At 36.5% G+C, this 144,179-nt stretch overlaps 7 protein-coding genes across 9 annotated transcripts in view; 4 read left to right on the top strand and 3 right to left on the bottom strand.

Annotated features, from left to right (window-relative positions):
- The window catches only part of gabrb4 (gamma-aminobutyric acid type A receptor subunit beta4), a 57,657-nt gene extending 13,805 nt beyond the window's left edge, over positions 1–43,852 (top strand). Inside the window, exons 3-10 of the mRNA XM_087806657.1 lie at positions 18,563–18,630; positions 22,236–22,456; positions 34,377–34,459; positions 38,833–38,970; positions 39,952–40,104; positions 41,456–41,712; positions 42,209–42,298; positions 43,146–43,852. Of these exons, the coding sequence (XP_087662783.1) occupies positions 18,563–18,630; positions 22,236–22,456; positions 34,377–34,459; positions 38,833–38,970; positions 39,952–40,104; positions 41,456–41,712; positions 42,209–42,298; positions 43,146–43,499 (1,364 nt within the window). The 3' untranslated portion in view covers positions 43,500–43,852. The remainder of the gene's footprint in view (positions 1–18,562; positions 18,631–22,235; positions 22,457–34,376; positions 34,460–38,832; positions 38,971–39,951; positions 40,105–41,455; positions 41,713–42,208; positions 42,299–43,145) is intronic.
- A 20,008-nt stretch (positions 43,853–63,860) lies between these two features.
- Positions 63,861–70,816, bottom strand: tmlhe (trimethyllysine hydroxylase, epsilon). Its single transcript, XM_087807119.1, has 7 exons — positions 70,592–70,816; positions 70,321–70,497; positions 68,956–69,235; positions 67,596–67,715; positions 67,285–67,521; positions 64,300–64,438; positions 63,861–64,225 (listed from the first exon to the last, which is right to left on the bottom strand). Exons 1-7 carry the CDS (start codon positions 70,719–70,721, stop codon positions 64,094–64,096), a joined length of 1,215 nt encoding a protein of 404 aa, XP_087663245.1. The 5' UTR covers positions 70,722–70,816; the 3' UTR covers positions 63,861–64,093.
- Positions 70,817–73,516: 2,700 nt separating this feature from the next.
- On the top strand, positions 73,517–85,058 carry mpp1 (MAGUK p55 scaffold protein 1). Its single transcript, XM_087806660.1, has 12 exons — positions 73,517–73,821; positions 77,613–77,741; positions 77,816–77,894; positions 79,289–79,374; positions 79,457–79,525; positions 81,297–81,493; positions 81,559–81,662; positions 81,739–81,819; positions 82,296–82,376; positions 83,059–83,261; positions 84,272–84,346; positions 84,426–85,058. The coding sequence occupies exons 1-12, from the start codon at positions 73,699–73,701 to the stop codon at positions 84,600–84,602; spliced, it is 1,404 nt and encodes a 467-aa protein (XP_087662786.1). The 5' UTR covers positions 73,517–73,698; the 3' UTR covers positions 84,603–85,058.
- A 3,343-nt stretch (positions 85,059–88,401) lies between these two features.
- Positions 88,402–95,879, top strand: LOC148066075 (vesicle-associated membrane protein 2-like). The gene is made up of 5 exons (XM_087807491.1): positions 88,402–88,684; positions 91,372–91,468; positions 91,656–91,814; positions 92,286–92,337; positions 92,424–95,879. Coding segments are annotated over exons 1-5 (327 nt in total). The 5' UTR covers positions 88,402–88,682; the 3' UTR covers positions 92,441–95,879.
- A 5,453-nt stretch (positions 95,880–101,332) lies between these two features.
- Positions 101,333–112,897, top strand: pcolcea (procollagen C-endopeptidase enhancer a). 2 transcript variants are annotated; one of them, XM_087807789.1, is made up of 9 exons: positions 101,333–101,439; positions 103,472–103,580; positions 103,647–103,905; positions 105,626–105,750; positions 105,821–105,957; positions 107,358–107,668; positions 108,490–108,567; positions 108,641–108,811; positions 112,626–112,897. In XM_087807789.1, the coding sequence occupies exons 1-9, from the start codon at positions 101,360–101,362 to the stop codon at positions 112,754–112,756; spliced, it is 1,401 nt and encodes a 466-aa protein (XP_087663915.1). In that variant the 5' UTR covers positions 101,333–101,359; the 3' UTR covers positions 112,757–112,897. The 2 variants fall into 2 exon arrangements, with proteins under 2 accessions (XP_087663915.1, XP_087663914.1); XM_087807788.1 differs by having other exon boundaries at positions 105,620–105,750.
- Positions 112,898–115,120: 2,223 nt separating this feature from the next.
- Positions 115,121–120,702, bottom strand: tmem88a (transmembrane protein 88 a). 2 transcript variants are annotated; one of them, XM_087807193.1, is made up of 3 exons: positions 120,366–120,702; positions 118,463–118,774; positions 115,121–115,532 (listed from the first exon to the last, which is right to left on the bottom strand). In XM_087807193.1, exons 1-3 carry the CDS (start codon positions 120,369–120,371, stop codon positions 115,245–115,247), a joined length of 606 nt encoding a protein of 201 aa, XP_087663319.1. In that variant the 5' UTR covers positions 120,372–120,702; the 3' UTR covers positions 115,121–115,244. The 2 variants fall into 2 exon arrangements, with proteins under 2 accessions (XP_087663319.1, XP_087663320.1); XM_087807194.1 differs by having other exon boundaries at positions 120,396–120,702.
- A 1,522-nt stretch (positions 120,703–122,224) lies between these two features.
- LOC148066072 (uncharacterized) lies at positions 122,225–143,906 on the bottom strand. Its single transcript, XM_087807107.1, has 22 exons — positions 143,805–143,906; positions 141,809–141,927; positions 140,005–140,043; positions 139,288–139,414; positions 137,999–138,055; positions 137,704–137,923; positions 137,383–137,628; positions 136,523–136,660; positions 136,187–136,462; positions 132,790–134,942; positions 132,593–132,719; positions 132,342–132,447; positions 131,102–131,307; positions 130,882–131,045; positions 129,873–129,941; positions 129,656–129,804; positions 129,460–129,574; positions 127,564–127,751; positions 127,357–127,498; positions 127,158–127,284; positions 126,929–127,099; positions 122,225–125,215 (listed from the first exon to the last, which is right to left on the bottom strand). The coding sequence occupies exons 4-22, from the start codon at positions 139,407–139,409 to the stop codon at positions 125,192–125,194; spliced, it is 4,800 nt and encodes a 1,599-aa protein (XP_087663233.1). The 5' UTR covers positions 139,410–139,414; positions 140,005–140,043; positions 141,809–141,927; positions 143,805–143,906; the 3' UTR covers positions 122,225–125,191.
- Between the last annotated feature and the right edge of the window lie 273 nt (positions 143,907–144,179).

The raw sequence follows: 144,179 nt of genomic DNA, 5'->3' as shown, positions 1-144,179 counted from the left end.
GTTTAGTGATCTGTAGGTGGCGCCATCAGTTTAAAAATGATGTGATATTTCATTAGAAAAGTTGTTCAAACAAAGGAAAATAGTGCAGAGACCGCCATTTAGTGGGCTTTGAAAATAATGACACTGATTCATGAAGCTTCATCACACCACCACTACGTTTCATAAAGGATCCACCAGTGGTGACTGGCCCATAGAGGGCGCCACCCTCCGAACGATTTGGCTTTGTTTTCTAATGGAAATTATTATTTATTAGCTTGAAAATATTAAGTGAGGATTTTTGTATGTTTGTAAGAGCCTTCAAACTGATGAAACTATATCTGTGTTGATATACGTTCGTATTATAATCTCGGTTTGGGGCGTCATTCGTCATATACAGGGGGCGCTTTTCGAGGAGCCCATCAGTGACGTCGCGTTTTCAACCTCCACGCCGCAAAAGTAACAGAGAACCATGGTCTCTGACCATGGTTTCTGGGGCGTTGGAAAAAAGCGACCTAATTGTTGCAACGCCAAATGTTCACAACGTGTCAGTAGCCAGGTTAGCTCAGTTGGTCGCAAGTGCTATTTTTGAACTTCCATGACATCGGTTTTCGCTGGTTCGATTCCTGATTTGAAGGTTTTTTAAATTGTCGGTATGTCTGTTTGTGACATAGGGACATAGGACAGATCGTTTTACTTTAGTTAGTTACTTAGTTAGTTAGTCATTAGCTTTTTTTATACATATAATTAATGTTGTCTAAGTTTATACTATTTTTGACTAATTCTTTCAATGGTATAGGCGGGAAATGTACTGGAAAAGAAACATTTTCAAAAGCCGCCAATAGATCCATCCAATGTGTTGAAAACTTTTGGACCTATTTTACCTACAGAGAGATAAACAAGGTTTGCTTTCGTTAACAGCATTTTGTCTTGAAGGAAAAGCAAATAAAAAAAAAACATTTGATGTTCATGTAGAAGCCATTAAAAAAAAAACAGCAGCTCTATAAAACTTTCCGAACGACACTTTTAGCAATAGCGGGGAGCGATCTCTCGGTTGGTGCGCGACCACATGTCAAGTCGCGGGGCTGCTTTGCATGCCGGCTGAGAGCGCCGGGGCCGTCGTAATTCAGTCTCAAAGTAGTGCCAATTCAGCACGAAACAGCAGTGTGTTGTCAGAGCCCCAGGATGGATGTCGGGCCATGTACAAGTGATATCTATCCTGATGAAGAGAGAATGGCCTGTGATTTATTACAGAGAAACACAAGGAAAAAAAAAGAAAAAAAATGCTTGAGTTGGGCACTTTTCCCTTTTCCCCATCTCTTAGATGTTCTATTTGAATTAAATGAGGTGTGTATGTAGGGAGGCGGCGGGGGCAAGGGTGCTGAGAGATAGCGGGAGGGAGAATACTTTATCTTTCCACCATTCATAGTGTTGTTTTCAGCAACTTTAAAATGAAGAGAGAAAATGCTGATAGAATGGCACCGGAATGCATCACAGTTGACTGCGAAATATATATATATATATAAAAAAAAGACCTGGGTCAGATGTTGGTGAAGCATCCTGCAAACCTGGCTTTTTTTTTTTTTACTCTGACCATCTCACTCTCCTTGTAAAGTCTCCTGTGAGTCACATTTTTGAACCTGCGGTGATTGATGGGAGTTGCACCCGTGACAGGGCCAGGATTGGTCGGCCAAGGGCAGGAAGGATTCAAGCAAGAAAAGAAAGACCAGACCGACGACCTAAACACTTAAAATCTTGCCTCATTACTGAAGGACGATGTGTTTTTTTTTACCGCTGCTGAAAATGATACAACCATCAGTTTAAAAACAGATCCTTTTCCAGTTTTAGAAGAATCAGTTTTTTTTTGTTTCATTCTCACGCTTTCTTCATTTCCTTTCTGATGTCTTGCTTTTGAGCGTCTTCGTGAGCAACCTCTGTCACTGTTCCGGTTCTATATTGGGATCTAACGGGAAGAGATTCGTGACTTACTGTTGTTGGAACGTCAGTATAACTTCAAACCTAATTTAAGTCCATATGTCAGTTAAAAATGTAAATAAGAAAAACTTGGACAAATGGGTGAAAATTGGGACAAAAAGACTGAACTAGAAATGATAACATTAGTTGAATTAAAGGCGAGAGAAACCAGGAGAAAGGGACAAAATACAAATAAAGGGATTGGGATGAGATATGCTAAAGGGAAAATGGTGACATTAAATTGTAACAAATTCCAAGTGGACGAAACGTTGATCTGGCAATTTTGGTGTGTTTTGTTTGACATTTACAGAAGTCAAAAAGATTTTGCTGACAATCTAAAAGCCAGAACTAGACCTTCAAAATAAAACTTGGGTCCATGAACCAGAACCAAACCAGTCATATACTCTTTTGACATTACAAGATTTAAACGTCATAATGTTAAAATATTAAAGTTTTTCAACATTGTGAGATTAAAACAGAATCACATTACGAGATTAAAATTTCATGACATTATGAGATTAAGAGGTCATAATATTATGAGATTAAAACAGCATCACAGTACGAGATTACAATTTCATGAAATAATGAGATTAAAATTTCATGACATTATGAGATTAAGAGGTCATAATATTATGATATTAAAACAGCATCACATTACGAGATTAACATTTCATGAAATAATGAGATTAAAATTTCATGACAATACGAGATTAAATCTTTATAACATAATGAGATGAAAACTTAATAATGTTATGAGATTAAAACATCATTAAATTATGAGATTAAAATGAGACTACATTACAAGATAAAAACTTCATAACATTAGGAAATTTAAATGTTACTACATTACGAGATAAGAACACCATAAAATTACAAGATGAAAACTTCATAGCATTATGAGATTTAACTGTCATAACAATACAAGATTAAAATGTCGTAACATTACGAGATTCAAACTTCATAACATTACGAGAGAACATAATGAGATTCAAACTTCATAACATTACGAGAGAACATAATGAGATTAAAACTTCATAACATTACGAGAGAACATAATGAGATTACAACTTCATCACATTATCAGAATATACATTAACATTACATTAAGAGATTAAAATGTGACTAAATTAAGAGATTAAAACGTCATGACATTAAGATATCAAAACACTATAACATTACGAGATTAAAACGTAAAAACATTAACAATTTAAATTGTCATAACATTATGATAATCACATGTAATAACATGACCAAAATATGCACTGACAAGTTAGTTTTGATCCATAGTTCTTTGTTAAGTATTCAATATTTGGTCTGAGGATGAGTCGTCCCTGATAGTAATCTAGAATGCTGGCGAGGGATAATACAAGTCAGCTGTAGGCAGTACACATAAAAACCTCTTTTATTTCTCAAAATGGACCTTTGTTTAAACGCTTATGAAAGTTCTGAATCGCGTCTTGGCGGCACCGGCGTATGCTGTCCTTCCTGCTACACATTATACGGCAGACTAGTCTATTTATAACCCCGACCATCTACTTAAATACCTTCATTTACAAATTGGAAAGTGCTCATTTAGTTCAATATGTCTGCCTGAAAGTGTTCATTAAATGCAAATGAACCCATTTGCAAACCTCATTTTTTTGAAGTCGCATGAATGCTGTTGAAATGTAGATGAACCCTGATGGACACGCCAGTATTTTCAGGGCACATTTGACTCATATTTGGATCATAAAAACTCTGACAAAGCTGCCGTTCTTCCCTGTCAATCTTTCCTTTTTCAATGCCCCTCTCTTGTATGTGATGACTTTGTTTCATGATTTAATGTTCGGGTTGAGATGCAAGCTGTGCAAAAATAATTTTAGTCTTTTTGTCTCACTTGCACAAGGTGACTTTTGTCGTCCTCCGTGTTTGCCATCATCATTTTATTTGTAGAAGGCTCCAGATGGCAGGACGGGGAGTGAAGTAGATCTAAACCTGCTAATGAATCGAATGTGCATTCTACACACACAGCTAGAAAGTACTTTTATTTTTCTAATTTGCTTCTGTTAAAGATTTTGCCTTTAAGTTTTTAAAGGCGCACAACATAAAAGGAGTTCCATCATAGCAAGAGTCAACTTTTTTATATACATGTATTTATAGTTTTTTTGCAGTTACTACTACAAAAATTCAGAAATTACACTCATATTCAAATATCGTCTTCTCTCTATTCTAATATTTTACCCGTTTCAAAGCGACATTTCGTTGCCAGTTTTTAACTGTTGTGTTTTTCTGTGCGATAACAAAAAAAAAAGAATTTTCAAAATTTCGATTTTCTTCAAAGTTTTTAATTGTTTTGTATGACTAGCTTAGCTTGAAAATGATCGTAAGATCTTTAAAATTATTTTTTTTAAATATTTCAAACATGAAGAAAACGTGTATTTCATAGTTTTTTTGTTAGAAAAAACATCTGTCAGAGACTTTGGATGCAAATACAATTTAGTTTACAATTCTCCGTTACTACCTTTAAAAAGTGGGCCACTGCAAAAACCTGTATAACAAACATTTACAGGCTAAGATTGAAAAAAAAAAGATTTTCATTTGACAAAAAAATACTGCAACAAGAAGTTAATTGGTTGGTTAATTCCAAGACTCAAATCCACAAGTGTAAAAACATTTTTATAAATATATTAATCATTTCCAACTTACCTTATTTCCTATATATTTTTCTTAGAAGAATCCAATCAGATTTAATTGAAAATTCAAATAATGTTGGACAAAATTGGCGAACTGAAGCATTTTCCTTATAAAAAATTTAAATAAAATTCAATAAAAAAATTTAAATATATTAAAAAGAAGCCATAAGATCTAAAGTCTCTGATACAAACATATCAAAGGTCAAGTCATTGCCCACATTTTCTTTGTTGTAATGTACTCTTAATTATATCCTATTTGAAAACTAATCAGCGTTGACAAAAATAGCTGCCGCCCAAACCACATGATCAGCGTGGGAGAGATCGGCCAGAAACGCACACATTAATAAGGAAGAAAATGATGTTTGGTATTCTCCCGAGACGTTTTAGCCGTGATCGTTGAGGTGGATCCTCACATAATTACCGCAGATTAATGTCATCATGAGGACTGCCTGGGCAGGATGTAACCCCTTACACCGGGAGGAGGATTTACTGTACATGTCAAGATCTAAAACATTGCTTTAGGTGAAATAGACAAAGTCAGCTGTCTTTGCGGGAATAATAGCTTCATCTCCTTCTGCCTTGTTCGTATATCGGAAATAATGCCATTGATTAAAGATGCCAATGTGCGACTTGCTGAATAAATTAGGGCGAGTAAATAAATTATAGGCTGCACCACAAAGGACAATAAATGAATTATACCCTTCTTTAGCCAATAAGTTTTTCTAATGGCTTCAGGATAAATTCTACAATGTCCCCAGCTAACTGTAAAGTGCACCGACTCCTTTATTTAATACAATCACGTTTATTTAGGGGATTTTAATTGAAATATTTTTGCTCCATCATGTTATCATTGTATTGTTTCAACACACTAATGCATCATGTTGTGAAGTGTGAGGTTTCTATCAAGTAAACAATTTATCTTTAATTTACAGGCTAAATCTCGTAAATGTATTTACGATAGAAAAGCTGATTCAGGTGCAGTTACTAAAATAATAATGGTTTGACTCATTTTTTTTTACTTACAATGCAACACTACTATACTGCATATCAGTGTATTATAATTATCTATCTCTTGGAATACAAAATACACAATTAATATCCTTAATATCAATCCTTATAGTTAAAGAAAAATCAATTTTAATTTAAATTATTATTACTTTTGTTGAGTCATCTCAGCAGAGTGATTAGAGGGGGAGATTTAAATGGTCTCTAAAAAGATAGATGTTTCTCCACAGCAGCAGGAGTCTGGTTCTGCTTGAGGTTTTTGAATTATAAAAGGAAGTTTTTCCTCGCCACTGTCACGCTAGTCTAACCTAAACTGGCTACGGTTCATTGCTTTTTCTTTTTTTAAGACATGTTTTTTTTATTATTTAAATAATTATACACTTTGATATATGTGTTTTAAAATGTTTAAATACCTTACAGATATTTTTTTTAATAATAATGTACATTAGAAATAATATAAATTATAATTACAATATATTTAATAATAAGAAAAATATATTTAATAAAAAGTTGATAATTTCACATCCCCCAAAAAATTCCACGACCAAACCGGAGTTATAAAATGAATGTCCACTAAATTAGATCCGACTCTATAATTCACCATTCATCGGATGATGGATGAGTCGGTGCATTGTGGGTAATATGTGCCGTGTTTCATAATTCACCGACACGATCTGTGTATGTAAGTATGCAGCATTGTTCTCGCTATGAAGCTTTCTAACGCCGAATACGAGTTGGTTTCATACATCAGTTCCAACGTATGTGACAGTATAGGTTGATAAGATGAGGCCACCTTTACTTATTCTCCGTCTCCGTGACTTCCTTGTGATGAACTGCCGCTGCTCTCCTGCTTCAACACATTTCTTTCTCCTTCATTTTTTTTCCTTTTGTTCCTGCAAAATATGCATTTTTTTTTTCTTCTGTAATATTACCATGATGCTTTTCTATAGACTGAAGAAAGGAGGCTGCGGTTTACTTTTTAAGCAGCTCACGTCCCAAAACAAGAGAAAAGAAGTTTAATATATAAATATATGAATGCCTAATTTAACATACCAGGGATGTTTTAGTCTCAGATTTGAGTTTTTATCAGATGAACTGAAGCACAGTTTGTCCTGAAGGCAACAATAATGGCGCAGACAACAATGTTATTAGAGTAATGCCGAATGCATTAGAGCAAATATCGTTATATTCTCAGATTTACATCTCTACAATATTTATACCTAATCATATACTTAAAAATACAGTTTTATTTACTCTACTCGTCTCCATTTTAAGACCTCTTCTGATCAACATGCCTTTGATTTGTGGGTTTTTGTCACAGTTGTGTAACAGCCAATCGGTCTGAAGTTCAACTCCGACAGTCTGTTCATGTGTCGTGGTTCTTTCCTCCAGCTGCTACAGTTTTCTTCCACACTTACCAACATGATGGTGAATCCAACTGGAAACTCTAGATTCCAGGGCAGCTGTAGGTGTGAAAGTATGTGTCAGTCTACATGAGTGTTTGCCTGCTGATTGTCCAGCGACCTGTCTTGGCGTCTAAAGCACGTGTGATTGCTTTTGTTGCTTGGAAAAGGGTGATAGAATTTTTTGCGTGGGCGAGTAAACAGGGGGGGTTGGGAGGGGGTTTGACTGTACACATCGCGGGAGTCAACGTGTTGGAGGTGTGGATGTAGACTTGTAGTCATGACCAGGAAACCAAAAACCGAGAGTATCTTAGTAGACACAGACTTCCAGATTTAGATCGAGTGTGATCTTTGCATCAAGATGTTTTGGTCTAGTTCAGTTTACCTCGACAGAATGCCGTTCCAGTTTGCTTGAACTAGTTTTAGTTGTTTTTTTGTGAGGGCGAGTAAATCTTGGTTGTAGGTCATTAATAAATTTCACAAAAAAAGAGATGGAGGTGGAATCACTCAAGATGCCTACATGTTGATTTTTAGTCAAGACAAAAAAAAAATCCGCTACCAAGACCGAGAGTATCAAGACTAAGATTTTTACCAATCGAGACTAAACCCAGACCAAGACGGACAGAGTCAAGAGCAAGAATTTTCCTGATCAAGACAAAGACGAAGACAGAGTCAAGACCAATACTTTAACTGATCGAGACCAATACTGAGACCAAGATGGAGATTGTCAAGACCAAGAATTTTCCTAATCAAGACTTAGACCGAGACCAAGTTGAAGATAGTCCAGACCAAGACTTTTCCTGATTAAGAGCGAGACAGAAAGTGAAAAAAAACAAGACTACTGATCGAGACCAAGACAGCCAGAGTCACGACCAAGATTGAATAGGTTAAGACCAAAACTCTCCAGATCAAGAGAAAAAAATACCACGCACTACTGTTTTTTTTAAAGCCTGCTTTGGTTTAGTTTAGGCTTTGTGTCAAGCTTTCATCATTATTTTATGTCGAATGCATCGTCTTTTCAATCCATTCCAGTTTTAGTCGACAAGAACTCGTACGTCTAAAACTGCTGGTTTTTGGTCTCGTTCTCATCAAATGAATTTTTGTCTCTTTTTGGTCGCAAACCAACATCAGTAAACAACAACTTCTATTTCAGACTGAACAATACTGAAGAATCACTTGTCAGACATGAGTTGAGAAAATTTGTTGTTGACTATTTTTTCCAGTTGATTATGTCGTGACATGTCTATAAATATTTAAAAACTAGTACTGTTGATAATTAATCAATTATATTCACTGAATGTTTATTATTTTCTTACATGAAATTCATTTGACCCACGCTATTGAACGCACCACAATCAATGCGGTACGTTTATTTGGAACAAAATATTAGATATATTAAATAATATCTCTAATGCGTCGTTAATATTTGGTAAACCGCACTAGTTTCTTACACACAATAACCACATTCGATACGGGGCAACACGGTTTGAACCTCAGACTAAGAAATACAACACAACGCACTGATAACACGAATCCAACACGGGTTTACATGTCAGATAAAAGCACAAAAGGACTCGAAAACCTCGTCTCTGTTTCCTTGATCAGTGCGTGTTCACCATTTCCTACTGCGTCTTGTGCCCCGACTGTTGGGGTTGTAATTGTGTGTTTGAAAGGGGGGAAAAAAAAGGGCTTCACAGGCGCAACCATTGAAAACAAAAGCAAACATAGACTCAGCTGAATAAATCATCGTGCTTCTCTTGCACACTGTTGGGGAAATGCTGCTCAGTTGCTATGGAACCCTCTGTTGCTAGGCGATGGGTTGATTATCAGACTTTTTTTCATTTTTTTTTTTTTCATACGGTGTATATGTATTCTTGCACAAATTGAATAGAACCTGTTGAGCGGCATGACAACCCGTTTTTAATAAATCCATCTTGTTTCGGGGGATTATTAATTTGCCATCGGAACACGCTTGTGTGTATCAGGATGGTAAAGCTGCACACGTCGACACCATTTTTTCTTTTTTTTTTTTTTTGTGAGTCTCCTGCTTCCTGAGGGAGACTCTTTAATCAGATTTCATGAGGCTCGGATGATCCATGAGGTGAAATTGGATGCTTTTAACTTCCCCTTTCCAGGATTCACATATTCCAGATATCGAATTAATAGTCGACGTGCTTTCGTCACCGAGAGGTCAGATGTGTAGGTGCTGGTTTTTTATGCAATTTTTGTCGCAACGTCTAAGATTATTTGAGCAGTAAAAATAGGCCGGACACGCTCACAAACACACAGTACAGACTGACTTCTAAATAGATTTATCTGCTAGATACTTTCCGGTGAAATCAAAAATCAAAGCGCAACATTTTTAACCTCCATCTTGATGATTCAAACGACTAATGAAACAAAAGTGACGACCAGCAGGATATTTATTACTTTGACAACAACTCGGTTCTGTTAGTCGTTTCCCAACTCCACGGGAGCTTCTGTCTGATCCTGGTCCATATCCCTGGCAGACAAACTGGATTTCAGATGAAACCCCGAAATGATTCAAACGGCAGATTTCTCTCATTCCGTGAGGCGAGAATAAAGAAAAGTGAACAAATACGATGTGTTTATTACTTTGCCCGTGAGTGAAACCTCCTCTTGATGAAGGGATTGAAAATTAAGCCTAGACTCTATATTAAATATTTTATTTTTATAATGTAATTTGAAGCAGAATGACAAACACATATTCCTCAAAAGGTGTTTCTGACTATTTTAAGTAATTATACAGTACGACAATTATTGTATTTTCAGTAACTCTTTAGATTTGGTCCATTTCTTTTGGCAATTTTTCTCCAAAAAATGTTTAATTTAATTGTATTGATCCATTTATAACATTTGTAAGTTATATTTCACATCCACGAGGTAATGACATCATGCTATGAATTGATGACATTCAGTTCCTCCTGATTTTATTTTATATTTTTTAATTTACAAGTTGTATTTACCAACTTCCGGATCAACAAAAAATGCAAAAAATATGGGGGAAAAAATCTTTTTTCCGAAATGTTTTTATTGAAAAAAGTATATTCAAACCCTTTAAAACTTCTGGTTTTCGTATCTTTTTTAAAATAATTATACAGAAAAAACGACATTACAACATAAATGACACATACAGACGGAATAAACTTGATTATAAACAAAAAATGAAACAATATTAATAATAAACCTGCACTACTCAGTCACCACAAGATGCACAAGAATGTATTATTAGTGATTATTTATAGTAAGTAAGTAAGTCATTTGTATTTATTTGCACTTGATGGATCTACTGACTCCTTCAAGAAACATCTTAAGACATTTTTATTTTTGCAGGCTTTTCCTTGATTTTATGGAACTCCTGTGTTGTTCTCAGTATTATCTTGACCGTTAAAGTATATATTTTATTATTATTTTATGAGTATTGTAATTTTGTATTTGTATTTGTTTATTTTGGGTCCCGCTTTATATTGTCTTCTTCCTCTTTTCCTCTGACAATTATTTTCAAGTATTTTCCTCTAAATAAGTGCGTAAATATCTTTAATATAAGAGTTTTTGTCATGAACTGACTTTGACCACAACCCAGTACATTCACTCTTTTATCCTTGAGGCGAGACACACGACCGGCGGCACAGAAGGTACAAAAGGTCAGGGAGACGCCTTCAGACATGAGAGTAATGTCGCTTTTCTTTTTCCAAGGAAACAAAAGACAACTCCCAGAAAAAGTGTCATGTCAATGTGTAATAAGGACGAAATCTGTTCAGGTGAAGCAACCGATGCTAATGCTACTGTTAGCATGGTTGGCATTACATTTAGATTTAATTTATGATAGTATTATTGATGCCTGAACTCATATTTAGACTCAAAGAAAATTAAATGGCATCTAACATCTATTTTCTTGATTTTTTTGTACATTTTGGTGCCAAATCCACAACTAGCCCGTCAAAACGATCTCATCTATATTACATTTGCTAGTTTGTGACAAAGACTCATTATCTTAAGGTGTTTTTGTTGGTGGTGCTCTCGCAATAAATGTTGATGTTCTCTGGTTTATTAATATCCGACTGCGCAGCTTTTTTTATCTGTGAAACTGGAAGAAAAAAAAAAGCTTTTAATCTGCAGGTGGTCTGATCTTCAAGAGTGTCGTGTGTGGTTTTTTAGGGTCCACGATTTTGAGGTCTTTTAAACCTCCGGGGCGAGATGGAATCTCTTGAAAAAAAAAAAGAAATCGAGAGATTTGCCAGAGCAACGGGCGAGATCCTGATTGCAAAGATGATTCTTTAATTCTGTAGATGTTGCATTAGATAAAAATCTTTTTTAGGTTTAGAAAAAATAACCTTTTCTGGCTTTTTAAGAAAATATTGTGAGGTTTAAACCCTGAATCACATACTTGTTGAAAATGAGGTAATATCCTAAATAACCACAATTAAATCCAACTTTAGAGTTCTCCAATAAAAGCCGATTTTTCATTTTTATTGACAATCTGCTTCATCCTTTCACCTTCAGCTGCGACTTCCTCTCCTTTTTTTTTAACTGCATCTTGCAATTTCTCTTCCATTTTCCTCTTAATGATCAATAAGCCAGTGGCCAGAAAAGACAACCACCCTCTTCTTTACGCTGCCAACAACCTTGTTGACGGTTTCCAAAAAAAAAAAAGTAGATAAAAAGCCAAGTTTCGCAGATGTAGCGAATGAATGTGCTTCAGATGACTTTATAATGTCGCTCGCTGTGTTCATTTTCTCGATGTGATTTAATAATAATCACCGCTGTTGCCATAGTGATAGCCAGAGAATGAATTACCGTGATATTCTCTCCCAGAGGTTCAGATACTGTAGAAAGCTTTTCTCTTTCTGAAGGCTGTCGGAATGTTATAATGGTCCCAGAGAAAGTGACTGAATTGTCGTTTATCGTGTGATTAATTATGAGCGTTTATTACCACATCTTTACACGACAACATAAACTAAAGAAATGTCTTCATAGCAGACGCTTGGAATCTTCAGAATTTCTCTACTGTTTTTTCCCCCCCATTATGATTAGTTCCACAAACAAGGTTAGATTCTCCATTCGTTGAGAAGCAATAACTGTGATTCTTTCTAATTTAATTAAACAGAAATGTCCCCAAAAAAAAGTTCATTAAAGCGTCTGGAAAAAGAAAGAAAAAGCCTCTCACAGCAAAAATAATTTGGCAGGTGGTGAAGGGAAACTAATGAAGGATCTGAAGGTTATTTCTCGAGTCTCGTTTTTCCTCGTGACCCGAGAGCCACACATCCAGCCGGCAGTTATATTTCGAGAAGAGCGCCAGGTGACAAATCGAGCGTCTCTGTTTAGAGGGAGGAGGGTCAAAATATGAGAGAGGGACGAGGGGACGAGAAAAAAAATGAGATTTCGTCCGATTTGTCCGATCTCTAAAGGGTTAGTCGCCGTAAAAGCAAGTCTTACTTTTCCTTTGAAGAAGAAGAGTTAGATGAGGTCAAAGAGGGAAACACAGCTCGAGGCTATGTTCTCGTTCAAATAAATGAATTGTTCGAGCTACTTTCTGTCCCAAATTTTTGAAATTACATTTTTATTTTTAAATTTTACCTGAAGCCAAACCCCGCTTTCTTTCTTTCTAGTCATCGATAGTTTAATAAAGCTTCACGAAACAGTGTCCTTACTTTCAAAGCGCTCTAGAGGGCAGTCTCTCCTCTACGATTCAACCACTTATTCTATTGAAATTTCACATAGATCTTCTTTATTAGTTATTAATTCCGTATTCTTGATTATTTATTTCATTTTGTTGATTATTTATTTTTATTTATTACTTATTTTTAATGTCCTTTCATTGTCTACTTCATGTTTTGTATCGTGGGTCTGAGAGGACTACAATTTCATCGATGCTGTATGTCTTGATACATGTATATTTGACAAATAAAATAACTTGAACCAGAGGCGCCACCTACAGAGCCCCAAAAAATATGACACTGCTTCATGAAGCTTCATCGCTATCGCTAAATAAAATGATCTCTCACTTTCTTTCAAACACTAAAGACTAGATATAAACATTCCGATGTCATTTGTTTTGGAAGGTCAAGATTGAAGTTTGAAGATATTTGTGACGACAGTATGTGGTCGATCAGCGACTGGAGAGAGCAAAGTTGTCGTCCGTGGCTTCAGAGGCTCCTTTTTACTAAGTAATAAATTGACTTTTTTTTAAATTATTTAGACATAGGTATGTGAAATCAATCTGTTTTTTAATTGTATTCATTTTGCAAACCCAGTAAACCATAGTTATACACCACAGGAGTCAAGTAATACTCAAACACCTTCACCAAGGACAATTTAAAGCTATTGATGAACCTGTAAACTGTGGGAGGAAACAAACGTGTCGTCAAGAACACATTAAAAACAAATAAAGTTTGAAAGTCAATCATTGGCTGCTAACCCCGACTCAACGATTAAAAAAAAAAAAATGAAGAGTTGTTTCTTATTTCTATGGAGGGCGATAAGAAGTAGCAAACAACTGCTCATCATATGACTTACTAGGAAACCGTAGAAAGCCTTAAAAACACTGATTTCATCTAAACAATGTCTAATAGCATTTATTGTTTGGTTTCAAATGCAGTAAGTCCCTCATCATGACGATGTTTTGAACTTATTACTTTATAAAGTCCCCCCCCCCGTCTGAAATCTCAGCGAACGAGAGGTTACGAGAGCGGAGTTCATTATGACGTAAAAATGGCTTCACTCCTTCTCCAGCCAGCTGTAATCACGCCCTGCTTTGTTTATACAATGAGTCCCGTGGAGACCGAGACTTCCAGGATTGATGACGCGCGGCAACAAACCTTGATAATGACCAATCACAGCGAAATGGGCGTGGTTGGGGTTAACAAGATTTAATCTAAAGAAAAGTGTCTTAAGTGGGCGTGGCTTAAGCACATTTTTTAATGTAAATATTTAAATGAAAAGAGAGTTTTTTACAAACACCCACATACTGATGATACAATAGAGTCCAATATCTATTTAAGACACACTTAAGTCAACACATTAGTTCCCCTTTAAGTGGTTATTGTCAAAATAAAAACTGTCAAACTGTCAAACTAACAGCTCTTAATATAAACTATGATGAGCTATTTTCTCCTATATTTGTTCAAACTAATGTACCTTTGGTTTTTACCAAACAATCGAAATCAACAAGAAGTTATAAATAGTCCTGTTTCTAATGTTGGTCCAGATAAAACCTCGTAAAAATGAATTGTACTCTTTAGAAAAAATGCAAAACATTTCCTCCAAACTCATTTTGTTTTCTACAGGATCTGCTGTCAGCAGCAATTAAGCGTCAAATAATGAATAATATTATTCATTATCCAGCTGAATGTACGCTGACACATTCTAGAGTCGGCTGTCAGTGATGAAGTAAGCAAGAGTGCGACGCTAGCAGATATATTTTTAGGTAAATCGCTTTCATGAAACAATTTGGACAGATTAGGGTCACGTACGCGCCGGTTCTGACTTTGTCAAAGACTTCCCGGGCCTCGACTCTGTAACCTTAACTTTTTGATGACGGTTACTTTTGATGCTATTTTTATTTCTGTATTTTAAAAAAAAAAAAGTTAAATTAAAGAGGACGCGTGCGCTAGAGGATACGTGGTCAGCCTTGTTCGGGGTTGAGACGTTTTCGCCCTTGAATGTCCTGGTCGTTTGTGTCCATGTTTATTTTTATTTTCTTTATTCAATTAAGAGACTACTTATGCTTATATCAAAGCTTTACTTTACTTATACATGTTTCTTGCCTGTTTTGTCTTGGAGAGCATTTTAGGATTAGTGGGTTTCTTGTGACTAACGGACAAAAAAATAACAACTTGTTTTTGTCAATAGCTGTCAAGAACTATCATGAACTGTTATTGACAAGTATATAACTATAGAAAACTATGAAAAGTATTAGCGAAATATTAGCTTTTAAATTAAACTAAAAGAGATATTTTTCTTTTTATTGTTATATTAATTTAAAATAAAAGTACTTTAAGTTGTACCAGTCAATTCAATCGGAAGAAATGAAAGAAAACAACAAATTCCCATCAGTTTTTTCATGATTCTATGTGTTCAAATCTGTTCAAAGGCACTTTTATCTCCATATATAATATCCAAAAAACTAAATTTCTTGACTCCATGTTTACCCTGACGTTACTAAACTATGTACACAAATGATTGTTCGCACGAGTCCTGGTTAAAGGTTCTTTCTCTTTGTTCCACGGCCACCGTGAATGGATTATCCTTGTAAACCTTAACTTGCGTGAATACTGAAGTGGTGGCTAAGTGTTTACAGTACAAGCGAGGGGTGGGTGTTCGTGGCGGGTTACATGTCTCATCACGTCCTGTAATCATGTAAACGAGGCTGAGTTTGATCCTCCTGTTCCCTGACATGAATTGGTTAAATCTGAATTAGAATGGACGAGAGCCTCTCCTTTTGTGTTTGTTTCGCGAAGCTGCTCAGTATATTGTTTTTATTTCAAGGCGACTTTAACTTGTTTCGGTATTTCTATTATTTTTGAAACTAACAAAGAGATTTATAACTTTAACTCTTTTTAACAAGATTTTTTTGTGATTCAAATAGCTTCAAATATATTTTTTTCACACAATTTTCAAGGCATAATATTGAGAAAAAATGTATTTTATTCAAAGTGAAACAATTTGCAGAATGTAAAACAAAAACTAATAAATCAAAGTTGGATCAAAAGTCACTCCAAAAGAAAAAATAAAAGTGGTCATAGCAGGGGTCTTGGTCTTACCGGGGACTTATCTGGGTCTTGGTCTTTCTGGGGTTTTACCGGGGTCTTACCAAGTTCTTACCAGGTGTTGGTCTTACCGGGGTCTTGGTCATACCAGGGTTTTTCCGGGGTCAGGTCGGGGTCTTGCTCTTACTGGGGTCTTACCAGGGTCTTGGTCTTACCTGGGTTTTGGTCTTGCTGGGGTCTTACCGGGGTCTTTCCAGGGTCTTGGTCTTACTGGGGTCTTACCGGGGTCTTGGTCTTACCGGGGACTTATCTGGGTCTTGGTCTTTCTGGGGTCTTACCAAGTTCTTACCAGGTGTTGGTTTTACCGGGGTCTTGGTCATACCAGGGTTTTTCCGGGGTCAGATCGGGGTCTTGCTCTTACTGGGGTCTTACCAGGGTCTTGGTCTTACCTGGGTCTTGGTCTTACTGGGGTCTTACTGGGGTCTTACTGGTGTCTTTCCAGGATCTTGGTCTTACTGGGGTCTTACCAGGGTCTTGGTCTTACCTGGGTCTTGGTCTTGCTGGGGTCTTACCGGGGTCTTTCCAGGGTCTTGGTCATACTGGGGTCTTACCGGGGTCTTGGTCTTACCGGGGACTTATCTGGGTCTTGGTCTTTCTGGGGTTTTACCGGGGTCTTACCAAGTTCTTACCAGGTGTTGGTCTTACCGGGGTCTTGGTCTTATCGGGGACTTATCTGGGTCTTTCTGGGGTTTTACCAGGGTCTTACCAAGTTCTTACCAGGTGTTGGTCTTACCGGGGTCTTGGTCATACCAGGGTTTTTCCGGGGTCAGATCGGGGTCTTGCTCTTACTGGGGTCTTACCAGGGTCTTGGTCTTACCTGGGTCTTGGTCTTGCTGGGGTCTTACTGGGGTCTTTCCAGGGTCTTGGTCTTACTGGGGTCTTACCGGGGTCTTGGTCTTACCGGGGACTTATCTGGGTCTTGGTCTTTCTGGGGTTTTACCGGGGTCTTACCAAGTTCTTACCAGGTGTTGGTCTTACCGGGATCTTGGTCTTATCGGGGACTTATCTGGGTCTTTCTGGGGTTTTACCGGGGTCTTACCAAGTTCTTACCAGGTGTTGGTCTTACCGGGGTCTTGGTCATACCAGGGTTTTTCAGGGGTCAGATCAGGGTCTTGCTCTTACTGGGGTCTTACCAGGTTCTTGGTCTTACCTGGGTCTTGGTCTTACTGGGGTCTTACTGGGGTCTTACTGGGGTCTTTCCAGGATATTGGTCTTACTGGGGTCTTACCAGGGTCTTGGTCTTACCTGGGTCTTGGTCTTGCTGGGGTCTTACCAGGGTCTTTCCAGGGTCTTGGTCTTACTGGGGTCTTACCTGGGTCTTGGTCTTAACGGGGACTTATCTGGGTCTTGGTCTTTCTGGGGTTTTACCGGGGTCTTACCAAGTTCTTACCAGGTGTTAGTCTTACCGGGGTCTTGGTCTTACCGGGGACTTATCTGGGTCTTTCTGGGGTTTTACCGGGGTCTTACCAAGTTCTTACCAGGTGTTGGTCTTACCGGGGTCTTGGTCATACCAGGGTTTTTCCGGGGTCAGATCGGGGTCTTGCTCTTACTGGGGTCTTACCAGGTTCTTGGTCTTACCTGGGTCTTGGTCTTACTGGGGTCTTTCCAGGATCTTGGTCTTACTGGGGTCTTACCAGGGTCTTGGTCTTACCTGGGCCTTGGTCTTGCTGGGGTCTTACCAGGGTCTTTCCAGGGTCTTGGATTTACTGGGGTCTTACCAGGGTCTTGGTCTTAACGGGGACTTATCTGGGTCTTGGTCTTTCTGGGGTTTTACCAGGGTCTTACCAAGTTCTAGCCAGGTGTTGGTCTTACCGGGGTCTTGGTCTTACGGGTGACTTATCTGGGTCTTGGTCTTTCTGGGGTTTTACCGGGGTCTTACCAAGTTCTTACCAGGTGTTGGTCTTTCCGGGGTCCTGTTCTAACTGGAGTCTTACCGGGGTCTTGGTCTTACAAGGGTCTTACCAGGGTCTTGGTCTTACCTTGGTCTTGGACTTACTGGGGTCTCATCGGGGTCTTACTGGGGTCTTTCCAGGGTCTTGGTCTTTCCGGGGTCTTGGTCTTACTGGAGTCTTATTGGGGTCTTGGTCTTTTGGGGTCTGATAGTGATGGGCTGAAATACCTCCCAGCCTGTTGTTCATTGTCAACAAAATGTTCAGTAACAATATCTTTGAAGGTCGTTCATAATGCATGAAAAAAACACATTTATGAGACGTTAAAAGTCTTAATTGATTATGTTATGACAGTTCATCATCATGTATGTCAACTTATCAAAAGGTTTATTAGTATTTTAACTGGTGGACGTGAAGACCTTTAAGAAAAGCAGGGGAAATGTCCAGTAATTTCATCGTAGTTACAAATACAAGCTTTATCTTTAGTTAAATTCCTTGATGGCCACGATAAAATACTTCATAGAAAGTTTATTAATTTACCTTATAATTGAACAGTCTTAACATCTTATATAAGGCCATATAAATGCATTGAAGTGTCTTCAGAATGTATTAAATTTAAGAACTTCACTGAATGTTCCTCTGGTGGCCCCTGGCCAATTGAGTTTGAGACCCTTGCTCGGGTGGAAAACTGCTTCAGGACATTCTCAGAGTTTCATTGAATAGATTATATATTTAGCTACGTATAATACTTTACCACGGTGGATTTGGTTTTGGTACAACAGCGGAAGGCATTTAACATTTTTCCTATTTATAAATAACTAACATGAATGTTTTTTTCTCCTGTTCCCCTCTAGGGCCTCCCGTCATTGTGGGAATGAGCATCAACATCGCAAGCATCGACTCCATCTCAGAAGTAAACATGGTAAGAGAATCTTTCTTTTAATCATCTGAGTCAGGGAATTGATACGTAGAATGTATTGAAAGAACTGTAGTGGGTTCACATTAAAATGCATTTATTCCTAAACCTGGCACAAGCATTTTATATATGGGTCTTTAAGTACATTTTATAACATAAATATATTTAAAAAAACAACACTATTCAAGTATTTTAAATCGGCAGGGTAAGCCAGACACCCTTTTACAAAAACTGACTTGTCTACACATTAAAAATTAAATGTGATTCTGTGTTTTTCGGAGACAGCGCGGATTATTTTCAGTGCTCGACATGTGCTTGCAGAAATTCTCGGTATTCTGAAATTGCTGGTGTCAGTGATGGCGTCATTCTGTCTCTTAGCAATCATTTTTTTTTTTTTATTCAGCATGACAACGTCACCCAGCTCGCCACTTTTCCCACCATCGTGCAGCGTTTTACCGGCATCTGAATTCTTTTTTATTTTTTTTAAAAAGTATCTCTGACAACATCATCGTATACACACACTTGAGTTCCAAATCCTTCTTTCAATAAGAGACCCTTCAAATAATGACGTTACTGAGACTTTAATCAAATCCTCACTTTGTTGTGGAACAAAATGTTCCTTCTTTTGAGTGAGTTCCGGAGTGCTAATGCTAACCGTTCTCTCCTTGAAGTCAGGGCCATTAATTATACGTCGAGCATATTTTTTCAAGTATACTTGAAAAAAAAGGATCAAATCACATTCATGAAATCTATCATATTATTCGATTAAATTGAGTAAAAGAAAAACCATGATGTAGGCAGTAATGAACCGCTTCTTTCTTGCCACCGTTGAAGTAGATTTTAACCACCGCTGTCTTCAAAACCTCCACCAGTGGCAGTCTTGGCGAGGCTACCGTGGATCAATTGAAATGAGAATTTGATTAACAGAGACGTAACTCCACCATCCAGAGCAGGCAGTGTAACTTTCGAAAAGTTTGGTCGCAGCAATAATCCAAACACAAAATCAAACTGAAAATGAATGTTTAAAATTCAGAAGAATTGCTTTCCAGGCAACAAGTTCCGTTTAAAAGAACATAAACTTGCCAGTGTGGGGTTTTTTCAAGGTTCAGAAAATGGGAATCAGGGAAATATGCGAATAAGAAAATGTCAAGCTAACGTAGGTGCGGAAGTTGGAAATTCTACCTATACATGTTTTTTGTTTATGTAGATGTTACAGCATCTGACTACTTTTTTTATTCCACTGGACTAATACTGTTTTCTCAAAAACTAATTTTGTATTCTGAAGGTAAAAATCATTTGTCAAAGAAAATCAACATGTAATAGATGAATTAGCAATTGAATTTGATTGATTTTAGCTTTCCATACATGTTTAAAAGAAGCTAATTAAAAAATATATATTAACTTACCACTGTGGGTTATTTTCGGTTTCCAAAAAGTGGAAGTTGGAAGTGCTACAAATAAATGTTTGGCTTGTGGTTAATATGGAAGTTGAAGTAAATGTTTCCACCATCAGTTTATTCAGTTATCTTATGATATGAACACTTTTTGTATTCCGCTGTATTCTGAGGAAAAATCATTGCCCAAAAAGTTATCACATTAAATTTTTAAATATAATTAATTTTAATGTATTTATTTATTGCACCTTGTAATCATTCAGCGAAAATGATTTAAATCATCTAAAGAAAGCCGTTGTTTTCGGTGTAACAACAACATTGCTGGCCAACATATACAAATTTTCACAATCAAAACATCCAAGCCAAGACTAAAGACATTGAGATGGACATAGAAAATGAGGCGGAATAGTTGTAAGCTCTGGCGCTGACGCCGCTGTTTGGACCTGAGGGACTCTGTGGCGTAACGTGTTCACTGGAGTGTTCCTGAAGTTAGACGCAGAAGTACAAGTACAGCTGTATTTGTTGGTTTGCTGTTACAAACGCTGAGCTGGTTGGATTTCTTTTTTTGGTGGGGGACTGTCTATTAAAGCCAAACAATTTCAACATCTGCTGCATTAAAAAAAAAGCGCTGTAGCACTTTTATTGCTGCTGTGGCTCGATCACAGTTGCTGGCTCTTATTTGCCCTTTATCAAAGTGCGTAGTGAGGAAGTACTGCACAGATAGTACACAGTTGTTTAGTTTTATATATATTTTCCACGTAACTTTGAAGGAGCCTTTTTTTCTAACTAAATTAACTTTTATTAAATTTGTTCTCTTTTTACATACCATTCTGGTTTTTGTTTTAACATTATTGGAATCTACCAAATCACATCAAAGGCACTAAAGAAGTATTCCCTCTCTAGACCACCTTTTAAGACCTCAGTGTGTTGCTTTTAGGAGGTTTCAAAGTACAGACCAACCTTCTTGTTTTACCTTAAAGAACTAAACTGACCTGAACCACCGGATCGCTTCAAAAGACTTGCTTAAAACTATTCTTGCTGATGCGGCAGATCTTTTTTTCTTCTGGTATTTTCCTGCATTTTGCACCAAATTGCCTCTGGCAAAATATCACACCCTCTTGTACGTCTGCCAGAGAAGTCAGGGATAAAATTAAACTCATTCATTCAAGTAAAACCGACTTTGACTAGATCTGAGTCCACAAGTGTGAGAACCCCTTAGATTATGCCAGTATTTTTTGCCACTTGATGTTGAGAGTATTTTCATTAAATATGCGCAATGAAAGAGGATACGTTTGTCTTCATACCATTTGTCAATGGAAGTTGTCAACATTTGGTACTACATGTAGTCCATTCTGTGTCTCTTGTGCACTTAAAAGACACTGTATCATTAATCACCAATCCCTAACATATACCTTATAGCGGTACGAAATATTTTCCAGAACCAGTTCGTGAGATATTTGTTACTACTTTGCACAGAAAGTTAAAAAAAAAAAGTTTTTTTTAGATTTAGAAAATTTTCTCTGAAAAAACATTATCGTGTGAATATTCAATAACGATAGTGAGTAAAATCAAAAACTCTATTAACAAAACTTCTGTTTAAGAGTATAAATAATGCTTAAACACAAACATGTTCACACATTGGATCTTTACATTGAAGTCTTTAAAAGCTAGGAGACACATAGATACAGAACACCATCATCGGCATACAATCAAATATACATGGATGCAAATAAAAAAACATATTGTTTTAACCATTCTACATTATGCAAGATGTATTTTAATGCACTTAATTGTCGTTATTTTGCAGGTCACTATTGTATTTTAACTTTTTTCCGTATATAAAATCCTAAAATTTAACTGGTCTACTTTCCAAAAAAGGTAGGTGTACCCTAACTTATAGGACGTCTGATTTTCATATTGACTTTTGATTCTTTGACCCCTGATTTATATCAATTTCAAGCTAATAAAATGATAGTTTTCTGTATTGTTGACATCCATAATCCCTGTCCTTTATCTTAACTTAAACAATACCATATGTAGAGGTCACGATATCCTCATGAACATAAATCTACTTTTTAGCCAACTATTTGGCAGGCCACATAAAACGACTTGGCCCTGGGTCCATGAGTCTTGTAACAATTTTTTTCGTCTAGTTCTAATGTATTACTCTCAGGACTGACTCTTAATCATGTCACTTTTTTTTTTAATCTATCCTAGGACTACACCATCACAATGTATTTCCAGCAAAGTTGGCGAGATAAGCGTTTGGCCTATGGTGAGCTGAACCTCAACCTGACCCTGGACAACCGCGTCGCCGACCAGCTCTGGCTCCCAGACACCTACTTCCTTAACGACAAGAAGTCCTTTCTTCACGGCGTGACAGTGAAAAACCGCATGATCCGCCTTCACCCTGACGGAACCGTACTCTACGGACTGAGGTAAGGTTTTCTAGCAGATATACTGTAATAAATGTGCTCATTAGCTTTTCATGAAACAGTCTCATAAAACAAAACCATAAACAACAGACACATTAATCTGTTTATTTAAAAAATGCTTTGGTTGAAAAAAGATCTGTGATGAGTTCAGCAAATGCAAGGATATTTTCAACGCACCTATTTTTAGGAAAGACTTATTTATAAAGTAAATAATCTACAGATGGTGACAAACAACATTTGGAATAAAGGTATAACTCGTTTTTTTTTAAAGATAAAGGCAGTGACCCAGAAAAAGAACTATAAAAAGGGTAAAAATACATGACACCAAAATGTCCCAGATCAATGTGACAAACTCGACAACTCAGTCAACAGTAAATGGGCACGGAGGGACCCGAGTCAGTCCATAGGGAGCCGTGAGAAGTATGAAAATGTCCCGAGGTTCGTTCAAACTCCAAGTGATGTGCTGCTTTTCTTAACCTCACTCGTTAAAATAGTTTTTTTTTTATTTGGGCTACAAAACACACTTTCTTGTTTCCTGCAGTGACAAGGTTCAGATCTTAGTAGTGACAAAATGAATTACTTATGCAGGGATCAGTATTCGGTCTTTAAGTTTCAGACGAGGATGACGGCAAAAAGTTATTCTCGCATCACAAGTATTCACAATAGAGAAAATGCAAATCGACGGCTGTTGAAGATCAAACCGCTCAGTCGCGAAAGATTGTTTTCGACTTGCTTTGACACATGGGTGTGGTTCTCTTCGGTCAGAACTTGGAATTATTTCTTTCTTTTAAAAGCACGGATCAGTACGCCATGGCTACGTAAAAACATGTTCTCACTTCCTGGGATCGCTCTTGTAAGACACCGACTTAAGCTTGTAAACCATGTGACTAAATAATTCACGTGGATGGAATGAGAGTCTGTCTGTATGGCCCGGGACAGTGACTGGATCCAGGACGAGACCGGTCTCTGAACCATTGACCGGGATCTGCGTTCGAAGCCTAATGAACCCACAGACATAAATAAATGAAAATCGACATCAGCGGCTAATGAGGCAACAACTTCCTGGTGAAGACAAGTCGCTTTTTTTTCCCCTCGACTGTCAAACTTAAGTTAAAATAACATTTATTTTCTTCACTAAATCATTACATGTTGCAAAATGAGCACATGCAATTATTGTTAAATATAAATGTACCCAGTTAAACCTTTCAAACAGTAACACAACTAGCTTGAAACAGCTAACAGAGGCGAATGGCAATGAGGTATATATTGAACTCAATGATTATCTGTTTTTAAGTAATATATATTTAACTTTTTGAGTGAAAGGTAACATTTTTGTTACACAAAAGGAGGTTGCCTGCATATAGCCTAAAAAGTGGAGAGCCAAGAAAAAAAAGGAAATTAAAATAAAAATATACATCAATTACAGAAACACTTTTTAACATGTAATGTTAAACGACAGTCCCAGTCTGTGTGTACTACATGACTTTAACTTTATTGGGTGGTCAGCAGATCAACGTATTGCTTATGATTTAAAAAAAAGTCTAGTCAGTACATTCTCAATCAGCAGATAGTACACAATAGAAATTGGAATTGCTAAATTGTGCACTTCTTAGCAAGAGGGCAAAGAAAAACACCCTACGAAATGGTCTAGAACAGGGTTCACCAGGAAATGCCCATTGCCTGTTCAAACATATATTATCTTAGTCTAGTGTTTTCTTTGTTGTTGCCCCATTGGTTGGTATTGACGTATCAAAAAATGTGATCAGTGTATTAGAGAATGTAGTTTATCATCCTTAAAAAAAAAATATTAAGTTGTTTCTGAAGTGTGTACCAAACTGATAGTAGACTGAAGGGTCACACGTTTCCCTTGGATTGGCTCTCAGAAGGTCTAGAAGGCTTTTTCTCAAGTTGTCCCTATCTAGTGCTGTTGGAAGTGCCTAAAAATGTGGCTGGATCCCTAAACTTGAATCAGGTTGTAAAGGGCTTGTATCTTATTGTTGGCCGTTAGCCATACCATTTCGGTCCGGGCACTTCCTACGTGATGATATCACATACCTCAAATGCAAACATCTTTTAAAAAGCTTTTTTTATAAGTGGACGAAACTTTAACTAAGCTATTAAATGACACTTTATACCAACATATTAAATGTTTACATTAGCAAAAAGACCCAACGGAATGTGTCGGGGCTAAAAGCGACGACGATGCTGACTGGCTGAACCGTGTCCCATTCCACATTTTAAACTTACGAGCAATCAATACATTTTAACAGTTTTTGATTTACAATAAGAACATATATTTATTTGGTAATGACTGTTCGTCATTTGAGTGTTTATATTGTATTGTAAGGTTAAAATCGTGTTAATTTAGTCAAACACGGTTCAGCAAATCATCGTCATCAACACATTCCACTGAGGTGAAAGTCAAGGTGCAAAAATGTTTGATTTCTGATCAATCATAAACAAAGTTTCTTAAAAGACGTTTGAGGTGTGTGACATCATCACGTAGGAAATGCTTGGACCGAAATGACAGGGTGGACCAAAATGGTACTTTACAATTCTGCCATCTTGTAAATAGTATATTTAAGCAGTCTGTAGTTTCCGCCCTCTTTGTACTTCACACAAAATCAACTGTTTTACTATTTTCCCACAAGCTGTGATGTTTCACACATGGACGACGCTAATAACAGCTTCATCTGAAGGCCAGCTGGCCTTCAAGCAGGACGGACACACCACACTTTCATCAGAGCTTCCACTGGCTGTGCCTTGTATGAAAATGAGATACTCTCACAAAGGTCTTGGCCATTAGACTTATTTCCCCTAACATCTCATCGACAAACATACTGCCAAGGGCTTTTCTGTCACCGTCACCTTCTGCCGCCATGATAAACAGCAGATGGCTCGGAGACCTTGGATCTGCCCCGCAGACCATTCTCTCCGCAGTTCACAATAATTAGAGGCAACTCACAAATCCACATGCAATAGTCATTTCTGGGTATCGGCAACGTTGTTATTCATTTTGAATCCGTGGTTTAAATCTTCATGCGGTGCCCTACGGTTGTTCGTGCAGGACTAAAGCTCCACCTATAGCCGAATGGATTCAGTGAAATTGAACATGCAGCTTCTTTTAGTTTGTTGTCGAGTGCATTTTTCCTATATGGTACGCCGGCTTCTCTGGAGTGCAGCAGAATACAAACTGTGGACAATCACATTACACACACTAGTGCACCTTCACCTATTCACACTCCGGGATTTGTGCTGAAACCGATGTTTGTCTCTTTTTATACTTTTACTGTGTTGTGACTTCTTGCAGCCGACTGCGATTTTTTGTTCCAAGAAGTGCAGTTGTGTTTTGCTGATGACTGCGAATGCTTCCTTGAAGTTGAACTCCTGTTCAGTGGCTCAACAAATTACAGTTGTTACGACGCTGCTGTTACAAGTCATGATGGCGGACGTTTCGAGCCACAAATGCATGTACGAGCATTGACCACTCTTTACTTTTACGCCTCGTAATGACTGATTTTTTTTTAACTTGATGGTCACAAGTATATCGTTTTTGTTTGATTGTCGCATTGATTCCTTAAATGCCATGTTAGTAGACTTTGGCACTTGACCAGTAGAATCACGGCTCAAACTGTCTTTTAAGGTTTGTAATAAAGGAAAGAATAGCTGAGTTCCAATTTAGGAATGAGCCAAGAAAACGAGCCAGTCTCTTAAAGGAACATTTCCGTGGCTTTTCTCAAGTATATCTATCTAGCCAACACAAATGGTAGAAGAAAAAGATAAACTGTTATTGCCAAGGGTGTTATTGCCAATGTGACATAGTTTTGTGAAACCTTATCCGCCCATTTCTAGTTGTGAGAAAGAAAGTAGCCCCAACAGAAAGCACCATTAGCAATAAACATTTATCAGATGCTGAAGCCACCTACCCCTACTCAAGCCTTTCCCGGGTCACCGTGCTTCTCACCCTATCTCTAAGATCGCCTGTACCTGAAATCCTGTTCCTCCGGTTACTAACTACCGTTCGCGACCATAGGTGAGAGTGGAGCCATAGATCAACGGGTATACTGATATCTTTGCCTTTGTCTTAGCGGTCTTTTAACAACTGATAGGGACAGCATCCACATAACTGCTTGCCCAGCCCCAATCGACCTCCAAGATACTCGTCCCCCTTGAGGCAGGATCCCTTACCTTAAGAAGTCCATCTACCTACCTTACCCTTAGCTTAAAAAGTCCACCTACACCAGGAACTCATCCCTTCACTTAAGAAGTCGACATATCTACCTTACTCTTACCTTAAGAAGTCCACCTACCTACCTTACTCTTACCTGAAGTAGTCCACCTACCTACCATACCTTAAGAAGTCCACCTACCTACCATACCTTAAGAAGTCCACCTTCCTACCTTACCCTTACCTTAAGAAGTCCACCTATCTACCCTACTTTAAGAAGTCCACCTACCTACCTTACCCTTACCTTAAGTAGTCCACCTACCTACCATACCTTAAGAAGTCCACCTACCTACCTTACCCTTACCTAAAGAAGTCCACCTATCTACCCTACTTTAAGAAGTCCACCTACCTACCTTACCCTTACCTGAAGTAGTCCACCTACCTACCATACCTTAAGAAGTCCACCTACCAACCTTACCCTTACCTTAAGAAGTCCACCTATCTATTTCCGACTGAGAACCTTGGACTTGGTCGTGGACCACTGAAGGTCATGGTCTGTCGAAGCAAACCAGGACCATGTCTTGCAAAAGCAATAACCAAAACCCCAAGATACTCGTCCCCCTTAATGCATGATCTTATCCCTTACCTTAAGAAGTCTATATACCTACCTTACCTTAAGAAGTCCACTTACCCCAGGATCTCATCCCTCACCTTAAGATGTCCACCTACCCTTACCCTAAGTCTAATGTCCCAATCCTAAGACCACCAAATCGGAAAAACTGAACTCCCTGGCAGCACCTAGAAATTCTGTCCATAGAATTATACATTTTAATTTTAAAAAAAGTTTTGTGAAGAGCACCCTTGCAAGTGTAAACCTACTCTTGGCCCGATCTTTAGATGTATATTGGGGTTCGCGTAGTTATGTCTTTGATGGCTTTGACGATACTCTGACCATGTTTTCGTCGTGATCATCTACAAACACGACTCCTGCCTTACAGAACTGGCTGTCGTGGTGGACGACAGTCTGGAGAATGAAAACAGTTCGCCTCCCAACAAACACCCTCGACAAACGTGTTGCATGAGTTGAGTCAATCTTACACCAGATGGTATTGTCTCACTCGCCTTCACTGTTGAGTTGTCGCTTGTGTTCACTCAAGCATGGTGTCGCATTTTAATTGCAAAATGATTCTCTTTAGTAAGCAAGTTATCACACAGTAGAGGATGTGGCAGCAGACTGTGTAGGTGTCAGAAATATTGCTCACATATTCAACTGAAGCCTCCGTGTCTGGAGTGCTGAGACTGTGAGATCCACCTCCACATTTTCTAGCAACATATTTTTGCACTCTCATAGTAGAAATAAAATAGAAGGACTAGCCTCTCTGTCTGCCCTTTAGTTTGACCTCTTAAAAGGATTTAGTAATAATTTCTGGCCGTTTCTGATGCAACCGACCAGACGGAGAAAGACAAATATTATATATTCTAACAGCTTGGATAGTATTTTTCGGCCGCTGTTTAAGTGAAACCCTGCTGACCATCTATGTTGAAGTTCCTGACCAACATCTTGTCCCTGAAATACACTGTTAGATGTCCCAACCTGTTTTCTCAATGAAGACTCTCCTTCTTATGAATTGACTTTTTCTGTCCTCAAAGTGATGGACTGATGAAGCTTCATGAAGCAGTGTCATGTTGTGTAGAGGTCAGTAGGTGGCCCCATCATTTTAAAGATAATGTGACGTTTCATTAGGACTGTTGTTCGAAACAAAGGAAAAATAGTGCAGACACCGCCATCTAGTGGGCTCTGAAAATAATGACACTGCTTCACGAAACTTCATCAGACCATCAAGACCACCTTGAAAAGTAAATATCTTGGTCGCATTTACCAGCAGATTTCCTACAATAGACACCCAGGTTTTATTTTTTAACGTTTAATTAGATTTTAATCTCTTTAAGTATCGTAGTCAGGATTAATTGATGAAGCTTCATAAAACATTATTTTAGAAGCCCTCTTGATGACACTCTCTCCTGTGTAATCTTGCCTTAAACTGCAATTCTATTGAAATAAAGTGTTATTTTTAAACTGATGGCGCCACCTACTGAGCTCTAAGAATATGATAATGCTTCATGAAGCTTCATCAGTCTATGAGTGAATAATAGACTAATTCAATATTGTTGTATTTATAGTCCTTATTCGGAGGATTTCCCTAGTAAGGACATAAAAGGATACATTTCACTTGAGGATATTCCCAAAATCATCATGATGCTTTGTGTGATGAATACGTATATTTCCATCCAACCATAAATATTTCCATCCATTCAAACACTAAATTGTGGCCATGGATTTCTGATAACATTCTTCCCAGAAATGGTGATTTTTTTTTCTCTTCCACTTTAAGGATTCTTTAGTAAGTAGTTTTAAATTGCATTTTCAAATGAAAGTAGGTAATTTGGCCCAATCTGATAGATATGAGTGACTTTCTTTTTTACTTGTTTGACTCATTCGCTTTGGCTTGATATTTGTTTGGTTCTATTTTCTTCTTCGTCATCTAGATGGATTATGAGGTTTCATCAAACATAATTTATTTGAAGAGGTTAGTAAATGGTTCTTTTTACTTATAAAAAGGTAATGGTTCTGTTGTACGAGTGGTTTTAGGTCAGAGATGATAGAGCAGAAGGTGTTTTGATGTTGATTCATGAAACCTCAACGGCTGTTTCATGAAACCTCGGACATCAATCCTAGTAACCTATGGTGTTCATGATCAATATTGAGATCAATTATTTCTTTATACAAGATTTTACGACGGAAAACCTACTAAAATACTGCTTTTTAGGGGGGATTTACTAACACAGTGTATTTAATTTAAGCCAAAATTAAGTCGAAAGAATGTTTTTTTTTAAAGAAAGCAATGAATTATTCTATCTTTCATCTAAATGTAATTGGGCATGATGGTATCTGCTCCGAGAGTGTATCAGTGTCAGCCCGGCTGCACTCGGCAGCAGAGGATGTACGGCACAATAAGACGAGCATGAACAAACCCGGTTTGAGCAGCATCATGCTTGTGCAGCAGAATCTCGCTGGGTGTCATTGTGAATAATGAATACATACCTGTCACGCATTTTGTTTATGCATGTTTTTCATTACCCTTCTGACGCCTTCCGCTGTCATGAGCTGCACATGTTTGCATCTTAATCTGCCCCTATCAGCTTTAGCAGAACATATTTTTGTTTTTCAATTATTTGCTGACAGCACTCTGTTCACGCCACCATGACCAATTTACAAACTCCATGTCAAAGCAGTATATTTCTGATGAAACCAGCGTATTATTCTTGAGCTGCTAATTCTGCAAACTGTACTGCTCTGTAGATTATGACCACTACATCATTTTTAGATGTCAGCTGTGTGGATATCCACATGTTCACTGGTGTTCCTTGAGCACATATATATATGTTTTTAAAAAGTGCATCACTGTGGTTTTGTGATGCACAAGTAAATATTTCAGATTATCACATGTTTTAATAGAGGCAACTATAGCAGATTTGTGGACATGAATTGCTTCACATGCTGCTTTCTTTTTAATAAAAACGAAAATATGCATTTTGCTATATAATTTCTTGTCAGACACGGGGGCCACATGCGTCCCTTAGACTGTATTTATGTGGCCCTCATTATACCAGAGTAGAACTGATTCTTGTAGAACATGTAGAAAATTGTATCCATTCATCCTCTATCTATAAATCTATCCATCCATCCATCCATCCATCCATCCATCCATCCATCCATCCATCCATCCATCCATCCATCCATCCATCCATCCATCCATCCATCCATCCATCCATCCATCCATCCATCCATCCATCCATCCATCCATCCATCCATCCATCCATCCATCCATCCATCCATCCATCCATCCATCCATTCATCTATAAATCTATAAATCTATCTATCCATCCATCCATCCATAATTTCATCCATCCATCCATCCTTGTAGAACATGTAGAATATTGTAAAGCCAGTGACGACGAACAATTTAATTTTGTCTTTATAATTATTTTTGTGATGGTTCGATGAACCTTCATAAGGCAGTGTCATAATCAATCATCATTTTGATGGCGCCACCTACTGACTACTAAACAATATGACACTGTTTCAGTCCATCACTACGAATTATTGTAGACTTGCTTAAATTCTTTGTTCAGAACTTTTTTTTCCCTTATGTTTTCTCTTTGTCCTTTTGGTGAATATTTCTTTACCCCCAATTTTTTTTTATTAAATATAGAGATCATATTTGATCTTTTTTTTTTATTTAGACGAAAATTTATAGTAATTTATTGGGCATAGTTTTGTTTATTTAATCTTTTTTTTTTAAATACATTAATATTTATTTTATTTGTTTTTTCAAATGTTTTATTAAAACGTTTTTTCCATAATATTTTGTCTCTTTGCTACTCTTTTTTGGCTTGACGGCCCCTCACGTCTAGACATATATATAATGTGGCCCCTGAAAAAATATCTGTTGTTAATTGTCCATCCTAAGTATATGTGGTTTGTTGTTAAAGTAGTAAACATGACCGTCAGGTTCTCCGCTCACAGTGACGCTGGAATAATGTTGAGTCAAACCTGTATTTGTTTCTTTTCCAAGTGATGCATTAAGAATGTGAAACTATCTCAAGCTTTAATATCAATTGCCGGCGATTACCTACTGATGCAGAGACGCACATATGCCATCCGTTCAAATAGATAGATAAAAACTTTATTGATCCCTCCTTACAGACAAACCCGCTGTAGCTAAAGAGGCTTTTTAGAAGTTCAGTCGGCCGTGCTTCGTGAGACGACTTCTGGCATGTGGCAGAGAAAGACTCGGATGGTTCCGGAAGAAATAGAAAACATCAAACTAACATTACCGCGGTCCGTTAATCTTGTGTCATTGAAACATGGAACAACGTCCCATAAATTATTTGACATGAAACTCGGGGAAAGAATATCACTCGTATTACTGAGGAAACTTCTCAGAGTAAATATAGCTGCAGATTGTTGATGTATTTTCCTATATTAGCCTATATTCTTAAATATTTTTTTTTTTTTATAAACACAATTTCTTTAGAAAGAAAGCGTAATCTATTGAGTCAATTAACATCTATAATTAACAACCATTTTATTTAATTTTTTTAACCTGCTAATCGAAAACCTATTTAAATAAACGTCATTTATTTTTTCATATGCTCATATTGAGAAGCAGAGGGAGTGCATGAATACTCCTCCCCAGATGCAACTCTAATAGACTCAGGGACATTCCTTGTGCTATTAGATTATTGATCTTTGTTCTTTTTATTGCACTTTGTCCTTGTTCTTATTTTTATGAGACTATTGTCTATGTAGCTGTGAGCTGTAAATATAATTTCCCGAAGGAGATCTCCAGTGGGATTTATAAAGTCCATCCATCCATCCATCCATCCATCCATCCATCCATCCATCCATCCATCCATCCATCCATCCATCCATCCATCCATCCATCCATCCATCCATCCATCCATCCATCCATCCATCCATCCATCCATCCATCCATCCATCCATCCATCCATCCATCCATCCATCCATCCATCCATTCAGCCATCCTTTTATCCATCCATACATTCAGCCATCCTTTTATCCATCCATACATTCAGCCATCCATCCATCCATCCATCCATCCTTTTATCCATCCATGCATTCATTCATCCATCCATCCTTTCATCCAAAACATTTAATTTACACAAACTCTACACATGGTCTGGTGCAGGTGAATATTTTGTTCGTAGCTACGAAAAGATCGGAGCTTCTAAAATATTCATAGATAACCAAAAGTAAATCACTGCTCTAATAAAACCCATTCAATGTTGTTTTTTTTTAAATATGTTTGAAAATTCCGCTCTTGCATAATATCAGTTTAGATTCCTGAGCTACTAGGACAACTCTCTTCTAGCCCTTCGATGTATAACGTTTATTTTTATCACCTGTGTTTGTGAGTGAGGAACGAGTGGGAAACATTTTCACGACAATACATCACGTACAGGGTCACCCCCGTGAGCACACCACGCTCCTCTCATTTTTTAGCACCTGGACAGGCCTAGAAAAAAAAAAAAGATACCACAAATCTTCCTCTGAAAGACGTTTTCATAGGTTAAAAAGAGTCAAGGTCAAGTCACGATCGAGCTCCAACGAGAGCGCACTCGTCTTTTTTTTCCCAACCACGTCCTGAGCATTGGAAACTGGGTTCGACCGACCACTGTCCAAACAAACGTCTGACAAACTAGGTGTCCAATATAAACAACAAACTCTGCACTGTTAGTAAGAAAACAAATGCATTAACGGTTTAAGATGGGACAGAAAGTCAATTTTAGCAGCGATGCGATTCAGGAAATTAGCTTTCTGTAAGATTGTAGTCAGTGGGGCCGAGATGGCAACTGGTTCGGAACAAATATTTGTAGCAGAAATCACATTGTACTTTTGGCGTCAGTTCGACTCCGCCGCCACAATATTACCCAGAGGCTACTTACTATTCAATCAGATAAGAAAGACACATGACAGCGTTATGGTTGTGTGATTTGTTAGTTGTCACATGACACATAGGTGAGCTATTTCTGGTGATCAGCTGAATTCAATACATTTATGTAAGGGGGAAATTAAATCAAACAACCAAAATCTATGAAGATAAAATGAGTGCATAAGTCCCTCATACTAATGCGCATACACATACATATTTGTACCCGTAAACTACGAGGTACGCAGTGGTAATTGAAGACTTATAGACGTGTTCAGTGACTTTTACTCAGATTTAAGATGTTGCGTTTCGGTACTCTTTGAAAAAAAATTGTACCTTATTGTTTACGGGTACGAATTTGTCAGTGTATGCAAATTAATACTACAGGTACAGATCTGAAGTTACGGGTATGTGGGAATTATGCACCTGTTTTACCTTCATAGATTTTGGTTGTTTCAATAAATTTTCCCTTTACATATATGTATTGAATTCACCAGAAATAGCTCACCTTTGTGTCATGTAACAACTAACGAATAACACTACCATAACGCTGTCATGTTTCTTTTTTGATTGAAAGTCAAACATTAAAAATGACCTCCTCTAAGACAGGTATGTTTCTTTCTGGATGGATTTCAAAGATATTTCCAAGGTATTATTTATAATAGATAACTTTTTTGCCAACATTTAAACTTACCATCTGGATCCAGGAATGGTTCAGGTGTCTGTCATGGACTGAACCACCAAACAAGCTGTTGTTCAAACACATTCTAGAAAAAGATATCCACTTGCTTTCCTGTTGAGCCTGTTACTATCTAGCTTATTTCAAATGCTAAAAAAGGTGATGAATCATACAGAGTAAAAACATGGACATCACAGTGTAAAGTAGCTGTGCATATTTACACCGAATTTACATTATATCTTGATCTTTAAAGTATGTACTTTTTTGAGTATTGTTTTGATTGTTTGAGCGCTTTGTGACCCTGGTCTCGAAAAGCGCTATATAAATAAATATTACTTACTTACTTACTTACACACATAATTAAGTCAATATTAGTACACTATCATCCTTGACGATATTTTCAATCTTAATATTAGAAATAAATGGTGTTGAAAAACTGCTAATATTTAAATGAGAAATGCTTACTATCACGATTATTTCTTCTAAACATTGTTCAACAATTTTGTAACTTGTACCTAAACTAGCATCAACCGAACACATTTTCCATCTTGTCCGTTACAGAATAACCACGACGGCTGCCTGCATGATGGACCTGAGGAGATACCCCCTCGATGAGCAAAACTGCACCCTGGAAATCGAAAGTTGTGAGTAAATGTATCACACTTAATTTGTTAATGAACATTCACCAACCCCGTCATTCCGTCAGGACGATCCCGCTCGCCCCCGAAAGTTAATTCTACATTTCTTTTCGCTCCTCGATGCAGCTGAATTGTTTTTAAATACTTTCTGCTGGTGAATTAAACACAGCAACTAATGTGGAAGTGACAAGAAAGTACTAATTACTTATCGATTGAGGGGAATTTGGGAGGTGATTCAAAGTTGATTTATGGGCATGTTACGCACCAGAGACGTTTAGTGATATTCTTTCAGCACTTGAGGGGCCAGAATAGTAGCAACATATTTTACTCTGGAACTGAGGAGTAACAAAGGAACAAAGTCCAAAAATTCAGAACATGTTGATAACGGTACAAGAAATGAATGATGACATTTTTGCCATCTTCTTTTTTAATTATTATTACCGTGTGGATACACAAATCATTGAAGACTACTGAAGTGAGTTCTAGAACTGCTGTCCTATTGAGATAAACCATAGAATTTCAAATGCCAAAAAAAGGAACTAAATGCAGGGCAATGATTTAACGTTTTAAAAAAAAAAGTGCTGTGGAATACTTGCCTGATACCAGCTTTATGGGTTCTCTGCCCACACGACCATGGCCTCCCTGTGACTCAGGAGACACTCACTCACCGGAAGACCTGGACTGGTACTTGGCCATGCCGCTCCCCGGCTCCTGGGGTGGTACTTGACCGTTTTATTGCGGGCCATGCATGGACTTCACCGCTGCTGGTGTGGTGACTTTCTATCCCTCTGGCCTGTCTTCCTATGGTTCCCTGTTGTGGGCTGTGTGGGCGGCCTGGTAGCCAGGGGGTCTTCTGGGGCATGGGCTTTCCCTGATGCACTGTCCCCTGACTGGTTCCTCCACCATCTCCTCACTGGTCCTTGCCTCTGTGCGCTGCCAATTTACTGTTAATGTGATGTTGGATATTGCTTTTTCATTCTTGGAGGCTCAATTTATCTGGGTAATCTGTGTTTGTTCGTCCAATTTATTTACTTTAATCAGTTTTACTCTCATTAAAGTCCCTGTTTAATTTTTGGCATCAATAATATCTGTTCATTATCTTACCTAAAACACTGGCATCTTTGTATTTCACTATATTAACATGAACATTAATCCACTTTAATTAGGAGCCAACAATCCGGCGGGCCACACAAAATGAGTTGACAGTCACGATTTGGCCATCAGGAAGAACACTAAATTTTGTATTCTTAATTTAATCCAGTCTATGTTTTTCTGGTTGTTAACTTGATTGTCTTCTTTGGGAAACTCATTAACATAGCTTGGAGAATAGAGATGCAACCGAAAAAGCTCTTTCTTCTGAAAGTCTAAGAGAAGGTTCTGTATTAAACTCTCCTTGTACAAGTAAAACTGCAGGGACTTTCGGATATCTTTTGTTTTATTTTCAGCACAGAGTGACTTTCCTAACCATGCACTGAAAAAAAAATGTATCCATAAAAAAATGAAAAAAAAAATGTGACAGAGATGCTACGCTAACCAAAAGTACAACAGATTTTACAAAAAATTAATGTCCTGCTATTGGTAGATACAACACCACTAAAAGGACAATATTTTTACTTTAACCAGTTCAAATATAAACAATATAAATAAATTGAAAGGTAACAACAATATGAAGTCTTTCGATTTCTAAGAAACTAAATATAATAACAAAAAAAAAAACAAAGTGTATAAATCACAATCCTGGAAAATATTGTCACCTAAAATATATACATTTTCTTTACTTATTGACATCTCCATAAAAACCATATATTTTCTGTGTCATTGACCCTTAGAGATCACTAAGTAGAGTAATAAGAATATTATCCAGATAAAATAAAGCCATATGTGATAATATTTGTTGTTTGGACCGGGCTCGTGATGATAGCAGAGGTGCAGTGTTTACCGTCACTTGGATTGATTTAACCGCCAGTTGTTTCAATTTCCTGGACGATGCCACATTTCCCAGCCCTGCATGCAACGACCCCTCCCGAGAGAGACTTAATGGTAATGAATTCTGTGGCCAAGTGAGTTTACAGCCGTCCAGGTCTGGGCGGTATGAACACTTCGCACAATGAGAAACTGCGGCGATACACTCAAACCTATTGACCTGGATTAACGACGGCGGTCACTTCCTGTCGTCTCGTGTTCGATAAATAAGGCGACGTTTCCACCGCAAGGAACACTTTATTGTCATGAGAAAACATTCATTTGATTGTTGTTCGCCACGTCGAGTGGAGCACGCCATTAAAATATGTGTTTCAACAAACACACTCCAGATACAAACGTGGCGAGACAATGTTTTGATTCTCTCACGCCAGCTGGCAGCAAACTATAGCGTGTGGATCCGTGTGGGTGGAGGTCAAACTGAATGATCTCGCTTGAAGGATTTCTTTCTTATTATTTCTTGCGTCTACAAGAAGGTTTCATTCAGAAATTTGCAATTACAACTTCAATGCGATATTGTGAAACCAAAAAACAATATTGATTTTGTTTACAGCAGCTGTTACTGTAGTTTTCAACGATGAAAATCAGTTTTTTGGGGGTTTTTTTGCACCTGAAAAACATGTTCAAGATGGTCAGTAAAATTTCCTCAAGGCCCATAATGTATACCAAGATTTTTGTAAGGGACCATCAAGCAAAACTAAACCAGCAAAAAGTTGTTTTTTTTGTAATAAAACCAAGTTAATACTATTATTAAGTTATTCTGTATTTAAGCTCTCTTTAAATGACTTTTTCTCCAAATATTTTCTTTTTTATCAAAACATTTTTTAAGGAGGAAATGAAGATTTACAAAATTTTTTGTCATATTAAGAGACTAGTAATGAGCTTTAAAATATATATTTTTAATACATTTACGTTAATTCATGATCCTTGATCTCATGAGGGTCACATGAATACAATCAAAGGGCCACCCTTTAAGCATGTCTGGGCCACCTGGGTCCCCCAGAGAATATTCCCTTTATTTTATGTCTAGGCTTTTTTAAGTGCGGGACAATCAAAGGACTCCATGTTTGTACAATATCAGATAGTTTTGGAGTACAAATCATTGAATATTATCATTTATATAGCTCTGATTTTAAAGTCAAGACTAGACGGACTTGAAAACAAAACGAAGTTTGGCCTAAATGTGTACTGAAACCAAACAAAATTCCACAAAAAAGAGACAACAAAATATTAATTAAATTAAAAACTTGCAAAAAAAGCAGCCCTGATTTGATAAAAGGGCAAGGTTGAGAAAAAAAATGAATTAATTCATCAAAAATGTTCTATATCATGTTTATTTCAGCATGTTTTCACCAATTTATTTCACAAACTTAAGACACAATTAAGAGACTTAATGAGATAATAAAATGTGATTTGCGAGTGTGTGTGTCAGCATGGGTTACACTCGACTAAATGTATGATATACATCATATTTTTATGGATCACACAAATCCCCGAAAGAGGTTAGGAATTATTTTCCTGCAGATGACAGATCAGTCTCAAGGGTATATGGCCTCAACAATTACTGGACCTTAATGAGGTGTGTTGATGTCCAATATACAGACAGACGCGTCTTATTGTTGTTCTTCGTATATACGACCAAGAATTATTCCAGAAATAAATATGACTTAACTGTGCGGAATTAAACTGTAGACCAGGGGTCGGCAATTGAATTACCTCTGGGGCCACATTATATACTGCGATCCTCAGCTAAATGAAAGAAGGAGCTTAAAAAATTACCCTTTGTATTAAGTTAAAACTTGTTAAATGATTGTCTAAATTAGTTATTTTCTTTTTTTGGTAATCATAAAAATCATTAACAAAACTTTAGATTTTTCTATCACTTTGCCATGAGGGACAATACATACTTTGAAGAAGGTCAAACGAACTTGGTATGAAGTTTAAACTTCTTTAAAAAATAGTCTTGGGTAAGAAGACAAAAAATGCATTGAAAAAGGTCAAGACACAACACAATGTAAAAGTAGAATGAAAAAATGTTAAAAAAGAATAGTTATTTTCTATATTAAATTGTTAAATTAATCAACAAAATTTCTATCAATTTGTCATGAGGGAAAATAAAAACTTCCAAGAAGGTCAAACGAATGGAAGCGGAGTAAAAAAACCAACCTTGAAACAAAGAATGTACAAGTTTTATTTTGAGTTGAATTACTAAAACAATAAAATAAATAAATATTATTGTTAGCGGTCTTTGATTAATTGCATAGTTTGGCTCTGGCGTTTCAGGGGCCACAGTCAAAGGGCTGCATGTGGCCCCGAGGCCACTACCCAGGAGTGCTATAGAAAAAAATGTTGGTGTATCTTGATCATATAATTTACTTTTTTGTTTCTTGGACACACAGATGGATACACCACGGACGATATTGTCTTCTTCTGGCAAGGCGGCAAAAACGCCGTGACTGGCGTGGACAAGTTGGAGTTACCTCAGTTCTCCATCGTGGACATCCGCCAGGTCTCCAGGGAGGTCCGGTTCATCACAGGTAATGCTAAAGTACTTTCCCACCGTCATAGATCATAAAAAACCATCAGTTACACCATCAGGTCGAGGCCGCCGACCCCCTCGATCCCACCCCCCCCCCCAGCACGAGTCCGATTTGAACGTAATTTTTCTCTTTTCAATCAAAGGTGTGAGTATTTACAGCCGGCATTATTATGCGATATACTACGCTGATCGAAATAGTTGGTCTGGGACTTGAATAATGTATGCCGAGGTATTGATTCATTAAAAGATTTACAGGAACCCGGAGATGATGAGGTCATTCATCACCGAGTGGTCCTCGTAGCAGCTAGCCTATTAGCTTCCAGCCTTCAATCGGGAACCTTATTTCCTCCCTTTTCGGTGACGATAAAACTAACATACGTATCAGGAAATCCAAATCTGTGTCCACTTGTTTGTATCTGGATTTTATATTTTTAGTTGTTTAAATTAAAGTGAAAATACCAATTACCGACCAAGGACTGACCGGCTGACATTTTCTAAGAAAAATCCACAATAGAATAATTTGCTGTGTCGACTCCCGAACACTTTCTTTTTTTTTTTTTGTCCTCCCACGGAGTAAAGAAACGCTTTTGCAATCACACACCTTTTAAAATGCCCTTTTGGTAATGTTTAGAGGACCGAGAAAGTGAGAATGAGAAGCCGAGCGGATCGCTGTGACAATTCTCAGAGGGATGCTGGAGCTGCCTGCTGAGATAGGGGGTTGCAGAAAAATCTGCCGTGTTTGCGACTTTCTGCCATGTTTAATTGGAATCGAACTTGTCCCTGGAAAGGAATCCATCGCTTTGGGGAAATTAAGTGCTCCATCCGAACAAATGGAGAAATGACTACCCTGCGTATTGTCAAAGTGCAGACTTCAGAAGTCGCTAAGTTGTGTCAACATCTTCTGCACTGAATTGTTTTGCTTGTTTGTTTTTTTTTCCACCCCCCCAAAAAAAACTTCCTCCTTTTTCTCTTCTCGTAGGTTCATACCCGAGGCTTTCGCTGAGTTTCAGGATTAAGAGGAACATTGGGTATTTCATCCTGCAGACGTATATGCCCTCTATCCTGATCACCATCCTGTCCTGGGTCTCCTTCTGGATCAATTATGATGCCTCTGCAGCTCGGGTGGCTCTGGGTAAGACGCAGTCGGTCTCTATGTAATGCAGTCGAAATAACAGCAACTTGAAGAGATCATTCACCAGGGTTTCACTCATTTTCTACTCAGACCGTAAACGTATGTTCATTTTAACGTAGCGACTGGAGCTCCGTCTTCATCTTTGTCCAAAATAACGAACTTAAAAAGATTCAAATACCTTTATACTGCTTGTCTGTAACATCCATCTTGTATTGAAGCCTTGACATGAGAAACTGTACAGAAAAATGTTAAACATATCAATTTTTTTCAGCTTCTGCTCCAAACAAGCATAAAATATACAGAATTATTTAAGTTTATTCAAAATAATTTCTCATGTCGAGGCTTCAATATAAGATGCATACAAGTACAGAGGTATTTAGATGTTTTTAAGTGTCTTTTTGGACGAAGATGAAGACGAAGACAACCGAAAATCGGTCGCTTCATTAGTATGAACTTACATTTTGACTATGACTCTAGAAAAGTTATGAATCAATCTGAAAGAAATCCCCAAAAATACATAAAAGGAAATTCTTGAAGAAGCTTAATCTGTTCAACTGTTATGTATATAATTCAATTTTATTTTATTTTAGGATCCAAAAAATATATATATATATTTAATATATTTTTCCACTAAAAATCAATTATATCAAACACATTATGCCATAAAATGTAATATAAATTCAGTTTTAAAATGTGATGGAAAAGCAGACAAATAAAACAAATAAAAATAACAGAGAGAAAGAAAATATCTAAAGAAATAAAATACATCGTTAACAAGTTCATGTAGAGCTGTACTAGTAATAGAATTGTAAGAAAGCCATCGTAAACATTTAAAAACAGTCCATTTTATAGTATTATTTTAACCTCATGCGGGCCGCATAGATAAGGTTGGAGGGCCACATGTGCCTAGGTCTGCTCTAAGTCATCGGTGGGCAAATAAATTTCCTCAGGGGCCACATTTTATTCATATAAAATCTGGTATAAAAGTTTTTTTTCCCAAAATATTTTTATATTCTCCTAAAATAAAAACCCTATAGTCGTATTTTTCTAAGTAAATAAGTAAGTAAGTAATAGTTATTTGTAAAGTGCCTTTCTAGACCAGACTCACAAAGCGCTTTAACAATCAGAAACAATACACAGTTAAAATATATACTTTAAAAGGCCAAGACACATAAGACAAACAAAGGAGTCCCAGAAGATCAGGAAAATGTGAGTTCTTCTACTAGAGCAGGTCATAATTCTCGCTTCAGAGTTGTTTGATTTATAGCAAACAATTGACTAAGCTGTTCAGACTAGTATTGAAAAATATAAATATGCCTTTGTTTGTTTGTGTGTGTGTGTGTGTGTGCAGGTGTGACAACGGTGCTGACCATGACAACTATCAACACCCACCTTAGGGAGACTCTCCCAAAGATTCCATATGTGAAAGCCATCGATGTCTACCTCATGGGCTGTTTTGTGTTTGTGTTCCTGGCCCTGCTCGAATATGCCTTTGTAAATTACGTGTTCTTTGGCCGTGGCCCGGCGCAGCAAAAGAAAATCAATGAGCGGCTGAACAAAACGAACAACGAACGCACAAGATACGAAGAGAAGCGCCTGAGGGAACAGGTTTGCATCTACATCTCCCGCCTCTATTATGCTTCACTTCTAAGCCAGTTCAAATACAAACAAAAACACTGCACCAGTTCCGTAGCAAAGTCATTTCTAGGAAAACACAGACGGTGTTTTCTTAAGTAAAGTGTGCTTAATGCCGCCACGGCGAACCAATATGCATTCACCAGCCATCTTCCATTGCTTCTCCCTGAAACACTGACACAGCTCTTTTCATTGAGCTAGCAAATCATCTCAGCTCAGCAATGTAAACACTCTCATTTCTTATTCAGGTTGTTGTCCATGATAAAACTGTAAGCTTCATGCATTCTCACCCACTAGCTTGGAACACGTGTTTTTGGCCACAGAACAAATGAGTAAACGACGACGTGCTAACGCTAAGCTAGTTTCACACTCTTGACTTGTGTATTGGAAATGAAAATGTGCCTTTTTTTGCCAGTATTTGTGACGTCTTTTTTAATGTTTCTCATTTTTTTTTCTTTCACATTGCAAGGACTCCATTTCCGCGCCGTATCAAACCAACACCTTCAGGTCATATACACAGCGAAGAAATCTCTATCACGAGGAACAAAGAAAAGTCGGGGTACATGTGTTTAGCAATCATATATATTCCAGGGCAGCCAGTTGAATACAAATGTTGATATTCTGTCTCTATTAAGTGTTATTCTTTTTGGTGCACCGAAGGGCCAATAGAGTCACGTTTAACTATGAAATTTGTTTTTCTTAAAAGCCATCGTCATTTTCCAAATATAAGCTTTTCCACTAAATGGTCGATGAAGCTTTGTGAAACAGCGTCCTTATTTTTAAAGCCCACTAGATGGCACCCTTCTTTATTATGTTTCCTCAACTTTCAGATAAAAACTGTAAAAAAAATTATATCAATTATTTTAAAGAGTTTTCATTAGTTTACTGGTTTATTTTTTAAGTAAACTTGACTAAAACAAGTGTTTTAAGGTCAAAAGTTATAGGTTAGAAAATAAGATTTTCCTTTTTTTCCAAAATAAAACACCAGACAGTAATAATCAATAGAACAGATATTTTACAAATCATGTTAAATTATTTCTGTGCAGCCCTAGATCAGGGTTTGGGAACCATCGTTCTATTTAATGTATTACAGGACTATTAAGCTGAGGGCGCCACCTACTGAGCTCTGAGACATTGCACAGTGTTTCATGAAGCTTCATGAGACCGTCACTCATCTTGGCTCACCTAATCTGTCAATTTTGGATTAAAAAAAAGACAAAGAAAATTCTCAAATTTATTAATAAAGTTTAATAAAGATATATTCTGAATCTCTTGGTCCTTCATGACATATCGTCTCAATTGAAGGGTTCTTGTGTAGGAGTTTTCTCAAGGTTTTAGTTGAAGTTGAGGCTCAAATTCTTTGGATTCATCCCTGACTGCTTCTTTTCTCGTTTCCTCCTGCTCAGGTGGACGCATATGGAAACATCCTCCTCACCACGCTGGAGATGAACAACGAAGTGATGCCTTCTGACGTGGGGAGCAGCGTCAGTGACTCTCGGAATTCTGTCATGTCCTTCGACAGCTCCGGGGTCCAATTCAGGAAGCCCATGACGCCCCGGGATGGCTTCAGCCATCACTCCTTGGATCGTAGCGCCATGCGGAGCAGGGCTAATTGTCGGCTACGACGACGCTCCTCCAAGCTCAAGTTGAAAATCCCCAACCTGTCAGATGTAAGCACCATCGACAAGTGGTCCCGGGTCATTTTCCCCATCACTTTTGGATTTTTCAACCTAATCTACTGGTTGTACTATGTGAATTGATGTGCATCCTACTAGGAATCATGGGCCATATTTTGAGAGCACATTGAATTGGCTTTGATACAGTTACACAGAAAAAAAAAATATGTATACACATATACAAGTTGACCATATGTATATGCATATTTATATAAATATTATATTTATATATATACACACACATGCGAAATCTGAAGGACTTTTCTGCTGTACAAAGTATGAATAGGATGACTTGAATGTTTAAGAGAAGAATTTCAAGGCTTTCACTTTCTTTGCCTCCCGACACACAAAACGGATCCCAGCAGGGATTTTTGGAACTTAAAGGCTGCATGATATTTTTGCTATTAAAAAGCTCTGAAAACAAAAACAAAAAAAAAGCAACAAGGAAAAAAAAAAAGAAGAGAAAGCTCTCGGGAAGTCGTCTCAGAGTCTCATCAACTTTTGCATACGTCGGCGTTTGGAAGCGAGAGATCTTTTGAACCGCTAACACCAACCGCCGCTCGACGGTGGATCACGTGCATGGCACCCTCTGGTTCGACTATGTACAGCAACCTTGTATGGATTATGTGTTGTTTTTTTGTTTTTTTTGAATGGAAAGCGTTGTTCTTTACGACGCAGAAGCTCCGGCCTTCGTGTTTTTGCCTCGACGCAGGCAACATTGATGGGTTGTTTCGAGCGTGGTTTTCCAGACTTGTAAATCTTTTCTCATGTTATTTTGAGATAAAGTGTCCCCGGTGGAGGGGGGGCGAGAGGGGGGGTCGGGAATTCTTTTTACGATTGCGAACAAATGCCGATTTATGTAGATATGATTTATCTTGAAAAACTACTGTGATTTCAGAGCGTGTCCAGAAGGGCATTAAGAGACAGCGGAGAAGTACCCATTTCTAATTACTTGGAAGACAAAAAAAAACAACATATCCTGTACTTTATTTATCATTCAGTATTCTCATTGAAGTATATACGTTTCTTTCCTCCTTTCGATCGATTTCATGTGCTCTTTTTAACATTGACGTCATATACTGCTTTGTGTTTGCTGACTAGGAAAATGTGGGATGGGGGTAGCTTTGACGGGGGGCTGCTTTTGTGACATTATTTCCTTGGTGAAGACGTAAGTGAACATGTATATTCAAAAGTCATTAGCCCACAGTTTTTGACCAGTCGTCATCGGGGGGGGGGGGTTATAAAGTATTTGTTTTTTTATGAACATTTCTTCAGTGTCAAAGTTGTGAAGGCAAGTGTTTTGATGACGATCGTGTTGGAAAGTAACGTTTTTAAATAGTATTATTGATGACCAAAAGGCCTATAATTCATGTTCATGGTTGTCCTGTTCTCTTCCCCTTAATGGATCTCCAGTGCTCAGGTTTGTTTGCAAACATTCGACTCATGGCCTATGATTTAAAAGGTAGCAGAAATACCTGTAGTTTGTTTTATTCGTTTTAGATGGGACAGTAGCACTGTGGTAGCTGCACACAAAGCATCGCGAAGATAACTCGTAGAAACGAAACTCATGTTCACACTGTTGCCAAATAATAACCGCCTTGTGAGAATTTCACCATCAACGTGGATGGATCGAGGTAGCAAATGACGAAATAAACGGAAGGACTTCAGTCAGAGTTTTTTTTTTGAGATTAACAAAAATAAATTCTATTCGTCGACATGCAGTATAACCCCAAGTCATTACCAAAATAACAATATTAAAGACTTTTATTATGGTGTTTTTGAGATTTAACCAGCTGAGAGAAGGCAGTATAGCTTAATGAAAACACCAACGAACTTCATGATGTCTCCGTCCATGTATGTCTGGACCATTCCTGCTTCATTTCATCCTCGTTTTAAATATATATCGCCAAATATACACTTATCTTAGAGGACCTAACTTATCTTAAGGCTGAATATCAGCTTCTTTAAACCTCAGTTTATTGCAAAGTTCTATCAGTTTTACTTTGCACCAGAGCATTAGACACTACTTTTTATTTTTCTTCTTTAAAGACAGACAAAAGAGAGCGACACTCACAGTATAATGAAACTTTAAACCTCACTTAGCCTCATAATTTAGTTTCAATTTACGTATCGGAAACTGGTTTAAAGGTAGAAAAGGAAGGCAGAAAATACGACTTTTTTTCTTCTTTGCCAGTCAGGTCAACCATAAAGTTTATTGGACTTTAATTGTCAGTTGAACGGTTACCTGGTTGATGTTAATAATTTCAAGTTTAAGACCGGAGTCATAAGATTCGCCCCTTAGGTTGTTTTTTTTGTCAAATTTATTCGCTTACAAGCTACCCATGATTAAAAAATTCACGTTGTTTGGAGTTAAAACCCAAGAATTGTATGATACAATGGAATAGATTCAACCATCAGAAACAGCAACAAAGATCCAGGCAATAATGTACTGAGAATGGCCTTGAGGTTTGAGTGTTTTTTGGGCGCACACAGAATTACTTTTTTTATGTGTGAATATGTCGTCCCAGGATTCATGTGATCACACAGAACTGGGTTTTTAAAGCATTCTCTTCTTTATAAATTCATGGAACGGAACGATCACCGCCATCATTCTCTCTAAAAATGTCAAAAAACAAAAGCCCCGTTTTTTTTCATTTGTTTCAACCAGCTTGGATCAACACACTGGCATGTCCCAGCTCCCAAGGGCAACGAGAGATCCTGAAGAAAGTCAATTCTCTAATCACGAACCTTCTTAATCTGGCCCGGATGGTTACGTTTGTTCCTCGGGGTTTTCAAAATATCATCTGTGCATTCAATGAATTGATTAATGACGACACACGAGGATGAATCTCGCGCTCATACTTTCTTTTAAACGAGACTGTGTACATCGTAAAAAAAAGAATCCTTCTTCAACAGCTGCCTTACAGGAGTGACGTCAGTGAGAACATGATACACTTGAATAACACTTGCTATCTCACCTAAATGCCCTTTAACTCATTTTACAAGTATTCAATTACAGAAATAACAGGATTTCAACCTCCCGCCGACATATCATCCTTCCTTTTAACCAACTGTCTTACGCAGTCCGATGTTTTTTGCGATTGCCGCACACTTTTTGCAGTTCTTCATCGTCAGTATTCCGGTTCTTCACGGTGGTTCCGATCCACGCAATTTTTTTCCGTTATGACAGAGAATTTAAACAGTACATTCAGGACCTGAATATACTATGATTATTTTGTATTTATTTAAAGATTTATTGTGCAGCTGAGACGGTTGGGAAATACCCGTCAAAACGACTAGCCATGGACTTTCGTCCCGCCTGTGCAGCTTTCAACAGGTTGAAGATGGTTTCTTGTAGCAAGAAAGCTGGTCGTTCAAAAGCTCCGATTATCCTGAAACTCGAGCGCTGCTGTAGCAACAGAGCATCTCTATTATGTATTTGGATTTGTTTGATGTTTGGATTTGAAACCCCATGAGAAGAAAATTGGGGTTTTCACGCTCAAAAAAAAGTAGCGTACACATTAAATGGTAGCAGCGGCGTGGACGAACCAGTTCGGCTATTATTTCTGTGGTCCTGACAAATGCGTTTTGTTCAATTCCCACAACCTTGTATGGTTTCACACGTATGTTTTTGAAGATATCTACCCTAAAACAGGAACATTCACAGCAGTGGCATGCTCACGATTCATACTCAACACTGGTCATCGATCACAGAGTTTATACAATCAGTACGTTCACCATCAATAAGCTGTGAGTATCAAAGGTATTCTATTGTTTATTTACTCATTACATTTTCAAGGAGCAGCGAAGAAAAAAAAAAAAAAAAGTGAACTGATTTCAATGTGAATTTTCTTGCCTCTAGTGTATATGTGTAATTACATGTGAATTGTTCTGTAAATATGATATCTTTCACTTAATAGCTCTTAATGCATGAACAAACAAACATGGCAGTTCTTAATACCAGCTAGCCTCACTGCTGACGGCATGGACAGCTTCTCTAGCATCGGCGTACTTCTGCAAACCTGGAAAAAAAAAAGAAAAGAGGAAAAAAAAAAACTGGAACAATGTGAACGGAACAATGGAGGAGTCGACAAAAGGTCCTATGACAGTGATGATACGAGCCAAAGGGGGGATACACGGCAGAATCAAGTCAATCTACTAAGATCGTTCAGGGCATTTTTTTGGGGGCCTTAGCTGGATTACAGAGGCTAGAGGAGCAGGATTGCCTTAAGAAGGCGAGAGGGTTTTTTTTATTTCCTGTTTCCTCAACAACAAAAACAAAAAAACTGGCACATGTGTCCGTGAGCAAGATACTTAGCAGATTGTCCAAGTGCAGACGCTCGGTTGGTGAAGTCAAGGGAAAGTCCAAACAAGTTCTTAGTTAAATTGATTAAAAATGTTCTCAATAGATTCAATTTCCACCATGAACTGGGAAACCTTTAATTGACAAACCGTCAACAGTCATGGTAAATGTATTTAGCAACTCCTTGTTTATTTTAATGCATCTAAAGTTGATTTCATGGAGAAATATAACATTGACTACAATAGCTTTAAGTGAAGTGAACGAATTAAATTCATTTTCTACTCAACCTGATGTCAAGTTATCCATTCTTTTTTTAGAGTTATGGACAAAAATGTAAGTTCATTTTAATGGAGCAACTGGAGCTCAGTTGTCTTCGTCTTCATCCAAAAAAATACACTTGAAAAACATCCAAATACCTTCATACTGATCGTCTGTAACGTCCTTCCTGTATTGTCCCCTGGACAATACCAGAGACACATTTTAAAGTTTTAATTGTTATAAAAAGTATAGGGGGTGACATTTTTTTCAGAGTAGCCAAATCAAAATCAAGACTGTTTTTTGTTGTTATATGTTACACCTACTTACAGTTTTACAGTCTAAGGCTGTCACGTTTGAAATTATAGTATCTTAGAAACTCAGAGAGGGTTATATTATTAATAGAGTTATTTATTTCCTGACTTTTTTTGTGAAGAACCCCTAAAGGGTTGTATTTTTTATGTGTGGCTTTATGGAAAACTACATTTTTACGTTTAGGCACCTGTTCAATCGTCACACTTTTTCTGTTACAAACTTACACTCTACACTTGTTTACATTTTTTCTAAACAATTGATTATGATTGTAAATTATATATTGAATATACATAACATAAGAGGATTATGGAGGTATTTTGATGTATTTGAGGGTGTCTTTTTGGATGAGAAGGATGAAGAAAAGTGAGTACATTTGTTCCTGTAACTCACAATAGACATGGATTACCAAAAAATCCCAACCCTTCGTCGACCTGAGGGTGTGTAGAAAATGACGATTTTCACTATTATTATCACTTTTACATCAATCGCTATGATTGTACTTACAAAAAAAAAATCCTTTAGGCGTATCATGTTACTTCTTGATTGCCTAGTCGGCGTTAGACTCTAGAAACTGGACCGGTTCAGAAAAACGATCAGCGTCTCACCGTCAGAAGACCTTCTGCCGATGCATCCATTGATCCGAGGACCTTGTAGGTTTTATTTTGCATGACCTGGGTTTTAGAAGGTTTATTTTCATATATTTTCTACGGATTCATCTCCGCATCCAGGAAAAAACAAGAAAAAAAAAAAAAAAAAAAGAAAGAAGGATCCGGTGTTTACATGCTTAAAAATTGCACTTGTTTAACAGCTGGCTCCGGAAAAATCTGGTGAAAACCGACGTTTGTTGGTTGATACTGAGAAAACGAAGATGCACAAAGTGCATGTGGCAGTTTTTATCAGGTTCAAGCAGAAGCATTAACATCAGCCTTCAAACTAAAGGATGTAACGATGCTCAGCAGCAGCATCTCAACATAAAGCCATGTGAATGCACACTGAGTGGGTGTTCCCTCTATTCTCTTTTGGATTCTTTCCACTGGTGAAGCTCTGTTACTTGCCAAAATATGTTCCGGTGACACATTATCTACGAAAGGATACTATCTCACGCTCTTACATTTTCTTACACATGCCTGGAAAAAGAAAAAAAAAAAAAAAAAAAAAAGGTGGTTAAACTGAAGAGGTGCCCACGAAAACCCACAGCCTGTTAACTTTTGAATTTCATTCTGTGTTCATTTCTGATTTATTGTATATGTTGCATTTGTTATGGATTGTTATTGTTGTCGGTTGATCATCAGAAAGGAACTTGTAACTCGTCTAAAATTTACTGGCACTGGAAGAGAAAAATGCATTTTTTAATTTTAATTTTTTGTAATGTAGTCGTTTCGTTCACATTTTTGGGCTCTTGTTTGATTCAGTTGTTTGATAAGGTGTTTTTGATTTCTCATGGAATCAAAAAAAAAATTGTGCAGTATGAAAAAAAATTGTTATTTCTTTTTGTCAGTGCAAATTAATGTTACAGTGTTACTCAGCTTTTTTAGGTGTTTGAACAAAATGTGTTTTTTTTACAAATACAAGGTGTTCAAGTAAGTGGTATAAAAAGGGTTATCATTCCAACAACGGACTTTTTACAAATAAAGGCTTATACAGTAAACACAATGAATGTCTTTTTATTTGCCCTTTGAGGACTAATAGTCTTTCATTTTGATTCTACCAAGTCGATTTATCCATAAGTTGTTAGTCCCCAAAAGGTAAATTCAGTCGATTTTTTTCTTTGGGACAAAATTGACTTATAATGAATTAATGCTGCTTTTTTTTTTTTTTAAATGCTCACAGATGTTGTGAAAAAGAAAAAGAGTCCAAGAAATGTCAAGTCATTTTGCCCTTTAATTATAGAACAATGCACAATTAAGGTTACTTTAATTCACATCTTTTGTTGCTGAATAAATAAACATGACAAACTCTTTCCTGCTAGCAAGCGTTATATTTATTCCCCCTCCAATTCAAAATCAATAAATTGCCAAGGATTGAAAATTAAAGTATTAATTTGAGTTCAATGTTGCTAAGAACCTTCTTCAGTTACTTTTTCACCTTCCTGTTTTTTGTTTTTTTTATTCCCGTCAAATTTTTCTGCTGGCCGTGATCCAAGCTAACTGGCCCTGGCAGGAAACTCTCTCTCTCGAGGAAGCGTGGCAGCTGCTCGGACCATGTTCTACAAGGTCATGGAACAATCCTTCAATCTCTCTGGGTTTCTGATAGGAGACCACCAACCTTGCCTGACTTGCAGGATTAAAGACCAGAGCCAAAACAATGAAAAACGGGTCGTCTTCGAAGACATCTTCCTCTTTATTTTTGGAATTTTCAACCAAAACACATGCAAACAAAACTCAATATTTTAGTCCCATTCCAAGAATACGACACAGAATACTAACCATAAGGTCAAATTGGAAGTCAGTAGAAAATATTTTTCTTCTACATTATGAAGTACTTAATGGAAGCTACCTAAAGCAATAATTAGCATTGGTCTGATGAAGCTTCATGAAACAGTCTCATGTTGTTTAGAGGTCAGTAGGTGGCGCCATCAGTTTTAGAAATTAGATGATGTTTCATTATGACAGTTGTTCAAAACAAACGGAAAATTGAAGTTGAGAGATTATGTTCCAAAGTATGTGAGTCAAGATGGGTGATGGTCTCATGAAGCTTCATGAAACACTCTGCTATTTCTTAGTAGGTGGCACCCTCAGTTTAATTGTCCTGTAATACATTATTTTGGATTGGTTTGGTTCCCAAACCCATACAGAAAGAATTTGACAAGATTTGTATAATCTCCATTCTATTGATTATTACTGTCTGAAGAGGTGTTTTATTTTGGGAAAAAAAAGATAATATTTTCTAGCCTATAACTTTTGACCTGTCGAAACTAGAAAGAAACACAAACTTTAAATCATATATTTTTTAATTATTGATCTGAAGAAATGAAGAAAAGTTTGGGGGGGCCCTGAAAAAGAAGACCGCCATCTAGTGGGCTTTAAAAAAAAAAAAAACACTGCTTCATGAAGCTTCATCAGACCGTCACTAACAATAATGTTCAGAATAAACTATTGCTCTTAATGGAATGCCAGGGTCGTGATGGTACAAGTATATTTTGATCATTTATTTGGAGAAAATATTTTTGAATATTTCAGTTTGGAGTATATTTAACCTGTAACATTAATTCCATCCAAACCCCTGTACAGTTGAACATGGGTTTGAAATTAATATGTGTAGTAACAATAGGAGAAGAAGAATTATTCCTCCTTGAATCTTTTCTAAAACGTTTTTGAATCAAAAAGTAATTTAAAGCAAAAAGCTCTGACTTTTAGATTAGTGTATTTTTAATCTTATACAGCAGCACATCTTTCTATTCTATGAAAAACAATTATGGGATCAAGACGATGACCTCAATTGAATACATTTCAAAAGTGAAAAATTGATTTTTTTGAGATTGATTTCCCTTTTCAATCGATAGGCAGGTACTAGAAAAGAAAGTGATATTTAAATTGTATAGCAACAAATTACACTGAACAAAATAAAAATAACATTTATTAGACGTTGATGCGATCCCTGATTGAGTTCAATCATTATTCTGGTGATAAATATGTTGTCAATTAGTTCCTGGGTTGTTCCGTGCATTGTGTGTCTAACTCGCTTCGCTACCTGTAAATCACCGGATGATTACTTTGTTCCGGGAGAACAATTAAAGTCTTCGCAGCGACGGTGTCCTCTGGTTGAGGACGGAGAGAGTTTAAATTTGGCTGCACAGTTGGACACGTCGATGTGAAGGTGAGGAGGACGGGGAGTAAATATGAGTGAGATCACGTCGGGAATCGCAGAGAGAATAAAAAACCCAACAAAGCTCTATTTCAAATGTTGAAGTCTTCTTCTCCAAGATGCAGTAAGTCTCTCATCGTGACCATGTTTTGAAGTTCTCTGGAAGTTGTAAAAAGAAAACCCAGATGACGTTGATGACTCGCACAGGTTTGCTGAAAGTAGTGATGAAGCTTCATGAAACAGTGACATTATTTTCAGAGTGCACTAGATGGCGTTCTCTGCACAATTTTCCTTTGTTTTGAACACCTGTTCTAATGAAACATCACATCATTTTTAAACTAATGGCGCCACCTACTGACTTCTAAACAATATGACGGTCACTGTTTCATGAAGCTTCATCAGCACATCATTTGAGATTTATTGAACGAAAAGAGTTTGGCGTTTTTTGCTCAAACTACTGTACTATTTAGTAGTGCAAAAATAAAACCTTCACTTACATGCACGCCAAATATTTTCTTGCTTAAAATTAGTGATGTGCCGATGAGGCTTCATGAAACAGTGTCATATTGTTTAGAGGTCAGTAGGTGGCGCCATTAGTTTAAAATGACGTGTGACGTTTCAATATTACAGTTCAAAACAAAGGCAATAGTGCAGAGACTGCCATCTAGTGGACTCTGAAAATAAGGACACTGCTTCATGAAGCTTCATCAGACCATCAGTAGATGCATGAATTATATTTCTGTTATGAACCTCTAGAAACTGGTGATGTGCTGATGAAGCTTCATGAAACAGTTCCTTTATATTGTTATTACTTTGAACTAGTTATCGCCTGATGAAGCTTCACGAAACAGTATCATATTGTTTAGAGGTCAGTAGGTGGCGCCATCAGTTTAAAAATGACGTGATAATTCATTATGACAGTTGATCAACACAAAGGACATTTGTGCAGAGACCGCCATCTAGTGGACTCTGAAATAATGACACTGCTTCATGAAGCTTCATCAGACCATTCTTGTGAATATTCTTTTATTAACATAACATAAGGATTTATATTAAAATCAGGTTTGAATAATAAACAAGGAGGTGATCGTGTGGATCGTTGTGGTACAAAAAACATTCAAAAATCAGCGCACGAGCAAAGCCAGCAATCAGATGAATCGCCAAGTTAATTGTGAATTGATGACTTCAAAAAGTCATCAATTCTAGACGTCATTAATGATTTTTTTTTCCGCGAGCTGAGACGTCTCCAGACATTAATACTTCACTGTCATCAGGGGCAGGACCCCGGGTCTTGTGTAAATGATGGGGTGTGCGTGTGCATACTAATCACGGGCGGCAATCAGACGGAGCATGTTCACAACATGTCAGATTGTTATCAGCGCCACTGCGCCATCAGCTTCAAGATTCTATTGCAAGCAGCACAGTTTACTCGGATGCAAAATAGGAATCATGAATCAAATTTCAGTGCATTTTTTTAATCTGTGTTGACAAAATTGTAAAGAATTTTTTTTGTCGTAATTCAGACAATTGTGCTGTATGTTTTTTTCGTAAGTAGGTCAAATGCTGGTGCCAGTTTGTAATGATTGAACCACAGTTTTTAAAAATCACGATCGAGGACCGTGAAGCGTAAGATGTCGCGGAAAAAATCAGCGAAGAATTTCTTTTTTCAAAGTTCTCGAGGGAGAAGATGGAGTGATGAGGATGAGCCGGTTGATGCTAATGAAGGGTTGCGGCTAAATGTGTTCCAACCATGGCGTTCAGACTCGCGCACGTTAAATTAAAAATTTAAAACTCTCTTTTGCAGCAAATACACAAAAAATATATCCATCATTCTCGTCATCCATGACACCAAAAATGGACATAAACATAGTGATGTTCTGATGAAGTTGTGTCATATTGTTTAGAGGTCAGTAGGTGGCGTAATTAGTTTAAAATGTTAGTGATGTTTCATTATGACAGTTGTTCAAAACAAATAAAAATAGAGCAGAGACCACCATCTTGTGGGCTTTAAAAATAACGACACTGCTATACCAAGCTTCATTAGCCCATCACTACATAAACAACTCGATTCTGGGCCAGTTTTGACACTTTTGCTTCTCAGATTTTGTGCTTTTATAATCAAATTCTCTTAAGCTTCATGAACATTTGTCTATTTTCTTTTTATTATTTGAACTAGTGATGTGCTCATGAAGCTTCACAAAACAGTTTCTTTATATTGTTATTACTTTTAACTAGTGATGTGCTGATGAAGCTTCATGAAACAGTTTCTTTATATTGTTATTACTTTAAACTGGTGATGTGCTGATGAAGCTTCATGAAACAGTTTCTTTATATTGTTATTACTTTTAACTAGTGATGTGCTGATGAAGCTTCGTGAAAAAAATTCTTTATATTGTTATTACTTTGAACTAGTGATGTGCTGATGAAGCTTCATGAAAAAGTTTCTTTATATTGTTATTACTTTGAACTAGTGATGTGCTGATGAAGCTTCATGAAACAGTTTCTTTATATTGTTAGTACTTTGAACTAGTGATGTGCTGATGAAGCTTCATGAAACAGTTTCTTTATATTGTTAGTACTTTGAACTAGTGATGTGCGGATGAAGCTTCATGAAACAGTTTCTTTATATTGTTATTACTTTTAACTAGTGATGTGCCGATGAAGCTTCGCGAAACAGTTACTTTATATTGTTATTACTTTGAACTAGTGATGTGCTGATGAAGCTTCATGAAACACTTTCTTTATATTGTTAGTACTTTGAACTAGTGATATGCTGATGAAGCTTCACGAAACAGTTTCTTTATATTGTTAGTACTTTGAACTAGTGATGTGCTGATGAAGCTTCATGAAACAGTTTATTTATATTGTTAGTACTTTGAACTAGTGATGTGCTGATGAAGCTTCACAAAACAGTTTATTTATATTGTTATTACTTTGAACTAATGAGGTGATGATGAAGCTTCATGAAACTGTTTCTTTACATTGTTATTACTTTGAACTAGTAACGTGCTGATGAAGCTTCATGAAACAGTTTCTTTATATTGTTATTACTTTGAACTAGTGATGTCCTGATGAAGCTTCATGATACAGTTCCTTTATAATATTATTACTTTGAACTAGTGATGTGCTGATGAAGCTTCATGAAACAGTTTCTTTATTTTGTTAGTACTTTGAACTAGTGAAGTGCTGATGAAGCTTCATGAAACAGTTTATTTATATTGTTAGTACTTTGAACTAGTGATGTGCTGATGAAGCTTCACGAAACAGTTTATTTATATTGTTATTACTTTGAACTAATGAGGTGATGATGAAGCTTCATGAAACTGTTTCTTTACATTGTTATTACTTTGAACTAGTAACGTGCTGATGAAGCTTCATGAAACAGTTTCTTTATATTGTTATTACTTTGAACTAGTGATGTCCTGATGAAGCTTCATGATACAGTTCCTTTATAATATTATTACTTTGAACTAGTGATGTGCTGATGAAGCTTAATGAAGCATTTTCTTTATATTGTTATTACTTTGAACTGGTGATGGTCTGATGAAGCTTCATGAAACAGTGTCATATTGTTTACAGGTCAGTAGGTGGCGCCATTAGTTTAAAAATGATGTGATGTGTCCTTATGACACAAAACAAGGGAAAATAGTGCAGAGACCGCCATCTAGTGGGCTTTGAAAATAATGACACTGCTTCATGAAGCTTCATAATCTCATCACTACTTATACGGTCACAGCTACCGCGAACATGTCAGCATTTCTTGGCCGATGTGGAAGCGAAACGGTTGTTTACATGGCCAGGAATCAATCGGTGATTAATGGCGTCATAAAAGCCTCTCAGACGCTTACATTTTTTATTCACTGCTAAATAGATTTTCACTTATTTAGAGACCAACTTTGTGGTGGGGTGATTTTGTACTAAATATTCATGCACAGCTCCAACATCGTGTCACGTATCCTTCAAGAAAAAAACGCCATAATATCCAATTTTTTTCCTTTTCTTTGTTCAAGACGCTGATGTTTTATGATAAATAATGCAAAGGGTTGAGAAAAGGCAGCTACAGCAGAAGCTGCTTTCAGTCTTGTACACACCATTGACCCGGGTTGATAATCCCCTCCTATGATTAAATATCGGAATGAAAATAAAAAAACTCATACATAAACATGACGCGCATCCACTCAAATTGTTGATTAGTATCCGAAATGGCTGTTCCTCTTGATCTTTTGACGACCCTGTTAATACAACGATCGATGCATATTAACAAGACTGATTTGAGGTCGGAGGTCGAGTATTGATCCAGAGGGGAATGGAAGGAGAGTCACAGGTGATTCCTGGACAGAGTCAATTTCACAGATATATGAGTTGATCATAGAGGGTCGTAAAGTCCAAATGGCACCAATCTCCAATAGTGCTTCAATGCCGGCTTCAAAGCTGAGCCCACGAATGGACGAGAGAATGTGAACAACAAAAAGGTCAAAGAATTGCACAAATGGTTTTGTCCTGCTGTGGTTAGTGCCACCACCTCACAGAGAGAAAACAAGGTTGCTGGTTCGCATCCACCTTATGGCAAAATGCAACAATGCTACAATGTAAAAGGACTAACAAACAAACTCAATATACAGCTTAAAGGTTATTTAAGTTGTGATGGATATGAGGAAATGTTGATGCAACAATATATCATGATTCCCAATATTCAACAGCACTGTATGGATTATATACTTTTTGCTTTCAAATCATATTAGGTTTTTATCATACTTCTTTTATGGTTTATACATCAATAACGTGTGTTTAAAACTAAATAATTTGATTTTATATTAACAATTAACATCCAAATATTCTGGCAATGACTGAGGACGAGGGGATACAGTCGACTCCAGCAGCTTTTGAAAGCTGATGTTTGGATATATTTTGGTTTCAAAACAAATTAAAGGAGTTACGACTTCGTAAAGAATCATGTGGTCTGTAAATTCTGCAACACCAGAGTCAAGTACTAGACAATACTACATATTTATTCCTACAGTATTGCAATATATTGCAAATAAATCATAGCCCTTGTATCGTGATACGAATAGTATCGTCAGATTCTTGTCAATACACACCCCTGATAGATAACATGTTCAATTTTGTTGATGCAAATAAACCTGCAACCCACTAGATGGCAGCAGTCATTACGTCCTTGGCAGCTTTAGTAACAATAAAGTTCCGGCGTAGACTGTGAACTAGAGGATACAGTCGACTCCAGCTGCCTTTATAGCTAATGTTTGGACATATTTTGGTTTAAAAACAAATGAAAGGTGTCACGACTTCGTCAAGAGTCATGTGGTCTGTAAATTCTGAAACACCAGAGTCAAGTACTCGACTATACTACAAATATATCCTTGTTCCTACAGTATCACAATATATCGCAATGTATCATATTGTTGCCCCTGTATCGTGATACGTAACGTATCGCCATATTCTTGTCAATACACAGCCCTGATAAATAAAATATGTATGAGAAATACCCTTAAAGTAAACTTCTGTACATTTCTTACTGATTGTTGTGACGCATGTCTGTGTGCGTGTCCCTTTAAATGTGTTGTCTTGTTGCCTCGGTAGAACTCCTGGAGGAGGCAGAGGCAGATTTAATGCACAGGTTTGTCTTTCCTAATTGATTTCTTTTAATTTACTCACAGACGCCTGGACCAGCACTTCGACAGTTGATTACGCCGCTAAGTGAGTTCACCTTGAGAGGAGCCGAGGTATATAAATAATACATCCAACATGCGGCCACGTATATAGAAATCACCTTCATACAAACACCCAATTACTCCCTGCTTTTTTAAGTGGCCCGAGCGTGGACTGGACGAGCGGCGGAGAGCGAGGAAAAGTGGAAAATAAAGGTTATAATAGTGAGTGTCAGCAGGTTTACGGCGGCTGGATTTCGCCAGTGTTCTCGGGTGACGGCGGCTGGAGTGCACAGATCTGTTAAGAAGATGGATACAGAGTCGCTGAAGGAGCTCGGGGAAAAGTGTGCCGTCCATTTCCGTGTTCAATTGTCAGCACTCCATATAAAAACATTAAATATTGAGAGGGTGCATTAACGCAGGTCGGACATTGATGGCTGTTCCTCCGCAGGGCGGCGAGGGGGGGGTGGTGGTCAAAAGGCGATGTATGTTCCACATGTGTCCTCTGTGCTGGGGAGTGAAATTCAAAAAAAACAAACAAAGGATTCAACAAAAGGAAATTCAGAGGAGAATGGAAGGACGGTTATCCACCATGTGACGAATCGACGGTCTGTGGTTTGTACGATTCCATTCGATAATCAATGATTCGGTCAATAAACGAGCTTGTAGGTTAACCCCCGGACAAGAACCTCCGGATCGACTACGACACGTCAACCCGGGCCTTTTACTTTCACGATGTGTCTATTAGTCGTTCCTAAGGCGCTTCAGGTCTACGGCGTTGACAGCTAAAGGACAGTGAAAAACATAATGTGTCTAATGAAATATTAAACTACGTCTCATTCAGGGACTATTTCTGGACCTTTAATCTCCACGCTGTCATTGTAAAGATTCTCTAGTCTAGAACAAATATAGTTGATTGGGGATTGTTTTAATTGTTTAAGCGCTTTGTGACCCTGTGCCTGACAAATATTACTTACTTAATTACTTACAATTAATTATTTGATAGAAATACAGGGACCCTGTGCAAAAAAAAAAGACATTTAATTTTCAGCCATGCCAAATGTTGGATTTATTTATTTTTTAGATTCACATTTGAAAGGGATCTTTCATATATGAAAAATACATTTTAGATCATATTTTATTCATCTAATCATGCATTTGTCATGATGTATCATGGGCAAGGATTTCAAAAAGCGCCTGTTTGGTCGGCTGGTTGCAAAGAGTGGTGAGGATTTTTTTTTTTTTAAGATAAGACAAATAATATAAAGTAATAATTCAATTAAAAAAACAACAACATTTTTAACAATAAACTATTACAATATGGTCAAATATAGTAGTAGTTCAAAAAACAGATTTAACAATAACCTAAGGGTGTGTTTTTTCAAGAATCTACTGATAGTACACTTATCCCATTATAGACAACAACAATACAATATATATTAATACTGTAGGAAAAAGGATATATTTGTAGTATTGTCGAGTACTTGACTCTGGTGTTGCAGAATTTACAGACCACATGACTCTTGACGAAGTCGTAACTGTTTTCATTTGTTTGAAACCAAAATATATCCAGCTTTAAAAGCTGCTGGTGTTGACTGTATCCTCTCGTCCTCAGTCATCTTCTCTGGATTTCATTGCCCCTTGAGCTGCGAAGGACGTAATGAAGTTTGCCATCTAGCGGAGAAATTGGATAAACGCTGTCAATATTTGCATTTTAAACGTAAATTAATAATCGAATTATTATGTTTTGCACACCCTTTATTAAAATAAAACCCCAAAAATAAATATGATTTGGAGTATAATTATCGATAAATAGCAAATACAAATATGAATAACGGAAATTGATACAGTGCTGTTTATTATTGATACAATATCATAAAGAATAATACCCAGTAGTTATTAAAGTGCAACACAGTATAACAATACACGTCAAAACTTCCATAATTTTGTTTTGTAAACACTTTGCAATCGTACAATTTCAACCATAATCCAAATAGTAAAATATATTTTGAATTTTACAGAACATAACATGAACTTCCTATTTAATTTATATTTCTGGGTTTATTTTTAAATGATAGCACTCAATACTGAACTTGTGTGTGTCATGTGATCATCGATCGTCACAAAAGTCGTCTCGTGACGTCACCCCAGACTCTCCCTCGCCCACACTTTTATTTACACACTCGTGTCAATCTTTGAAGAAGCAGTGGTTCCTGCTTGGCTTTTTGACGCCGATGAGAGATGATAGTTCAGTGTCACTGCGTTTGCTCTTAGTGTCTGGAGAGAAGGGGGGGGTTGCAATGCAAACGAGACCTTTTCTTCTGCAGAAGGCAGATGACATTTTACACTAGTTCATCCACCTTTTACCCTGGCTCGCCATTGGCCCTCGAACCATTGTTTAAACTGCCATTTTTTAAATGTGTTCAGATGAATTATTAATGACCAAATGGTTTATTCTCAAGTCTGTACACTTATATAAATGCCAACTAAATGCGTTTTAACTGATATTTTTAATTAAACTACTTGATATTTTTGCATCTTGTTGAGAGAAGAATCCCTTTGTACGTGACTGCGTCCACAGAATCATTCCCACTCAACACATGATAAACGCAAACAAAGCCACCATCATGTAGCAAACGCTGCCATCTGTTGGTTGTTTTGTGAAACTACAGCAAATAATGCAAGCATTCACCGTCCCCAACGAGCTTCATAGAAGCCAATAATAATAATAAAATATGGCGAGTTAAAATAACAATAATAATAAAGTTTAGCTCAAAACATTAACATAGACATTTAATATAAAATATATACTAGAGGAAAAATATAATCTAGAGGAAAAAAACGATTACCATAAATGTATTAGTTGCTGGTTGAAAACCCTATATTTATGTGATTTTATTATTATTTGATATAATGTTCTGCATCACCTGCAGACACAGTTTTTCAGTTTTTTTTCTCTCGTTTAAATTAAACAGTAATGTGTGCTTCTTTCCAGGAGAGGGTGTGTTACAGTTTCTTTTCAATCTCTAGAAAGCGTTTGTCCAACCCCTTTTCAGGTTTTCAAAGTCTTTTCGAAGTTTTTTTTATTATACCATTTACACATTTCATGGCGTTTTCTCACGATATTCAGTCCGTGAACACATTTAGACAATACTTATATATACAATTTTTAACATACCTCTTAACTAAATTATGGGTTGTTTATTTTTATTTTAAAAAAGCTAGCACAATACGTTCCTTAACATTTATATTTTCGACCCTTAGATATTTTATATAAAAACCTGTTCTTCTGAATTATATCAGTTAAAAAAAACAATATATATCAGCAGATGAAGATGAGAACATGTAAGTAAGTAAGCCTTGTTTGTACAGTGGCCTAACCCTGAAGATCACAGAGCTAAAATACAGTCATTATGTTATATATTTTTTTAGTCTCTCCCATTTTTTCTACTTTGCTTTTTGTCGTTGTTATTCATAATAATCTTTTGTGTTTTAAGGATATTCTGTTCACTGTAAGCAATAGTGTAAAGCTTTCTGTTCTATCATTTTGTGAACAGTACTTGTACTGTACCTTGTTTTTACTGGAATTCTTTTGACGATTAAACATAAACAGATGTTAGTTTAAACGCACGGTAAACACATATTTGAAAGAATATATTTAAAAATATGACAATATAAAAACAAAAAGAACAATATGAGTAACAATCTATTACAATATTGCCATATACAATTGTAGTAGATATAACAATAACCTAGGGGTGTGTACAGAAAATAACTTATTGATACAATACGTATCATGGTATAAAAGAAACGATGCAATTGTTTGCGATACTGCTTAAACAACAATATATTTGTAGTACTTAAGTACTTCTGTTGTACCTTGCACACAATAAAAAAAAAGTTTTCTTTTTACTGGAATTCTTTTGAATGAGTTACAGTATGTTATGTTAGATGTTGACATTAAGTTCCCTGTTAAACTGAATGATTAAAGTCCATTCAGTTTTTGTAATGTCAGCAATCGCCAGTATTTTGAAACATGGTGTACTTTAATTGAGCGCATGTAAGTAAGTAAGTAAGAAAGTAAGTAAGTAATAGTTATTTGTAAAGTGCCTTTCTAGACCAGGGTAATCCTGAAAGAAACTGGCAGCCACTGAAGCATTTTAAAGATCAGGGAAATGTGAGTTCTTCTACTAGAGCCACTCAGAACTCTCGCTGCAGAGTACCTAATAAAGTAAAAACAACATGCTAAACCGCAGTTAATAAGGTTGTTTCCCTTTTTTTCTCAGATTATTTGTCTTCATTTTATCATATTTTTTTCTTTAAAAAAAATCTAAATTCTGCGTAGATTGTCTATTATTATTATTTCATGACTTAACCTCTTTTGAGCAACATTCAGGGCATCCCATAATATTGCCAAATCATCATTATCATTCACTTTGTTTATTTGTTTTTATTGCAGTTTATCTGTTGATTTCACTTTTGTCTAAATGAAGTATGTATATGTTTTAAGTGCTCTAGTGTTGTGACATAGAATAAAAAGTGTACCATCTTCATTTCTGTTAATAAAACTAGGTACTGAAGAACTCAGTGTCCTAAGATTACATACATTTACTTAGTTATCGCAAGGTTTTTATTTGACTCCAGGGATCTCGTAAAAGCGCGGCTGATGTGTCAGTGAACGCTTCAATTAAATGGTTTTCTTTTTGCATTTTTACGGCCAACATTGCAGATGAACTCCCAAATAAAGAAGAACAAAATTTGATTGAAGGACTTGAGATATGTATGTCTAATAGATTCTATGAAAAGAAATATGAATGGAAACGCTTTGGCTTCTTAAAAACAACCTGAACCAGTAGGATTCCCCACAGCATGCTGCGGAATCCAAATTAGTTTCCATGGATACAGGAGCAGTCTGCTTGTCTGTGGATGTAAGTGTAAGACTCAATCCACATATGCTTGTGCAAAGACATGCAACATTTCTTGTTGATTTTATTGTCTGCTACATTTATTCAGAAAAAATGCTCATAAAAATGTAATGTTGACTTTATAATAACAACTTTTATGTCATTGTAGTTAGTGATGTGCTGGTGAAGCTTCATGAAACAGTGCCATATTGTTTAGAGGTCAGTAGGTGGCGCCATCTGTTTAAAACTGATGTGATTAGAAAAGTTGTTCAAAACAAAGGAAAATAGTGCAGAGACCGCCATCTAGTGGACTCTGAAAATATTGACACCCCCTTATGAAGCTTCATCGGACCGTCGATATTTGTACAAATAGTGACGGAATTTTTGATTTTAGACTTCCCATGTTGGCCTAGAATGTCTTCTTTGACGGTATGTGTCCCGAAACAATCACTAAACTAAACATTTATTTAAAATGTGAGTATATTTTTAATTGTATATTTGAAATAACATGTAAAATTGCCATGTTTGAAACACAATACAATTAACTGTCCTGGTGTTTATTTCATTATTTATAAAAAGTATTGTAAAAAAAAAAAAAATCATCTCATGTAGAGGATAGAAATGCTGTGGTCAAAAGTGCAAGAAAAGTATTTAATCTGTTTATTATTCACCATAACTCGGTCAACCACAATCCTACGTCAACAAATTGAAACGGTTCAATCATTGTTATCAAAATAGAACATTTACAAAACATTAATGATTACAGTGGTATTTTTTTAAAAAAAGCTTCATGCTGGTAAAATAGGCAACGTTGGACTTTGTATCTTCACACTTTTATTACAATGCGCAGGAAATCCTGGCCCATGAATTCCATGATTACACAATATCAGATCTGAAAGAAGATTTTTGACCTCAGATTATTTGTTGGAAGGTATAGCTTGTCTGGTAAGAAAGCGTTGTGTAAATGTATTTACTGACTCCCATTTTGTTTAAAAATGACATGAAATATGTGAATCGTTTGGACACAAAACACAGATGCGGATCTAATTGTGTAGTATTTGCATCTGAAGTATGTGAAAGCGCTTGATAGCAACTGAGAAAAACGGTAATCTTTACACGATAAAGTTTGTAATATCCAGACTGGGTTCTTTATACGAAGACATTTCGACCAGAATAGCTAAAAAAGAGTTTAAGCAGATTGATCGAAAACATTTTTTATTGTTATTCCTACAAGTGTACATCATGATTGACTTCCTTCTGAATCAAACTTGATCATTAGAACAACTTCAAGTATCATAATTCTGATATCAGCAGCAGAATTCATCTTTTTTACATTCATTCGCTGTTTAAGTTGTCAAAAAATTGTTGTTTTTACATTCATTCGCTGTTTAAATTGTCTTAAAAACTGTATTATTTTTTGCCCATACAAGATCAAGCCCGTAGACCTAAGCAGCGGGCAGTACTAAGAACATCATCTCGAGTCAGATAACATCCACAGAGTTGCCTCAGTCCACTGAACGCTTCTCTTCCATGCAGTACGCGCCAGTTGTCCAGAAAAATGACCTGAAAATAAAACCCAAATCATCATCATGAATTTCTGCCAAAAATGTACATTTCTCACTATTTCCCCAACTTACGTGTCCCGGGTTGAGCTTCACCCACAACTCGTTCTCGGGGCGCCTCAGCTCCGCGGACAGCAGACGATGCGCCGAGTACCACTGCTGGACCACGTCGTGAGGGGCGGAGTCGATCACCGTCCGATCGTAGTTATTGTAGCTGATCCAAGAACACAAAGGTGAATATATTTACAACACAAAAGGAAGAAGGCGTTATCAGACGGTTCAGATAAGGACTCGAAGATCTCAATCGTTTCGTACTGTTACTGACTGTTATCTGTTTGTTCAATCACACCTGCCAGGGCAAAGGTTTACGTTCAGATCTGGATTCTTCTTTCATGCATTAAGATATGTGGTTGTTTTCATTTGCTGTCAAATAGGAAAACGTTTCGTACACACAAAGGAAATATTCTCTACGGTCTTCGCTTGCACCGGGGCTGGACCTCGGAATGCAGGTGACTTAACAAGATCGACTGGTTTCTCAGTCATTTAGGTTCCAAACTGTCTTGGTTAAAAATCGGACAAATGTGACGCAAAACTATAGCTAAAACAATCTTAACCAAAATGGCCGGGTTTAACCTTTTGTTTGCATTAATCGGCTGGATGTAAAAAAAAGTTTTTATCAATATTAGCCATGAAATCAACACATTTATCTTCTAAATTAAGAACAAAATACCTGTTGCAAACAAAATTATTTCAATTTTTTCAAAGTATACTCTTTTTTTTTCTGTATACATCTGACTTGTTTTTTTTTCTTTGTTTAAGCCCACAAATATACACACAATTCATTCCTTTTCGTTGGGAAATATATTAAGGGAAACAGATTCACCATAAAACGAGTTAAATAAACTAGTTGAACTTAGTAGAAAGTGAGCTTTGGACACAGTAGTTGTGTAACATTGGTTTGAGTTTTGAAAATTAATGACAGGATAATCCATGAACTGCACTCGTCAGGTTACGCCTATAAAAAAGCTTGTTTTTTCACAATGATTGTGACTCAACGATCATGTTTTAAACCATGAATATGTGATTCACGGATGTTTAGATACTGATTAATTAATTCATGTGTTAAATACTATATTTCTTATAATTTACTTACAAATATTCCACGCCGTTTGTTCATTTTTCAGTAGCAAATAATCTTACAGCCTCTAGATGGCAGCAGTCATTACGCCCTACGCAGCACAATGAACATTGAAATCCTCCGAGATCCCGACGATGACTGAGGACGAGAGGATACAGTTGACTCCAGCTAGTTTCCAAGCTGATATTTTGAAATATTTTGGTTTAAAAACAAATGAAGGTAGTGAGGATTCATGTGGTCTGCAAATTCAGAATTCAATTCATTAAGATTTAAGTACTCAACAATACTACAAATATATCCTTGTTTCTTCAGTATCGCAACATATCGTATTGTTGTCCCTGTATCGTGATACGTATCGTATCGTCAGAATCATGCCAATACACATCCCCAATATATATATATTTAAAGGCTATTTGATTTTAACATTTGTGTTCAATAAAGTTCAACCTTTTTTCTACAAAAGTGTTAATTTTATTCTGTTCTAGAATTTTAAGTGTTCACGTTAACGAACTTTAAACTTGCAGGGTTGTTTAATTTCCTCAGTGTGTGTGTTGTTGTGTTGTGTGACTCTATTGTATCATCAGTGTGTGTGTGTGTGTGTTGTTGTGATGTGTGCCTCTATTGTATCATCAGTGTGCATTGTGTTGTTGTGATGCGTGACTCTATTGTATCATCAGTGTGTGTTGTGTTGTTGTGATGTGTGACTCAATTGTATCACAAGTGTGTGTGTGTTGTTGTGATGTGTGACTCTATTGTATCACAAGTGTTTGTGTGTTGTTGTGATGTGTGACTCTATTGTATCATCAGTGTGTGTGTGTGTGTTGTTGTGATGTGTGACTCTATTGTATCATCAGTGTGTGTTGTGTTGTTGTGATGTGTGACTCAATTGTATCACAAGTGTGTGTGTGTTGTTGTGATGTGTGACTCTATTGTATCACAAGTGTTTGAGTGTTGTTGTGATGTGTGACTCTATTGTATCATCAGTGTGCGTTGTGTTGTTGTGATGTGTGACTCTATTGTATCATCAGTGTGCGTGTGTTGTTGTGATTTGTGACTCTATTGTATCATCAGTGTGTGTTGTGTTGTTGTGATGTGTGACTCTATTGTATCACAAGTGTGTGTGTGTTGTTGTGAATCGTGACTCTATTCATCAGTGTGCGTTGTGTTGTTGTGATGTGTGACTCTATTGTATCAAAAGTGTGTGTGTGTTGTTGTGATTCGTGACTCTATTGTATCATCAGTGTGTGTTGTGTTGTTGTGATGTGTGACTCTATTGTATCATCAGTGTGCGTTGTGTTGTTGTGATTTGTGACTCTATTGTATCATCAGTGTGCGTTGTGTTGTTGTGATTCGTGACTCTATTGTATCATTAGTGTGCGTTGTGTTGTTGTGATTTGTGACTCTATTGTATCATCAGTGTGTGTTGTGTTGTTGTGATGTGTGACTCTATTGTATCACAAGTGTGTGTGTGTTGTTGTGAATCGTGACTCTATTCATCAGTGTGCGTTGTGTTGTTGTGATGTGTGACTCTATTGTATCAAAAGTGTGTGTGTGTTGTTGTGATTCGTGACTCTATTGTATCATCAGTGTGTGTTGTGTTGTTGTGATGTGTGACTCTATTGTATCATCAGTGTGCGTTGTGTTGTTGTGATTTGTGACTCTATTGTATCATCAGTGTGCGTTGTGTTGTTGTGATTCGTGACTCTATTGTATCATCAGTGTGCGTTGTGTTGTTGTGATTCGTGACTCTATTGTATCATCAGTCTGCGTGTGTAAACTATGTTTATAGTTGATTGTTACACAAGCCCTCTCGTTATTATGCAGGAGAGAAGTACAAAGTACACCAAGTTTACAATTGAACTGTATTTTCTTTATGTTCTCAAAAGGTTGGTCAATAAGAAACACTTAAAGACGACACGTACCGGATCATGAAGAGCTCCTTGTTCCAAGGATGAACGTCCAGGACGGGCCCGATGCCCGTCAGATGGTTCCGGTGCCCCTCCTTGCGTTCGATGTGTTCGTGTCTGACGTGCACACGAGTGAGGAGCTCAAAACCCTCTGGCGAGAGTCGACGCAGTTTTTCGGCAGCGTAGAATCCATCCACCAGTAGATTCCTTCCACCACTTCCATCGTGCCTCAAGCAGTGGAACACCTGAATCCTGGAAGGATAACAAACAAAGTGAAGACGATAAATGGATATGATCTGAAGATGAAGTGTAGGTTTAAGGCTTACCCACATGGCTCCTGCAGGTACGATGTGTCAGTGTGAGCGCCCAGAGCCAGCTGAGTGTACGCCGTGTCTCCTCTGGAATTATCAGATGTGAAGCTCCACATACGACCGTACGTCGTCTCTCTGAAGTATCATCAGAAGTAGAAGACAGACTGTTTGAATAAGAACTATTTTCTTCAAAGTCAATTGATGTTGATGTTACTGTCGTTACTATTGTGAGTTTTTGTCCATGTTCTTATTATTGTTGTCAGTTTTGTGTCTGATATTAAAAAAGTTGTGGTCAATACTATTGTGTTATCACTATTTTTCGGCTTGTTAATGATGTTCTTGATGTTACTGATTATTAAAAGTATACAGTTAAAGCACTAGGGTTGTAGAAGGTATTTAAACTACGATACAAAAGTGTCAATAACCTCAAGATATATAGGACTGTGTATTGGAAAGAATCTACCGAAACAATACATATCACGATACAGGGACTTTACAAATCACTATTACTAACTTACTTACTTACAATGAAACGATATATTGCGATACTGTAGGATATATTTGTAGTATTCTCAAGTACTTGAATCTGGTGTTGCAGAATTTCCAGACCACATGACTCTTGATGAAGTCGTAACTGCTATCATTTGTTTTGAAACCAAAAATATGTCCGACATCAGCTTTTAAAATATGCTGGAGTCGACTGTATCCTCTAGTCCCCAGTCATTACCGGGATCTCGCATAATTTCATTGTCCCTTTAGCTAAGGAGGACGTAATGACCGCCATCTAGTGGCCAGAGGTTAAATTGAAACACAGAAATTAATAAAAAGCGTGCATTTTTGTTCTTGTAACTTTTAAAATAGAATCTATACAGTGCTGTCAAATAATGACAGAATCGTAAAAAAAACTTGCAATCGGAAACATGTTATCATAGAATTTTTCTGCACAAATAATTGTATTATAAATATTTAACATGTTATTCTGTTAATCACTACATGTTGTAACAGAGGTTCTTTTTTTCAACTTTCCTGTTATTCATTTTGACTTTTTTTTTTCTTAATCCTTGTGGTATAAAAAATTCTACAGAGAATCAGAGACTTGTGTATTAATATCAAGTTGAAAATGTTGGTATCGTGACCCCCTCGACAACCCCTCGCTGAAGTACCTCATGAACCAGTGTTTATTTTAACACCTGTATCTTCAATATTATATATATATATATATTACAACAAATGTATCTTTTAATCCAGGGATAGTTTAAAAAAAAAAAAGTAGACTAGAATGTATTAGCTCTTGTGTTATTTAATAATTTTCATGTTCTGGAAGAAAAATATAGTGGAAAAACCCACTCAATTAAAGTACTATTTCATTGCTTACCTGATGAGACTGACCCTCTGCACAACCTCCTGCGTCGCCTCCACAGTAGCAGGAACACCCTCAACAAACGCGATACCATACTGAAGGTAGTTCTGCAGGAACGTCTTCAGTTCTTCGTCACCGCTCATGAACTTGTCCCACTTTGCCGAGGGAACTTTTGCACTTTCATAGATGTCTGCATTCCAAAGGGTTTTCTGATGCATGCGGTCATTCTTCTTGCCCTCGTAGCTGTTCTCTGCGAGCCAGCTTAAGCTGTATTTTGTCACATGACCCCCAGGCCCTGAATGGAAACAGAATAATAGAGTGAACTCAAGCATCCCAATTATTTGTACATTATAATTTGGAATTAACAGAATCTTGCTTTGGTCTTTAAACTGGATTAGAACTGCAAATACCCTAAAAGGAGCCTTAAAGGTATTTTTGAAAATGAAGATTCAGTTATGAATCACTGTAAGTGAATTTGTCATTGAATTTTGACTGAAAAAATACCTGAAAAATACCTCCTTGAAAATAATGGATGTGTTGTTGTGTCAGTTTTAAGGATTGCATTTGTGTTGACATTACAACTAGATTGATAGAGATACAACTTTATTGATCCCTCTGGAGGTTTTCCTTCAGGAAATTGTCTTTCCAGTCAGTACACAGCAACACAGATTATTGCTGCGGAGCTACTGGAGAGGCTCAACACCACAACATATCGCTATGTTTTTTTTCATAATGAACAGTATCGACTGTATCGGTTATTTTTCCCCCAAAAATGTGTTTTTGTTTGTTTTTTATTATTTAAAGTTAACACACAAATATTAACAGGGTTTGTTTATTTTAGTTTTGCATTTAAACTTCCATCCGCAAGAGCATGACGATGACTAAGGACAAGAGGATACAGTCGACTCCAGCAGTTTTAAAAGCTTATATTTGGACATTTTTATTTATAATTTTTTTTAATGAAAGCAGTTTCAACTACGTAAAGGGTCATGTGGTCTGTAAATTCTGCAACACCAAAGTCAAGTACTACTCATTTATCCGCGTTACTACAGTATCGCAATACATCGCAATGCAACGTATAGTCGTCCCCTGGATGAACCCTTAACTACTACCTTTTATGTTATTGAAAATAGGGCAACAACTAATCTTAATTTTTGATAATTTTGATGATCACTTTAGATTAATTTTGTTTATCTGTTGATTTTTTTAAATGTCGTTATATTTACAAAAAATTAAACTGACTTGTTCACCAATAAAGTTTTTTATGAATCTATGAATAACAATAATAATAGGAGCCAGTGGAGTTACAGGTGTTACTATATAATAACAGATGAATGCGCGCTAAAAGTAGGATTTAGATCGAATAGTTTCTGAACTCACAGGTCAGGGTGAGATGATCCTTGTCCAGGGATGAACGATCGGGGCGGATGTTGAGGTCGATGGCGACAGTGTCCAGATGTCTCTGGTTCGTCTCCACGTTATAAGAAGTCTCGTCTCGACAGTTATCTCTGAGCCACATGTAGTTCAAATGCATCCGCGTGTCTCCGTACTGAAGCACTGGTGGAATAATAATAATGATGAAACATATTCAAACCGCGAGAGACAAGAAGTAAAAATGATTTAAAAATAAATGAATTAAAAATAAAGTCACCGAGACAGTCGTCACGTAGCTGCAGCGCCGCAGCTGCGCATGCGCGGACTTGTCGCTGCCTCCATGCTGGTTGTGTGCTCCACAGTTGTTTCACCGAGGCTCGGAGTTGTCGCCTGAATGATCCGAACATTCTTTTTTTTAAATTCGAACAAAAGGTACTGATCCAACCACGCCAAAAGGAGCGGCCATAATGATACCGAGCCCGGCGCGGCTTGAAAGGTCTGGACGCGGGGGGCGGTGCTAAAGTGTAGCCCCGCCCACTGGCCGATAAACGCGACTCACCGATTGGACATTTGTTTTATTATTTTCTCCTCGTGTTAATCTTTAAAATAAACATTTAGATATGCGATTCAAAGTGGAAGTTTTCAGTTGCTAAAATACCAGCTTAATTGTGTCCTTTTTTTATTACAACATTTGTAAATTGCAGTGAATTAGTGATCGGACGTAATACACCATATTATTTTCTTTTTTCTTTAATACATCACAATACTTACCTCATCCAAAGTGTCTATGTTCTACGCACAATATTAAATAAACATCAACAAAGATGTGGTGGAATTTAGGGGAGAGTGACTTCTCTCTAATAATAATAATAATCGTATATAATAAAATTTCACTTTCTACTAGTTTCCAGAATGCTACTGCCATCTGCTGTATACTTGACTCCATTTTAATATAAATATGCATTATATCAATGGGTTTATTTTACATTTAATGTTAAATTCTGTTGAGAAAATAAATGAGCACTTTGACATGTGATACTACAAACCATAGACAGTGTCTCTGTTTCTTTCTTCATCATCTCGCTGTCACTGTCCTTTAAAGTATATATTTTATTGAATATTGTGTTGATTGTTTAAGCGCTTTGTGACTCTGGTCTGGAAAAGCGCTCTATAAATATAAATTACTTACTTACTTGTATTTGACCCAATAAACATGATCTCAACCCCTTCCTTCTTAAACAAAATCTTGGACCAAAACCTCTTGATTTCGGATATATTTTTTATATTAATATTGATTCAATTGAATTTAACAATAATAATAATACTTGCTTTTATCATTATTGTGCAGAAACGCCCCTTTTTGAGTTTTTTACTCTGTTCTTACAATGAAAATAATTTAAAATGAACTGCAAATAACTGTCTTGCGCTTAAAAGAGTGCAGTGTTATTTTAACCACTAGATGCCGCTATTTGCATTGTTATTTATTTTTTAATTATTGTTTTTTTTTTTTATATGGGAGTAGTCCAAACCATAAACGTTTTCTCATTGATCATTAAACAAGAGCTTATCACCCGGAATGAGTGTGTAGATAAGATGAGATTAAAACGTCGTAAAACTCCAGTATGCACCAACAAATCACAGCCACAAATGAGAACAAACAAGAGTTTCCCATTTATATAAGCTAAATTCATGCATATAATATTGGATTGGCAGTGGTCACCAACATTGTGAATGGAAGTGTCTTTATTGAGTTATTGTAGCAAAGAAATAAGAGCTGAAATTCTTTAAATAATTAAGTCTGACGCTCCCTTTTTATATTTATTGATGATTAACTTGTTTTCATAAGATAGATTTTCCTAAATGGATAAGGGTTAAATTATATTGAAACTCATTTGTATGTGTCCAAATATTGTCAAAAATAAACAAATAATTGACATAAAATTCCTTTAAAATTTTGATCTGATTTTGACTACATGTGTTTGTGGCTTAACCGCTTTATCTTTGTGTGTCATCCTTCATTTTTTTTGGTCGTTTCCAAAGTCATGTTCATGAACATCTCTTGTGTTTTTCACTTGATCAAGCATCTGACTGTGCAGCATTAGAGAACAAATCCTCCCTCCTATGAGTCATGGTTTTTGCTCAAAGAATGGTGCTAGGAATTATGCCCACACGGTTCCTTTTGTCAGAATTTAGAGTGAAACATTAACATTGAGTGAATTGATTGAATCAAAACAAGAGATAGTAACAGATTTTATTATTCAAGTGTCAATTGTTCCTAATGTTTAAAAAAAAATCTGAATCAAATAAATATCACAGTGTAGAGTATTTTCTATCAATAACTATAGCGAGTTCAATAAACGGTTAGATATTACTATCTAATCACATCCTCCATTTGTGTTTGCAGCTATTTTTATTCACATTATTTTTAGTTTAGTCATCAAATAGGAAGCAACAGATGCTATAATAATATGATAAATCTGTTCACTGTAATAAACCTAATAACATGTTTGATGTGCATCCTCATTTTCAATACATTTGTACTCTTAAACATGTGATATTTAAGTTCTTGAACAAATTTCAGTGATATTTTATTTAAGGTCATTGCAGCTGCAGTCACTTCCTGGTTCCTCTTCAGTGCATCTCCACTGATAGCGCTGCAGCATTGCCGCGTTCAAGTACACCCGGAATTATCAAACTCATTTTACATTTAAATATTATTTATATGATTATTGATATTTATTATTTTATATGTTCCTGCGAAATACACAAAAACCGAATTTGTGACTGCAACAAGTTATATGTCATGTCAATTTTAAATATAATGAATTAGTCTGTGCGTTTGATAACAGTGTGATTATTCTGTTATTTTATTTTATTAATACATATACATAGATCATTAAATTAGAAATAACCATTTTAAGAATTGTCTATATATGTTCAGCAACTTATAGAAAACGATACTAAAAACTATATGTTGTCAATAATATTATCTTAAATTCTACCTGTTTATTATATATATTTTTAAGAAATAGTAGGTGATATTTAACGCTTAATCTATTTGTTATCACTTTATAGCAAGAGTGAGGAGTCGGGGTTCTTTCGATGTAAATCCTATCACAGTGTGAGTGGTGGGATATTGGATACTGTGGGCGGTCCCTGAACGCACCTCGCTCCAGCCCCTGCTCTTGAGCATGTTTACTTGCTTTGTCAGCGTCGCACCAGCAGCTGCATAATCCTAGAGTTCCTCCTTCTTCTCTGCAGAAGGACTCTGGACTCTGAGGTCCATCCAGGGGCGTCTTATCAGCGGTTGTTTCCTCCGCCGCAGCAGTTTTTTCTCTCTCTCTCGCCCGGACCTTTGGAGCGAAGGTTCAAACCAGAGCCACGATGACGCTGAAGTCCAATAAAAACGAACCGGCGGTGGTTCTGGAGTCCGTGTGCAGCGTCCGCTCAGCCCTGTCGGATCTCTACCTGGAGCAGCTCCTCCAGAACAAACCCAAGTCTGACCAGGTAACGAGCCGCTACTTTACCAAATAGATCCACATTCCATGCAGTGTTTTTGACTGTTTGCTTCCGGGTCACTTTTTTTTATTTTTTATTTTATTTTGTATACATGTAAAAATGTTTCTGCTAACTCAGCTTTTCCAGCAGACAGTTTCACTTCCACATTTTTTTTTCTCCCTTCCAGTGGTCATGGGAAAAATACTTAAAAATAAACCATACATCAGCGAGTTGGTTTTAGTAATCACGTGACGACCAGTCAGCTATTTTAATCGTTATGTCATAATAATAATAAGTACTTGTAAAAGGAGAAAACTAAAAAACATGTATTTGAGTTAATAATCTAGTTTTAAAAATATAGATTATACGTTTGATCACATTTTTTTTACTCAAAATCAACTTGTATGCTGATGATACCTGTTACTACCTTCCTGTTCTATTAAAGTGTGAATGGAGAAGTTCACTGCCAAAAATACTTCCAAATGGCAGGTTTTATCTCGATTACATTATCTTCTAATTCTAGTTATACTAGGCATTGTTGACTGATACCATTCTGAGGGGGGAAACTAGCTAGCTTAACGTATAGATCGATTGATAATGCCTGGTAGTGTTGAAGCATAATTTAAAACGTTATTTTTGTTTGTCAATGAAATATATTTTAGCCACACTTGAGCCAAGGTCATCCTGTTGACTTTTATACATGTTTTTCAAATAAAAGTGAATTGTTTTTTACATTGTTTTACATAAAATAAAAACAAAAAAAGGAAAATCAATAAAGCAGTTTTTAAAAAGGATTAGTACCATTTTACATGTCTATTAATAATTATAATTTAATTTGCAATTAATAGTATTACAAATATCACCATTACATATAGGATCGTGTCATTATCAGTAATTTATTTAGTGGAAAAACAGAAGGTGTGAAAGTACATTCCGGGGATATTCTGATCCGGATTTTTTGAACTGTTGAAACTCCTTGGTGTTAAAACCATTTTCCTGAGTCAGCAGGATGAGGATTAAAGGAGGAAGCAGTTCTTCTGCTATCAGCGTTATTTGGACGATAAAGTCCAACTTGACCGTGGACTAAAAAAAAATGCTGATGCGCCTCATTTAAGATCCTGAGTCAACTCACGTTTACGTCACTACAGGATTCCTCCTGAGATTCTTCAAAGCGGCTGTTTTTAAGCGACTCTTTGTAATGTGAGGAGAATACCCTTTCTTTCTGGGACACTCGCGGTGTTGTCCTAACAAAAACAAGTTCAGGCAAGACAGGTTTTGAGCGGTGGTGGGTTCTGCTCAAGTCCATGTTTACGTTTGGGCTTAAAATCAGTTGTTCCTCTGAGCAAGTATCAGGAGGTAACACCGGCCTATGATTGGCTAAAAGTTCCCCCGGGTCAGATTTAAAATGTCTTTTGTTCCAGACGATAAACAAGTCAATAGAAGTAGTTGTTGGCGGGATAATCCTCTCACCTTTTTTTTTTCCCAGCCCTCCATTGACATTTAAATTTAAAACTTTGTCGCTCCTTATTACTGATGGTTTCCTCAAAAGATTTGCCGACTGATTAGTTCTCAGTCATTTACATTCAAACCGGTTTTAATGACTTTTAAAGTCTTTAAGTGAAATTCAAACTTCTCTCATTTTCTACTCAGCCTCGTGTCGATTTAAGAGTTTAGATTATTTTAAGGGTAATCTATCTCTTTTTGGAGTTACAGGCAAAAATGTATATCCATATTAACGTGGCAAATGTAGCTTCCCTTTTTTTTGTAATTTCGTCTGTAACGTCCCTTTTGTATTGAAGCTTCAAAATAAGAAATTGTTACGAAAAAAATGAATCAAGTAAATATTTTAGGCTTGTTTGTAGCAGAAGCTAAAATGCTAACATGCTACACACACTAAATTAGATTAAATGTGTGCAATCGGACTATGAATTTTTAACATTTAATTTTTTAATATTGAATTAATTTTCATAGAATTTTCTTAATATATTAATATTTGTTTCATAGTTGTTGTTTTTTTGTACATTACATAATAATATTTTGAATGTATTTATTTATGCATTGAAAAAAAATAACATCTATCTAAAAATGTCTGACATCAGAAATTGTAAAAAGTTCAGAAATCGATCAATAAAGTAACATGTATGTAAATGAGATTGACGGTGGTTTGTCATGACAAGAAATCAGTTTTTCACTGAATCAAAAAGTCCTTTTTTTATGTCAAAAATAAATATTTGTTTAAAATGATCTCTGGTCCTAAGTAATGCATGCAGTGATTTTCTTTCTACTTCTTTATTGTCTAGTTAAGTCTTGAATTGTATTTCAAATGGAATTTAAAAGTCATTAATTTAACCTTAATTTAAGATTTAAGTTTAAGAACCCTGTAAAAAACTCCAGGTCAGTCAAAAAGACTCAAAATCCACATTGCAAAAAGACTTCACAGCTATAAAGACTCAAGAAAAGAGAAGTGATTCATAAGGAATTTTGACACTAAACGAACAAATAAAATATAATAATAAATATGTTTTTTGTTCCAGACATGAAAAGATACTTTCTGAAATAAACACAGTAGTTAGATCAGTCATAACAAGCCCTGGTTTACGTCAAGAGTTGTTGTGTACAACAGTGATCTGCTTGTTTTGACCAGCAAACTACATTAGCCGTGGAAATATTTGACCTTTAGATTAGTTTCCTTCTTGGTATTTGTTCCTTAAGGGAAGAAGGAAAAAAAAAAACATTCTGTGCCTGCAGCCACTGTTTCTATTGTCAACTCAAGAGCTTGTTTGTGTCGACGCGCTCGCCCAGTTCGAAAAGTACTTTCTATTAATACCCCGTGTACACTTCATGTATTTGTACCATGATTCAGTCTTGTCCTTGAGAACACCAGGCCGGTAAACAAGCGTCAAGTTACACTTCCATGACCTTTTGACCTTTTTATCTTCACTCACTAATAACCAAGTATATGATGTACTTTTCAATTTCTTTTTTCCTTTTTTGTGTGTATTGTCTTGCTCCTATTTTTGTAATAAAATTATTATTATTAATTAGATTCGCTAACTTTTCATTGTCTTTATCAGGTGATCTTTTGAACAATTTCTGGTAATAATTAACTATATGTTACATTAGATTTCATTATGACAAACATTGTGGTTCATTTAGATATTTTATTCAATAAAACAAATGTATTTATTGTTATAACATGTATTATTTATTTATTGTTTTAATTAAATCAGTTTTTCTTCTTATAGTTTCTGAATTATTACCTTTAATTTTGGGTTCTCCGTGGTTTATTTCATCAATATATTGTATATTTTCAACGTTTTCCTGCATAACATGTAAAGGTATTTATTGTTTTAATGAAATCAGTTTTTCTTCTTATAGTTACTGAATTATTACCTTTAATTTTGGGTTCTCTGGGGTTTATTTCATTAATATATTGTATATTTTCAACATTTTCCTGCCCGAACGTGATGTTTTCGTAGACACACTCTTGAGCTGATGGTTCATTGAGGTTCAAAAAGCCTCGTCCGTCCTTCTGAGTCTGAGAGTTTCTACCTTTATCGATGGTATTCTTTGATGTGATGCCCTGGACGCCGGTCTCCATGACCACAGGAGCGCGTGGTCCGTGATCCCCGCATGTGCTTAATGGCCTGTTTTATAACCACCCGGGTTAAATTTTAACCACGAACATATGTTGAAAGTGCAAATGAAACGATAGCTCTCGTGGTCACACATCTGCAGAAAAAAAAAAAAAAGTCTTATCAATCAAGAGTGGTATCGATTAATTATTTGGTTCCCCGCAGGCTGCTATGCAAAGCTACGACAATAAAGGAGCCGATGTTTACACCAACGGAAGTTCAGCACATATGAACGGCACCGAGATGACCAAGATGAGAGACGTGGTGTTTGAGAAGAACCCCTCGGAACCGATGGTAACCGTAATCTTTGCTTTTCGCTCAATCTTTTTAAGCACCTCTTTTGAATCGCCCTTTTTTTGTTTTCGTAGGGGGTCACTCTGAAGCTGAACGACAAACAACGCTGCACGGTCGCCAGGATATTGCATGGGGGGATGATCCACAAACAAGGTGATTCATCATTTATCGATCTCAGTCATTGTGACGTTGCTTTCCTGCCGAGTGGATGTTATTTATCACTGTGATAATAGAAGTCTATTAGGAAAGGGGGGCCCCTGGGGGGGCCACTTAAGATCCTTTGCCTGTATCCAAGTGGCAATTATGAGGACGAAAAACTAAATAATGTTACAAATGTTTTTGACGTATATTAAACTCTTCTTTGATTCCCCCTTTTTTTCTTTATTTGTCCAAAACACAGAAGTAAAAGAAAAAATAAACTTTTAAAATTAGGCTTTTAATTTAATCCAAGTCTATTTAAAGTATCTTTATCATAACGAAGTTATCTCAAGGCACCTAACAGTTTAAGACTGAATTGGAGAAAAGAAAAATAGAGCAATCACAGTGTGACAGTGGCTGAGGAAGGCAGAAACCTCGAGCAGAACCAGACTCTGTGTCGACAGTATAGTTTATATTTCATGCATCATTTATATTTTTATAAAGAGCATATTCAACTAAATAAATTCAAGTCAATTTGTACTAATATAATATATACAGGTATATATATTTTTAATTATTATTATTTATTTTTATTCTTGGTTCAACTTTTAGTATTAATAGTGATATTCAATTGTTACATGAGTTCATTTAGTTTATTTTTTAATTTGATATTGAGTACTTTTCCCCCCAAAGAACTGAAAGAAATGTTATTAATTCATGATTTATATTTAAGTATTATATAATAATATAATATATAAAAGGCTGTGGAAATATTACTTATAACTAATCAAACCATTATTCTTTACTGATTCAACTCTTGATATGACTTGTAAAATTACATTGGTTTTTTTAATTAGTTTTTTATTTGTGAGTATTTCCTGTCCCCCCCAAAAAACGAAAATGAATAAAAAAACCATTTTGAATTTAATGATTTATATATTGTGATTTAGTTAAATAAAAGACATTATAATAACATAATTATACTATAACAATATTTATAAATAACAATTAATAAAATAACCTGCTTTCTGTGATAAGTATGTAGAAATGTAAAAAAAATAAAAATGAATTGTATATTAGTTTTTATTATTTATTACTGGTTCAACTCTTAGTAATAGTATTATTAATAGTAATAGTTAAATGACATGATTCATGTTTTCCTTTTTTCTTTTATTCGAGTTTATCCTGTAATAGAAAAATAAAGACATTTAATTATTTTATTATTATTATTTTATCTTTTATATCCTATTAGTATTTTATATATATTTTTAAATGAATAATAAATATAATAAAAAAAATTTTTTTTAAATAATAATATTAGTCGACTTTCAGATCCTGCAAATTCAATCTCAATATTATTAAAATGAATATCTTCGAAACTTTTACTCTAACTTTATTCCTCTCCACAGGGTCTTTACACGAAGGCGACGAAATAGCCGAGATTAACGGGAAAAGTGTGTCGAACCACAGTGTGGATTACCTGCAAAAGATTCTGGTGAGTCTATGAAACCTATAATAAACCTTAATTAAGAAATGATTTATATAATAAAACCTCCATTTTTCTCTGTCTGTTTCAGAAAGAAACCAGCGGCGTCGTCACCATGAAGATCATTCCCAACCAACAGAGTCGATCCAAAACCTGTGAGGTAATGTGACGTCAGTAAATCCCTCCTCTCGTGTTGGCGTCTCTGTGGTGGTCGTGCGAAGTGATTTTTCTCGTGTCAAAAAGCATTAAAGCGTGTTTGTCTTTTCATTAGGTGACTCCCATGTTAGTCAATGGGAAATCAAGGTGAATATGAGTTGAAAATCAAGTAGGTTAAGTAGCGGTGACTTGTAGAGACTCTCCATCTTCCTGCCATCGACTAGCTACAGCACAACCAGGTGATCCGAGTTCAACTCTTTTTAGAACCTGGTGAATAAAAGTTCTGCCTCCGTGCTGTGGTTAGTGATGGCGCTAACATAGAGATACTTGTAGTTCTTTTTTTTTCTCTAGCTGTAGTTAACCTTAAACCCTGCGGTAAGTTCAAGAGCTATGTTCACATTATTGTGTTGAACTGTTTGTTGACTACTTTACTAATGCTTCACTAACGTTGAGTCATTATAAGTTAACGTTAAAATAGTTAAAACTTCAATGTGAACATAGCTTGTCATTTTCTTCTTGCTGTTTGTTGACATTTTTACTGTTGCATGTCTTTTGTAGATACAACTGATGGTTGGGGGGGGGGGGACTTTAAAATATAGTAAAAAATAATGTTTTATTATGTTGACTAGACCTATCCCAGATTGTTCTGGTTACTCCTCATGAATTCTTGGGGTTGCATGAAAATATAATTTTAAATAAAGTTATAAAACTAGCAAATTTAAGCATTAAATTGGAGAAACATGTTTATATAAAGTTGGTTATTCTTTTCTTTTTAATTCTTCTTTTACTGTTTTCCTTTAAATCTCATTTGCATCCATATATTGTGTTTATATATATATACACACAGTATATATACATATCATTTGTTTGAAAAGGGAGCGGAGAAAATACTTTATTTTTTCTGTTCTTATTCATACTTTAACTTTTTCATTACATTTTTAATATTCTCTTGGGAATTGGTGCTGGAGTGGACTGTATCCTCTCATCCTCAGTCATCACTGGGATCTGGCGAGATTTCATCCGTTTTAATTGCAACACATAAATGTAAATTTAAAAAATGTAATATTTTATTTTACACACACTATATTCAAATATAAATCATGAAAGAAGTACGATATAATAAAAATATATATATATATATATAATCTAATGAAAAAATAAATTCGTATTCTTATTTTTTCATTCGATTTTTTTATTTTCTCTTGGGAATTATAAAAATCAAAATCTTTTAGAATCAAAAGTTAGAATGGTCAAAAAGGGTTTGTATCGGCAAAAATACGATTGGATAAATTGTGATATGGCAATACTCATACTTATATATACTATACAATATTTCACGCAAATTTACAGTCCGCATGACTTTTGACAAGGCCAAAATTAGCCGTCAAAAAATCTGCTTTCTAAGTGCTGGAGTGGACTGTATCCTCTCATCCTCAGTCATCACTAGGATCACGCGAGATTTCATCCGTTTTAATTGCAACATAAAAAAAGGAACAATGTAGTCATTTTATTTTATTTATTTTTAACACACACTTTATATAAACCATGAAAGAAGTATGATTAAAAAAGAAAAGTGTTATCTATTTAAAAGCCAGAAAAAAACAACAGCACAGTGCTGCGGAATATTGATACATGATCTTCAAAAAAGTATTGCAATATTTAAGTGAATCATGAGTTTCTCACAACCCTTACGATCAGATCCAAAGATCATGTCGTCTGACATGGACTGTTGCAACACGGATATACTATTTTTAATTCATCCCCTGTCTCCTCAGATGTACATGAGGGCTCAATTCGACTACGACCCCACGAAGGACGAGCTCATCCCGTGCAAAGAGGCCGGCTTGACCTTCAAGACCGGCGACATCATCAAGATCATCAACAAGCAGGATCCCAACTGGTGGCAAGGACAAGTGGAGAGCAGCGCCACGGAATTCGCCGGGATCATCCCTTCACCGGAGCTCCAGGAATGGTAGCCGGAGACAGGAGGGTCTGGTTTTTAAAACGTGCAGGATCTGAAGTCATCTCTGTCTGCAGGAGGGTGGCCAGTAAAAGCAAGAGCAAGGAGCCCCCCCAGTCCTGCAGCCCCTTTGCAAAGAAGAAAAAGTGCAAAGACAAGTATCTGGCTAAACACAGCTCTGGTGAGTCACCTTTTACACTTTCGCACTTTTCTCTGTTGTATTCCTTTCTTTTCTGTAAACAAACTCTGTGTTGCAGTGTTCGACCAACTGGATGTGATTTCTTACGAGGAGGTGGTTCGTCTTCCAGCCTTCAACAGAAAAACACTCGTGCTCATCGGTAAGTTTTTTATAGTGTCGACTAAAATAAAGTTTCATGAGGCGTCATGTGGTGATGAAGCTTCATGAAATGGTATCATGTTGTTGAGAGGTCAGTAGGTGGCGCCATCCGTTTAAAAATGATGTGATGTTTCATCACGACTAAGGAAAATGGTGCGGAGACCGCCATCTAGTGGGGTTTGAAAGTGATAACACTGCTTCGTGAAGCTTCATTAGCCCATCACTAGCATCATTAAACAGTGTGTTTATTTTAAGGGGCCACTAGATGGCGCTCTCTGATCCATAATCTTTGTCTCTTATCTGCTAATTCAATGATATCTGGCATCCTGTTAAAAATTAGAGTGCCATCTAGTGGTCTTTTCAAAATGAAGCCACTGTATCATGATACACTATCCAAAATCTGCGTTGTACAGGTTTCCTTGAATAAAATATCAAATGCAACGTTATTTAAATCTGACAAATGAATTGTAATTTCAGGTGCACCTGGTGTAGGAAGGAGCCATATAAAAAATGCCTTGTTGACCAAATACCCGGAGAATTTTGTCTACCCACTGCCACGTAAGTATTCACCTGGAACATGGTTGTAAAGCTCCATCAAGCAAGAGACCGAAAATTTGAAACCAATCTCTATTTTTCTCTGGTGTCCGGATTATGAATATTATTAGATTAATTATAGTAATTAAGTACGTTTTCTTTGATTTGTATTGAACTTGTAAAGCCCACTTTAATGTAATATTGCTTATTTTATTGATCTAATTGTATTAAATTTACATGTATTTCATTCATTTCTATTCTCTGGTGTCATCACCACAAAACATTAAGTTTTTATGTCTTATTATTATTTTATTCATGATTCATAATCCAAATAAATATTATATAAAATGAATTGAAAAACAATAGACTTTATCCTATTTTTTTTAGTTATTCAGCATAACCGTTTAAATGTTTCTGACAGCAAACAAACTGTTTCATAGCATTTAATTTTTATTATTAATTTCTTGATTAAAATTTTAAAAAGAAAAGTAATGAATATTGCATTATTGACTCAAAACAAAACTGTCTGGAACAGGAAGTATTTGAGTTAAAATGCAAAAATTTATTTTCATTATTTGCAGGCTTTTATAAAACATGTCCATCTGTTCAATTTTCTTTTTTTTCCTTATCTTATCTTAAACTGCATCTTTTTATATCACAATATCAACAAAAATCTCATTCGATTTACGCTCACGTTTGTGCGCAGACACCACCAGACCCCAGCGCAAAGACGAGGAGAGCGGGCAGGAATATTTCTTCATCTCCAACGAGGACATGACCAAATGCATCACCAGCAACCAGCTCCTGGAGTACGGAAGCTTCCAGGGTCACATGTTCGGCACCAAACTGGAGACCATCCAGAAGATCCACGAGCAGGAGAAGATATGTGTTCTGGACATAGAGCCACAGGTCAGAAAAATGAGTATTATGGAAGTATATCAGTTCCATTAGAATATTGGATACTTTAATTTACAAATGTTGGCTTTTTAACTGAACTATATTTTTCATTTATTTATGTATTTATTTTTTATTTTATTTCTTGTTTACAATTGTTCGTTTTTGTATTGATTGAATTTTTAACTACTACTAATTTTTACACAGATTAAATGAATATTCCATTCATTTAAAAAACGTTTTTTATTTGCAATATATTTTTTTTACCCTTTACAATTCATTATACAACTTGTTAATAAATATTTAATAATGCAATAATAAATATTTAATATAGTCGGGGAAAGAAAACAAGCTACTTGATCGACCAATCACATGATCGTCTGGGCGCGACATGATTGGCTGAAAGTTTGATTTAGTAGCTTGGTACTCTTTTGGTATTGTCTGCTGGCACTTTAGTACAGACATTTTATATTGACTTTAAAAGGCTACGAATTGGAAAAATGTTCACTTTAGAAAATTAATTATTGGATTAGTGAAAATAAAACATCAAACTCTGTGTTAAAAATATATATATATATATGTATATATATATATATATATATATATATTTAGAAAATATTTAAAAAATATTATTCAATTATTTAACAAAACAATAAATTCAACCTTTAAATGTAAAAATAATGGAATTAAAACATTCAATAAACACAAATGAAACCTTGCGATGCACACATTTTGAACTAAATATTTAACTAAAAAAACAAAATATTAAAAATATTGCTTAAAAAAAAAGTTTAATTAATTAATTTACCTGATTCGTCTGATTTTATATTTATTTATATTCCTCTGTTTCTTTAAGTATTCAGATTAGATTGGATACTTTAAGATCCTCAGTGTAGTTTGGATTAATAACTCTAAAAAGTAAAAAAAGTAAAAGTAAATTATATTTGTTTAGTTTTATTTGATGTAAAACATTTCATTATGTTTTATATTCTTGTAAAAATAACAATTTTTCTTACCCACTGCAGACCCTGAAGGTGCTGAGAACTGCTGATTTCGCTCCGCTCGTCATCTTCATCGCTCCCACGGACACGGCTCCTCAGGTGAACCTTCTATCTCACATCTTAACCCGTCATTTAAAGGTGAACCCGAAGCTTAATGTTCTCATGTTTTCAACTGCAGTCGGAAAACCTGAAGATGATCCAGAAAGAGTCGGAGGCCATCCAGAGCACGTACAGACATTTCTTCGACGTGACTCTGGTCAACAACGACGTGGACGAGAGCGTGAAAGGGGTGGAGGAGGCCATGGAGCAGGCCAGCTCCACCCCACAGTGGGTGCCTGTGTCATGGGTGTACTGAGGGAGGATGGAGGTCTGGCACCGGTGAAATGCTTGTTTTTTTTTTATATTTGAAAAAAAAGAGAGGAAAAGACGTGCAATATGGCTGCGAGATCTCCTGAGTAAATGATGTCACACAATAAAAAGCTATATATATATATAAATATATATATATAGACCTCTTTGATTTTCTGTTCAGGTGCCACACATTTGTGATTGTTGAATGCAAACTTGGACCACGACTGTGAATGAAATCTAACATTTTTAATAACACGAATAAGATGCATCTCGTAGTTTTCGTTCTTTTTTTTTTCTTTTTTTCTCCTGTTTTTAGATTAAGCCATGAGATAAAAGATTTTGAGACTCTTCAAGTCCAATCGTTGATGGCCTCACCTGACCCATCTCAAATCATATACCTCATGGGATACTGTAAAAGCACTTTGGAAGGAAAAAAATAAATTTCTCAGTTCTGTTTTAACTGTTTTCTGTGGTTTGTTTATTTAGAAAAATACCTGTATAACTAGTGATGTGCTGATGAAGCTTCATGAAACGGTGTCATATTGTTAAGAGGTCAGTAGGTGGCGCCATTAGTTTGGAAATTATGTGATGTTTCATTTGAACAGTAGAAGGAAAATAGTGCAGAGACCGCCATCTAGTGGGCATTGAAAATAATGACACTGCTTCATTAGACCATCACTATATATATATATATAACCAAGTAGAGCTTCTTGCTGGCCATACGTATTATTCCAATAATATTTCTAATTATTAAACAGATTCATGACATAAACTCCATATCAGGTACTACCTCAATGGTAAATACACAATATTCTTGTCATTCTCCAGACAAACATTTGAACTAATATAGATCATTCAAAAAGGTCTAAAAATGGCCCTTTTCTGTCTCTAAGAATTTTTTTTTTTTAGTAAGCCTTGGAGCTCTGAGGGTTAGAGGTTCATGTCTTGCTCAATTTTTTAGAAGTCGTGGCTGAGGTTCTTGATCAATTATTAATCTGAAGCCTTCCTGAAGAATATCAACTATATACGAGGACACGTCAGTGCAGGTCAGGCCTGTGACGAGCCTTCAGTCATGACTTCTGATTGTTCACGGTATCCATATACTGTAGTGTCATGTTTATTTCTCTATTCAATCTAATAAAAATGTAATTGCTACTGAAACCTGGATGGAAAAAATCTCACAAACATGTACGTAACTCCACCTTTTTTAGTTTTAGTGCACTTAAGGAAATCAATAATATGTCAAACTACATAAATTAAAATACAAAAACAATAATAAAATAATATTAATTATTTTTACAGTACTTTCTACTGACTTATATACACCCGCTTTATGCTAAGACTTGACTTACTTGAAATACTTATTATGCAAAAGTGCATTTAGGATATAAAAGGGCATAATAAGTTAAATACTTGACCATCTGTTTTTATCCTAAAGAATGCTTACACATTCAGAGAATTTTTTTAGAAACAGTTTCTCTTTACATGAGCTTAAGAAATCTATCTGACACAGCTGCCCATTTGTTTTGATATGACCAAACAATTTTGCGGCAGTGGCTCGAAATATAACCGCCTGGTCAGCGTTTCAAAAATAAAAAATGAAATAAAAAAAAAACTTTTATATGTCAAGTTCGCTTTTTGGCTCAAAAGCAACTTTTTTAGAATATAATTCGATTTTTTGGTTTGTATTTTTATGTTAGATTTGTTTCTACGTATACATTTTAAATTCTCATATTTGTGCTGATTTAAATCCTCGGCTTGATAAGATATAAAATCATGTTTAGAAGCATTGGTATTCAACATTAAAACTACATAAAAATACATGTTTCAATTAATTAAAAATAAGGATAAAAAAAGAAGCTGAATATAGTTATCTTATCTATAATGATCTTATGGATTTTGTCTTTTTTTTTTGTCCAAAAGCTACAGGAAATGAATGGAGAAAAATGCTCATATTAAATCAACACTCCAGCACCACCTAGTGATCAACTCCGCTATGACAGTCGAGGTAAAAGAAACTGGATTTATGTCTTTATGAAGATGAGTTGTTTTAAAAAAGACAATGTTATGTTGATAAAAACTGTTTAATTGCTGAAACAGAATGTATTCTATGAATAAGTACATTACAATTGTATTAGTTCTTAAGTAATAAATATAATAGACATAAAACACAAATGTTATCTTGACATATACCACCGTGTGTTTACAAATCATCTTTGACCTCATATTATAGTGAAATACTGTATTATTACTGAGTACATCTGAATATCTCCAGCTTGTCCTTGATCGACCTTCATGAGTAACAGCCTGTCTGACCACACTGACCACACCAACCATCATCAGCACGAATCAGCCTTTTAGATGCAACAGATCCACAGTGACCATAAAACATTCATTTTTTTTACTTGTTTGTATTCACCAGGATAATGAATTTCCGCCAATCATTGCAAAAAGAATCACACAAAGTAATTAAAATGTAATTATTGTTTGTTTTTCAACTGAATTGGCACCTGGTGAGTATTATGTAATATTTCTTATTCGTGGAGGCTTTTCCCTGATTATCTGGGACACCTGTGTTTTTCTCAGTGTTATATTGATCTTTTTTTAGTATATATTTTTCGATTATTTTTTATTTATTTATTTCATTTTTTTTATTGTTTAAGCGCTTTGTGACCGTGGTCCAGAAAAGCGCTCTATAAATATAAATGACTTACTTACTTACATAAGTTCCACAAATAAGTGAATGAACATCATAATAATTGTTTTTAAATACGAATTATTTAAAGCATAATTTACCCATTTTTTTTTTTATTGTTGTTGACATTTTAAACTCAAGTTTAAGTGTAATTTTCCAAATTTTCCAAATACAAAAGTTACAGTTAAATTAATCATAGCAAAGATGAAGAACAAGCTTATACATTTGGATAGAAAATCATTTACTCTTTATTTTCGTTTATGTAAAACATGTTTTTAAGATATACATGAAATAAAATATAGAATTTATAGAAAATAAAATATAAAATATAAAATTATATTTCAGTAAACGATTGTGTTTGATTCAAACATCAAAGTAATGTATTCAATGTATTCACATTCAATGTTAAAAATAAATAAATAAAGTGGATGTTAAAAAATAAAAGATCATGTTCACAAGTTTAATCTTATCTATAATGAACTTTGTATTTAGGTCCAAAAGCTACAAGAATATTTGTTTTTTTCTTCACCAGACCAACAAATACTATAAAACTGTACTTACACTAAAATAAATGTAATAAAAATGTAATTGCAGCCATGTTTTTTCCCAACTGAATTGAAAAGTATGATTTAATATATGAATAAATGAAATATCACAAATAAGTGAATTATTTTGTGGGGGGAAAATGTCAATTATTTAAAGAATTATTTATTTAAGTTAAACTATCAAATCTACTCAAAGATCTCCCACGATGTGTCATTTCCCAAAATCCCCACACGTCATTTATAAAAAACGATTTTAATGTTGTCAGATGGTTGCTACGCTCAACAGGCGCGTTAAAAACGTTCAGTGTAAAAAGATAAGAGCACCTTGCGAGTCGCCACACCTCCTCTCCATGAACGCCATTTTGTTGACACACAGTCTCAAGCGATCCAAATAAGCCAATTTACTGGCGTCTTTAAAAAAAAAAAAAATAACCCCCACAACACGAAACACCACCCGAGACATACGAAGGATGGGTTCGGTTTTTTAAGGGCGACTTGGGATGAAAAAAGCGGTCGAATAAAATGCTGCATTTTGAAAGTGTGACACCCATTTCAACATGAAAAACTGGCCGCCATTGACGTCACGCAGCCATCTTTGTCCAGCTAATCCTCGCACGGCTCCATTCGTGTCTCCTCTCTCCCGACTCCGGTCACTCCGCCGCTATCATCCCCAGGACATACATTTTTTTTAAAAAGATAAAGAAAAGGGGGGAGAAACGTCATTGAAGGAGGGAATAAAAGGAAGAAGAAAAGAAAAAAAGGGTTGAGGGTCGAGAGGAGAATCTTTGTCGAGACACGACCCCGGATCTCAGCGTAGCTTCCTCGCCAAAAAAACAACAGAAAGATGTAAGTAAATCTCCGGAAAATATTTAAAACCGATTAATATATCTTCTAGGATCATTCTAGAGTCTTTAATTCCGATTAAAAACGTAAAATAGATCGTTTAATCCAAGCTAACCTTGACACGCTTTTCATATTTTATTTTTTTTGGTTGCTTCGTGTTTATCGTTTTTTTTGTTCCGGCTCGAACTGGATGTATCCGGAAAAAAAACACGATGAAAAAAATAAAAAATGGAATATTTCTTTTCTAAAGTGAAACCTATAAGGAACATGTATATGTCGCCTCGAGCAGGTGCTTCTTCTTTCTTTCTGGCTATTTCTAGAAATCTCTGTTGTTACGACATAAGCCGCTTTCTCTTCGTCCCCCCCCCCAAAAAAAAGGCGAATATTAAACGAATTAAAGTCAGATTTAGTCCATGGTGTAGTATTTTTAAAGTACGTTTTTACTTGCTTATAATTCGACATAAGGGGGGCCTAGTCGAGGTGGTATTCGGCGGGGGGTGGGGATAGCCTAGCCTCCTACTGTAATGTCGTCGATGGTCGTGCCAGGGCGGACGGAGATATATATTCTCCTCCTGTAATCCGTTAAATCACCCGTTATTTACGATTTAATGGATGTTTGGAGACCATGTTTTGTTGTTGCCATGACCGTGTAAAAGGGGCCACCATGATGGTGGTAGCTTGCATCGATGAAAAAACCCTCTCAAAAGACAAATAAACAGAAATAAAATATCATTTTTATTTAGGTTTATCCACTTTATCCACACCCACAGTGACAATCCTGCCTCAGTGAGAGTTAAACATTTTTTTTAATAAAAAACGTGACATGAAAAATGTATAGTCTAGTGTGAAAGGGAAGAATGTATTTGGTTCTGGACGTGGTTCGGGGGGGAAAACGAACCTTATAAAAAGATCCAGACTGAAAGGAAACGGTTGGTTGTGTCGCTGTCCAGTCCTGAAAGTGTCGCTTTCCAAGTGCTGACAGCGAATATGTCTCACATGACAAAAAGCCACCCAAAGACAAATATACACCCTTTTCTCTAGGGTCGAATTACATCGGCTGTTTGTTTTATTTATGACTTCATTCATACGAGTATTTACATACGTGTTTAGGAATGGCTTTTATTTAGTATATTTCTATTTTATTTACTATCATAAGTGGGTTTTCCTTTGACAATTACAATTCTATTTAATAAACCTTACTTTTGTCTACTTGCGGGTTTTCCTTCGAGAATTATACATCTATTTAATAAACCTCACTTTTGTCTACTTGCCTATGTTTCAACTACTGTATGTATAGCTAGTTGTAGTAAGTAAGTAAGTAAGTAAGTCATTTTTATTTGTATAGCGCTTTTCCAGACCAGGGTCACAAAGCGCTTAAACGATCAAAACTATATTCAATAAAGTATATACTTTAAAGATCAAGAATAAAACTGATAACAGAACAGGAGTTCCAGAAAAATCAAGGAAAAGCCTGAACAAATAAAACACGTCTTAAGATGTTTCTTGTGTGTATTACTTGTGTATTTAAACGTAAAGTAGCTAAGTGAACAATTTGGTCACTTACTTATATAAAAAAATAATCTTGGAAACATATTTAATTTCGCCTGTTTGCCTTTAAAAATAAGAAAAATGAAATATTTTTCATAGAAAAACTCATTCAAAAGTTTTCCTCTGACAATTGCATTGTTCACAAGTTTAAAAAGCATAAAGTACTTGTTGGTTTTGGGCTTAGAAACAAGTGATTCTTGATGTGTCATAGTGTTCTGAAAAGGTCCAGAAACATATCATCATGTACCGTGGGTTAAGAAGACACGACCACCTACACCATCGGGTCCGCCGGTCAATAGGATTTGTTGATGTCGGCGGCTTAGTAAACGTGTGCGCGCGTAAAGGTGACCTTTATACACAGTTTCGTCTCACACTCGTGAAGAGGCTTAGTCACGACCAAAATAGTCTCCACAACTGCCATTTTATTCAATTGAACTGTCTCCTAATCTGTATTTAAAACCAGGAATAGGACAGATTTCTCAGCTGTGTGTCGAAAATAGAGAATATTAGTCATTTTTTCTATATTGCCGTCACCTCTCTAGACAGTTTAGTGTCTATTTTATTTTTAATTAAACAGTGTATGGAAGCTTTGTTATGTACGTTTGAGACATGAAACCTCTATAAGCAAACGCTCCGCCTTTTAGTCTCTTCCGCCGCTAAAAATGGTGACACACTTTTTTTTTTTTACAGCTCTGACTTCGTGATACTATTTCTGAGCCGCACTTGCACTTGTTAGAGGACGTTTCTAGTTTGGTTATGTTTAGCGCCTAGAGGTGCAGACGCGCCACGGAGGGCAGGACACCGCGTCACATGACTAATCCACTCGGCTGGTTAAGACTCTCGATTACGTTTTCCACAAGTAGTACTGGTGGCTCCGTAGACTCATACTTGTCAAGTATTTTAAATGACAACACAAATTGACAAGCTAATATCATGTGTTGTCGTCGGCCTTCCTCACAACTGCCTTTCTCTTTATATTAATATCAAAAATATCAAATGTTTTTTGTATAAATGTCTCTTTTCTAGAGCCTAGAAGAAGTGACAGGTTCTGCTTGTTGAACTATAATTTATCTTAAGGTTTCTTTTGTGTTGTATCGACAACATAATTCATTATTTTTTGTTGTTTTGCTCTGTATCGCTAGGTCTGCCCCAGCCGGAGGACCTGCACCAGATGGGAATCAGCCTCCCAACCTCACCAGCAACCGTCGCCTGCAGCAGACGCAGGCGCAGGTGGACGAGGTGAGTACAAGGCCAGGTTTTCTATAAGTAACTCACTGTTAACAGGGCACTTGAAGTGTTCCGTATTACCCGACAGGGTTGACCTAAAGAAAGGGTCAAACGTTAGCACTCTACGACAACTCGCCGTTTTATTTTCTAATGGTTCGTTTTTCCTAGTATAAAGAAAGTTGTGTGTCCTGTTCCTAAGGTGGTGGATATCATGCGTGTAAATGTGGACAAAGTCCTGGAGCGTGATCAGAAGCTGTCAGAGCTGGACGACAGGGCTGACGCCCTGCAGGCTGGTGCCTCCCAGTTCGAGACCAGCGCTGCAAAACTGAAGAATAAATACTGGTGGAAGAATGCCAAGGTGAGTTTTTTTTTACTGAAGGCGCCCCCGTGGCTATAAATATCAAGAGTTGTGGTTTTTCAAGAACGCTTATCTGTTGCGTTGGACATCAAACATTGTCTTATTTCAGGCTGTCATAATCATACCTTGAACAAAACGGTTGTAAATTTTGCGTTTGCACTTGATTTATTGGTTTATTTTGTAGCTAATTGAAGGACCTAATGTTTCATCTCTGCCTGGTCTAGAAATAACCATTACTTACTTACTTACTATTAATGGAGAACTTAGTAAGACTTTTCTTGACACCTTTGTACGATCAAACTACAAAACCTTAACTTCCTTGTGTTGGGTCTCTCCGGGTTAAGGTGAGGGTCATCTTGACCCAGAGATACCACAAGGGTTAGAGTCGATTTTTAAAGGAGAACTTACATTTCTTATGTCGTTATGTCGGAAGCATTTTGTGGTTAACTCGACTGATTTATCTCCTCACAGATGATGATTATCCTCGGTGTGATTTGCCTGATTGTGCTCATCGTCATTATTGGTAAGAATCCACCAAACCTCTCAATTTATTGCAACAATTTGTTTAAAAAACAACAACAATTTCTCCATCTTTTTTTTCTCTCGCAGTCTACTTCAGCACCTAAGAAGAAATGAACCTACCCCCCCAAGTCTGACCCCCCCCGGCTTCCTCGCTACAAAAAAAAAAACAACCCCCTTAAATTGATGACAAATTGATAATTCTCGCCCCCCCAGTCCCCCCAGATTTAGCCTCGATATAACCCCCCCTACACCCTTCAAGGGCCCCCATGGCTCCCACACATCCTTTGCCTCTGGACCCCCCCTTTTTTTGTCGATATTTGTCCTGTGAGTGTGTGGTCTCCTTCCTGGGTAACTCAGCTTTTTCTAACCCGCCTGAACCAAACTCTCGCGACGAGGAGCAGCAAAGAGGAAAAACGACAGATGGTGATAATTGTTACATAACTGATATATGAATATATATATAGTTACTTGTAGAGTTTTATTCTGATATATACTGTTTTGTAGGTGTGTGTGTATGCGTGTGTGTGTGTGTGCATTTTGTATTTTTTTGTATTGATTTGATGTATGCTTCAGCGTTGACTACTGCCTATTAATCAGTGTGTGTATGTTGCATGTACTCACCATCGGTTCGTCTCCTGCTTACTCATGTACTGTATTTTTGCACAAGTTGGATCCACCCTTCATAGTGTAAACGACTTCGGTTGTTTTTTCAAAATCTCCAAGAGTTCTCCGACTAAAAAAATCCTTCACGCATATCTCCAGATATGTATCGTCAACTTGCTAAAGTTCCACCTGAATCTAAAAAAAAATAGTCCATTCCGGGGACGTTTGTTTTTACGAAAATATTTCTTTGTCGCATGCTTGAACTCTTTTTTTTTTTTCGAGAGCCGCGCCATAGTTTTCTCTGGACCAATGTCTGTAGATGTTTTTATTTTATTTTATTTTTAAATGTTATACGTAGTGTCTTATTTCGAGAACATTCCTTCATCGCCGTCAGACGCAGGCGTAACCTTTTCGAGAAGATTCCATGACGCGACGCGTAAGATTCCGTCGGTGATTCCGATATTTCCAGCAGATTGGGGTTACGTCACCATTTTAAAGAATCGATTTGATGAATCACCGGGAAGACGTTAAACTCGGCGGGACTTTTAAAACGCACAACAAAAAAAATACAGTCGCGGTCAAGACAGTCCGGCCGAAAATCTTTCCACACCAAGAGCACAGGAATAGCCGAAAATTCCGCCTTACTCGCAAAGTCTGTCACCTCCAAATACCGGTTTAAATGTTTCTGAATCATCAGTAGCACTCTCGGTGAGTTGCTCGTGCAGTCGAGTGTTCCCCCCCCCCTTCCCTCTCTCTAGTCAAGGCCTTTTATTTTCTTTTTTTTTTTTAATATGACAAATTATATTTTCTATTATAGTATATTTTTGTGTGAAACAGACGGGGTGACGAGGGAAGCTCCTCCTTTTTGCTCCGTCTGCTGTGTTTTTTGTAAAATCAGCTCTGTGCGTTACACACTGCCAAGTAACACAACCCCTCCGGCTACTTCATGAAGCGTCAGGGTTGAAGGGGTCACGGCGCTGAAGGGTCTTTGCACACGTGAAACGAAAAAATTGCGGCGGTTTCGGACCCGAAAAAAATCTCTCCTAAAGAAGAATCCCAATTTTTAAAGATGCTCCTTTCAACTGTAAAAGGAATATTTGTTGCATGGTCTGCCTCGGTGTGTGTCTTTTTCGATCTTATGCACCTGATCCACTTTTATCAGAATTCTACAGTGTGTGTGTGTGAGTGTGTTAGGATCTCGCATGGTTTCAAATCCCAGATTCATTCTGACAATTTTAAGGATCCCTTAAAAGTAGGAAAAGACGACCAAAGACCAGATTCTCATGCCTACGCTGCCGAAAAAACCCCCCCGAAAAAAACGAGCGAGACGGAACTTTGCTGGTCGGATAGAAACCGTTCAAAAACCCCCCTATTTGTCGACCTTCATAGACGGCGTGTTCTCTAGAGTCGTGACTGTGCCATTCTTACTTATGCAAACAACACCCCAAAAACTGCATGCTGCGAAAAAAAAAATCTCGAAAACTCCCCCCCGACACCTTTATATAGGAGAAGAGCTTTTTTTTTCGGTTAAAAAACACACCTGCATTAACGATAGCACAATTTAATTTCACTGTGTTTCCATAGAAGTAAAAAAAAACGATTAAATAGCTGTTTACCCAGAAAAATGTTGTGAAAAAAAAAAAAAAGCTACATTGTTAGGTGTTGTGTCGTTGGGGTGTTTTGGAGGGTAGGGGGTCCTATATCCTCAGGTTTAAGGTATTAGCAAAATGACTTAAATATATCTGTTTAAATAAGACAAAAATTGACAAATGTGGATCCTTTTTGAGCCACCACTCTGGACCGATCGGGGTAGGACGTCCCAATTTCAAATGTCCTTGTGAGCGCTCAATCAATCTGGTCAATGGAAAACGAGCACTGTTTTTTTTTTAACTAATTTTTTTGTTGCTTTGTTGTCTGTACGAAAAAAAAAAAAAAAGTGGGGCTACGTTTTGAACACCGTGTTCTTTTTGACCTGATGGTGAATATTGTGTTTACCGTCAACCTTTTTTCGGTCGTCGTTCAGTCGCCTCAACTAGAAACTTGCTCGCGGTGCCATTTGGGAATATTCAAGAAATGTTTTTCGTGAAGAAAAATATAATTTTATGGTTTTAAAGTCAAATAAAAAAAAAAACATTTCGGGGAATCCCAAGTGGCAGGAACGCAGTAACAGGAGGGAACCTTTTGAGACTCTGAACAGTCCAGGGGCTGACGGTAAAAAAAACAACAATATTTCACCGAATTTTCGTAACAAAATGTGGGATTTTTTTGTTTTTTTTCAATTTAGTTCAACTTTTTCAGATGTCACTAACTTGTTGATGTGAACGATTGGTTAACGGTTGAAGGAAAAAGAATGAAATTGTCCAGATCTCTTAGATAATATTTGTATCAGCAAGATTTTTAGTTGAACTGTTTTTCTTTTCTCTCTCTCTCTCTCTGGGCTCGGGTGTTTTTTTGTACGAAGTCCTATATTGCCTCTGGTGGTCCGGTCTTTCAGGAGGGACCTGACTGGACCATCACGGGTAATATGCTTCATTTTATATGACTTTTTTTGTTTTTAATTATTTATGAATAGATTTTTTTTTTCTTTCGTGCTATCATTTCTTGTTGGACAACACCAAGCAAGGATGGAGAAGAAACAGGAAAATCTAAAAAGTACATGAAATAATTGTAGTGTAAAATCTATCAATGTCTTATTATATTGATGAACATCATGAAATATATGTATATTGGAAAAACAGTATCTATGACAACTTGTACTTTTGTGTGTGCTTCTTGTGCTTTGTGGGTGTGCAACAATGGGCAGATGCAATTTTGACTGCAATTAACGGGACCTGACTCCGACCTGTGTGAACAATGATAAATCTCACAATCAAAAGCTCTCGGCTCAGTTGATCCCAGTTTTACATGTGTGTGGAAAAAAAATATATAAGGATGCTTGAAGCGGCTTTGTTGTAGTCAGTTTATGTGTCATGTGACACCTTCACTTGCCAGCATGATAATCACACCAGTGTCCTCCAGGGAAGATGATTCAAGCAACATTTTGTGTTGCTCATTTTCGGATTTAAGTTATTTATTTACTTTTATTGGAACTGAGGACCAAAGCAGGCAAGTTCCTACCAAATGTGATATTTTAACTTATTTCAGTGGTATAACCCTGACCTATTTTTAATTAGTGACATTTACTATAACAAACTTAACTTATATATTTAATTTAGATGATTAAAAGTGATTCATTTCAACAATTATTTAAGAATTTTTCAATTTATATGAAACAAATTCCCACTGTTATAAAACAATTTTAAACAAATCAAACAATTTTCCACGATAATTGAACTATTTTCCACTGTAATTTAACAATTTGCAACTAATCTAACAATTTTAAACTATAATTAAACAATGGTCAACAGTAATGAAACCATTTAAAACTGTGATCAAATCATTTTCAACTGTTATTAAACTATTTTCAACAAAAATCAAATATTTTTTTATAACTACACAAAATAAAACCTCTCTCGACGACATGATATCAATCTTAATCCAGTTGTTTATGTTGGATTATACTGGAGACAAGTAAACAAGTGAAAACATCTAACACTTTGATAGTGATCAGTTCATTTGTCTAAAGGGTTTATTTTCAACACATATTTTAGAATTAAATAAATTAAAAAACATCCAAATTTCACATTTGATTAAAAAACTAATAATAAGATATAATCTAATCTATTACGCTTAAATTGATCTTATTTTGTGTCGTAAAATCCACAATATAACTGTTAAAAACGATAGAATAAATACAGGTTAACAATATTATTAATACGTTGTATGTTGTAATTAACCTCACAAAATGTAAACATCTAAAGAAAATCTTCTGGATGTTTTTTTAAATATGTGGTAATAGCGCCAGCTACTGTTATTCTGAAGTACTCCTATTTCACCACCAGATGTCGTTCACGTATCCATCAAGCGAGTTTTGGTCTTTTATTCCGGTGTTATTCACAATTTATACGCTTTTAACCAGCATATTTCGTGAATATCGTCGAACAAAACAACATTAAAGCCATAATTGTGCGGTAATTCTGTTGTTTTAAACGCTTAAATAATTCAAGAAGTACTTTTACAAATGTGTATTTTAAATTTTATGGTTGAAAAGTTTGGTAAAACGCTAATAACTTACAATTTAATGATAAAGGTTAATGACTTTCGACATGCCTTGAGCACAACATGTCAATAAAAGACATTTGTGAGACTATAAAGGGTTAAATATAAGATTATTAAAACGCAAATAAGCTTAAATTAAAATAGTAGAAAACAATCTAACATTTAAACAAAGAGTTCTCGCAGATGTTTGAAACTTGACAGAGTGTTTTTTTTAATATGTTTAAGATAAGATTATTTGTAACGCATCAGCAACAAGTTGGACAGGATAGTGTGTTCCAGAATTATCTGTGCGCCTCTGAGGTCACAAGAATCCACTAATCTTTTCTCCACAGTGGTTTCTGGGAAAAGCCACAGATGGAATTGTGATGTTTTGAAATCGCAGTCCTGCTGTTTCCAGCTCTGATGAAATCTGATGCAAGTGCAGATCTTTGAGAGAAATGTCACAGCAGCAGTAAGACGTGCAGAGAAGATGACAATGAATGATGTTGAGACAAAACAAAATCAATTCATTATTTTCATTTAAATCTTTAATCGATCATCAAATTATTTTATGACGTTTTTTTCTTTCAATTTTTGATCACATTCTACAGACCAACGTGTTTGTTTTTACGCATCTGTTCTTAAGATTATGCCAAGGCTTTGAGCACCAAATATTGAAACATAGTTTTTCACTGTAATTAAACAATTATTAACTACAATCAAACTTTTCAATTTGGTTAAAACAATTTTCATCTCAAATCAAAACAATTTTCAACAGTAATCAAACGATTTTTACTGAAATTAAACGATTTTTAAATTAAATTAAACGATTTTTAAATGAAATCAAACTATTTTCAATTATAATCAAACCATTTTACACTGTAATTTAGCAATTTCAACTGAAATTAAACAATCTTCAACTTTGATCAAACAATTTCCAACTTTATACAAACAATTTTCAATTATAATCAAACAATTTTCAACTTTATACAAACAATTTTCAATTATAATCAAACAATTTTCCACTTTAATTTAGCAAATTTCAAATGAAATTAAACTATTTTCAACTTTAATAAAACAAATTGCCACTGTTATAGAACACATTTAAACTTTAATCAAACAATTTTCGAATTTAATCAAACCATTTTTAACTGTAATAAAACAATTTCAATTATAATTAAACAATTTTCAATTATAATCAAACAATTTTCGATTTTTTTTCAAACAATTTTCAACTATAATCAAACTATTTTCAACTGTAATTAAACAATTTTCAACTAATCAAACAATTTTAAACTATAATCAAACATTTTTTTTACTGTAATCAAACAATTTTAAACTGTAATCAAATCATTTTCAACTGTTATTAAACTATTTTCAACTGTTATTAAACTATTTTCAACTGTTATTAAAATATTTTCACAATAATCATATCTTTTTTTTATAACTACACCAAACAAAATCTTAACTTTACTTAATCCAAATGCTCTCTCCACGACATGATATCAATCTTAATCCAGATGTTTATGTTGGATTACGCCGGCGACAAGTAAACAAGTTAAAAAAAACATCCAACACGTCGATAGCCATCACTTCATTTGTCTCCGTGTCTTCTTCACATGACCACACGCTGCAGGAATGCAAACGAACACCAGGAATTATTGCTGAAAAAAAAAAAAACTCTCCGCATTCGGCTTGGATTTCTGTTCGGGGCTAAAAGGTTGTCATTACTCCCACTGATGCCCCCCACACACTCACACACACACTCACACACACACTCATCACACTGCACGTCACCGCATTCTTCTGTCTGCTTATCAGAAGTCCAACACAACCACAGCGGGACCGGATCGCCCTCCAGCTGACACCGGAGACGATCCAGAGACTTCTCTGAGTTTCCATGTTACTACTTTTTTACCGTATGGTTCTGTGTGAGCCCCCCTTCCTCCCCCTACTCTCCCCCCCTGCAGGCCTCTAGAAGCGAGCCAAAAGAAATTTGACTCATCGGTGAACCTCGAGTATTTTTCTTTGCCTCCAGACTTGAGTGGGGGGTTCGTGGTCTGGCCTGGTCTCGGATGAACCCCCCCCCCCCCCCCCCCTGGGTTGAAGGAGAAGTTTAAATTAACTCGGTTCTTCTCAGAGATTACGACCACGCCAGAGTTAATGAGAGGTCCCACATCTGTCTCGTAAAGTTTTTACGAGCTCCAGCAACAACCTCCAGGGTCCTCTTTTGACCTTTTGGAGACACAGGTCCAGGTGAGACCAGCACTCGTCTAGAGCTGTTGCTCCTAAGCTTTAGAAGGATCTTCTTCTCCATCTGTGTTTGATGGATCTACTGACTCCTTCAAGAAACATCTCAAGACATTTTTTATTCCTTGATTTTCTGTGACTCCTGTGTTTATCTTGGTGTTATCTTGACCTTTTATTTTATCATTTTGATAGTACAAGCGCTTTGTGACCCTGGTCTGGAAAAAGCTCTTAACAAATATTACTTACTTACTTACTCCTCCTCCTCAGAGAAACATCTGGATTCAATTAAAGCCTTCTTTTTTTTTTTCCACGACGCTCGTGTCCGCCTTCTCCTCCACTGATGTCCCTTCAGCATCTCCGTCTGTTATCACAGGGTTTGTTTTTTTTTTAAATCGCTAACAAGCTCTTGACACCCACAGCGTTGGACGAATGGATGGTTTTTCTTCCTCCAAAAACATTTTTAGTTAAATGTAAAAACCACATCCTCTTTTCAAGAACGATCACATCTTTCTCTGCCAGTATTGAAACACTGGACATGTGGCTCAGAATTAAGTTATTCTGTCAAAGAATAACAACATGATGTTGCAGTTTCAATGGTATTTGCATGAAAAACATTTTTATTTCGCAAATTTTTGGTTGGAAAGTGTATAAAATCAACGTTTTTTAAATTTCCTTAAAGTGTTTTTCTACAGGAGGTACAATAGGAATACTCATTGATCATAAAAAAATATTATTTTCGGTTAAGAAAGTGTGTAGAAAAAATGGAACAAACAAGAAAGACAACATGAAAAAAACAAAATATAAAAGTAATTGCAGAAGTAGATATACTGTAGTACTAATAGGGGTTTGTTTTGGCAAGAATCTGGTGATACAATTTGTATCATGATACAGGAGAATATGCGATATATTGTGATACTGTAGTAACAAGGATATATGTGTAGTATTGTCGAGTACTTGACTCTGGTGTTGCAGTATCTACAGACCACATGACCCTTGATGAAGTCGTAACTACTTTAATTTGTTTTGAAACCAAAAATATATCCAAACATCAACTTTAAAAGCTTTAGTGTATCCTCTCATCCACAGTCATCGCCAGGATTTCATTGCTACTTTAGCTATGGAGGACGTAGCTGCCATCTAGCGGCGGGAAGTTTAATTTGCATCACAAAAACGAAAAAATTCCTTGAATATATTAGTTATTTTATCGTAAGCATACTGAATTAAAAATATTTTTAAAAAACTATGCGAAACAAAAGAGAATTATTTTAAATCCAACAAAAAATGGTGCCGTAACAATATGTTCTACCGCCGCTAGTATCTAAGGCAGACTTGGACAAAGTGCGAAGTGCAATGAAATGACTAGAACTTTAAAAAAAAGGTTACTCTTTTTTCTGTGTATGCCTTTAAGATACACAAAGAAACACACATAATATTTGAAATAAACCTGAACGCCAGCACTACATGTATGTAGAATATAATGTGGTTCAAACATCAACGCAAATGTATCACTCCCATAATCCTTTGCACAGTTGACTTATGGATCGCCACAATAATACGGTTGCATACTGTACTTGAAGTACATTTCGTTATGTATACTTGTGTGAGCTATTTTAAAGTACACTTAAAGTATACTACTTCAATTTTAGTATAATAGTATACTCACCGTACACATTTCTTAAACTCAATTTTGTAGATTTAAATGTTAACACAGATTTTTTATGTTTGTTTATTTATTGTTTATTAATGCAATGGAAAAAATAAACAGCATGAACATAACAGTAGTGGAAATTTGATGGTTTTTCAAATTAAAAGTCTGATTTTGATGCTGTATAATAATAGATAATCCAAGTCCGATGGCATTTAGTCGCTTACAAAGTACACTTGAAAATACTCAGAAAAGCTTGACTCTCCTCCCCCTTGTGACGGACTGGTCTCCTCCTCCTCCTCCTCTTCCTCCTCCTTCTTCTTCACCTCCTCCTTCTTCTTCTTCACCTCCCGCGTTCCCATCTTTCAGAGCTGGAACATTCATCAAGATGCATCTCGGCTGCATCTGTCTGCTGTTGCTGTCGCTCGCTCTGGGATGGACAGGAGCCCAGCAGAGCAACTTCACCAGGTGAGATCTCTATTGCCCTGGAAGAGCCACATGTTTCCAGATGTTTCACTTCTTTTCCTCGGACTTGGGTTTTTTCTTTTCTTTGGCTCCCGGAGTGAGTCAGAGAGCGGAGGCTGAGCCGACACAGATGTTTTGGTTTCTGCCTGTGGGGTCCCGACGTCTCGGCCTGTTTCGGGATTCTGGCGTCAGAAGCTTTTCGGGGGGAGAAAAAGAAAAACAGAGTTTTAATGTCTTAGGAAAGAGACGTTTAAATCACATAAAAGCTCTTTGAGCTTCAACATCACATCCTCCAGTTGGCAGCGGTCGGATTCGGGAAGTTTCTCTGGAGAGAGGAATGAGCTGAGGCAGCAACTCTGTGACACATTTGTTTCTTAAAATAGACTCTTTTCTTTTTTTCTTCTTCTTTAATCACATCCATCTTTAATAATAACAAATCATTGGATGAATACAAAAAAGTGTTTGTTTTTTTTGGCGAACACAGGTACTTCAAACTTCACCTGAGAATATTAATTTAAAAAATGCTCTGCTCTAGGAAAATATGTTTATTTAAGTTTTTTCAGAAAATAAATGAATGTAAATAAATATTTACTTGACAGAAGGGATCGTAGGAAGTTGTTAGTTTCATAAAAAAGTATAATATAACTAGTGCTGGTGAAGTTTCATGAAGCAGTGTCATGTTGTTAAGAGGTCAGTAGGTGGCGCCATTAGTTGAAAAATGATGTCATGTTTCATTATGGTAGTTGATCAAAACAAAGGAAAATATTGCAGAGACGCCATCTGGTGGGCTTTGAAAATAATGACACTGATTCATGAAGCTTTATCAGACCATCACTAATTGTAACTAAACCCCCTCTGCTGGAAAGAATATGTATAGCGTCTTTGAAGTGATTGATATACAAAAGTTGGCTGGTAAGTCCAAAAACACATTTACAAATTAAATGAATTTACTTTTTAAAATTGTTTCAATAGTGTGTAAATTTGTTTCAGGGATAGTACTTTTCTTTCAATATTTTAATTTTGTTCGTTAGTTTTGTAAATGTGCTTTAATAGTCTGTAGATTTGTTTCAAAGGTTGTACATTTGATCAAATATTTAGTTAAATTTGTCTCAGGGTTTGTGAAGGTGTTTCAAATTTTGGTCACTTTTTAAAATAAATCTGTCCATTTGTTACCAATCATGTATAATGAATTATTATATAAATCAATTCAAACAGTTAAAGAACATTTGTTTATGTTGTTAAAAGTTTAAAACAATAATTTGGATTTGTTTCAATATTTTGTACAGTTTTCAGGGTTTCTCAATTTGTTTTAATATTTTTTTAATGTGCTTGAAAGTTTGTAAATTGGTTCCAGTATTTTTTTTAAACATTTAGAAAGTTTGTAAATTGGTTTCAGTATTTTGTAAATTTGTTTGAAAGTTTGTAAATTGGTTTCAGTATTTTTTAAAACATTTAGAAAGTTTGTAAATTAGTTTCAGTATTTTTTAAAACATTTAGAAAGTTTATAAATTGGTTTCAGTATTTTGTAAATTTGTTTGAAAGTTTGTAAATTGGTTCCAGTATTTTTTAAAACATTTAGAAAGTTTGTAAATTGGTTTCAGTATTTTGTAAATGTGTTTGAAAGTTTGTAAAAAATGTTTTAAATTCTCAAGGTAATTTGTCAAGTGACAAGTTTAAGTGTAATTTGTTTCAAAAATGTGCAATTTGTTTAAATGTTTTTTAAATTCGATTCAACATTTGTAAATTTCATTTTTTTTAGGCTTTGCAAATTTGTTTTTTACTTCCCAGCCACCGTAGAAATGAAATAGCCAGTTATTAAAGCACAACCCCCCAAAATAAAATAAAAAAACACATTTTCAAAAACAAAAATCAGAAATAACATTTCGTTGATTGCTCCATAGTACCAGGCCAGCGTAGTACTCCCAGTTGTCTTGAAGTACATCAGAACACAGTACCTTTGATATATGACCCAACATGTAAATGTGCAGAGACCAAAACTATGAAAAATTCAACAGCAATATTCTCCTCTTCTCAGGCCCGTGTTCCTCTGTGGGGGGGACCTGGTTGCGGACTCGGGGTTCGTGGGCAGCGAGGGCTTCCCGAGCTTCTACAAACCTAACAGCAAGTGCACCTGGCGCATCACGGTGAGACCAACATCTCCTTCTAACCTCCCAAGAATCTCCTTCAAAACCTCTGGCCCTCTGCTCCAGGTCCCGGAGGGGAACGTGGTCACGCTCTCCTTCAGGATATTCGACCTTGAGGCCGACTCGCTCTGTCGCTACGACTACCTGGACGTCTTCAACGGACACTCCAACCTGGTGCAGAAGCTCGGACGCTTCTGCGGAACGTTCCGGCCCGGAGCTCTGATCTCCACCACCAACACCATGATGCTGCAGATGGTGTCTGATGAGGCCACCAACGGGAGGGGGTTCGTGGCCTACTTCAGCGGAGCCAAGCCATACGTGGACGGTAGGTGCTGGTGGAGGTACATCAGGGCCAACATATTATTGTTGAATTTAACATTACAAATGTTGAAACTTTGAATATATAATAATAATAATTATTAATTTGAAAGGTTACTTAAAAAAAAAAAAAAAGTTGAATATTTTCTATTTTTTACACATAGAGTTTGATATTCTAATTCCAATAATTCAAAAGTAAATGTTCTAAGTTCAACATTTGTCAATTTGTAGCCTTTTAAATTCAACGTAAAAATGTTGGTTTAAAAGAGTCAAATTGTATTAAATGTACAAATATTTTCGAACCTTTTTTAAATTTGACATAAAAAAATGGTTGGTCTCACAATGTTTTTTAAAAAAAAAAAGATATATTGTTTAATATACCAACCCTATACATTTACCTTCTTGACTCTATACTTTTTATCCTTTTAAATTCAATATAAAAATGTTGCCAACATGTATTATTCTAACTCCAATAATCATTTTTCTTTCTTCAAAAATGACACATTTTCAAACATTTTTTTTATTTAATATTTACAAATGTTGCTAATTAGTGCCATTCTTTTATTTTTTAAATACATATAGTTTAATATTCAGATTCCAATAACATTTTCTTTCTAAATTCTTTACTTTTTAGCCTTTTAAATTCAATATATAAAAGAAAATAAACCAATATAATAATGTAAACAGGTAAAATACATATAGTTAGATAATTTAATTCCAATAATATATTTTTTATTCTTTAGCCTTTTTAATTCATTGTAAAAAAAAACCGTTGGTATAATAGCGACAACATGATTTTTTTCCCCATACATTTTCTTTCTATATTCTATACTTTTTATGCTTTTAAATTCAATATAAAAATGTTGCCAACATGTATTATTCTAACTCCAATAATCATTTTTCTTTCTACAAAAATGACACATTATCAAACTTTTTTTTAATTTAATATTTACAAATGTTGCTAATTAGTGCCATTATTTTATTTTTTAAATACATATAGTTTAATATTCAGATTCCAATAACATTTTCTTTCTAAATTCTTTACTTTTTAGCCTTTTAAATTCAATATATAAAAGAAAATAAACCAATATAATAATGTAAACAGGTAAAATACAAATAGTTAGATAATTTAATTCCAATAATCATTTTTTATTCTCTAGCCTTTTTAATTCATTGTAAAAAAAACAAACATTTTCTTTCCATATTCTATACTTTTTATGCTTTTAAATTCAATTAAAAAATGTTATGGTACAATAGTGGCAAAATGATTAAAAAAAACATATCTTTTCTTGTTGTAATTCCAATAATCATTTTTTAATCTAACTTTTTAGCCTTTTAAATTCATTGTAAAACATGTTGGTAAAATAGAGTTTGAAAAGCTAAGTTAATTTTAATTTTTTAAATGTATTTTTTAAATTAAAATATTAAAATCAATTGTTCAAAAAAGAAAAAATCAATCTTTCAGTGTAAAAGTAATCGACTTAAATTATTTAAAATAACAACAAATTATTTCAATATAAAAAATATTAAATTTAATTAAAAAAATAATTAAAACAAGTTCCAACATTTTACATTTTAAATTGAACAATTAAATTCTCAGATGCTTCTACATAACAGTCATGTTTGTTTATGAAAGATTCTGTTAAGAAAGAATGTAAAAAGCATTTTATCATCACTGAGTGTTTAGACGGTTGTTTACACTCGTCGCTCTGCTTGTGTAGCTACAGATCAACAGTTCTGTGGCGGGAAGATAACCAAAGCCCAGGGAGAGATCATGACGCCCAACTGGCCCGACAAGAAATACCCTGCAGGGACCAGCTGCTCCTGGCTCGTCACTGTGGACCCGGACAAGGTCTGGACTCAACTTCTCTTCTTTTATTCATGGCCGTCATGTTTATAATGATGCAGTTTCTCCTCCGCAGGTCATTCAGGTCAACTTTGACAAGTTTGTCCTGGAGTCCGACACGTACTGTCGCTTCGACTACGTAACCTTCTACAACGGAGGAGAGAAGGACGACTCGCGACTGATCGGGAGGTTCTGCGGAGATCAAGCTCCTCAGTAAGACTCACTTGTTTTCATTTTCGAGGGTTTTTACCTTAAAAATAAGATGAGACAATACACAGAAAACAATGTATCTATTCATCCATTTATTCATCTATTTATCCATCTATCTCTTCATCCAACCATTAATTTATCTCTTTATCATCCATCAATGCATCCTTCCATCCATCCATCTATCAATGCATTCTTTCATCCCTTCATCCCTTCATCCCTTCATCCCGCCATCCATCCATCCATCCATCCATCCATCCATCAATCGAGCCATTCATCTATCCTGCATCCATCCATCCATCCAACAATGCATCCTTCCATCCATCCATCTATCAATGCATTCTTCCATCCATTCATCCCTTCATCCCGTCATCCATGCATCCATCCATCCATCCATGCTTTATCAATCCATCAATCGAGCCATCCATCTATACTGTATCCATCCATCCAACAAACGACAATTTATCCATCCATCCATCCATGTACTTTTTAACATCCATCAATCTACAATCTATTATCTATCCATTCAGTCATCCATTTATCCATCTACCCATACATCGGTCTGTACTTTCATCCATCTATAATCTATCATACATTAAATCATCCATTCAATCGTCCATCCATCCATCGAAACAATCCATCCATCCATTCATTTATTTATCTATTTATCCATCTGTCAATGCATTCTTCTGTCCATCCAACCATTCATTAATTTAGCCATCCTTCATCTATCTATGCTTTATCAATCGAGCCATCCATCCATCCATCCATCCATCCATCCATCCATCCATCCATCCATCCATCCATCCATGTATCAATATATTCATCCATCCTCCTATACATCAATCTGTATTTTCATCCATCCATCCTTCCATATATTCCTCCATCCACATATCTATCTATTTATCTATCCATACAATCATCCATTTGTCCATACATTGACCCATTCTTTTATCCATCCATCCATCCATCCATCCATCCATCCGTCCGTCCGTCCGTCCGTCCGTCCGTCCGTCCGTCCGTCCGTCCGTCCGTCCGTCCGTCCGTCCGTCCGTCCGTCCGTCCGTCCGTCCGTCCGTCCGTCCGTCCGTCCGTCCGTCCGTCCGTCCGTCCGTCCGTCCGTCCGTCCGTCCGTCCGTCCATCCATCCATCCATCCATCCATCCATCCATCCATCCATCCATCCATCCATCCATCCATCCATCCATCCATCCATCCATCCATCCATCCCAGGAGCAATAAAATAAATGTGCCTGACCTTGCCTGGCTCCTCTAAGTGAGAAGCAGCAGTTCTACTTTGAGTCTCTCCTAAATGACTGAGCTTACATGACATTTCAGTCTCTCATCAATGGAATGAACCAGAAAAGTAATTCTCTCAGCTCTTCTTAATTATGAGTTTATTTCCAGACCCATCATCACCAGCGGCAACACCATGTTGGTTCAGTTCGTCTCGGATCTCAGCGTCACGTCCGACGGTTTCCTGGCTCGCTACACCAGCATCGCACCCGGAACCTACACGCCCACCGTCAACGCAGGTACCGGACCCAAGGTCGTCCCGCCAAAACCTGCCGTCAAACCCGTGACCCCCAACCGCCCCGTGGCCCGGCCGCCCGTCCCCACGACCAAATACATCCCCCCGCCTGAACCCAAACCCACAGAGAAACCAGTCAAACCCACCAGAGGACGAACCAGCCAGAGACCCAACGGGAAGAGACCAGGTGAGTGATGCGCAAGTTTAGACACAGCAAAAAAGCTGACAATATTAAAAAAAAAAAATCAGAATATTGAATGGTATAAATTAACAATTAAAATGTTGAACTATTAATGAAATGTTGTCCTTTTTTTTAAATAATTTAATTTTTTGAATAAAATAAATTTGAAAAAAGATATGTATACATATATTTATATATTTTTTTCACATATAGTTTGATATTCTTGAAATAAAATAAAAATACATTTCTATATTTAACGTTTTTCCATTTGCAGCCTTTCAAATTCAACGATTATTTTTTGGCCTTATATTTTTATATTGACTTTTTAAAGGCTATGTGTTTAAAACTACTGAGTGTAGAAAATTATTATCATTGTATTTATTTTATTTTTGTGTTATTATAATTAGAATATCAAACTCGATGTGGTTACAATTTTTTTTTTTTAATAATGGCACTTTTAGACCAACAAATTTGTATTTTATTTGAAAGTCTACAAATTACAAAAATATTGTATTTAGAAGATATTTCCAATTCACATATTAAAATATCAAACTGTTTAAAATTAATTGAATAATATTGGCACAATTAGACCAACATTTGTATATTAAAATTACAAGCTTAGAATAAAGACATTTTGAAGAATTTATATATATATACAGTATATACATTATTGGAATTAAAATATGAAAATGTATTAATTTAGAAAATTAGATTATTGAATAAAAATATTATCCAATAAAACAAAAGTTTTATCATTTGAAATTTAAAGTCCACCAGTTAATTTTGATGGAGCTGATATACTAATGATGAATACCTTCTTCTTCTAGCTTCTCAAAACCCGCTCTGCGCAAAAGCCTGCAAAAGAGGCGGAGCCATCAGGTCCAGTTTCTGCTCCAGTGAATTTGGTAAACGTCTTAATTTTAAAAACATATCGTTTATAATCAAATCAATATCCTGACTGAGAAATGTCTCCTCCAGTGATAACGGCAAAGGTGGACTCTCTGACTCCTGGACCCCGAGGCTCGGTCAGCATCGGAGTCACGCTCATCAAGTCCTACAAGGAAGGAAGGCTGACCCTCACGGATGTGGGCGACAACATGTCCGTCAAGCTGGTGTCACAGTGCAGAAGCTGCCCGTTTCTACGCAAAGGTACACACTTCTACACACAACCGTCGACAATACAGCAGAGTAGGATGCGTATTGGCAAGAATCTGGCGATACGTATCACGATACAGGGGCAACCATACGATATATTGCGATACTATAGGAAATATTTGTAGTATTGTCGAGTACTTGACTCTTGTGTTGCAGAATTTACAGACCACATGACTCTTGACGAAGTCGTAACGGTTTCATTTGATTTGAAACCAAAATATGTCCAAATGCTACTGGGTCGACTGTATCCTCTTGTCCTCAGTTATCAATAGATTTCATTGTTCCTCTACCTTCAGAGGATGTAATGACGGAGTTTAATTCCAACACAAAAAGTGAAAGCTTTAAATATTTCAAAGTTAATTATAAATAAATAACATTTTGAATTCAAAACATAAACCACACAAATGTGATTTAAAAGCCAGAAAATACAAAAAAAGAAAAAAAAACTATCATGATACAGGGGCAACAACACGATATATTGTGATACTATAGGAAATATTTGTAGTATTGTCGAGTACTTGACTCTTGTGTTGCAGAATTTACAGACCACATGACTCTTGACGAAGTCGTTGCGGTTTCATTTGATTTGAAACCAAAATATGTCCAAATGCTGCTGGGTCGACTGTATCCTCTTGTCCTCAGTTATCAATAGATTTCATTGTTCCTCTACCTTCAGAGGATGTAATGACGGAGTTTAATTCCAACACAAAAAGTGAAAGCTTTAAATATTTCAATGTTAATTATAAATAAATAACATTTTGAATTCAAAACATAAACCACACAAATGTGATTTAAAAGCCAGAAAATACAAAAAAAAAAAAAAAACTATCATGATACAGGGGCAACAACACGATATATTGCGATACTATAGGAAATATTTGTAGTATTGTCGAGTACTTGACTCTTGTGTTGCAGAATTTACAGACCACATGACTCTTGACAAAGTCGTAACGGTTTCATTTGATTTGAAACCAAAATATGTCCAAATGCTGCTGGGTCGACTGTATCCTCTTGTCCTCAGTTATCAATAGATTTCATTGTTCCTCTACCTTCAGAGGATGTAATGACGGAGTTTAATTCCAACACAAAAAGTGAAAGCTTTAAATATTTCAATGTTAATTATAAATAAATAACATTTTGAATTCAAAACATAAACCACACAAATGTGATTTAAAAGCCAGAAAATACAAAAAAAAAACAAAAAACTATAATGATACAGGGGCAACAATACGATATATTGCGATACTATAGGAAATATTTGTAGTATTGTCGTGTACTTGACTCTTGTGTTGCAGAATTTACAGACCACATGACTCTTGACGAAGTCGTAACGGTTTCATTTGATTTGAAACCAAAATATGTCCAAATGCTACTGGGTCGACTGTATCCTCTTGTCCTCAGTTATCAATAGATTTCATTGTTCCTCTACCTTCAGAGGATGTAATGACGGAGTTTAATTCCAACACAAAAAGTGAAAGCTTTAAATATTTCAATGTTAATTATAAATAAATAACATTTTGAATTCAAAACATAAACCACACAAATGTGATTTAAAAGCCAGAAAATACAAAAAAAAAAAAACTATCATGATACAGGGGCAACAATACGATATATTGCGATACTATAGGAAATATTTGTAGTATTGTCGAGTACTTGACTCTGGTGTTGCAGAATTTACAGACCACATGACTCTTGACGAAGTCGTAACGGTTTCATTTGATTTGAAACCAAAATATGTCTAAATGCTGCTGGGTCAACTGTATCCTCTCGTCCTCAGTTATCGCTAGGTTTCATTGTTCCTCTACCTTCAGAGGATGTAATGACGGGAGTTTAATTGCAACACAAAAAAATTAAAGCTCTTAATATTTCAATGTTAATTATAAATTAATAAAATATTGAATTCAAAACATAAACCACACATATGTGATTTAAAAGCCAAAAAATACCCCCAAAAAACTACGTATCACGATACAGGGGCAATAATACAAAATATTGCGATACTGTAGGACTTTTTTGTAGTTTTGTCTTGTACTTGACTCTGCTGTTGCCAAATTTACAGACCACATGACTCTTGATGAAGTCGTAACGGTTTCATTTGTTTTGAAACCAAAATATGTCCAGACATCAGCTTTAAAAGCTGCTGGAGTCGACTGTATCCTCTCATCCTCAGTTATCGCTAGAATTCATTGTCCCTTAACCTGCAGAGGACATAATGACGGGAGTTTAATTTCAACACAAAAAAATGAAAGATTTAAATATTTCAATGTTAATTATAAATTAATAAAATATTGAGTTCAAAACATAAACCACACTAATGTGATTTAAAAGTCAAAAAATACCCCCAAAAAACTACGTATCACGATACAGGGGCAATAATACAAAATATTGCGATACTGTAGGACATTTTTGTAGTTTTGTCGGGTACTTGACTATGCTGTTGCCAAATTTACAGACCACATGACTCTTGATGAAGTTGTAACTGTTTTCATATTTTTTTTAACCAAAATATGTCCAAACATCTGCTTTAAAAGCTGCTGGAGTCGACTGTATCCTCTCGTCCTCAGTTATCGCTAGAATTCATTGTGCCTTTACCTGCAGAGGACGTAATGACATGAGTTTAATTTCAACCAAAAAAATTAAAGCTGTAAATATTTCAATGTTAATTATAAATTAATAAAATATTGAATTCAAAACATAAACCACACAAATGTGATTTAAAAGTCAAAAAATACCCCCAAAAAACTACATATCACGATACAGGGGCAATAATACAAAATATTGCGATACTGTAGGACATTTTTGTAGTTTTGTCGGGTACTTGACTATGCTGTTGCCAAATTTACAGACCACATGACTCTTGATGAAGTTGTAACTGTTTTCATATATTTTTTAACCAAAATATGTCCAAACATCTGCTTTAAAAGCTGCTGGAGTCGACTGTATCCTCTCGTCCTCAGTTATCGCTAGAATTCATTGTGCCTTTACCTGCAGAGGACATAATGACATGAGTTTAATTTCAACCAAAAAAATTAAAGCTGTAAATATTTCAATGTTAATTATAAATTAATAAAATATTGAATTCAAAACATAAACCACACAAATGTGATTTAAAAGTCAAAAAATACCCCCAAAAAACTACGTATCACGATACAGGGGCAATAATACAAAATATTGCGATACTGTAGGACATTTTTGTAGTTTTGTCGGGTACTTGACTATGCTGTTGCCAAATTTACAGACCACATGACTCTTGATGAAGTTGTAACTATTTTCATATTTTTTTTAACCAAAATATGTCCAAACATCTGCTTTAAAAGCTGCTGGAGTCGACTGTATCCTCTCGTCCTCAGTAATCGCTAGAATTCATTGCAGAGGACGTAATGACATGAGTTTAATTTCAACCAAAAAAATTAAAGCTGTAAATATTTCAATGTTAATTATAAATTAATAAAATATTGAATTCAAAACATAAACCACATACTGTAAGAAATATTTGTAGTACTTATCTGTGAAACTGTATCCTCTCGTCCTTAGTCGTCGAAAGATTTCATTGTGACTTTACCTGCCGAGGACGTAATGACGGGAATTTTATTGCAAAACTAAAAATGATACAAACCACATAAATGTGTTTAAAAGCCCAAAAAAAATGTTTTACTGTAAATAAAAATTAAAATACCTTCCCGTGGCACACAATGACAGACAAAGACACAAGTACACAATCCTAGGTTTACAATAAAATGCACACATAGACACAAACATACATTTAAACCCACAATAAAAGTGTTGTTTTTTTTTGCTCCTGCTTCAGGCGGCAGCTACATCCTCATGGGTCAGGTGGACGAAGATGGACGTGGTACCCTTGAGCCCGGCGTGTTCTTAGCCCCGTACAAACCTCCTCACCACAGACTCTTGACAAACCTCAGCAACCAGCCGTGTTAACACACCCGCCACCAAACGTCCACTTTTTATAAAAATGTGAATAAGTTCTCACACACACGTGTAACAATTCTCTCACAAACACACACACACAATCTGAACCTTTTTTGTAATTTATATGAGAATAAAGGTTTATGAAATGTTGTTTAATTGTATTTCACCATTAAAAACGTTCATGATTATACTGTACTATTCCAATACAAAAAAATTAAATAAAGAATTTCCAATTGTGTCCACGATTATGGAATAAACAGCGCCATCTATTGAGCTCTGAAAGTAAATTCCATCAGTAAAGATGTAAGATTGTTTTTATTCATTACCCTGATGCTAATGCTAATGCTTTTTAAAAATCGAAATTTATTGAGTTTATCATTAATTGTAAATACGTTATGGTGGTTTTACTGTGATATTAGTAACAGTATGTTTCTAAAAAACAAGTTTATTTGACCAATAATTTATGTTTTAAGAATAATTGTCAAATGATCCATAATTTAAAGTTGTTATTTATTAAAAAAACATCTGTATTTCGTTTGTTTAAAAACATTTTTAGAGGTCGGAGTGATAAATGATCCACTGGCAGAGAGTTTGTGGTGGAAAATTCTAAAAATGTGGAACAAATGGAACCATAGCAAGATCATTTAGGAAGATAAAAAGAAAGAAGAAGAAAAAAAGGAAAAGAAAACATGTGTTAAGTCAAGTACTTTTTTGGCACAAATCTGCAATATGGATTTTATTTTAGATATGGATCATTTTTATTTATTTATAATTAATTGTTATTTATATAATAATAAATTCATTTATATATATTTTTTATTTCATTTATAAAATAATTTAATTTGATATAATTTATCTATTTTCAAACTCAATGTTATTATGATTTTAAAAATCCCATATTATAAATAATAAATACAATAAGAGCCAGTAATTTGCATTTGATTGAGGTATAACCTTTAAGAAACTAAAGATAGTTAAAAACACTTATTTTATGCTCGATGAGCAGATATTTGGCGTCTGAGTCATCAGATTAAAACAATGTGCTTCTACTTCCTGTCAGTCAACGGCAGGAGGAAGCGACCGGGCAGAAATAATCAAGTGACGATAAACCGTGATGATGTTTCTCATCAGGTATTTTGGCTCGACACGAAAACATTGTTACGCAGGAACAATAGATTTTTTTAAACTCTAAATAAAGCTGTGCCGCAGTAACAAGTCTATTTTCCACGCGGCTGAAGGTCAGACCAACACTTCCTCTCGTGTACACAGGAAACCAATGCATCTTAACAGGAAGAAACCTCTTGAAGAAACAACTACACGTGTTCTGGAGATAAGAAACAAGTCTAAGCACATAAAATTAAATAGCAAAGGATGATTAAAATATAAAACAAACTTTTAAATCTAGGAAATTCAAGGGTTTCCCACAGTTAGTAAACATGAACGTTTATTTAAAAATATATCTTTTGTGGACAAGAGACTGTATGGACTATTCAAATGTATCTTTATTTAAAGACAGGAAGTTAATAAAGCTGTATTAGTGTAATTCTAGATATAACGTCAACATTTAAAACAGGCTGGGAACAGAAATATAATAATTAAAATATGTGAAAAATAAAATGAAATAATTATTGGCTAAATAATTGTATAATAATGTTGTTCATCTTTCAATATAAACTTTTCTCAAAGACAGTGAAGCTATATTACGCAATAATACAATTTCAAGTATAACTCATAATGATAATAATAATAATAATAATAATGATAATAACATTACTAACAATTACAACAAAAAAGAAGAAGCAGAAGAAGTAGAACAAGAAGTAGGAGTTGTAAAAGAACAAGATGAAATATTAGTAAAAGAAGAAAAATATGAAGAAGAAGGAGTAATAAAAGAACAAGAAGAAGAATGAGTAGTAAAATTACAAGAAGTATTAAAGAACAAGAAGAAGAAGTAGATCAAGAAGTAGGAGTAGTAAAAGAAGAAGATGAAGAAGAAGTAGTAGTAAAAAAAAGAACAAGAAGTAGTACAATAATAAGAAGTAGTAAAAGAAGAATAAGAAGAATAAGTAGAAGTATTGAAAGAACAAGAATAATTAGTAGTAAAATAAGAAGTAGTAAAAGAACAAGAAGATGAAGAGGGAGTAGTAAAAACAAAATAATAAGAAGTAAAGGAAGATGAAGAAGAAGGAGTAGTAAAAGAATTTAACCATAATGATAAAATTCCAGAAAAATACATTTAAAAAACATGATTAAGGTAAGAAAGAGAAGAATAAGAATCAATAATATGTTGTTTAAATGACTAAAATAACTATTAAAAGTCAAATTAAGTGAAAAAATAAAAATATATTTTACAAAAAATACTCACAGTTGTTCTGTCAAGTGACACTTTATTCTAAAAAATGCTTCAATAAATTCAACGTAAAATGAACTTTACAGCGGCATATAACTGATATGACAAAGCGTCGAAATCCAAAAAAAACACAATCGACGTCCACCTCTATACCCAAACGCTACCCTTGTCCTCCACCTCCGTCGCCCCCTGCTGGCTGCAGCATCCGCCCCCCGACCCCCTCCTGCGGCGCGCGGCCGGCAGGTTCTTGTACACGGCCCTGCTGTACGGGATGAAGCACATGCCCAGCTGCAGATGGCGGGCCAGGCGACAGAAGGCCGCCAGCGCCAGGACCAGCAGAGGGGTCAGCAGCAGGAAGCCCACCACCAGCAGAGCCACGCAGCCCACGTCGTCCAGCACGTCGGAGCAGTACAAGGAGGTTCCATGAGGCTGGACCTGGAACACAACACCGGAGGAAAATAAACACGGTGATGCTCCACATTCCCAGAATGCACAGCTGGAGGATGTTAGACTACTGAGCGTGTGTCAAAACACCATCACGTCCCTGGAATAACATTAGCTTGTTTCATTAAAATTCCCCAAAGACAGACTTTTCACCCATTTGCACCAAAAATCCTCCTTTTTTTTTTCATTAACAAATAATCTGATTCCTCTCGACCCCATGACCTTTCAGATTAATTAAATATTATCTTCAAAATGCTTTATTTTCTCTGCCAAGGAGGTGCAAATAAGAAAAAACGGTTTGTAAGTCGAACATATTTGAGGAATGTTGATAATGGAACGAGGAACATATGGTTCCGTTTGTGAGGTGTTGAGAAAAACCATCTGGATCCAAGGATAATTTAAAGGGTCGTCGTGCTCTGTGGGGAACTTTTCGTCATGGCAGACCAGAAGCGCCAAAGAAATTTTTACACGCTCTGGAACAAACTTGGAAATTTTGTAATTTGGTTTCAGAGTTTTTAAACATAGTCAAACTCAATTATCAATTTGCTTCAGAGTTTTTTTTTTTCATTCCGGGAAATTGTAAATTTATTTCAGAGTTTGTAAATTTGTCTCAGAAAATTGTAAATTTATTTTACAGTGTGTAAATTTGTTTCAGGAAATTGTGAATTTATTCTATAGTCTCTAAATGTGTTTCCCAGTTTATAAAACAAATCTCAATAAATTGTAAATTTGTAATCAGGACATTGTAATTTTAGTTTGTAAATTATATATTATTTATTATTAGTATTTACATATGTTTCAGGAAATTGTAAATGTGTTTCAGAGTTTGTTCATTTCTTGAAAAAAATGTAAATGAAAAAATTATATTCAATTTGGCAACTCTAAAGAAAAATTACAGAGTTAGTCATTTATTTTAAGAAATTGTAAATGTGTTTCAGAGTTTGTTCATTTCTTTTAAGAAATTGTAAATGTGTTTCAGAGTTTGTTCATTGCTTTTAAGAAATTGTAAATGTGTTTCAGAGTTTGTTCATTTCTTTTAAGAAATTGTAAATGTGTTTCAGAGTTTGTTCATTGCTTTTAAGAAATTGTAAATGTGTTTCAGAGTTTGTTCATTGCTTTTAACAAATTGTAAATGTGTTTCTGAGTTTGTTCATTTATTTTAAGAAATTATAAATGTGTTTCAGAGTTTGTTCATTTCTTTTAAGAAATTGTAAATGAGTTTCAGAGTTTGTTCATTTATTTTAAGTAATTGCAAATCTGTTTCAGAGTTTGTTCATTTCTTTTAAGAAATTGTAAATGTGTTTCAGAGTTTGTTTATTTCTTTTAAGAAATTGTAAATGTGTTTCAGAGTTTGTTCATTTCTTTTAAGTAATTGCAAATCTGTTTCAGAGTTTGTTCATTTATTTTAAGTAATTGTAAATGTGTTTCAGAGTTTGTTCATTTCTTTTAAGAAATTGTAAATGTGTTTCAGAGTTTGTTCATTTCTTTTAAGAAATTGTAAATGTGTTTCAGAGTTTGTTCATTTATTTTAAGTAATTGCAAATCTGTTTCAGAGTTTGTTCATTTCTTTTAAGAAATTGTAAATGTGTTTCAGAGTTTGTTCATTTCTTTTAAGAAATTGTAAATGTGTTTCAGAGTTTGTTCATTTCTTGAAAAAAATGTAAATGAAAAAATTATATTCAATTTGGCAACTCTAAAGAAAAATTACAGAGTTAGTCATTTATTTTAAGAAATTGTAAATGTGTTTCAGAGTTTGTTCATTTATTTTAAGAAATTGTAAATGTGTTTCAGAGTTTGTTCATTTCTTTTAAGAAATTGTAAATATGTTTCAGAGTTTGTTCATTTATTTCAAGTAATTGTAAATATGTTTCAGAGTTTGTTCATTTCTTTTAAGAAATTGTAAATATGTTTCAGAGTTTGTTCATTTATTTTAAGAAATTGTAAATGTGTTTCAGAGTTTGTTCATTTCTTTTAAGAAATTGCAAATCTGTTTCAGAGTTTGTTCATTTATTTTAAGAAATTGTAAATGTGTTTCAGAGTTTGTTCATTTCTTTTAAGAAATTGTAAATGTGTTTCAGAGTTTGTTCATTTCTTTTAAGAAATTGTAAATGTGTTTCAGAGTTTGTTCATTACTTTTAAGAAATTGTAAATGTGTTTCAGAGTTTGTTAATTTATTTTAAGAAATTGTAAATGTGTTTCCGAGTTTGTTCATTTCTTTTAAGAAATTGTAAATGTGTTTCAGAGTTTGTTCATTTCTTTTAAGAAATTGTAAATGTGTTTCCGAGTTTGTTCATTTCTTTTAACAAATTGTAAATGTGTTTCAGAGTTTGTTCATTTCTTTTAACAAATTGTAAATGTGTTTCAGAGTTTGTTCATTTCTTTTAAGAAATTATAAATGTGTTTCAGAGTTTGTTCATTACTTTTAACAAATTGTAAATGTGTTTCAGAGTTTGTTCATTTCTTTTAAGAAATTGTAAATGTGTTTCTGGAAATTGTTTGATTGAAAGATTTGTTTCTGAGTTTGTAAGAGAAATCATAGTACATTGTAAATTTGTTTCAGTAAATTGTAATTTTGCTACACAAATCTGGGTAAAGTATACCTGCTAGCTTAGCTTGTCAAAAACAGTGCTAGATTTGCTATGTTGTTGGATTTTTTTTTTCAAGGTCATATATTTAAAAGATTGATCAAGATTATTTATTTATTAAATATTAACAGTTTAGTTAAACAGTTTGATAGTTTAAACTATTTTATTTATTATTATTTATTTATTCAACTTAACCACTATTATCTTCTTGGCATTGTTAGCAAAACAACATGTTTTAACCTCAAAATACATTTTAAATTTCGCTCTAGAAGCGAATTTGAAAGACAAAAATGAATTAAAAACTGTTGAAAAAAGTGTGATTTGAGCCGGACTCACCTCTGAGTGGCACAGGAAGCCGAACACGATCATGACGAGCGCCGGCGTGAGGATGACGCCGAACACCACGGCGACCAGGCTGGCGTTGATCAACGCGATGAACAGGTTCTGGGCCGTGACCAGGACCGAGCAGGCCCAGCAGTCCAGGGAGCCCCTCAGCTCCAGCGGGGGGTCGGCGGCCTCGCTGCCGCCCACCGAGTAGGGAGGTGGCACCACGACCCCTGACCCCGCTCTGGAGGGCGAGGTCGGCTCAGAGAGCGGCACCGGCGTCCGTTTCTCTAGCGTGCCGTTGAGTGACAGACTCATGGTTCTCTGGGCGGGTCGGAAAACAGAAGGACGATAAACAACATAATACGTACATATATAATCAAATGTATTAATAAAAATAAATGAACTACTGTTAATAAATAAACATTGTAAAAATAAATCGCTGTTTTTGACAAGCTAACGGTTAGCTAACTTCTCGCTAGCTAATGACTACGAGCAGCTAATAACCATGTAAACATTTCGCAATTTATTTTATTTATTTCATTTGCAAATACATTTATTTGATTTTTGTTGAATAACGGTGCAATTACTGAGCGAATATACATTTATTTATTAGTGTATTTTGTTATTTCAACAGTTATTAGTTCATTCATGTATTTCTTTTGGCTACTATTCGCCTTTTATAAAAAAATATATATATTTTGGTGGCAATATACTTGTGTTCGTAATGGGTTCGTCTCTTACTTCATATAATCATGGGAAACATCATCGTCAGTGGCCGGGAAGTACAAAGAAAATGTAAGAACTCTGAAAAACAATTTACTATTTGCTCTAGAATTTAAATTAGTTCCAGCAATGTTTTGTACTTCCAGGCCACCGTATTTTCGCGTTAATGCTTTAGGCTAGCTACTGAATACTGGCAGCGACGAAATGGACACATGAATAAATAAGTGTTGAACGCAGTATATATATATAAATAATAAAATGTTCAAATAACTAAAAGGGAAACGTGGATTAATACACAGAAATAGCATCGTTTTACTAAAATCCGATTTTTATTATTTTTATTATGACAATTCTCTATTTATTTAGAGGGTGATTTATACATTTAGTTGCGTATTTATACTAGGGGTTTGTATTTTGTATATCAGTCTTTCGTTACGAGGGGCAACGATTTGATACAAGGATATATTTGTAGTATTGTCGAGTACTTGACTCTGGTATTATAGAATTTCCAGACCACATGACTCTTGTCATGTCGTAACTACTTTCATTTGTTTTGAATCCAAAATGTGTCCAAACATCAGCTTTAAAATCCACTTGAGTCGGCTGTATCCTCTCGTCCTCAGTCACATAGTTCATAGTTTCCTTTAGCTGCCGAGGACGTATTGAATGCTGCTATCTAGCGGCCGGAATCTGAATTGCAAAACAAAACTTATTTCAAAATAAATGTTTAATAATAAAACTATTTTACTTTATACACATTTTATCTAAATCTAAAAATTTAAATGTAAAAATAAAAAAGCAAAAAATTAATAATGTCTTGTATAGTATCGTGGGATTTTTTTTATTTTTTAAATCGCAATATATTGTTGTATCAATATTTTCTGTCGCTCCTTATCTGTACATTCACCGATAATTGTTATTCATCTTCCTTCATACAATGGAACGAACACATTACGAAAATAAAAAAACACTAAAAAAAAAAGGGATGGAAAGTCAACCGGGCCGCTCTAAGTGCAAGGAAATGGGTTCTGGTGGTGACCCCTCCCCCCCCCACCCACCCTTAAAACAACCACCAGCCAGAACAATGAACAAAAAAAAAACTTCTTGAATAAACTTTTCGCTGCCATTACGACCACCTCTCCCGATACCGATCCCAGCCACTCCAGCTACTACTTTTCATGCCACAAACCTGCATCTTCTCAACCTCAGCTCTACTCACGGGGATGTCTCAGAAGAGGGGGAACCCGAAGAATCCGCTCCTGATGTGTAGTAGATCCGAGAAAAAAAAAAAACGTCCCCCCACGTTTTTTTTTCTTTTTCTTCTTCTCCTCCTCTCCCTCAGACGTCGTTGGCCCCTCGGAGCTGGTGTGAAGGCTTCTCTCTCTGGACTCTGGACTTCAGAGCTTCCTTTCCCTCACATTCTGTTTCCTTCAGACTTGGAGGCTTGAGATATGATTGAGCAGCAGTTATTGGTGTGTGTGTGTGTGTGTGTGTGTGTGAGTGTGTATCCTGTGTGAGCAGGGAAAGAAGTGAAGGGAATCCTGCGATAACCCACTGTGGAACCTAGGAGGAGGGAGGTCTGGCGAGACGAGGGGGGTGGAGAGAGGAAGGGTACGCCGCTGCCTACTGAGCAACACTTCACCCACCACTCTCGCTAAACTTGTCAAACACTGATAAGACGGCAAGAAAAACAACGTTTTAATAACACTCCCTAAACTGTCCCGAGACCTTAAAAAATTTAATTCCACTGATAATGAGAAATGGTGGGGTACGAGGCAAAAAAAAAAAAAAAGGGTTGACCCCTTGACCCCTTGATGGAAAACAGCTCCAGGAAAAACAGAAGGAAATGAGGACGGAGGGGGGGACGCCGAATAATTTTCGGACAACGCTTGGGGACTGATAAGAAGGCCGGTGGGGATCAGTTCAAACGTTAGGTTTCTTTTTTCGATGCGAAATCTAGTGGTGGTGTTTATTTCGCGGCGGAGATACGTGGGGGTCCCGGGAGGAGGGTCGGGCGGAACGTTTGAACAACTGGAGGAGGAGGAGGAGGAGGAGGTGATCAAAGAATTTTTTTTTTTTTTTGCTGTAGTTGTCGCAATCATCAGTTGCGTATCTGGAGGCTCCATAGAGGAAGAGCAGTTTTCCTGTCCTTGGAACCAGGATTTCCTCGAATAGTCCGGACATCTGCCCCGAGCGGGTATTCACGTGTCCTCGGACCCCCAAATAGATTTTTATCATCGTGGTTCACAAGTGGACATCTGTGGAGGTTTAGTCACCTCGGGGAAACAGGACTGGACTTGAAGTGAACTCATCGTTCCACCTTTGTTACAATCTGGAGAATTTTTCATTCACTTAATGATGAGGTTTCATGAAACGGTGTCATTAGTTTCACTAGATGGCGCTCATTCTCTACAATATTCAGCTATACATAGTGATGGGTTGATCGCAGTTACTACATAGCTGTATCATGATAAAGTGTCTTCACTTTATAACTGTATCATGATACAGCGTCTTCACTACATAGCTGTATCATGATACAGTGTCTTCACTGCATAGCTGTATCATGATACAGTGTCTTCCCTTTCTAACTGTATCATGATACAGTGTCTTCCCTTTATAACTGTATCACGATAGTGTTTTCGCTACATAGCTGTGTCATGATACAGTGTCTTCCCTTTCTAACTGTATCATGATACAGTATCTTCACTTCATAGCTGTATCATGATACAGTGTCTTCCCTTTATAACTGTATCATGATACGGTGTCTTCACTACATAGCTGTATCATGATACAGTGTCTTCCCTTTATAGCTGTATCATGATACAGTGTCTTCACTACATAGCTGTATCATGATACATTGTCTTCACTACATAGCTGTATCACGATACAGTGTCTTCACTACATAGCTGTATCATGATACATTGTCTTCACTACATAGCTGTATCACGATACAGTGTCTTCACTACACAGCTGTATCATGATACAGTGTCTTCACTTTATAACTGTATCATGGCACACAGGGTAAACACAAAAGCATCGTTGTTGAAATAATTTATCAAAACATTTTATTTTCCTCAAACAACAATACAATTATATCACAGAAAGTATCAGAGAGCGATTTTAAGACAGGTCTGGCTCAGCTCTTTTTTCTATGCAAGTTCTTTTTAAAACAGTTAAGTGCATGTCAAGAAAAAACGGGTTAAATAAACTCATCGTAACTGCAATTAAATAATATCAAGAATAAATGGGACACAACACAAAAGGGACAAAAAAAGAATCATCAGGGAAAAAAAGCTCACACTCCATTAAATATCACATCCCTAAAAAGACTCTGTCCGGAGATACAACTAGCGCTACTGCTTAAAGCCACTAAAGCCTCACGAGAGAATGATTTTCATACAATGAAAGGATTTGAAGTAGATCTGGATCCGTCAGTACAGTACAGAGACATCATTGGGAGTCTTGCGAGTCGTGGAAACGTTTGTTTTTTTCCGAGCACCAAGTGATTGAGATACCCGCGTACGCGACGGTGGGCGTCGGGACAAGCAAGGGGTTCTAGCACCGTGGGAAATAAATGACCCCCTGATTGACGGCTCCAACATGATGTTCCCACTACAGCTTTTTAAAAAAACAAAAAACACAAGAGTCTCCTTGATAATGCAATAAATACAAAAAAAACAAACACCATTTACAGTATAAATTATGTCACAACGTTATCATTCGTTTTTAAAAAAAACAAACCAACAAAAAAGAGGTATGAAGAAAGAGGATGTCCCCGAGACACTCAAGTGTGTCGTTATCAAGCACCAACGAAAACAGATGAGGTGGACGACGGACGTTGAGAACCTGAAATGGATTATGTACATCGCGAGCGCGCACGAGCGTCGGAGGGAAGTGGAGCTGCAGACGCACCAATCAAAAGAGGCCGAATGAACTACGGTTGTTTCTAAATGAAACGTGAGGATAATAAACGTATATTTTGTTCCTGTACATAAATATTTACATTTTTTGTTTTGTACAGATTGACACGTGTTGTTGTTGTCGGCATGGATGTCGATGATGGTGACTTAAAATATCATATAAAGTTTTTATTTTTGCACCATGGCATCTACACGTTAAACTCTTAACTGTGACATATTGTTCGTCTAATGTTTTATTGTATAATGTATTATTTGACTTAAACAAGTGTTTATTCAAAATTAAAGCACCTTTCAATAGTGATGGGTTGATGAGGCTTCACGAAACAGAGACACAGTATCATGATACACTAATATATCACTATATTTTTTTTTTATCCAAGATACTGTATTTAACAGCATTGTATCGATATATAAATATACACTTACAGGTTTTAAATCGTATTTTACGGTCATCATAATCATTTAATGGTTTATTTTTTTAATTTACAATTTACATGCAAATATGCATGGCGTTCATTTGTGTAGCAATTAACCTTCCGACCACTAGATGGCAGCCGTGATTAGATGCAAATATGCATGGTGTTCATTTTTGTGTTGCAATTAACCTCCTGACCACTAGATGGCAGCCGTTTGTGTCCTCCGCTGCTAAAGAACCAAATGAAATCCTTTCGATGACTGAGGATGAGAGGATACAGTCGACTCCATCCGATTTTAAAGCGGACGTTTGGACATATTTTGGTTTTAAAAACAAATTAAAGTATTTTCGACTTCGTCAAGAGTCATGTGGTCTGTAAATTCTCCAACACCAGAGTCAAGTACTTGACAATACTACAAATATAACCTTGTTACTACAGTATCACGATATATCGTATAGTTGCCCCTGTAACGCCAGATTCTTGCCAATACACTAAGAAGCCCTTTCAAGGCCTCATCAACTCATCACTACCTTTCAAAACACCTGAAAAAAAACAAAAAACATGAACCCATGATGACGATGAAATGCTAGTTTACTTTTGATTTGCTAGCACCGTTGCGACGCTCCACCTCCGCTCCCGTGCGCGCACACACACACACACACACACACACCACTCCTATAAATCCGTCGACAATTTACAATTATTCATTTTCTATTATACTCGAAAAAACATCGCAACAAAGAGGTATAAAAGAAGGATTCTAGTCCATATTCCAAAAATAGAAACGCCACTGTGTCAGTGTGTGGGGGGGTCGGGGGGTCGGGGGTGAATCACTGAAAACCTCGAACCATTCATTAGTGAAAAAGACGGAGACATCACCAACACATTTCCGGCTAGGAATGAAACCATAAATCGATCCTCCAGTAAACCCGTATTGTAGAGAAAGTAGTAAAAATGTTTGCTTCTTTTCCCCCCCCGTTGATACTTTACATAAACGGTATTCCCGTGTGTTTTATACTCTAATTACAATCTCCTCTAAATACAGTTCACAAGGCCAATGTGGTGTTACTTCTAGGCTGGTTCACCTGTCCAGAGGGTGAGTCGGGGGGTGAGTTGCGTGGATTTTTTTTTCCTCAAAAAGCACCTTCGGAGAGTTTTTACAGACGGTTCACTTGGATACCAAACAGAGACGGTGAACATTACGACGGCTAAGTTGTGACAATCGGCTACTTCTGTCGTGTTTTTCACCCCTTTTTTTTTTTTTTGCTGGTGGAACAAAGTCACAGCGAATTCATGGACGTAGAATAACTAGATTGGTGTAAAAAAGTTGCTAAATTTGCATAAAAGTACCTGAATGAACACACAAAAACCGGCTACTTGATGCTATTTTTTTTTTTTTGAATCACAGCAGTGTCCGTAGAACTTAGACCTGATCAGTGCTCTCGTGAAATACCTGTCATCAAGTACCAGTCTAGTCATTCTATTTCTTAAAAGCCGGTCCAATCAGCAGCTGGTATTTCAGGGGGAAGACAGTGCGCTATAGTGTCCATATCTCAAGGTGTGATGTAAACAATACCCAGTAAACGTGATTGGCTGATTTCGGAGTAGATTGCCTTGAAAACTCAGTGTTTTTGCCGCTTTTGGTTCCTGGCGGAGAGAGAGAGACGGAGGAAGTGACGTCACTTGCTGGGAGGTGTGGGAGTCTGAGGAGATAAGACGAGATTATTTGTTAAAACAACCAAATACTTTCCGAAAACACTTGACATGTGATTTTTTGATCCAACAGTTGACAAGAGAATTCCTTAAACTTTAAATTTGCATAACAAAACAATCAAGTTTTGTTCTGATTTTCTCACTGCACTTGTGTTTCCTCTTATATATTAGATACATTTGAAGGGTGTTTATTGTGTACATATCACGATAGAAGGGCAAAAAAAAAGTATAATTTGGGTCAATTCCGAAAAAGGTCAAATTCAAAATAATCAACACTAACAAAAATCTTTCAGCCCTAAAATAAGATCTTGGTGCTTAATGTACACGTGTACGAACAAATAAATAACATTAAGAAGTTTTACTTATATGGTTAAATCAATTTAGTAAAACATTTTCCATTCCATTTTTGCAGCAAAAAAAATACTTTATTCCATTATTACTGTTTTTAACTTTACAAATACTTTTACCTTAAATAATCGACTGTATATTGTTTGATACATTTAATTTCTCATCGTATTTTTAATAGACATTCAAAAACCTGTTTTGACATGACTAGGGGTCGGTATTGATAAGAATCTGGCAATACGATATATTGTGATACTGTAGTAACAAGTATATATTTGTAGTATTGTCGAATATTTGACTCTGGTGTTGCTGAATTTACAGACGACATGACTCTTGACAAAGTTGTAACTACTTTCATTTGTTTCGAAACCAAAATATGTCCAAAAAACAGCTTTAGAAACTGCTGGAGTCGAATATCTGTATCCTCTTGTCCTCAGTCATTGCCGGGATCTCAAGGGATTACATTCTCCATATAGTTGCCTTTCTCTGTTAATTTTCGTGTTTCAATTTAAGCAGTCATTAGCATCCAAGCAGGGAATATGTGCATGATAATTATAAATATAATTCAAAAATATATATTCTATTGCATGCACATTTAAAAAAAATATATAATAGGAGAACCTTGGGAAAAAATGTAAAAAGTGATCGAAAGCCAAAACCAAAAAAAAGGAATGAAGTTCCGTTTAGTATGAATATAGTATCGTGGAGAAAAAAAAACATCAATATTTTCTCACACGCTACAGAATTGTTGTCAAATACTCCAGAATAATTTGTCACCAGTTTATTTTAAATAGTTACTCTTTTTTTTCGGGTAACGGCAAATTCAGGGGGAGTCTGGGTCAACCCCGAGGTCTCCTCCCATTAGTGCCGTAATAAAATATCAATGCACGGATATATTTATCAGTTACTTTTCCTTTGCTTTCAAACCCAATTTTAATTAAATCATAGTTATTTTATGGTTTGAATTTCAATAAAGTGGATATAAAATAAAATCATAGATTTTTTATTATTAACAATTAATAGGCAAATATTAATGTTCATTTATGTGTTGCAATTACACCTCCGGCCGCTAGATGGCAGCAGTCATAGAGTCCTCCACAATTCAAGGAACAATGAAATCCTGCTCTGTAAATTCTGCAGTACAGAGTCAAGTACTTGAGCAATACTATAAATATATCCTTGTTCCTACAGTATCAAAATACATTTTATTGTTTGGTTGGTTGCCTGGACAACCTCACAAAGAAGATCAAGCTCCTCATCTAATTAAATAAAACTCAATTCTTCTCTCCACAAGCTAGTACATGCAAACATGTTTGCAAAAAAAAGATCATTTTTATCTGGGAGAGAGTTGGACCGACCAGTGTGAAGCCGTCGTAGGTCCTCACGAGCTCCTCTATCCGATACTGCTCCAGCACCACCACGCCGCTCAGCGCTGGACTCTTGGCCCGGGCGCAGTCTTCGCAGTGGACCACGTACGACTTCTTGCTCCCGTTCTCGCTGGTCACGAACAGCAAGTCGAACACCTCCACCTGCAGACAAAAACATGTCAGACACTAGTCCCGGTCCAGCTCTTCGAGAGGGACTCACGTCACACTCGTTGCAGTAGTAGGCCGGCTCGTCTTTCACTCGACTCTGGTAGCAAATCTTCTTCCCGGCGACCACCAGCTGCTCTCGGAGAATCTGGATGTGCTTGATGGACTGCATCAGACAGTGTCTGGAGGAGACAGACGGATGAAGACAAAAAGTGCCGCTAAGGGAATAAACAAATAACCGGCAAAAGACGCACTTGATCATGTTAAAAGTATCCTGGTCGTAAATCTTGAGGGTGCGAGCGACGTTCCAGGACACGTGGATCATGGGAACGATTGATTTGACCTTCTTGACTTCGTTCCACTCGAAGCGCTCGATGGCCAGTTGGTATTGATACGCTGTGGGAGGACAAACGGACGCGTCACTTGATTGCTACCGACGATTGTAAATCCAACACACTCACAGTTCAACGGTCCCACGTTCCAGGCGATGTTGTTGCACCAGCCCACCGCCTGCACCCAGTGGACCGTCCCGGCGTTGATCCACACCAGGTCGCCCGGCCTCTGAATGAAGCGATACACGGGAATGTTGGAGCTGTAGAGGTCTTCCAGGACTGGCCACCAGGACCCTGTGAGGTAGTCGACTCCGTGCCTGAAACGTTACATTGATGCTTCACATTTGGATCCAGGAAGAGGAAAAATATAATAGCAAAGTATTATAACGGTATTGTAATCCATGCGTTTGTTTCTTCTCGTCTGGACTATTGTAACAGTTTGTTTTCGTGTCTTAACAAGAAGGATCTGTCTCGCCTGCAGTTGATTCAGAACTCTGCAGCGAGAATTCTAACCCGCTCTAGTAGAAGAACTCACATTTCTAGGATCCTTAAAACTCTTCACTGGCTTCCAGTTTCTTTCAGGATCAACTTTAAAATTCTGGTTCTTACTTTCAGATCTATTCATGGTCAGGCTCCTCCTTACATCACTGATCTGATCCAGCCTTACACCTCAGCTCGGGCTCTGAGGTCTGTGGATCAGAATATACTTATGGTTCCTCGCACACGGCTCAGGACCAGAGGAGAGAAATCTTTTCAGGCTGTTGCTCCTAAGCTTTGGAACGATCTTCCTCTCTCTTTGCGCTTGATGGATCTACTGACTCCTTTAAGAAACATCTTAAGACGTTTCTATTTGTTCAGGCTTTTCCTTGATTTTCTGGAACTCCTGTGTTGTTCTCAGTATTATCTTGATCTTTAAAGTATATACTTTTTTGAGTATTGTTTTGATTGTTAAAGCTCTTTGTGACCCTGGTCTGGAAAAGCGCTATATAAATAAATATTACTTACTTACTTTTAATGAAACCCTGTGTACACACTTGATTTTTTAAAATATGTAACTATTAGTAGATACAAAATAAAGCCAAATAAAAAGAAAACGGTAAAAGTAGGAAAAAGTACATCGTTATTGTTTTGCCGTCTTCACCTCGCCTCAAAAACAAGTCCATAAAACGAGATCGTTGCTACATAACAGCTCCAATGTTGATTTAAAAATAAAAATGGTGGAAAAGAACAGTTAGAATCATTTATTTAAATGTTGTCCTCGAGCGAATTAAAATGATGAAGATAAACTAAACTAGTACTAGCTAAAATGTTGTTTTAGTGAAGGTCTAAAGAAAAGAAACAGAAATACAATGGATATAAAACATAAATGACAATATAAACCAAATAACTAAAACAAAAAAAAACTGCAGAGAGGAAGGGAAGGAGGGATTAGATCCATACAATTGCCGAAAGGTTATAAAAAAGGTCAAAATTTTGCTGAAATCAGACCCATTTTAACTTGCGCCCTTTTACAATTGATGAAAGTTTAACTGTAAAAATATCACTCAATTATTACGTTAAAATGAATCATCATCCTCCTCATCATCATCTTTATCTTCATCATTATCATCATCTTTATAATCTTCTTCATCATTATCATCACCTTCATTAACATATTGATCATTATCTTCTTCAACATCCTCATCATCTTTAACTTAATCTTCATTTGTTCTTCATATCTTCACCTTCAACATCATTATCATCATCTTTATCTTCACCTTCATCATTGTTATTCCATTTTTCATCTTCATCATTATCATCATCTTCAATTTCATCATCAACATCTTCATAGTCTTCATCCTCAACATCATCATCATCAAATATCCCTCTTCCACCCCATTTTCTATTGGCCCGTCACAACACTAAGTAAATGATCAAGCTGTGTTGTAGATATAATTGCCAACCCATAATTCAGACAGTGTGTTTCAACTAAACCAAAGAATAAAGAAATGATTGATGACACATGTCGCCAGTGTCTGCACTCACTTTTCACAGAAACTATTAATGGCCGCCCAGTAGTTCTCGTGTACGGCGAACCACTCGCAGTCGCCAGGTCCAATGTTGATGTTGACGGAGCAGAAATTGTTATTCTCTTGATGACCTGGAGGGAAGAGTGACTCAAATCTTAAGCCGGGGTTCAATTTTTAGATCGCCAGCAATCCACTGTGACACACTCACGGACCTGGTGTGCGGCTCCCCGGCACCTTCATGTACAGCTGGACAGTGTTCATGCCCAGGATGGTGTGACCGACTAGACTGAGCATGTTGTTGCTGGACTCTACACGCATGAACGAGGGAAGCTTCTGCAGCTCCTGCAGCTGCGCCTTCCATCTATGGGAAGAAACCGCAGCAGCTTGAACGAAGCTGGTTCGATCATTTTAGGGTTGATTTGAATTTACCTTTTTGGATCCGAGAGGTCGATGTTGGTCCCGAATTTGATGATTTTCCCGCTAGACTTCTGCTCTGGACTGAAGAGAGACAACAGGTGGTGTTTGAACTGGTGAATAACGATGTATCACAATACTTGATTTATTTTTTTGTATCTATATTAAATATGATTTACTATTATTACCAATTTATTTTCGCTTCCAAATAATATTTTATTATTATTTATTTTTCATTTTTATGTTGCATTTAAACTTCTGGCCACCAGGTGGCAGCTGTCACTATGCCCTCTGCAGCTAAAGGGACAAGAAGACTGAGGACGAGAGGATACAGTGGAGTCCAGAGGCTTTTAAAGTTCATGTTTGGACATATTTTGGTTTAAAAAAAAAAAAAAGGAAATCAGTTACGACTTCATCAAGAGTCATGTGGTCTGTAAATTCTGCAACACCAGAGTCAAGTACTCAACAATACTTCAATTATTGTGTATCGTGATAAGTATCGTATCACCAGATTCTAGTTAAAATGGTAATAGTAGTAGTTGCAGTAATAGTGGTAGGGTTAATAGTAGTAGTTATTTTTTTAGCAGAAGTAGTTAAAATTTTAGTCATTATTGTTGAAGCATTAATAGCTGTAGCAGTAACAATAGTGGTGGGAGTAATAGTTATAATACACACTTATTTTTATTTACTATGAACATACAAATATTAACATTTTTGTTCATTTTTGTGTTGGAATTAACTTTCCGGCCTTCCTGAAAAAACAATGAAATACCGGCAAAAACAGAACGAGAGGATACAGTGACTCCAGTAGCTTTTAAAGTTCATGTTTGGGCATATTTTGGTTTCAAAACAAACAACAGAAGTTATTTCTTCCTCAAGAGTCATATGGTCTCTTAAATACTGCAACACTAGAGTCAAGTACTCGATAATACTGCACGTATATCCTTGTTACTACATTATCACACAATATCTAATTGTGCTGCATGGATCATATTGCCAGCGTCAGTGCCAATGTAGCTCGTACCTGCTGGTGGAAACTGACGACAGCTTGCTGATGCTCGTTGTGTTCTTCGACGACAATGGGCTCCCTTTGCTTTTACCCACTTTGTTATTGGCTGGTGTATCTGGAGACTTGCATTTCTCCTCTTTTACCTCGTCCTCCTCCTCTTCATCACTACCCTTTTCATCCTGTAAAACACCTCGATGAGCTCAGCTGCTCGAACACACCACCCATGACGTCTAACCTGAAGGCTCTCCTGGAAGCTGGAGGCTTGGTACTGGGCGTACTTGGCGATGGTGGTGTGCGAGCGACTGCTTTCACACGGCCACGCCTGGGACGAGCCGTTGAGGTTCCAGTTTTCATCCGCGGGTTGTTGGACTTGAGTTCGCACTTCCACGGCGTGTTCCGCGTTCGCCTCCACCAGAGACTTGGTAGAGAACAGGCCCAATTCTATTGAAATGTGAGAGAAAGACACTTTTTAGAGGATACTAAACTTTCTTAATTTCCTCTTTATGTTGTAAGAAATTAATAGTTTATACATCAGAATCCTGTAGTACTTACAAGTCAAACAAACTAGTTAAGTCTTCAACTAATCAGAAATCACGAAAAGTTAAACCTACTAAAACATTTCCAATTATTAATTCAGGTTTTGTTTAAATGGCAATGGAGAAGCTTATGTTCCTCAACAAATGACTCATGAAATAAATTTAAAAATATGATTGACATTAACCCTAATTACGAGGAGCATGTTGCTCGGTCACTATCTTTAATATGGTCATACGTGCGATACGTTGAACAAAGATGTGGTAACAATTTTTGACTAACAACATGCGACTGAATCATATCAGTAAAATTTAAACATTTCAGTAAAGAATATGCAGATTTTACTGGTCAAATGAAATAACATTAAGGTAAGTATTGATCTAAATCAATCTATTAGAAACTTGAGGTCAAAGATAATGTAGAAACTAACCATTTCATTTTGTATTTATTGCCATTAGATCATCATCTTTAATAGTCTCTGAATATGACTATTTTGTTTTAAGGCTTCTGTGATTTATGTGAGTATTTATAGCCCCTCAAAAAATATTTTAAGAAAATATAAAAAATGGAATAAAAAGTGCTTTTATGCAAGATTTACAATTAAAAAAAGTTATGAAAGCACAATAAAATTATAATTGTATAATATTTAGCTTTGTTTTATTACTTAATTTGTCCCTCTTTTTAATGCTTGATGGCAGCTGAGAAAAATTAGATCGCTCACCACTGGATTAAAAGGTTAATATTATAGCAGCGCCACCTTATGGGAGGTGCTGGTAGAACACATTTGTTCATAAATTTAAATCAGATTCAACCAACTCCAGACAAGATCCTAGAAATAAATGTTATGTTTATTTATTTTTTTAATGATTATCGTGATCATGTGATACAAGCTTAAGACTTTTAAATGTATTATTATTTAGTAAAATAGAAAAATAACTCACGGAGGCGAAGGGAGCCGGCGAGACCCCTGATGACAGTGACAGCGTTTTTGGGGTCTGTGCAGAACTGCAGCAGAGCCGGAGAGAAGGCGTCTCGCTTGCTCTCCAACTGCAGAGAAGACATCGTCGTAATTACAGACTCGTTCTTAAGTACAGTGCGACAGTAGAACAGAATGACTCTGACACGTTTCTATATTTGACACCAGGATAAAAAGCGAGTTTAAAAGGTCCATGAAGCAGGTGTAAAAACTCACGTAAATGCTCGGAGTTGGAGGATTTAACTTTTCCCGTGGAATTGGGTTTTGGATGGAAATATTTGGTTTGACAGAGAGAGTCGAAAGCAGAAACGATTCCTTAAATTTTCCGGTAAGTCTTGCAGACCTATAAGAAACCCGGCCCGCCCCCATCAAGATCATGAATTAAAAGTTGAACTCAAGTGTCGTTAACTCACTTGCAGGCTCGGACAACTTCCCAGCCAGTGTTTTTAATGCTGATCTCGGCCAGCGGGATGTTTTCTTCCTTGAACTCTGACACGTTGAACGTCCGTCCGGTTTCCACTTTCATCCTGACCAGGAGGACCTTGGGATCTTTAGTGAACCCGAGCGAGAGGGCTCGTTGTTTCAGGGACTCAGGTAGGGCTAACAAAAAGGGGGGGAGACTTGCAGGTTCAGAATGTTGCAGCGTGAAAACCGAACAAGCCGTTGGTTGATGTTTCAGCTTCTTCTTTATTTTCGCCTCGTCTCCCTGAGACTTCTGCTTGGAATCCTTTGAGTTTTTCGAGGATGAGACTTGCTTTTTATGTGCGAATCCTTTTTCTTTTCTTACTCCGTTTTTCTCACCGCTTTCCTTCTTCTTCATTTTCGTCCCGACGTCCTCTTCTTTTTCCGCCTCCTTGGCTTTTCGCTTCCTGTTTTTGGCACCGTGTTTCGTCTCCGAGTTGTGAACCGCCTCATCCTTGGACGGCGTGTTGGTGAGGAGCGTGTGTGTGGTCGTCACCCTCAGCTCTGCGCTCAACGACGCGTCCAGAAGAGACGAGTTGTCGCCGACGTTCTCTTCCTTCACCGGCGGTTTCTCTTTCCTGTCCGCGTCGGGCACCTCCGGCCTCTTCTGCTCGAGGTCGTCGGTTCCAGGCTCGCCCGGGTCGGTCGAACACACGGTGTTTGAGGTAGTGTGTGTCGAAGAAAGATTATCGGAGGGATCGAATTTGATTGATAAATCCTGGCTATCCTGATTGTAGACCTCTGGCCCCAGGGACAGAGATGAAGCGAATTTGACCATCTTGGAGGGGCTGGAGGGGCGAGCCCCGAATGGACCACCTCGACAGGTCACCCTTTGTCCACCCAGAAATGTGGCCAGGCTTTTAAACACGTCGTCGAGCCCTGCTTTGTGGTGCTTTAGCTCCCGGAGAAAAGATCCTTCTTTCTTCACATTTTCCTCATTTTCTTGCTCCATCTTTTTCTGCGGAGACTGACCCGGATCCTCGGTGGTGTCATCGAGGTCCTCAAGCGGTGGACGTGGAGAAAGGCACTGGGTGGGGCTGGCCTGGAGCACAGGTCTCCTGATGACTCCCTTCTCTAGCTCCTCCTCGTCCTCGCCCAGGTCCGACACCGGCGAGCCCTGCCAGCTCAGGACGGGCGGAGTGTTTGCGATGTCTCCAACTTCAGTTCCGATCACGGCCACGGGCTGAAGATCCGGCGCTTTGAGGACTTGTCTTTGCTCGACACTAGCCGTGATTGTACATGACGTGCCAAGAGGCTCCACTTCATCCACTGAAATCTTCGAGACGGACGTCGTCTTCCTGATCGATTTGGCAGCTTCCCTTTCTTTCTCCGGAATTTTTACTGAACCGCTTTTATTTTTGAGAAGTTTATGGTGCACAGGTTTAGCGGGAGGCTCACCGGGACAAGTGGCTTTCTCACTCGAAGGTTTCTTCTTCGGAGGTTTTACGGATGGTCGGCATGATGTCTTTTCCACACGGTTCCTGGTCTCTCTGTGCTTGCGTTTGGGCGGGCGAGAGACGGACCGGTCTCGACTCTCGCGAGTCTGATCCGTTGTTTGGATTTTGATTCTTTCTTCAGAAGACACTCTTGAAACTTTGTGTTTTGTTTTCACCGTTAATTTTGTCTCATTTATTAATTTATGCTTTTTCTTTTTTCTGTCTTCTAATCGTTTTTCCTCTTTATGCTTTTTTCTCTTCATGTAAATCTTTTCACTTTTTTCATCGCTCCTCACTTTCCTCATCTTATCTGCTTGTTTACACCCAGATGTTGGGAGACTTTTTAGTTCCTTTGATTGGATTGGGTGAGATGACTTTTTGTATTTGGAGTCAGAGGACTTTGAGTTTGGACTGGACTGCGGCCTCTTCGGGGAGATGGATGCAGAGCTTTGTCTGGAGCAGCCGTCGGGACTACTGTGGACTTTTGGTTCCCTGTAGCTTTGACTGTGCAGTTCACTGAGCGATGGATCTTCTCTGCTGGTGGAGGCAGGATTCGAGGGAGGGCAAGCAGGTGTACAACTTTTGGGACTGCGGGAGGAATACGGGGGCAATTCTGAACCTGAAGATCTGGAATTGACTGAATCCCTTTGACGGTGATGCTGAGGTTCCTGAAAACATAATACAGAGAATAAAGAAAACATCCAAAATCTGTTATTAAAAAAGTCCCACTTCTGACCAGAAATTAAAATACTTAATCCAAGTTTCCTTACAATAGAGCACACTTAAATAAAAGCCATACAAATGTAATATTGTTTTGTTTGTTTTGTTATTATTTGAATTTGTGTACATATATAGTTTGCACCTTAAAACGGTGCAACTTATTTAGACAGAAAGATTGTAATTCAATGATATATATAAAATCCTTTCTATACCCCCCAACAGTCCTGTAACACTTTTAAAAATGATCGATGCTAAGCTAACTTGTAGCATTTATATTTCCTTCTTTTACAACCAGACCGATCACTTTTTATTAAAGAATAAAAATAAATACATGTTGCAAACACAACACAGGATTTTTTTTTAAGTGATGAAAGTATAGAATAAAAAAGGAAATAAAAAATAATTAAATAAAACGAGACGGATAAAATACACTTAAAAAAATATAATTAATCTAAAAACATAGATATTAAATTAAAGTGGCATATAATATATATATATATTTAAATTAAAAAAACATTAAATTAAAAGCTGCATTATATGAATGTATCCATGAATGTTCCAACAAAACCAAGCAAGTGTTTATGAAATACCAGGCCTGCCATAATTAGATAATAAAAAAAGCGATAGGAAATTATGTATACAAGGTAAAAAAAAAGGAAAGATTTATATTGAAATACATTTAAACAGAATACACTCATTTATAGGGCTAATGGGAGATCCAGTAAATACACTCAGAAATGTGTACATGTATTGTAAATAAAGTTAATACTTCTAGCCAGTTTATTTTCTGCATGTTTAAAAAGCTTATTTCCCAAAAAACGTTTTTCCTGTTCATGTAGTTCCTCCTTGTCTAAACAAGAGATACAAGTTCACATATAAGCGCACGTGAACCGGTTCAATGCCACACTTAAAAAATTAAGCTCATTTCAAACTCAAATTTCACACAGAGGCATTGCAAAAAAAAGGTTGGATTTCCAAACGAACCAAGTCCTACTCTTTTAAAACAGCGTTCAAGTGAGCTGCCTTCAAGCTGCACTTAAAAACGCTGTTGCAAACCTGATCAAGGTATTACGGTAGAAAACAAACTAAATTATGTGAGGCAGAATACCAAGAATTTTCTTTTAAAATATGTTTATGGCACTCGTATTTGTAAAAATCATATTTAAAGCAAATAGACTAAAAGAAAGCTCACTGTGCTTAGTCTGCAGGGATTCCTCTGGTGAGCCTTGTCCTCCGACGACTGCAGCTGTGGCTTGTGCTGCAGAGTTTGGAGCTGGTCTGTGTGCCGCTGCACGTGTTGATGATGGTTTGACTGGCTGTAAGGCACACGGGTGTGGTGGTCTGCTGGTGAAGATTGTGTTTTCTGCAAACTCCCCCCTTTGTTTTCAAGATGTGGTGGTCTGTAGTCACCGATCTGGTCGTCTGTGTGGCTGAAGCCGTGTCCTCCGGTTCTTGGTCTAGAGGTTTCCTGAGGAATTATGGAGGTTATTCTTTTTTCTCTTTTTTTTTTCTTAAACTTTTACTCAACCTGTTGCTGTGTTGCTGAGGTCCTGTGGTCAGAGCGGCGGTGAGCTGCCTTTTCCTGAGGATTCAGGTCATCTTTGTTGCAGTGGTAGTGACGGCGAGATGGTGAAGGATCCCTGGTTGGCTTCTGTCCTGTGTGGATCTGAAACATGACGTCGATTCAGTCGTTATTGAAGCGTCAGAAAACAGAATAATACGATACTGTTTCATAAAAAACAACAATTAAGTGTATTAATATTACACTTACAATACAAAAAAGGATGAATATTAAACAGGACTGTATCTATAATAAAAATGTAATGTGTATTGTCTCAGGATTAGTTTACTAATCACAAGTTACACAATAAAAAACCCACAAAATTTCCTTAAATAAATAAACAGAATTAACAACTACAAGAAGTAAAGAAATACAACTTTTTTCTAAGATTTGATTTCAACAGATAAACTAGCAATTTAATGAAATTGCAATACAGTTAAACATCGCAATATTTTTTTCACAATACCGCAATGACCGTTATTATATATTCACAGCTAATCTGCAAGTATTCACTAAATTCATTTTTGTGTTGCTTTAAACTTCTGACTACTAGATGACAGCAGTCGTTACGTCCTCCGCAGCTAATAAAACAATAGAATTCAGTGAGATCCTGGCAATGACTGAGGACGAGAGGATACAGTTGACTCCAGCAGCTGATGTTTGTACATATTTTGGTCACGTGGTCTGTAAATTCTGCAACACCAGAGTCAAGTACTCGCCAATACTACAAATAAATCCTTGTTCCTACAGTATCCCAAAATATCGTATCTTAATACCCGTGTCGTGATGGACAAAATATTGTTAGGACGCAGGGATTCATGGATTACCTGTTCAGGGCATGAATCTTTGCTCCGCTTGGGAGGATACTCGTCCCTCGGAAACGGGGGGTGACGTGGCGGTGGACTGTGCTGGTGCCTTTCATCGCGATGCTGGTGTGGGAGCGGTCGTTTCCAGGGTCCCGGTCTGTTGTTCATCATCCGATCTGGGAAACTCCTGCGCGATTCGGACTGAGCCCACTTCTCTGGCGAAGACTGAAGCTCTCTGTTGTTGTGGTACGGTCGAGGGCCTCCGCGCTGCAGGACAAAAAAAACAAAAAAACATCAGATTTCGTAAGAATCAATCGAACGAGAGAAAAACTGTGGCGTTACCGGGGCATTGCTGACATGGCTGTCCCAGTTCGTGTAGCGCTTCCCAGCTCCGGTTAGATAACCATTGTTGCTGCCCTCTCTGTTGTGGAATGAGCGTGTGGAGTTGTGGTGCCAGTTTTGGGCCCCAAATGCTGGTTCTTTGCCATCCCAATTGCGTAAAAGCTGCCTGTTGCTGTGAGGGATGTTCCTGTCTGCTGCATGGTTGATTGTTCGCTCCTCCCTAGTTCAAAGGAAAAGCTGGATTGAGGAACACATTTCAAAGTATAGAATTAAGAGGCGGCACAAGCTGACTCACCGATTGTAAAGGTGATTTAATGGTGGATGATGGGTTTGATTGCGACCTCCCTGGCACCTGCCATGAAGATGAATTTACATGGTAAGTAAGTAGGTAATAGTCATTTGTAAAACCCCTTTCTAGACCAGGGTCACAAAGAGCTTGAACAATCGAAAGCAATACAAAATTAATCCTGAAAGAAACAGGCAGCCAGAGTTTTAAGTATCGGGGAAATGCGATTTCTCCTACTAGAGCTGCTCAAAATTCTCGCTGCAGAGTTTTGTATTAACTGCAGGCGAGACAGCTCCTTCTTGTTTAGACACGAAAATTAACTATTCCGATAGTCCAAACGAGAAGACACAAACGCATGGATTATAAACTCCAGATCGTGTTGTGAAATAACTTTCCTAAATTTTGAGATTTTGATAAAAAAAGAAAAACATTTGTACTCGATAAAACGTAGCTACAAAATGTTATGTGCTCGTATCGGCTATTTAAACAATATTAGGATGCACAATGTAGTTTAAAATTGTTACATCGTAGGTACTTATGAAAGAAAGAAGCCCAGAGAGCGAAAGTCTGCTAATGCAGCCGCAACATTATGAGGTCTCAAACATAAACACTTAAAAAAATACAATTCAGGGTGAAAATTGAAACGGAAATATAGTGTAAGAGATCAATTAATAACATATTTTACCATGTAATGTCCAGGGCTATGTAGACAACAAAAAATATAATGCATAAAATAATAAAAATAAACAAACATTTAATTAGCATTTCAAAAACGACCTCTGTGCAAACATAAAAGAAACAATTGCTCCCATATCCGGGGCTCAGATTGAACCAATTTAGCAAAAAGCACAGTCACCCAGGAATTTGTAATCTTGTTTTTTTTATTCTGGCAAATGCTAAGTAGTTTTGCAAGTGTATCCAAGCATCACTGACAAGATGTTTAGGTACTTGTCAACACACCCAGCGAACAAGGGGATCCATATACACCCCGGCATGATTCTGAGAATCCAATCACCCCTCAGAGCCTTGAAGTGGTGTTTATCTAAAGTCAACCCAGACCAGTCTCCCACCTGCCCATGTGACCCCGAGATTGGGTCACTGAGTCCTAAAGCTCTTCCACATTCCACAGAGGCTAAATTAAGATTCTTGTTTTTCCTTCTCAACATCTTTGAGGTACGTTTTTGTCGCACTAGTGAGAGCCTCCATTCTTTTGTTAGTAATATATGGTAAAGTTACACCTACTCTTTAATGCATTACGTAATCTCCGATTAAAACATCAGACGTTGGATTTAAAGCACCTTTCAGCTTGACTCCATGGCCGATTGTTCACAGGAGCCCATGGTCTGGCTCTGCTAGGTCCCCCAGCTGGATAGGAGTCCCATGTGTTTCGACCAGAGTACAGCTCTGCCGGATGATACATGCAGCCTGAAACAAAAATATTGTGAAACTAAAAACAGAGTGGAGATTTTGTTCCGGACGCAACATTAAAATGAATCTTGCAAGTCTTAAGGCCAAAGTAGAAACATCTATCAAGGACCGGCTTTTAGTCAAAAAAGCAAGAAAAACAAAGCCTTTAGGCTCATGTTAAACTCTAGGCCAGGGGGCCAAAACCGTTTGGTTTGCTTAATTCAAAAGTAGATCAATGTTCATGTCGATACCATGAACTTCTAAGATGCCAGTGTTTCAGATAAGACAATGAAAATTCAAAATTATGTCAACGATTATACAGTTACTTCCAATAAGATTCACAGGAAAGGAAAAGAGAGTTAATTAAAATTGATTTAAAGCTTCCAAGATTGACAATATCACAATTGGCCTTTCTGTCACAGACAATTCGGTTAAATATTAAATATGCAATATCTTTCCCCCTGCGACTTTAGCCCCACGCATGATAGAGTTTGACATCACGACTCTGTGTAATGATGTTGAACTAATCATAAAAATATATACAGTATAAAATGAAAACTACTTCGGTGTTACATTTTCTAGATATTAACTTAAAACAGTATAGTTACCAGTGTTGGTCTGTGTATGGGAGGCCCTCCACTTCACACCTATAGGCAAAAAACAACATAAGCAAAACTATTAATAGTCACTTCCACTGTGCTGTTGCGTGTCTCTAGAATATCGATTTGAAAGCTTGAAATGGGTCGTACAATATATTAATTAAATGTATACATCACAAATTTTGCAAGGTTTTTTTTCATATACATTTTTTAAAGGGTCCATTATCCCATCAAGATAGGTAGTAATAACCATAGATACAATCAATTATAATAAAAAGAAACCCAAAGGAAGTTTTATATTTATCTTAATAATAGTTGTGTTTGTAAAATAATCTCCTTATCATAGACACACTAGGCAAGATACAATTAAAAAGACACAATAAAAGCCTTTTTTTTAAAATTCAGAGTTGGAGAGCAGAGTTTTTACAAGGATTGGAAACAGAGTCGGCACATGCACCATCTGTTCCAGAGCCTCCCTGCTGCACCATGGAACACACTTTTGTTAGTGTTTGGTAGGAGGAGCTGTCAGTCAGCAGCAGCTCTGGCTCAAGTCTGCACAACAATGGCTCTGTGCGTCCAATATTAAATCCATCTGTGCAGGCTTGACTTGAGACATCTGGAATTGAGCTCCAGCCTCAAAATGATGCCATGTGCGAAAAGAGGAGTTTGGTTGCTGTCGGGGAACTCTATGCTTAGAAGTAAATATCTTTGGTTCAGGAATGCGTACTTTAAACAACACAGTGTGGGTTTTAAAACAAGATTGGTAGAGCTCTGTATTTGTTCATGGATATTGAGATGTAACCATCTGATTTGGCAGTGTTCTAATAAAATGTAACTAACACTCTCTTGCTAAAAAGTAATAGTACATCAGCTATAAATCAAATAAAATATTATAAATATATATATTTATATATATATCCTTACAAGTAAAAGGGAATAAGTGTATAAGAAAGGCTTCTAAAAGCAGCGATGTTGCCTTTGTATGAATGTTAAAATTCTTAAATTGATAAAGTTAAGTATTAAGATACATTTACATACTTAACAAGATACATAGATACATTTTATGTACAATAACAGTATTTGGATCATTTTTATAGTCCACAATAATGAAAAACAAATATCTGCTTAAATATATATCGTAGGGGCGTGTACTGGCGAGAAATTAGGAATATGATACGCATCAAGATACAAGGACAATGATACGGTATGTTGTGATATATTTCAATACTGCAGTAACAAGGATATATTTGTAGTATTGTCGAGTACTTGACTCTGGTGTTGCAGAATTTACAGACCACATCACTTTTTTAAAAGTCGTAACTGCTTTCATTTGTTTTGAAACCAAAATGTGTCCAATGTATCCTCTCGTCCTCAGTCATAGCTAGGACCTTGGGGAGTTTTATTGTTGTTGATTTAATTCCATCCAGCAGTCTATAGCTTAATGCAACACAAAAATGACCGCTGTGAATATTTACAGGTTATTTGTAAATAAAATTTAAAAAAATTTGATATCGTAAAAAGAGAAACCTTTGTGTATTTGTATTTCCTAAAACCCCTAATATTACTTATTGAAATGTATTTGATATCTTTAGTTAATGTAGTTCTTAATTAAAACGTTTTTTTTTTTTTAAATGCTTACTGTACATACAAACGAAAGTTTGGATGTCAAACAAATCCAAAGAATATTTTAAAAAAAACTGCTCATCTAGTTCTTAGTAGTCGTTTTGTTCATATACTTTACTTCATGAACAGCATTGGAATTGACCCACAAACGTGACACTCGACACGGGTGGGCGCGTGCACGCCGTCGTACCTTGCGGTGGTGAAAAAGAGGAGACACGCTCTGTGATGATGTCAGCAGTCAGCAACAGCCAGACAGCGGACCTGTGCACACTCTGTTCCCTTTAAATAGACATGCCCGCCCTCTACTATCTGGCAGAAACACAAATAGTGGAGGAGAGAGAGTGGATGTTATGATAGTCACATTCAAGATTCAAGTTTATTTTTTAAATTGCTATACATGCACATTCCTATGTAGATGCAAGATTATGAAAAAAATCAACTTATTCTAAACAAAGAGAGGAGAACGATGGATCTATTGTTCCACCTTCACACTCCATTGTTTTACTCTGCAGAACTAGTTTTAACAAGAATCCTTTTCTATCCAATATCCCAGCTGCTTTTTCTTTTTTTTTTTCCGGGGTTCAAGTATTCCTTCGCTCCACATGCCGTGTCCTCGTATCCTAGGCAACCAATGATATCATTTAGCCATGAACCGGCAGACAGGCCTCTGGCTCCTCTCTACACAGGGTAGTGTCAGAGGCTGCATGCCAGCTGCAGCGAGAAAAAAAAAAACCCACTGCAGATGTGCAATCTTTGTGCATGGATTTCAACAATCGTATACCATAAAAGGCAAGTGGGCTGCACCGGAGGCACGCTAGCGACGGCAAGGAGCGAAGGAATGAAGGGGGGAAAAGTAACGGAATGCTGCTCGACAAAAAGACAACATAGATGTGTATTTCATAAGCAGTTTATGACTAAATGATAAGAGCCAAAAAGGTAAAAATAACTCCAGCAGGAGAATGTACAGTAGAGACTGAATACCAATTACCGATCTAAAAATAACCCTCCCCTCGCAGCCGTGCTTCCCGACGCTCTCGCCCCGTCTTCCTTCTTCACGGATTTTTTGACAGTGACCTCACGATGGTACATTCCACAAAGCGGCGTGTGGAATGTACCACGGTGAGGTCAAGAGGATTGTGATTCTTTTTGCAAGTGTTGCAAAAAAAAAAAAAGTGGGTTACCCTCAAGCAAACAAAGAAAAAATGAGGAAGGTCAACAGGTTCAAAGGTGAGGGTGCACTTAAAAGGGATGGCTCACTCGGAATTTCAATCTTTTTCTACTCTAGTCTTGTGTCAAATATCAAGAGTAATCCTTGTTTTTCTTTTTGGAAAATATGAAGGAGCTCACTTTTATTCATCCAAATACCTCCATACTGCTCGTCTATAACGTCCCTCTCGTATTGAAGGCTTGACGTGAGAAATTGCTGCCGAAAAAACGAATTAAATGAGACTATATTTCAAGCTGAAGATTCACTACGCGACGGTAGGAATCCTCGGTTACAAACGAGCTTATAATATACTTTTTTAAAAAGAAAAATTGGAGGAATTCATAATGTCGGAGCTTCATTACAATAAGCACTTTACAGACGAGCTGTATGGAGGTATTTGGATGTTTTTCGTTGCGTCTTTGGACGTGTATTTCCGCCTGTAACTCTTAAAAAAGAGAAAGGATTACTCTGAAGAATTGACATGAGACTGAGTAGACAGTGATTTCTATTATCCCTTCAAGTTACACTTTGGTGACAAAAGTAAGCACCACTGGAAAAAAAAACAAAACACAAGTGGTTTTTAAAATCCACTGACAGGCTCCCATTGTGTACAATGCTGAAGAAGTGTGTCATGTGTACTGGAGATGAGACAATACACAAGCAGTTTTTTGAAGTAGCAAACAAAAATACCAGTGGAAGTGTCAACAAGAATGGAGACTCTGTGTGTTAATATAGTAAACGTTGTCACGGAAGCCACTGAGCCACATTCATCATTCACATCTCTGTCTGCACGTGCACATGCTCGTGTGTGTGTGTGTGTGTCTTTCATGCGTGAACATGGAGTCTGTAGACTGCAGTATATCACAGTGTTTGCACAATATTGTCACACATTCGAAAATAACGAGAGAGGGGGGATATATAAAAAAGAAAAAGCCGCCATTTCTCGTAGCAACATCAAAATATATAGCATTTCTATTACCTTTTTTTTTTTTCGGTTCCCTTTGATCCACACGCCCCTCGGAACCCCCTTTTTTTCTCCTCCCTTTCTCTCTCCACCACCTTGTCTCACCCGTTCCTCTCTCCTCTCGTCTCCTTCCTTTCCTTTTCCTTCTCCTTCTCTTCCTGTTTCCACTCCACTCTCCCGATGCTCCGGCAGGCTCGTAGCAGACTCGCGGGGGGCGGGACTTTTTTTTTTGTCGCTGTCACTCACGCGGCTGAGCCAATGGGAGGCGAGGTTTCCTCCGGCTTTTGCAGAAAAGGAAGAAGGGGAGGCAGACAGAGGTCGGCTTTTAATCCTCCTTTTTACGACTGTGTGTGTTTTAAAGTTGGGAATTCGCCCGTGTTTAAGTCGTGT

Source organism: Callionymus lyra, chromosome 14 (assembly GCF_982586985.1).
Source record: "Callionymus lyra chromosome 14, fCalLyr1.hap1.1, whole genome shotgun sequence".
Taxonomy (NCBI): domain Eukaryota; kingdom Metazoa; phylum Chordata; class Actinopteri; order Syngnathiformes; family Callionymidae; genus Callionymus; species Callionymus lyra.
The sequence above is the reverse complement of the archived record's forward strand: the minus strand, read 5'-3'. Positions and strand labels throughout refer to the sequence as shown.

Excerpts from the sequence above, each read along its gene's own strand:
- tmlhe (XM_087807119.1), bottom strand. The coding sequence starts at position 70,721 with ATGTTCGGATCATTCAGGCGACAACTCCGAGCCTCGGTGAAACAACTG. Across the intron at positions 67,522-67,595 it reads TACCTGCAGGAGCCATGTGG|GATTCAGGTGTTCCACTGCT; the intron begins GTAAGCCTTAAA and ends TTATCCTTCCAG. Across the intron at positions 64,439-67,284 it reads AAGGAGCTCTTCATGATCCG|CTACAATAACTACGATCGGA; the intron begins GTACGTGTCGTC and ends TTCTTGGATCAG.
- mpp1 (XM_087806660.1), top strand. The coding sequence starts at position 73,699 with ATGACGCTGAAGTCCAATAAAAACGAACCGGCGGTGGTTCTGGAGTCC. Across the intron at positions 81,663-81,738 it reads TCTGGCTAAACACAGCTCTG|TGTTCGACCAACTGGATGTG; the intron begins GTGAGTCACCTT and ends TCTGTGTTGCAG. Across the intron at positions 81,820-82,295 it reads AAAAACACTCGTGCTCATCG|GTGCACCTGGTGTAGGAAGG; the intron begins GTAAGTTTTTTA and ends TTGTAATTTCAG.
- LOC148066075 (XM_087807491.1), top strand. Across the intron at positions 91,469-91,655 it reads CGCAGGCGCAGGTGGACGAG|GTGGTGGATATCATGCGTGT; the intron begins GTGAGTACAAGG and ends CCTGTTCCTAAG. Across the intron at positions 91,815-92,285 it reads ACTGGTGGAAGAATGCCAAG|ATGATGATTATCCTCGGTGT; the intron begins GTGAGTTTTTTT and ends ATCTCCTCACAG.
- pcolcea (XM_087807788.1), top strand. The coding sequence starts at position 101,360 with ATGCATCTCGGCTGCATCTGTCTGCTGTTGCTGTCGCTCGCTCTGGGA. Across the intron at positions 105,751-105,820 it reads TCACTGTGGACCCGGACAAG|GTCATTCAGGTCAACTTTGA; the intron begins GTCTGGACTCAA and ends TCTCCTCCGCAG. Across the intron at positions 108,812-112,625 it reads CTGCCCGTTTCTACGCAAAG|GCGGCAGCTACATCCTCATG; the intron begins GTACACACTTCT and ends CTCCTGCTTCAG.
- tmem88a (XM_087807193.1), bottom strand. Across the intron at positions 115,533-118,462 it reads GCTTCCTGTGCCACTCAGAG|GTCCAGCCTCATGGAACCTC; the intron begins GTGAGTCCGGCT and ends GTTGTGTTCCAG.
- LOC148066072 (XM_087807107.1), bottom strand. The coding sequence starts at position 139,409 with ATGTATCATCCGGCAGAGCTGTACTCTGGTCGAAACACATGGGACTCC. Across the intron at positions 136,463-136,522 it reads CCTCAGCAACACAGCAACAG|GAAACCTCTAGACCAAGAAC; the intron begins GTTGAGTAAAAG and ends ATAATTCCTCAG. Across the intron at positions 127,752-129,459 it reads ATTAATAGTTTCTGTGAAAA|GCACGGAGTCGACTACCTCA; the intron begins GTGAGTGCAGAC and ends GTAACGTTTCAG.